Source organism: Papio anubis, unplaced genomic scaffold (genome assembly GCF_008728515.1).
Source record: "Papio anubis isolate 15944 unplaced genomic scaffold, Panubis1.0 scaffold118, whole genome shotgun sequence".
NCBI lineage: Eukaryota > Metazoa > Chordata > Mammalia > Primates > Cercopithecidae > Papio > Papio anubis.
In genome coordinates, this window is record NW_022160949.1 from 101555 (window position 1) to 230503 (window position 128949).

Here is a 128949-nt window from a genome sequence, read left to right on the forward strand (position 1 = left end):
TAAAATCTTCTGTGACCGTCTTTTTTTTTTTTTTTTTTTGAGACAGAATCTTGCTCTGCCACCCAGGCTGGAGAGCAGTGGTGCGATCTCAGCTTACTGCAACCTCCACCTCCCAGGTTCAAGTGATTCTCCTGCCTCAGCCTCTCGAGTAGCTGAGATTACAGGCACGCACCACCATGCCTGGCTAATTTTTTGTATTTTTGGTAGAGACAGGGTTTCACCATTTTGGCCAGGCTGGTCTTGAACACCTGACCTCAAGTGATCTGCCCACCTCAGCCTTCAAAAGTGCTGAGATTACAGGCGTGAGCCACTGCACCAGATCTGTGTCTTATTAGGTAAACATTAAACCCCTTATTTGACATTATGGGCCCCTCAAGATCTGGCCCCACCCTATGATCCCAGCCTTATTTCTCATTATGAATCTTTCACTGAAGCCAAAAATTTTTTTATGCGGTTCTCCACCCTCAAATTCCTTTCTTCTTCTTTTCTGCTTATTCTTGAAGACATGGCTCAGATCCAGTCTCCTGCAGAAACATTCCTTGGCTGCTCTAGCCTACCCTCTTATCACCTCTGAATTCCTTCATTTCAGTGGTTCTCAAGTTTGGCTGCGTGCTGGGATTACCTGGCGAGCTTTAGAAAATACCATTGCCTGGGTCTGGCCATAGGCATTTTTATTTAATCAATCTTGGTGCCAGACTGGACTCTGGGATATTTAAATACTCCCTAGGTGATTCTAATGTGCAGCCAAATTCCTGGACTCATTTGGAGTTTTTGTGTTGCATTTGGGAGCTTTAAAAATCAGATTCCTGAGCTGCACCTCCAGAGGTTCTGACATCTATATAAAAGCTCCCCAGGTGATTCTAAAGTGAAGCTTGATTGAGGGCCACTGTTCTGTGGTTACATATTTTTATTAATATTTTGTTTTTTGTTGTGTTGTGTTTTTTTGAGAATTTCCCTCCATTGCCCAGGCTGGAGTACAATGGCGCCATCTCAGCTCACTACAACCTCCACCTCCCGATTTCAAGTGATTCTCTTGCCTCAGCCTCCCAAGTAGCTGGGATTACAGACATGTCCCCCTATGTCCAGCTAATATTTTTTATTTTTATTAGAGATGGGGTTTCACCATCTTGGTGATTTTTAGAATCTCTGACACCAGACTGGTCTCGAACTCCTGGCCTCAAGTGATCTGCCTGCCTCGGCCTCCCAAATTCCTGGGATTACAGGTGTGATCCATTGCACCTGGCCTCTTAAATATTTTTATACTTCCCACGATATCATGCACACAGTAGGGGCTTAATTATGGCTAATTGTTTATTCATTGACTGATCAAGGAGAAATAGAATGACATAAGTGTGTAAAAGATATTTGACAACTGTAATGTGCTGTGCAAGTATAAGAGTTTATTATTGAGAGGTTATTATTGCTATTTAAATTTCCAAACTTATCTTTGTAATTTCTGAGGTAAGGTCATGTTTTATTTTTTATTTATTTTTTATTTATTATTTATTTATTTATTTTTGAGATGGAGTCTTGCTCTGTCACCCAGGCTGGAGTGCAGTGGCTCGATCTCGGCTTACTGCAAGCTCCGCCTCCCGGATTCACGCCATTCTCCTGCCTCAGCCTCCCCAGCAGCTGGGACTACAGGCGCACGCAGCCACACCCGGCTAATTTTTTTTGTATTTTTAGTAGAGATAGTGTTTCACCGTGTTAGCCAGGATGGTCTCAATCTCCTGACCTCGTGATCCACCTGCCTCGGCCTCCCAAAGTGCTGGGATTACAGTGAGCCACCGCACCCGGCCAGTAAGGCCATGTTTTGTACCAGTGAGTGTTTGGGAAAGTTTGTTGAGTGGGTACATAAAGGGGGTCCCATTACAATACTGTAATGCTGTACAGTACTCAGATTTCAGCTTTGGCACACGGATTTACCAGTGCCCAGTGTCCTAGGCTGCGGCAACACTTGGGAATTCTTGGTTTGGAGAAGAGGCTAGGGCCTTGAATTCATATGCTATTAAGGCTTGTCTTTGTATCTTTTTAGTTCAGAGGCAAAACCAATAAAAATGCTTCTTTCCAAATCTCTTTTTATTCTCACCTGCACATATCCTCAGGTACAAATGTTGATGTGTGGCCCCTGCCCCAAAACGGATTCATCCTCTCTTTTTTTCTTTAGAGCACATATTTTGCAAATCTGGAGCAAGACAGGGGTGGGGGTGGGAGCAAGGAGGTGCTTTGGAGGGGGAATGTGATAGGGTAAGGGGGTAGAAGGGGAGGGTTGAAAGTAGCACTGAAGCCAGACCCATGTATAAAGAGACTCAGTTATTCTTTATACATGGCTTTATACATATATATTCCTCCTCCCCCTGGTTAACTATAGAAATTATATATGTTCAGTGTATATGTTCAGACAATATGAAATACAAAAAGCTGTTTGTGTGCGGTGGCTCCCGCCTGTAATCCCAGCATTTTGGGAAGCTGAGGTGGGTGAATCACTTGAGGCCAGGAGTTCGAGGCCAGCTTGACCAACATGGTGAAACCCTGTCTCTACTAAATAATACAAAAATTAGCTGGATGTGGTGGTGGTGTAGCAGGACGAGCCGGAGACAAAACTTCTCAGACACCGAGTTAAAGAAGGAAGGGGTTTATTCGACCGGGGGCATGAGTAAGACTCCTGTCTCAAGAGCTGAGCTCCCGGAGTGAGCAATTCCTGTCCATTTTAAGAGCTCACAACTCTAAGGGGGTGCACGTGAGAGGGTCGTGATCAATTGAGCAAGCAGGGGGTACGTGACTGGGGGCTGCATGCACCAGTAGTTAGATTGAAACAAAATAGGTTAGGGATTTTCACAGTGTTTTTCTATACAATGTCTGTAATCTATAGATAACATAACCAATTAGGTCAGGGGTTGATCTTTAATTACCAGGCCCAGGGTGTGGTGCCGGGCTGTCTGCTTGTGGATTTCATTTCTGCCTTTTAGTTTTTACTTCTTCTTTCTTTGGAGGCAGAAAGTGGGCATAAGACAATATGAGGGGTGGTCTCCTCCCTTAGTGGGTGCCTGTAATCCCAGCTACTCAGAAGGCTGAGGCAAGAGAATCGCTTGAATCTGGGAGGTGGAGGTTGCAGTGAGCCAAGATTGCGCCACTGCACTCCAGCCTGGTGACACAGTGAGACTCCATCTCAAAAAAAAAAAAAAAGCCTCTCAGAAACATACATATACATGTGACTGCCCATAATCTCACCACCCAGAGAGCACCATTGTTATTGGAATTTTTTTCACTTTTCTTTCTTTCTTTTTTTTTTTTTTTTGAGATGGAGTTTTGCTCTTGTTGCCCAGGCTGGAGTGTAATGGCGTGATCTCGGCTTACCGCAACCTCCACCTCCTGGGTTCAAGTGATTCTCCTGCCTCAGCTTCTCGAGTAGCTGGGATTACAGGCGTGTGCCACCACACCCAGCTGATTTTGTATCTTTAATAGAGACGGGGTTTCTCCATGTTGGTCAGGCTTGTCTCGAACTCCTGACCTCAGGTGATCTGCCTGCCTCAGCCTCCCAAAGTGCTGGGATTACAGGCGTGAGCCACTGCTCCCATCCTTACTTATTTATTTATTTTTGAGATAAGAGTCTTGCTTTGTCACCCAGGCTGGAGTGCAACGGCGTGATCTCATCTCATTGCAACCTCCGCCTCCTAGGTTCAAGGATTCTCCTGCCTCAGCCCCCTGAGTAGCTGGGATTACAGGCACGCACCACCATGCCCCACTAATTTTTGTATTTTTAGTAGAGAAGGGGTTTCGCCATGTTGGTCAGGCTGGTCTCGAATTCCTGACCTCAGGTCATCCGCCCTCCTCGCCTCGGACAGTGTTGGTATTACAGGCGTGAGCCACCTTGCCCAGCCTCTTTCAGTTTTATTTCTATGCATAATAAAATGGTATTATGTGATGGCCTGATTTTTTTTTTTTTTTTTTTTTTTTTTTGAGACAGGGTCTGGCTCTGTCATCCAGGCTGGAGTGCAGTGGTGCGATCTTGGCTCACTGCAACCTCCACCACCTGGGGTCAAGCCATCCTCCCACCTCAGCCTCCCAAGTAGCACAGGCCACCACACCCAGCTAATTTTTTTATTTTTTGGAGAGATGGAGTGGTCTCAAACTCCTGGGCTCAAGCGATCTTCCCGTCTCGGCCTCCCAAAGTGCTGGGATTACAGGTGTGAGCCACTGTGCCCAGTCCTGATTTTTTACCTTCACTTAGCAATATATCATGAACATTTGCCTTTGTCAGTAAATATTCTTCTATAGCAAGAACATTGAATATTAGTTGGCAAGCTTTTTCTATAAAGGTCTGGATAGCAAATGTTTCAGGCTTTGTGGGTCATACGGTTTGTTGCAACTCTGTTGTTCTAGCATGAAAACAGCCATAGACAACACATAAACAAATGAGTGTGGCTGCGTTTCAATAAAACTTTATTTACAAAAACAGGCTGGAGATTTATTTGACTTGTGGGTGTGTTTCCGGACTCCTATCTTATAGCACTATTTCTTTTTTAGAGCTCACTAAGATCCCGTTGTATGTCTACTCTGCAATTTTTATTCTCTTAACCTTGAATATTTAGTTCATTTCCATTTTTTAATATTACAGAGAATCGTTGCAAGTAGTATCTGTGCATCTTTGTTTCCCCCAACCCCCAAGATAAATTTCTAGAAGTGTATTGATGGGCCATGGGGTTTGCCTAATTTTTAGAGCTTGTGACTCAAATTGTCCAGTGGTCCTTCAGGAAGTACAGGAAGTACTTCTTGCATCCTTGCCAAAACTGGGTATTAAAATTCCTTTTAATCTTTGTCAATATACTTTTTTTTTTTGACACGGAGTCTCACTTTGTTGCCAGACTGGAGTGCAGTGGCACGATCTCGGCTCACTGCAACCTCTGTCTCCCGGGTTCAAGCAATTCTCCCGCCTCAGCCACCTGAGTAGCCGGACTACAGGCATGCACCACCATGCCCAGCTAATTTTTATATTTTTAGTAGAGACAGGGTTTCACCATTTTGGCTAGGATGGTCTCAATCTCTTGACCTCGTGATTCACCTGCCTTGGCCTCCCCAAGTGCTGGAATTATAGGCATGAGCCACCGTGCCCAGCCGATATATACTTTAAAATATTTTTAGCTGTAATTTTGATCCTGTGGCATCTTAATTTAATGGTGTTTGTTACCACAAAACCAGTGTTTGCAGATCATGAAGCAAAGATACATGTACCCTTTGTCTCCAAGATGTTGGCTTTGACATGCTGTGAAACTGCCCTAAGGGACAGTTAGATAAAACAAATTACTTGCTTCAGAAGCAAACCCTGTCTTCAAGTTATTGGATACAGGCTGAGACCCCAGAGCCCTGCTCACAGGTAAGTATGCAGTGGAGAAAGTAGGAAGATTACTATAAGTCTGAAGTTAAATATCCTCTTTTTCCAACCTCCAATAAAGGGAAATGTATTTTGGAACTTATATAAAAATCTCTTTGTGATTTTTGCCCTAGAAAACAAACCTGACTCCTTTGTTTTAAGTCCAGGGGCTGATGGTCCACTCTCAGGGATGGGGGGTGTGTCCTGTCACACAGGAGGTGGTGCTTTGTGTGGCTTCCAGTCTCTGCTGGCTCTTTAGGAGTTCAATTTGGGAAAGGGAAAAATAAGGCAACTTAAGTTGCTGCCATCAGTTCCTGGGATGAATGGCTAAGGATGATGGTGCTGATGAACAATTTGCATCTAAGAGGCTGTTTGGGAGTTGGAGAATAGCCCATGATTGCAGATAAACACCACCTGCCATGCTGTCCACCGCAGCCCCCCTTCTACTTGGGAGGCAGAGGTTCTCCTTTTCCTTCTCTCTCCATTGTTTTTGTGCTAATGCTTTGGAGCTGGATGAGAAAACTGGATTTATAAAAAGTCTAGTTGGTTCCTCTGGAAAGAGCCATTTCCAGTTGAGGCTTGTCTACATTTTAACTAAATCAGAAAAATGGTGGCTGGAAAGGCTCTTAAAAAAAAAAAATTATTGGCTGGGCATGGTGGCTCATGCCTGTAATCACAGCACTTTGGGAGGCTGAGGTGGGCCGATCATGAGGTCAGGAGATCGAGACCATCCTGGCTAACAAGATGAAACCCCGTCTCTACTAAAAATACAAAAAATTAGCCAGGAGTGGTGGCGGGTGCCTGTAGTCCCAGCTACTCGGGAGGCTGAAGCAGGAGAATGGCGGGAACCCAGGAGGCAGAGCTTGCAGTGAGCCAAGATTGAGCCACTGCACTCCAGCCTGGGCGACAGAGCAAGACTCCATCTCAAAAAAAAAAAAAAAAAAAAAAAAAATTATGCTTACCCTACTTTCAAGCCATTTAGTTATTTTTTTGTTTATTATTATTATTATTTTATTTATTTATTTGCTTTTTGCAGAGGCTCTTTCCCAGTCCTTGATGGTCCCCTTTGTGTGGACTGCGGACATCATGATTGTTGGAATGCAGATTCCATGGCCCTACACCAGATCCCTGGTTGGCTGGGAATCTGCATTTTGGCAAGCTTGCCTGGGTGATCTTATAAACCCTAAGGCAGTGGGTCCTAAACCTAGGTGAGCCTCATAATTAATTGGAGGGTGTTAAAAACTATAGATCTTCAAGCCCTGGTCCCTGGAGATTCTGATTCCACAGGCTGGAATCTGTACATGGGAAGAGTTCTCCCAAGGGACTCTGGAAGCAGCCAGGTCTAGGAATCACCACCTTAAGGAAATTACTGGAGGTGAAATACTCAGACTCTCTTATTCACTCTATAAGAGTTAGAGCAGAAGAGGCCAGGAGGGGGCCGGAGGTGCCAGGATCCTTTCCGGGGCTGCGTTTGTGTTCCTCTTTGGTCCTGGGCTGATTGCTTGGAGCCAAGCAAGCATTAACTGCAGAGTTTAGAAACACTTTGGATCAGCCTCTCATTTGCTTGTGGGAGGGAACTGCAACCCCAGAAACTGGTTTCATCACTGAGCATGTCTGAGCTGGGGGAGGATATGGGGTGGGATGGCAAGGGCATTGGACTAAGCAGGCCTAAAATATTTTGGGTTTTTGTTTGTTGTTGTTTGAGATGGAGGTCTTGCTATGTTGCCCAGGCTGGTCTCAAACTCCTGGGTTCAAATGATCTGGCCTCAGACACCTGAGTAGCTGAGACTGCAGGTGCACACCACTGTCCCTGGCTAGAAAATGTTTATTCTGGCCGGGCGCGGTGGCTCAAGCCTGTAATCCCAGCACTTTGGGAGGCCGAGACGGGCGGATCACGAGGTCAGGAGATCGAGACCATCCTGGCTAACACGGTGAAACCCCGTCTCTATTAAGAAATACAAAAAACTAGCCGGGCGAGGTGGCGGGCGCCTGTAGTCCCAGCTACTCGGGAGGCTGAGGCCGGAGAATGGCGTGAACCCGGGAGGCAGAGCTTGCAGTGAGCTGAGATCCGGCCACTGCACTCCAGCCTGGGCGACAGAGCGAGACTCCGTCTCAAAAAAAAAAAAAAAAAAGAAAATGTTTATTCTAAGTTTAGTCAATTCTGTCAACTTGAGCAACTTTATCTAATGTCTCTGATCTTCAGAGTTTTTATTCGTAAAATGAATATAACTCTCATTGTAAACTTATATACAGCCAGGCACGGTGGCTCACGCCTGTAATCCTAGCACTTTGGGGGGCCGAGACGGGCGGATCACGAGGTCAGCAGATCGAGACCATCCTGGTTAACACAGTGAAACCCCATCTCTACTAAAAATATGAAAAAAAATTAGCCGGGTGTGGTAGCGGGCACCTGTGGTCCCAGCTACTCAGGAGGCTGAGGCAGGAGATTGGCATGAACCCGGGAGGCGGAGCTGGCAGTGAGCTGAGATCGCACCACTGTATTCCAGCCTAGGTGACAGAGCAAGACTCTGTCTCAAAAAAAAAAAAAAAATTATATACAATTTATTAATACAAGAAGGAATAGAAATAATAAACAGCATTAGGACAATGCACTAAATCATAGAAATGCAAATTCAAACCAACCTGAAGTACAATTTCACATATATGTAAGTTTTTTGTTTTTGTTTTTGTTTTTTTTGAGATGGAGTCTCACTCTGTTGCCCAGGCTGGAGTGCAGTGGCATGATCTCAGCTCACTGAAGCCTCTGCCTCCCAAGTTCCAGCGATTCTCCTGCCTCAGCCTCCCAACTAGCTAGGAATACAGGTGCCCACCACCACACCTGGCTAATTTTTGTATTTTTAGTAGAGACAGGGTTTCACCATGTTGACCAGGCTGGTCTCGAACTCCTAACCTCAGGTGATCCCCCCGCCTTGACCTTCCAAAGTGCTGGGATTACAGGCGTGAGACACCGCACAGGGCCAAGATTTTTAATATTAAAGTAGTCAGGGTGTGGTTCATGCCACTGGATAGGTTACACTCTATACAAATGAAGGATTCTGCCCAGGACCAATCAGAGGCATCCCGCCTGTGACCTATGAGCAAATGAAGTCTTCAGAATGGCCATTTACAGAAATTCCCGTTTTTGACATAAGGGAGGGGAGGTTCAGAGAGGGAGGGGCCTACCCAGTGACTCATGCCTGAAATTCCAGCGTTTTGAGAGGCTGAGGTTGGAGGATGGCTTGAGGCCAGGAGTTTGAGGCTTCAGTTGAGGCAGGAGAATAGTGTTTGGAGGCAGGAAACCTAAGGCCAACCCACAGCTGCCTTCTTGGAATTGGACTGAAAGAAAAACCCCACCTTTCCATGATCAAGTAATGAGGGGCCAAAGGCCCCTCCCTCTCTGAACCTCCCCTCCCTTATGTCAAAAATGGGAATTTCTGTAAATGGTCCATTCTGAAACCTTCATTTGCTCATAGGTCACAAGTGGGATGCCTCTGATGGGTCCTGGGCAGAGTTCTGCCTCTTATTGGTCCTGGGCAGAATCCTTCATTTGTATAGAGTGTAACCTATCAGACGCTGCTAAAGGGTACTTAGGGGTGTTACCATGCTCTTTTAATTTAATGAAAACCCCAAGACACATTACAATCAGGGTTCTTGAGCCACTCTGTGGAGTGTACTTTCACTTCAATAAATGTATGCTTTCATCTTCTATTGTTTTGTTCTGGGCATTTTGTTCAATTCTTTGTTCGATGCGCCAAAACTCTGGACAACTCACAGTCAAGGCTTCCCATCCTAAAACACAGTGAGCTATACTTATGCCACTGCACTCAGCCTGGGCAACAGAGTGAGACCCTGCCTCTACAAAAATAGTAATAATAATAATAATAAAATAAAAGTAGATTTATGCAATGGAACACTATGCAGACATTTTAAAAAAAATCATTCATTATGAAGACCACGTAACAACAAGGAAAACATTTATAAATGTTAAGTGAAAGTAGCAGAACCCCAGATGGTACACTCTTTGACTATAACCATGCACACCAAGAGAGAGCATGTAGACAGGACCAGGAGGTAACATGCAAAACAGGATAATTGTGCAGAGGATAGGCTTATAGCTGCTTTTTTCTTTGCCAAAATTAAAAACAATTTTACTCTTACATTCTTTTTTCATAATAGGAATGACTAATTCCTGCCCTTCCTACCATGCTGGCTTGTTCGGGGGACCAAATGAAAAACTGAGAAAACTGTTGTGTCTTCCTGTAGGATGTTGGAGTTAATCTACCATGCATGACTCATGTTTCCATCCCTATCATCCTGGGTAGGGAAGCACCAAGCTGAGGACTCTGGGTCCTTTCAGGCTCTAATGACAATGCACACCCAGGATTTGTGGAGTATGTATACAGTTGTCTGGGCCAACTACTGTGGGAGGAGAAAAAGAAGTCACATTGCTACTAGCCATCAAGAGCTCACAAAATAGAGATGTAGACATCATTTGGGGCTATCTACTTATCCTAGTGATTCTCAACTGAGGTTGATACTTAAAAATTTTTTTTTTATTTTCCTTTTTTTTAAAGTTTGAAGAGATTGATACTTTTGATTGTCACAATGGTTGGGAGGGTTACTACCACTCACATATGGTAAATGAAGGATGGGATAGTACTACACAAAAAATTGTCTAGCTCCAAATGTCCTTAGTATCTCTGATGAGAAGCACTGATCTAGTCCATAGTCAGGGCTGCCAGGTACGGGTGTGCAGGTTGCCCACTGTACAACTCTTGAGGGCACCATTCCCCTGGTGGCTAAGTGTGTGAATTCTGAAACCATACTGCCTGAGTTCAAATGCCAACTGGAACTGGCCCCCATCCCCTACTTCTTCTTCTTCTTTTTTTTTTTTTTTTGAGACTGAGTCTTGCTTTACTACCCAGGCTGGAGTCCAGTGGCACAATCACAGCTCACTGCTATCTCCTGAGCTCAAGTAATCCTCCTACCTCAGCCTCCTGAATAGCTGGGACCATAGTCACCACCACCACACCTGGTTACTTTTTAAGTTTTTTGTAGAGATAAGGTCTCCCTATGTTGCCCAGGCTAGACTCAAACTCTCAGGCTCAGGTGATCCTCCTGCCTCGGCTTCCCAAAGTGCTGGGATTACAGGCGTGAGCCACCAGACCTGGCCTGGAAGCTCTTGAACATATTGCTTATCTTCTGTGGACCTCAGTTTCCTCATTTATAAAATGGGAAGAGCAATAGCAACATAACTCATAATGATAACATAAGAATATGTTATCAATAATATATGTGCCTGGCACATAGTAAGCATCCAATTCATGTTCAATTATTATTATTGTCTGAGATCTGACCTCCCCATTGACTGGGGTGGGGCCCTGGTGTCTACCCCCTGATAAAGACCACGTATGTCTGGATTCCTGCTCTCCCTGAGGCTTAACTTTCCTGGTTCCACCTGTAATCTTATTGAGAACTCCCCTTGTTTCCTAAACTTGCTTGAGATGGTTTTTGTAATCTACAACCAGAAGCCTTAATAACTAAGGGCTTTCAAGTTAGTGTGAGATTGCTTGGCATAGAAAGACCATAAATGCCACAGACAAAACCTAATCATAACTGAAAGAAATAAATTTGAACAACAAATTGTTAAGTGAATGGAATGCAGCTAGCTAGGATCCCATGCTCTGTTCTAAGAAAACAGACAGGCCAAACAATCAGGACCAGTCCAGACATGTGTCTGGGAAGTTAAAGGAAAGAGACCCTGTCCCTCAAAACCCTCCTTACTAGTACCTGAAATTCCATCATTAGTGACTCATGTCTTCATTTACCAAGAGGTCTTCTTTGAAAATATGAATGTCTCTGGGAAGGGTAATCCAGAAAACTACTGAGGCTCACCCTACTAGGAATGTATTTACTGTTTTTCTTTTCTTTCATGTCTGTTCATTGAGAACACAGAGAATGTATTTATCAAGTGACTTTCTCTCTCCTCCACTTCCCAACCCCAGCTACAAATGGGGACAGCAAGAGAGAGAAAACCTGGGGAGAACGGAAGAAGCCACGCTTTGTAGAATTGCTTTGGAATTGCTGATCTCATCAACCACATGTTTAGAGAGAGTAGTGGCCCTTAAGGAACTGGAGAGAATGTTCTGATCTGCATCTGTCCGACATGGTAAACAGCAGGAATGACTGTAGCTGTTCTCTTTGCCAAGGACAGATCTGATCTGATTGCCCTGAGGTGAAAGTGAGGTAAGGTGGGGCAGGGATTGGCTTTTGGCTCCCAAGAATGGTTGTTCATCAACCTTTTGCTAAGCCCGTGGTTCTCAATTTTTGCTGCATGTTAGAATCACCTGGGAAGCTTTTTAAAAAAAATCTCAGTATCCAGGCTGTACCTCAGACCAATTAAATCAGAATGTCTGGGGGTGGTTGCCAGGCATCAGAAGTTTTCAAAGACCTCCCCCGGCCAGTGTACCCATGTCCAGGAACCACTGTCCTCAGCATTTATTGTATGAGGCAACTTAGATGACACACAACAGGTGAGAACCTGGCTCCTGCCGTTCAGACGCAGGACTGAATTTTTTTTTAATTTTTAAAATTACGCAGTAAAATTTTTTCTGTTGGTGTACAGGTCTATGAATTTTTTCTTTTTTTTTTTTTTTTTTTTTTTTTGAGACAGAGTCTCGCTCTGTGGCCCAGGCTGGAGTGCAGTGGCCAGATCTCAGCTCACTGCAAGCTCCGCCTCCCAGGTTCATGCCATTCTCCTGCCTCAGCCTCCCGAGTAGCTGGGACTACAGGCGCCCGCCACCTCGCCCGGCTATTTTTTTGTATTTTTTAGTAGAGACGGGGTTTCACCGTGTCAGCCAGGATGGTCTCGATCTCCTGACCTCGTGATCCGCCTGTCTCGGCCTCCCAAAGTCCTGGGATTACAGGCTTGAGCCACCGCGCCCGGCCTATGAATTTTTTCATAGTGAGTTTTTTATACTCCTAAGTACAATTTTATGGTATACCATAAAATTTTATATACCATAATTTTATTTTTATAAAGTATACCCATAATTTTATGGTATACCACAAAATTAGTATAGTATACCATAAAATTTACCCTTTTAAATTATACAATTCAATGTTCACTTCAGCAGCACATATACTAAAATTGGAATGATACAGAGAAAATTAGCATGACCCCTGCTCAAAGATGACACTGCAATATGTGAAGTGTTCCATATTAAAAATAAAATTTTTTTTAAGTGTACAACTCAGCCATATGCTGTGGTTCCCACCTGTAATCCCAGGGTTTTGAGGCCGGGTGCGGTGGCTCACGCTTGTAATCCCAGCACTTTGGGAGGCCGAGGTGGGTGGATCACCTGAGGTCAGGAGTTCAAGACCAACCTGGCCAACATAGTGAAACATCATCTCCACTAAAAATACAACAACTAGCCAGGCATGATGGTGTGCGCCTGTAATCTCAGCTACTGGGGAGCCTGAGGGGGGAGAATCACTTGAACCCAGGAGGCGGAGGTTGCAGTGAGCCAAGATTGTGCCACTGTACTCCAATCTGGGTGACACAGCAATACTCTGTCTCAAAAAAAAAAAAAAAAAAAAGCTGGGTGCCGTGGCTTACACCTGTAATCCCAGCACTTTGGGAGGCTGAGGCGGGCAGATCACCTGAGGTCAGGAGTTCGAGACCAGCCTGACCAACATGGTGAAACCCCGTCTCTACTAAAAATACAAAATTAGCCGGGCATGGTGGCGCATGCCTGTAATCCCAGCTACTCAGGAGGCTAAGGCAGGATAATTGCTTGAACCAGGGAGGTGGAGGTTGCAGTGAGCCGAGATCTCGCCATTGCATTGCAGCCTAGGCAACAAGAGTGAAGCTCTGTCTCAAAAAAAATCCCAGGAGGCTCAAGGAGGCTCACTTGAGGCCAGGAGTTTGAGACCAGCCTGGGCAACTCAGAGAGACCCCGTCTCTACCAAAAAAAAAAAAAAAAAAAAAATTAACTGGGCATGGTGGCAAGTGCCTTTAGTCCCAGCTAGTCAGGAGGCTGAGACAGGAGGATGGCTTGAGCCCAGGAGTTTGGGGTTACAGTGAGCTCTGATCATGTCACTACACTGGCTAGGGTGACAGAGAAAGACCTTGTCTCTTAAAAAAAAAAAAAAAAAGGAGAAAAGTTATCAAAGTGTACAATTCTCTATGCAGACCTAGATTTACAAGAAAAAAATGTAAAATTTCATGGTTTTCAGTATATTTGCAAAGTTGTGCCACCATCACCACTAATTCCAGAACATTTTTATCTCATCTCCCCAAAATACCCCAAATCCACAGTGGCTTCTCCCCATTTCCCTCTCCCCCAACTCCCTGGCAAATATGAGCCATAGAGACTCTCTCTATGACTTTGCCTATTTTTGATATGTCACATAAATGAAATCACAGAATCTGTGGCCTTTGATGTCAAGCTTATTTCACTTAGCATGCTGTTTTCAGGGTTTATCTGTGTTGTAACATGTATTAGTACTTCATTCCTTTTTATTGATGAATAATATTCCATACCAAAATGTGGTATGGATATACCACATTTCGTTTATCTATTCTTCAGCTGATGGACATTTGGGTTGTTTGCACTTTTTGGCTATTGTGAATAATGTGGCTATAAACATTCTTGTACAAGTTTTTGTGTGAATGTGTATTTTCATTCTCTTGGTCTTGGATACTTTTTTTTTTTTTTGAGGCGGAATCTTGCTCTGTCGCCTAGACTGGAGTACAGTGGTGTAATCTTGGCTCCCTGCAACCTCTGCCTGCTGGGTTCAAGCAATTCTCCTGCCTTAGCCCCCCAAGTAGCTGGGATTACAGACGTGCTTCACCATGCCTGGCTACTTTTTGTATTTTTAGTAGAAACAGGGTTTTGCCATATTGGCCAGGCTGATCTCGAACTCCTGACTTCAAGTGATCTGCCTGCCTTGGCTTCCCAAAGTGCTGGGATTACAGCCATGAGCCACCGAACCCAGCCCATAAATCTTTTTATATAGGAGTGATTTCAGCTTAACATTAGGAAAAAAAAAATTTCATAAATTTATTTTCATTTGAGCTATTTTGCAATAGAATGAATGACTGGCTGCTTCACTGGGACTATTAATTCTACAAATATTTATTGAATGCCTACTATATGCCAAGCACTGTTTTCCTCCCATTTGGTGATTATTTATTTATCCTTTTATTTTTAGTTGACATGTAATAATTGTACATATTTATGGGATTCAGACTGATACTTCTTTTTTTTTGTGGTTTGAGACAGTCTTGCCTTGCCTCCCAGGCTGGAGTGCAGTGGCACAGTTACGGTTCCCTGCAGCCTTGGCCTCCCAGGCTCATGCGATCCTCCCACCTCAGCCCCCTGAGTAGTTGGGACCACAGATGTGTGCCACCATGCCCAGCTAATTAAAAAAATGTTTTGTAGAGATGAGGTCTCACTATGTTGCCCGGGCTGGTCTCCAACTCCCAGGGTCAAGCAATCCTCCTGCCTTGGCCTCCCAAAGTGTTGGGATTTCAGGTGTGAGTCACTGTACATGATGATTCTTTTTAAAAAATTTATCATTTTTTTTTTAATAGAGATGAAGTCTTGCATGTTGCCCAGGCTGGGCGAACTCCTGGCCTCAAGCAAGCTTCTTGTCTCAGTAATTGTACTGGAAGTGACCCATTACAGGCCTGAGCCACCTCACCTGGCTGTTGAACATCTTGTCATGTGCCTATCTGCCATCTTAATATTCTCTTTGATTAAGTATTTGTTTACATCTTTTGCTCATTTTTCAACTCAGTTATCTGTTTTCTTATTTAGTTATGAGAGTTCATTATAAATTCTGGTTTTTGTTTGTTTGTTTGTTTTTGTTTTGTTTTGTTTTTGAGACGGAGTTTTGCTCTTGTTGCCCAGGCTGGAGTATAATGGTGCAGCCTCGGCTCACTGCAATCTCCACCTCCTGGATTCAAGCGATTCTTCTGCCTCAGTCTCTTGAGTAGCTGGGATTACAGGCATCCGCCACCATGGTCAGTTAATTTTGATATTTTTAGTAGCGACAGGGTTTTGCCATGTTGGCCAGGCTCGTCTCAAACTCCTGACCTCAGGTGATCCGCTCACCTCGGCCTCTCAAAGTGCTGGGATTACATGCATGAGCCACCCCGCCTGGCCTATTATAAATTCTGGATACAAATCCTGTGTTGCACATATGATTTGTAAATATTTTCTCTTAGTCTATGTTTTGGACACAATACTTTTTGTACATGTGTCTGATGAGAGAAAGGTATGGAATTAACATTTACTGAGCACCTACTATGTGCTGGACATAGTAGTGGATTGCTGGAGGAACAGGGATATAAGTAAGATAGAGTCCCTATCCTCAAGAGAGGTTTCCTGGAGGAGAGGTGAAGTTTGGACACTACTGTCTATACTACAGGCAGAAATTTTTTGTAGAGATGGGGTCTCACTATGTTATCCAGGCTGGTCTTGAGCTCTTGGGCTCAGGCGATTGTCTGAGCCACAATGAGGCAGAATAAGGAAATGTAGAGCCAAGTGGTTACAAGTAAGGACTTTGGAGTCAGTTTGTCTGGTCCTAGCTGCAGCACTTACCACCTGTATGTCTGTGGGCAAGTTACTAAATCTCTCAGTACCTCAGTTTCTTCATTAGCAAAATTAGGGCAGTAAAAATGCCCATGGAAGGGCTGGGGGGTACTAAATGAGAGGGTGTAGGTGGCAAACGGAAACTCTCCACTAATGTTAGCTACTGTATTATCATGTATTTGTGTAGCAACATTGTTCTGTGGTAATCGGGGGAAGCTACCCTCCACCTCCCAGAGGAGGTGTCATTGGAGCTGAACCTCAAGGCCTGGAAAGACTTCCAGAAGCTGAGATGGGTGCATTGAAGAGGTGGAAGCTGCTCTTTAGAACCATATATTTTGCCCGAAACCATATATTCCTCCCCAAAGAGAGACGTTTTCTTCTTTCTTGTTCCATCCCCTCCTCTCTTCGTCCTGCGCTGTCCTCTCATCAAGTGTTTTTCTTTCTTTTCCCTGTCTCTCCTTCTCACCTGCCAGAGGCTTCTGTGGGCCTCTCTCGTGTCCTTGGCCTTATGAAGTCACCGACACCTGCGTTATGGGCTGCTGCTCTGAGGCTGCATGGTCACCTTCTTCCCCTCAATGGGGACTTTACACTCCACTCTAAACAGAAGCAGGATGCTGTCATGGAGGTTTTTCTCCCCTGTGGTCTGGTGCCCCGGTGCCAGTGCTCAGGGAATGAATTTAGTGCTGGGTCACTTCCAGTATAAATTATTGAGCAATTTTTTGTGTGGACATCAGGCCTATGTTGAAACTACAGCTCTGCCAGCTTGAGCTTGTTCCTTTAATAATTTGCTGCCAGAGAAATGGGAGTTAAATGAGCCAGGAGGCATATTTTGCATGAACTTTGGGGGTACCTCTGATAGCAGTTCAAGTAATTTGTCCAGGAAGATACTAAAGCTGTCTGAATTCTAATGTTCTGCCTGCCACACTGACCCTTCGGATCCATTTTATTAACACGGTTGGCTTTGATTTATGTTTATTTTATTGCTTTGGTTTCTCCTCTGAACTCATAACCAGAGTGGTGGTGCCTGTGGAAAATGGCTGTATGAGGAATTAGGTCCCAGGTGTGCTTGTGGAAGGAAACCTAGCAGCAGCTGTGGGTTTTTCTCAGCTTTGCAGGACTGGGATGTCTTGCGGCAAAAGTGCCCCTTTCTGAGTGACTGGCCACTGTGTGTGTGCAAGGCCAGCACCATTGCTGTGTGACCTGTGCAGTTAAGCAGGGCCCCATGTTTAGAAGGACCCCCTGCTTGATGTAATGCTCTGCTGTCACCATTTAAAATTCTTAATAATTTAGAAACAAGGAGTCATACTTTTTTTTTTTTTTGATGGAGTTTTGCTCTTGTCGCCCAGGCTGGAGTGCAGTGGCACGATCTCAGCTCACTGCAACCTCCGCCTCCCGGGTTCAAGCTATTCTCCAGCCTTAGCTTCCCTAGTAGCTGGGATTACAGGCACCTGCCACCACGCCTGGCTATTTTTGTATTTTTGTATTTTTAGTAGAGACAGGGTTTCACTGTGTTGGCCGGGCTGTTCTCAAACTCCTGACTTCAAGTGATCCACCTACCTCGGCCTCACAAAGTGCTAGGATTACAGGTGTGAGCACCGTGCCTGGCCGGAGTTACACTTTTTTTTTTTTTTTTTTTTTTTGAGACGGAGTCTCGCTCTGTTGCCCAGGCTGGAGTGCAGTGGCCGGATCTCAGCTCACTGCAAGCTCCGACTCCCGGGTTTACGCCATTCTCCTGCCTCAGCCTCCCGAGTAGCTGGGACTACAGGCGCCCGCCACCTCGCCCGGCTAGTTTTTTGTATTTTTTAGTAGAGACGGGGTTTCACCGTGTTAGCCAGGATGGTCTGGATCTCCTGACCTCGTGATCCGCCCGTCTCGGCCTCCCAAAGCGCTGGGATTACAGGCTTGAGCCACCGCGCCCGGCCTGGAGTCACACATTTTATACTGACCTCTGAAAATTCTGTAACCAGCCCTGAGTGTGTGCCGAGGTCCACATTCCCAGTTCTCTATGTTGAACCTAGGTGATCCGCCAAGTTCATTCTGTTCTTTCTGGTGCCATCCCAAAATCCTTAGAGAGGCTATGGCAACTCTGTCCAAGTGTCTTACAGGCCCACCAGCCAAGATATCTGAAAACACATACAGATAAAAAGTTTGCTTTAAAAAAAAAATCAGTTACTGCCAGGCTCAGTGGCTCATGCCTATAATCCCAGCACTTTGGGAGGCCAAGGAGGGTATAAGGAACATGGCTGTGATTTGGTCAAAGATAGGCCAAGGTAGGATGTTTACATCTTGCATAACTCAGCGAGTTTGTAGCACAGGAGTGAGCCAGGACTTTGCTTGGCTTACTCATGCCCAGAGAGAGAAAGAGTTAAGCTGCTAACTCTGAAGGCAAAGGAGAACCAGCCGTGCAGCTGCGTGTGAGAGCCATTGTACTAAGCAGCCGAGACAGGGAGGACAGTGTGAGAAAGTTGTTAATGAAAGTTGCTGCTGAATAAAAATCATCTTTCACCTGCCTATGGCCCCCCGAGTATTCTTTCTGCTCATCCACCCACTCCCTTTGGACCTCAGCATAACGACTGGCATAGTCATAGACCTAACAGCGGGCAGATCACTTGAGCTCAGGAGTTCAAGACCAGCCTGTCCAAGATGGTGAAACCCCATCTCTACCAAAAAGATACAAAAATTAGCCAGACGTGGTGGTGTGTGCCTGTAGTCCCAGCTACTTAGGAGGCTGGGGTGAGAGGATTGTTTGAACCTGGGAGGCAAAAGTTGCAGTGAACTGAGACTGTACTACTGCACTCCAGCCTGGGTGTAGGTTAATGCTTCCCTATTATTCCCTGGTTCGTTCGTTCGTTCGTTCTCTCTCTCTCTCTCTCTCTCTCTCTCTCTCTTTCTTTCTTTCTTTTTTAGATGGAGTTTCGCTCTTGTTGCAGGCTGGAGTGCAATGGCGCAATCTCAGCTCACTGCAGCCTCTACCTCCCGGGTTCAAGCGATTCTTCTGCCTCAGCCTCCCGAGTAGCTGGGATTACAGGCATGCACCACCATGCCCAGCTAATTTTGTATTTTTAGTAGAGACAGGGTTTCTCCAGGTTGGCCAGGCTGGTCTCAAACTCCTGACCTCAGGTTATCCGCCTGCCTCAGCCTTGCAAACTGCTGGGATTACAGGTGTGAGCCACCGCACCCGGCCTCTTCCCTAGTTTTCTTGTTCCCTTTCTACAGAAGCAAGTACTGTTACCCGTCTTTGAGCATCTTGCAGAGAGTCTATGCTTTGAATGAAATGCATGTACATATCTCCATATTTATTGTTCTTTACCAGATGGTGGGATAAGTTGTACACTATTTTGAACCTTCCTCTTTTCCACCTAACTATGCATTTTGGAAAGAATTCCAAGTCATCATATAAATCTACTTCATTATTTCTTTGGTAACAGTTTCCTGTTGTTTGGATTTACCGTGATTCACTTCACAGGTCCCCTATTGATGGACACTTAGGTTATTCCCTAACCTTTCCTTCTATAAACAATGTTCTTAGAATAGGCTGGCCAGATTGAGCAAATTAAAATACAAGCTGCCCAGTTTTGAATTTGAGATTCGATTTTTTAATTTGAAATTTCAATTTTGAATTTGAAATGCAGACAACAAGGAACACAGTAGAACCCCCTTATCCATAGTTTCACTTTCTGGGATTTCAGTTACTCACGGTCAACTGAAGTCTGAAAGCATTAAATGGAAAATTCCAGAAATAAACAACTCATAATTTTAAAATTACATGCTTTTCTGACTAGTGTGATGAAATCTCACACCTTCCTACTGTGGCCTGCCTGGGACTTAAGTCACCCCTTTGTCCAGTGTCTCCGTGCTGTATATGCTCTCTGCCTGTTCATCACTTTGTAGCTGTCTGGCTTATCAGATTGACTATTTCAGTATTGCAGTGCTTGTGTTCAAATAACCCTTATTTTACTTCATAATGACCCCAAAGTGCAAGAGTAGTGATGTTGGCATATTGTTACAATTGTTCTATTTTATTATTGTTGTTGCTAATCTCTCTTACTGTTCCTAATTTAGAAATTAAACTTCATCATAGGCATATATGGGAAAAAAACATAGTATATAGAGGGTTTGCTACTATCTGCAGTTTCAGGCATTTACTTGGGGTCTTGGAAAGTATCCCCCCACGATAACAGGGGACTACTGTAATTCCTTAGTATAAACACATTTCATACTTATGACTCAAGAGGGTAGGATATTTGAGGAATAGTAATACTAAACAAAATGTTGCTGTTTATCTGAAATCCAAATTTAACAGAGAGACCTGTATTTTACCTGACAACCCTATCCTAGAACAAAGTCTAGTATATAGTAGGGGCTCAGTAAAAATTTATTGAGACAGAGTGCTGTGGCTCAAAACCTTTGGGCACTTTGGGAGGCTGAAGTGGGAGAATTGCTTGAGCCTAGGAGTTTGAGACCAGCCTGGGCAACAAAGTGAGGCTCATCTCTACACAAAATTAAAAAAAAAAAATTAGCCATGTGTGCTGGCATAAGCCTGTAGTCCCAGCTACTTTGGAGGCTGAGGTGGGAGGATTGCTTGAACTCAGAAGTTTGAGGCTGCAGTGAGCTGTGATTGTGCAACTGCACTCCAGCGTGGGCAACAGAGACCCTGTCTCTAAGAAAAAAAAAAAAAATGAATGAATGAATAAATGATCCCTCTCCTGAATGAAAGCCCATGAGGGCAGCTACTTTGTTATGTCCCCTGCGCTTTCTTCAATGCTTCTTAGACATTTGTTGAATAACTGAACAAATGCTGTAGTGAATGTCTTCATGAACGCTTCATTTGGCCCATGAGAGAATATGTTTGTAGAATAAATTCATTTGTTTGAATGCCTGATGGATTCTGCCGAATTGCCCCTCCACAGGCCTTCAACACTTCTTAGCCAAGATGTCCAGTTGTATTCCTGCTGTCACCTAAAGTTGTTTAACCTTTGGGGAACTTCCTCCCTGAGGCTGCCCTAAATGGGGTTCAGAAAGGAACTGAAATTCCAATCCCATTATACCACCCCTTTATGTCCCTTCCATCAATCCACGCCAGGAAATGAGGAATTTTAGATGCAAATGGCAGGACATAACATCTGGCTCATCAGAGCCCCAGACTGTCTCGTCCCCAGAGGTGCTGAGAAGCCCAGTGGGCTCTGCCAGCTCCTGATGATAAATGGTTCATGTGGGTTGAGCCATCCCAGAAGCTCACTCGGTTCATTGTCCACCTGCCTCCAGTCCTACAATCTGTCACCAGCACAGGACGATTTAATCATCCTAATGAGGCTGTCACTGACAGCATGCTCCACCACTTTCCAAGTGAAAGTCAGTTCTCCCTCTTCCCCCAGCCAATCTAAGCACATGTGGTCTCTGTTTGCCAACCACAGAGATGTGGGTGGAGGAGCAGCTGAGGTTACACGGAGCAGCGGGGACACAGGGTTCAGCCTTTTGACTAGGAATTGAGAAGCTTGGATCCGGGTCCCTATTTCACCACTTCCTGTATTAGCTTGATAACCTTGGACAAGTTACTTAACCTCCCTGAGCATCAGTTTCCTCTGTACATTGTCCAGTTTACAGCATGGATACACTGGACAAAGGGGTGACTTAAATCCCAGGCAGGACACAGCGAGAAGGTGTGAGATTTCATCACACTATTCAGAACAGACGTAATTTAAAAATTACGAGTTATTTCTGGAATTTTCCATTTATTTTACTACATTTATTTCTGTAGTAAAATGGGGCTAATAGCCCTGAACTATTATCTCATGGGTTCATCATGAAATTAAATCAATAACTTAAAGGGGAAAAGGATGTATAAATTATGAAGCATTCTATAAATATAAAATACTTTGAGGTTGAGTATGGATGGCAGACGGTCTTAATCAGCTTCCAAGCTATTGCTATTATTATTTGTACTAGTGTGGCTTCAAAATTTCTATCCAGTAGGGCATAAAGGGTGACAACATGTAGGGTAGGAGGGGGGCTTGCCCTTTTCAAAAGATTGGGGAACAGTCAGTATCAATAGCACCCATCAATGTCAGGGGGCAGGGCTGGCTTATTACAGGACGGGGGGAAGCCTCTCTAAATTATCTTTTGGTGACCCCATTGTCTCTTCCCAGGACTAGGCATTGGGGTCCTGCCCTACTGGGGTCCTCTTTATGTAGAAGCCTCTCTCGAAGCTGTTCATGGAAACAGAAGATACTAACCCCATTAGCTTCTGAAAACCTGCTATTCTAAGGAGGCAGCTGTCCAACCTAATTTAAGATGGGGCTTCTCCTACATTCTCTTGCACTTTAAGAAGCCAGTTTCTCAGCACCCTTGGGGAAGGGAGAGCCTTCCCAGAAGTGGCTGGGAAGCAGAGGAAGTGCTGAGCCCTAGGGCGAGGGAGGGTGGGTCATTCTCAATCAGTGAATGTTGAAGAGAAGGCCCTGACCCACCCCGTTCTGCCTGCCAGCTCTGGGGTGTGACTCTGAACTCTTTTTTCCCTCTAAAGTAAACGGAAAAGTGGCAATTCACAGTTGTGTGTGTGTGTGTGTGTGTGAGAGAGAGAGAGAGAGACATGCAAAAGGCATCAGTGACCTGGCCTAGAGGGGCCCCTTTCTGGGAGTACCACTGTGTTTTATCACTGTGTGAAACGCCAGCAAGCTGCAAATTAAGAATAACTTTCAACATGTCCTTTCAGTGTAAATTACCCCCAAAAGCATCATGTTGCACCTTTACAGGGTGGCTACTGGCTGCCCCGTGGAGATGCCTTTGCCAGTTGTTGGCCCTCACACCCAGAGGTGGAAAATACACAAGACTGGCAATGGGTTTGTCTAGGCTGCTTAGGGGGTGGGAGGAATTCCCTAAGTGGAGAAAACAAACAGACCTAACAAAAGCAGATCAAAACCCAGCTTATCGCACATGGGGGCAGAAAAAAAATCAGAGCTCTAACAAAGCAGGGAAGTGAGAGGCCATGTTTGGCTGCTGGAAAAATTTAGTGTACCTATTACAGCACGTGCCTGGGTGCCTCTACTCTCTCCAGAAAGGGAAAGGTAATGCACCCAGCAGAGGAAGCCTCTGTAGTTTGGAGAGGGATGACTGGCTCCCAGCATGGCAGGCAGTAGCACACCAGTGTCTCCTCACCAGCACTCTCACTTCCCCGGGAGTTTGGGATTAGGGAACTGTTCTGTTCCTTTCAGAGCCCTGTCCCAGGCACAGAAACTAGGTAAGTAGAAGGAAGTGAAAGCTTTCCTCCTCCCCAGTGCCTCCAGATCCTCCTGTCCAGCTACAGTTTGAAAGTTTGGGGACCTGGGGCGGGAGCGATGGCTCATGCCTGTAATCCCAGCACTTTGGGAGGCCAAAGCAGGAGAATTGCTTGAGTTCAGCAGTTCAAGACCAGCCTCGGGGACATAGCAAGACCTTGTCTCTATTAAAAAATAAATGTAAAAGCAAATTATCCAGGCATGGTGGTGCGTGCCTGTAGTCCCAGCTACTAGGGAGGCTGAGGCAGGAAGCATCACTTGGGAGATCAAGGCTGTAGTGAGCTATGATCATCCCACTGCACTCCAGCCTAGGTGACAGAGTGAGACTCTGTATCAAAATAAATAAATAAATAATAACAGGCGGCAGGCACGGTGGCTCATGCCTGTAACACCAGCACTTTGGGAAGTCGAGGTGGGCAGATCACAAGGTGAGGAGCTCAAGACCAGCCTGGCCAATATGGTGGAAAAAAAAAAAGTTTGGGGGACCTATGAATTTTTTCACAAAGCATGAGTTCTGCGAAGCATTACTTCAGCTCCACTAGCCTTTTTTTTTTTTTTTTTTTTTTTTTTGAGATGGAGTCTCACTCTGTCACCCAGGCTAGAGTGCACTGGTATGCTCTTGGCTTACTGCAATCTCTGCCTCCTAGGTTCAAGTGATTCTCCTGCCTCAGCCTCCTGAGTAGCTGGGATTACAGGCATGCACCACCACACCCAGCTAATTTTTGTATTTTTAGTAGAGACGGGGTTTCACCTGTTGGCCAGGCTGGTCTCAAACTCCTGACCTCAAGTGATCTCCCCAGCTTGGCCTCCCAAACTGCTGGGATTATAGGTGTGAGCCACTGCACCCTGCCCACTAGCCTCCTTTCTATTCCTGGAAGCTGCCTTCCTGCCTCAGGGCCTTTGTATCTGCTGTTCTCCTTACCAGGCTCTTGGAGAGGCTCCCCCTTCAGCTAAAGTCCCTTTCTCAGAGAAGCATCCCCTGTCCACTGCTTCTAAAATAGGATTCCAACCTCCAACCCCACAACTTCTGTCATCTCTAGGAGCTGGAACATAAGGTTCAGGGAGCAGGGATCTCTGTCAGGCTTTGCTCATTGATGTGTCTCCAACACCTAGCACAGTGCCTGGCCCATTGTTGATGCTCACTACAGTTTATTTGAATGAATGCTGGATTAGTGAATGAATGAATGAATAGCCATAGCCATTATTGCTATTGTCAGGGCTCAGAAAATGATACCCCCAGAATATGGCACTTTGGCATGCTGAGTGCTTTGAATTAAAGGAGACTGGAAGACCTCAGAGGCAAAGTCTGTCTGACTTTCTCCTGCCTTCCTGTCTTCCACCCCTTTTTCTCCCCTGAAGTGAGTCATAGGAATCAGAAGTTCCTTTCCCGATGGCAGCTCATAGAAGGTAGAACCCCTCTCTCCCAAAGTAAGACATAAAACTTAGAAAAGTGACTCTCTTCCTTCTCCCTGGAAAACCCTCATTCCAGAGGGGTCCTGTCTCATATGAATTGGGGAGGGAAGGGGGAAGAAATGCTACACAGAGAGGCCAGGAAGAATCTGAACAGATGGATCTTGGTGGGTTTTCTCCCTCAGTCTATTGCCATTAGATCACACTCTTTCCTTTCTTTTCTTTTCTTTTCTTTTTTCTTTTCTTTTCTATTCTTTTCTTTCCTTCCTTCCTTCCTTCCTTCCTTCCTTCCTTCCTTCCTTCCTTCCTTCCTTCCTTCCTTCCTTCCTTCCTTCCTTCCTTTCTTTCTTTCTTTCTTTCTTTCTTTCTTTCTTTCTTTCTTTCTCTCTCTCTCTCTCTCTCTCTCTCCTTGTCTCTTTCTCTCTCTCTCTCTTTCTCTCTTTCTTTCTTTCTTGCCCAGGTTAGAGTGCACTGGCACAATCATGGCTCGCTGCAGCCTCAATTTCCCGGACTCAAGCAATCCTCCCACCTAAGCCCCCTGAGTAGTTGGGACTACAGGCACACACCACCATGCCCAGCTAATTAATTTTTTTTCTTTCTTTTTTTTTTTTTTTAGAGGTGAGAGTCTCACTATGTTGCCCAGGCTGGTCTTGAATTCCTGGGCTTAAGCAATCCCCCTGCCTCAGCCTCCCAAAATACTGGTATTACAGACATGAGCCATTACTCCCGGCTAGATCATACCGTTTTGTGCAATCACTTCTACATGGCTATCTATTCTTCACAGAATCTAAGTGTCAAAATAGTTTTCCGTGGGTCTATGGGTCATTATTTCTGAAGGCAACCATATCATGTAAAACTTTGATTAAATTCATTTGTTATTCTTTTCTCTTGTTAATCTGTCTTTTGTTTTGAGTGTCAGCCATGACCTTTATGATAGAAGGTGAGGAAAGGTATCACACCTTTCCGCCCCATACTACCAAACACCATCCTGTTTACTTATTGATTTGTGGCGATTGGAAGCTCTGTGAGAGCAGAGATATTTCTGTCTTGTTTTCCAATGCTTATCATCAGTGCCTGCAAGAAGAGTGCCTGAAACATAAAAAGTTCTCAGTGTTTGTTGAATGCATGGTTCTGTTCAGGGACCATGTTTGTCACAGACAGATGTGTCCAGATTAAAGAGAATATCCTCTTTAGAAAAAAGGAAGAAAATGCTGATGCACAGATAGATTGGGGTTGTGGTAGAACTATTCCCATTAATCCAGAATCATTTTCTATACTACAGCATAGATTTAGGGTTTCTTTGGCTAAATTTTTTAAAAAATAGCTTATATATGTTTGAGAATAGACGAAGTTCCAGATATGGATTTTTCTGGTGTTAAAGGAGGGCTAACAAAAATCTCTTTTTTTAGACCAGGCCTGGTGGCTCACGCCTATAATCCCAACACTTTGGGACACTGAGGCAGGTGGATCACCTGAGGTCAGGAGTTCGAGACCAGCCTGGCCAGCACAGCGAAACCCCGTCTCTACTAAAAATACAAAAATTAGCTTGGTGTGGTGGCAGGCGCCTGTAATCACAGCTAGTTGGGAGGCTGAGGCAGGAGAATCTCTTGAACTCAGGAGGCACAGGTTGCAGTGAGTCGAGATGATGCCATTGCACTCCAGCCTGGGCAACAAGAGTAAAACTCCATACCCCCCCAAAAGAAAAAAAAAAACCTCTTTTTTAGGATGCTTCTTGTAAATTTTTATTTATTTTTAATTTTTTATTTTTTTGAGACAGCATCTTACTCTGTCTGTCACCCAGGCTGGAGTGCAGTGGTGCAACCAGGGCTTACTGCACATAGCTTCGACTTCCTGAGCTCAAGTGATCCTCTCAGCTCAGCCTCCTGAGTAGCTGGGACTACATATCTGGCTAATTAGAATTTTTTTTTTTTTTTTGTAAAGATGATGTTTAACTTTGTCACCCAAATTGTTCTCAAACTCCTGGCCTCAAGCGATCAAAGTGCTGGGATTATAGATGTTAGCCACCTGGCCTGGCCTACTGTAAATATTTTTTCTTTTCTTTCTTTTTTTTTTTTTTCTGAGATGGAGTTTCACTCTTGTTGCCCAGGCTAGAATATAATAGTGCGATCTCGGCTCACCACAACCTCCACCTCCTGGGTTCAAGCGATTCTCCTGCCTCAGCCTCCCGAGTAGCTGGGATTACAGGCATATGCCACCACGCCCGGCTAATTTTTTTGTATTTTTAGTAGAGACAGGGTTTCTCCATATTGGTCAGGCTGGTCTCGAACTCCAGACTGTTTGGGTGAAGGAGAAAGGACAAGATGGAGGAAGGTGAACAAGAAGGCATAATCCATGTTGCTTCCGGGTTCTTCCTCACCAACTTTCAACTGAGCATGCTCCAGGTGATGTCAATCCGAAGAGATCAAAACTTACCCGGCCACGCCTATGGAGATGCCCCTATCACGCCCTTATCCTGCCCACTGCCCTCCCCCTTCCAGTACCAATGCATAAAAGTCTGCCACTGGCAGGAGCCAGCGTGACTTCTTCAGCCCCCGCATTTGTGGACCGGAGAACATCACCCGAGAGCACCGGCGCGACTTCCCTGGCCCCCCACACCTGAGGACCAGAGAACCTCGTCCGAGAGTGTATGCATATTTGCAATAAAAGACTGCCACTTTCTTATGTACTTTGGCCTCATGTTTAATTACTTAGCTCTCCTAAATTAAGTTACATTAAATTAAATCAAAACAGTTAGTGCCAAATTAATTTAAATTAAAACACCGACCTCAGGTGATCTGCCCACCTCGGCCTCCTAAAGTACTGGGATTACAGGCGTGAGTCACTGTGCCCAGCCTATTGTAAATCTTTCTACATTGTCCTGGCCCATGATTCTAGAAGAGTGTAGTAAAAATGATGGGATGGATACTTTTTGATTTAGGATCAAGGGGTTTGCTTTGGAGTGATTATGTTTAGCATCAGCAATGCTATACATGACAGCAAATGTATGTAAGTGATTTGGGCTAAAACCATAGCAACACCTAAGACTAAGCCTGGACTTTACGTTTAGTTAGAACAAATTATTGGCTTGTTCTGCTTTTGTACTGCCAGTTAAAAGGGAAGTACTAAAATAAAATATATATGTATTTTTGGTTAAAGATACACGTTAGAGGTCGGGCGCGGTGGCTCATGCCTGTAATCCCAGCACTTTGGGAGGCCGAGGCAGGCGGATCACAAGGTCAGGAGATCGAGACCATCCTGGCTAACATGGTGAAACCCTGTCTCTACTAAAAATACAAAAAAAATTAGCTGGGCTTGGTGGTGGGCACCTGTAGTTCCAGCTATTCGGGAGGCTGAGGCAGGAAAATGGCGTGAACCCGGGAGGCGGAGCTTGCAGTGAGCCTAGATCATGCCACTGCACTCCAGCCTGAGCATCAGAGAAAGACTCCGCCTCAAAAAAAAAAAAAAGATACACGTTAGAATGTGTCTGGTCAACAAAGATTTTATTCTATTTTTTTTAAGAGACAGGGTCTCGGCTGGGCATGGTGGCTCACACCTGTAATCCCAACACTTTGAGAGGCCGAGGCGGGTGGATTACCTGAGGTCAGGAATTTGAGGCCAGCCTAACCAACATGGTGAAACCCTGTCTCTACTAAAAATACAAAAATTAGCTGGGCATGGTGGCAGGTGCCCGTAATCCCAACTACTCAGGAGGCTGAGGCAGGAGAATCGCTTTAACCTGGGAGGTGGAGTTTGCAATGAGCAGAGACCACGCCATTGCACTCCAGCCTGGGCAACAAAAGCGAAATTCTGTCTCCAAAAGACAGAGAGAGAGATAGAGAGACAGGGTCTCACTCTGTAACCCAAGCTGGAGTGCAGTAGCACGATCACAACTCACTGCAGGCTTGAACTCTTGGCCTGAAGCGATCCTCCCACCTCAGCCTCCAGAGTAGCTGGGAATATTGGTGTGAGCCACTTCACCCAACTAATAACAGGGATTTTATTGAATTTTGCTGTCTCAAAAAAAGTAAAAAATAAAATTCAAAGCACATTCAGATTGTGCTTTGATATTACACAACTTTGAATCAGTAATAGTGGGTGACATATGTCATGCAGATACTATGTCCCAAACAATATCCTGAACTGTTTACATTTATTAACTCATTTAATTCTCACAACAATCCTGTGTAGGTACTTGTATTATCTCCATTTTACAGATGAGAAAACAGAGGCTCAGAGAAGTTAAGTAATTTGTCCAAGGTTGCACAGTTAGGAAACAGCAGAGTGAGAATTTGGATCTAGGAAGGCAGGACTAGGCGGGGTGGAGTGGGGGCAGAGCTCGGACACTGGGCTCCTCCACAGCTCTGACTCCTTCAGCCACCACATACCAAAAAAAAAAATTTGAATCCAGTTTCCAGAGCCTACATTATGCTCTTCTGCCTATGGTGACCAACTTGTCCCAGTTTGCACAAGACTTCCCCGATTTGGGCACTGAAGATCCTGTGTCCTGGGAACCCAGTCAGTCCTAGGCAACCCAAGATAGTTGGTTACTTTGGTCTTTCAAATACAGCTTTTCAACGTCAGCTGTTTTGTAAATAAAGTCATAATTACCTCTAGCATATGTGACATTCAGTTTGCTGATCACTAACACAAGATAAGGGGGTTGTGAAAATGACCTTGTTAGGCTCTTGCTATTAAAGTAATATATGGAAATAACATATGGATAATATATGGAAAAAATATGTGCAGAGTACAAAAACAGGAGCCATGGAAAATATTTCCAAATGAATAATAAATAGTGACTGAGAAAGAATAGGATTGGCAAAGAACTGACTGTGAGGGAGGCAAGGACAGTTGGAAATCCCAGAAATAATGATGGTGATGGTGGTGTCATCTCTAACACAGGCTGAGTGTTATGTGCTAAATTCTGTCCAATCGTTTCACCAGCGTTAACACGTTTAATCCTCAGGCAGCATGTGAGGTAAGCACTACCTACTATTATCTTACTGTGCAGGTGACACAATTGAGGCTCAAAGAAGTTAGGTTAGGCAAATCCTTTTAGCAGCAAAGGAAGCAGCTGACCTCGGCAGGGGATTACTTGAGAAAGCACCAGGTGCTGGGGCGGGGTGCAGTCGCTCACACCTGTAATCCCAACACTTCGGCAGGCCGAGGCGGGTGGATCACCTGAGGTCAGGAGTTCGAGACCAGCCTGGTTAACATGATGAAACCCCGTCTCTACTAAAAATACAAAAAAGTAGCCGAGCGTGGTGGTGGGCGCCTATAATCCCAGCTACTCTGGAGGCTGAGGCAGAAGAAGCGCTTGAACCCGGGAGGCAGAGGTTGCAGTCAGCTGAGATCCCACCACTGCACTCCAGCCTGGGCAACAACAGCGAAACTCCATCTCAAAAAAAAAAAAAAGAGAAAAGGCATCAGAAAAAGGGATGTGGACTCAGGTTTGTTCTTGGCTCAAAAAGCTTTTTCAAAGTGTTACCTGCTTGCGGTTTTTCCAGAATTTCTGAGGACAGACACACTTTCTCTAGCCCTGTAATCTTCTCAGATTTGAACTGGAAATCAGAATAAGGACTGAGTACCAGCCTGCTCCTTTCACTTACCAAACAGATTACTTCCCTGCAATCAGTAAACAACTACTTCTTATTATTATTCTTCTCCTTCTTCTTCTTCTTTTTTTTTTTGATGGAGTCTTGCTGCAACGCCTGGGCTGGAGTGCAGTGGCACCATCTCAGCTCACTGCAATCTCTGCTTCCCGGGGTCAAGCGATTCTCTTGCCTCGCCCTCCTGAGTAGCTGGAACTACAGGCATGTGCCACCACGCCTGGCTAATTTTTGTATTTTTAGTAGAGACAGAGGTTTCACCACATTGGCCAGGCTGGTCTCGAACTCCTGACCTCAAGTGATCTGTCCACCTTGGCCTCCTAAAGTGCAGGGATTACAGGCATGAGCCACCATGCCCAGCCCAATAAACATCTTTTGCCTGCAGAGCTTGCCACATGTTCCGGGTTTTTCTGAGTTAGTAGGAGTCAGGCATCTCCTGAGTGACTTGGCCAGACAAGTAGATGTTAATGAGTGACTGATGAGAAAACATGGGAACAATTGCCCCCGTTGGATGTCCCAGTGTGCAGGAGAAGCTGTGCTGATATCTGTGTTCAGGCCTCTTTGGAACGCCATTATGATTTTATGTACCAAGATGTATTATTGTATTGTAAGAGTTTCAGTTACCCTTAAGGGCTTGCAATTAATTTTCATTTGTCCTGGTCTTTTACAAGAGGGTTACAAATGGCTCCTTTTCTAGTGTTCTACAGAAGTCTTTCCTTTTAAAATAGTACCCTATGACACGGACACATGGTCCTAGAGCCTGTGTAATATATATATTTTTTGAGATGGAGTCTTGCTCTGTTGCCCAGGCTAGAGTGCAGTGGCGCGATCTTGGCTCACTGCAAGCTCCGCCTCCCGGGTTCACCCCATTCTCCTGCCTCAGCCTCCCAAGTAGCTGGGACTACAGGCGCCCGCCACCACACCCGGCTAAATTTTTTGTATTTTTAGTAGAGATGGGATTTCACCGTGTTAGCCAGGATGGTCTTGATCTCCTGACCTCGTGATCTGCCCTCCTCAGCCTCCCAAAGTGCTGGGATTATAGGGGTGAGCCACCGCACCGGGCCAAGCCTGTGTAATTTTAGGCTGGAGTCCTGCTAGCACTGGAAAGCTTTGCCCTCATTATAAATGGTCAACTTGGCCTTCTGATTTCTAAGCTCATCTCTTGATGATTTTGGCAAGTATCAATAAATTATCTGGAGACTGCTCACCAACGTAGGGGGACTGATATGATTTAAAATCCAGTCTCTTTACTTGAAGCTTGAGTGATCAACCAAAGTTTAACTGTCCTAAGAAGCCCTGCTTGAAAATCCTTTCCTGGCTGGGCATGGTGGCTCAAGCCTGTAATGCGAGCACTTGAGGAGGCCAAGGCTGGAGGATTGCTTAAGCCCAGAAGTTTGAGACTAGCCTCAGCAACACAGTAAGACTGTCTCTACAAAAGATAAAAAAAATCCTTTCCAGCATGTTCTCGTCTTTCCTAATACTTGTTCTTGGTGGATGTTCTAAGAATGTCTATTAAATGAATTAATTGCCATTATGTGATTTACCTCCTCTGAAGATTATAAAAAGAAGGCTTTTCCCAGTCAGGCACAGTGGTGCACACCTGTAATCCCAGCACTTTGGGAGGCCAAGGCGGGCTAATAACTTGAGCCCAGGAGTTCGAGACCAGCCTGGGCAAAATAGTGAGACCCTGTCTCTACAAAAAAATAAAAATAAAAATTAGTCAGGTGTGGTGGCACACACCTGTAGTCTGTAATCTCAGATACTCTAGAGACTGAGATGGGAGGATTGCTTGAGCCCAGGAGGCAAAGGTTGCAGCGCACTCCAACTTGGGTGGTAGTGTAAAACTCTGTCTCAAAAAAAAAAAAAAAAAAAAAAACTTTTCTGGGAGGTTGCAGTGAGCCGTGATTGTGCCACTGCCCTCCAGCCTAGGGAACAGAGCAAGACCTCTGTCTCAAAAAAAAGGCTTTTTGCCACTGTTGAATCTTTCACAGCTCCTAGCACACACGGGTGCTCACTCGCTTTTCTCATTTGCTTGCTTGCTTGTATGACCAAATGCCTCCAGCCACCCTGTGACCTGGGATACATTTGAGTTCTCATTTATCCCAAACTGAGAGGCATCCCAGGCTGGTCTTGTTTGACTCAGAAGAGTCTGTCCAAAGGAGCAAATTATCTCCCCATGAGGATTATTCTATTTATTTCCTCAAGATTGGATCTGGTTGGAATCTAGCCAGGAACTCAGATGGTCCAAGACAGATTTGAGTTAGATATTCACACCCAGCTGATTCTGCCTGCCCAGGGAACAGGAGCATCTGTCAGGTGCCAGGAAAGTCAATGACAGATGTCTCCCTGTGGGTGCAGGGAGAGCTTCTGCAACTTCAGCCGAGGGAGATTCCCCAAGTGACAGCACTGCCGCCGCCCCCATTTACATTTTGATCTAATTTCTGCATGTGATATCGGAACTGATATTCTTCTGGTGGCAAGGGAATAAAGCAATGACAAGCCTGAATCATCTTCATGTGCTCATCAGCAGAAATCATGTTTTTCTACTGCTGGGATTGCCTACTAATAGAAGGGCAGGGTTTTCCCCTCCATGGGTTTCAGGCAATGGAATGTCCTGCTGCCTCCTCAAATTAGCTTCAAATGCCACTGGCAGCAGCAAAAGGAGCCTGGGCCGTGTGTCTGGTTCATAAATTATTTGCTAGCTCCTGTGGTATTGACTTTTTTTTTTTTTTTTTTCCTTGAGCGTTTTTGTGCTTGAGCCATAGGTTTCTGATACAGCTTGCTTGAGAATCAAGATCTTTCAATGCTGGAAGTTCTAATAATTTCTAGGGCCAGCAAGCATTTATTTGAAGAATTTTCTGCAGGGCTGGCAGGCATGAGAAATGCCTCTTTCATGCAGTGGGGAATTAAGGTCTCTGAACTTGCAGTGCATGAATTCAAGAAGTGGGTAGAAATGCTCACAGTTTGGGATGTAGCTTTGTGTACTGTGGCCCAGGGTGAGATAATCCAAGTTTAAGTGCCTCCTCTGCCCGCCCCCCCACCTTATTAGCTGTGTCACATTGGATGAGTCACTTCATGCCACTGAGCCACATTTGTTCATGCATCATATGGTCACTGAGCATCCAAAGCGCATGAAATGGAGGAAGGAGTTTACTGAGCATCTGCTCTGCCCCTGGCACTGTGGCAACTGTTTTTTCATAGTTTTCTTTTCTGTAAAATGTAGTTGATACTATACCTGCTCTTTGTCCCTCCGGGATTGCCATAAGATTCAAAACAAGATAACGTGGGAAAGTACATTGGGAGCCGCAAAGCATATAACCATGTAGAGGCCTGTTACCTTTGCCTTAATTCAGATTTTCCACATTCTCTCACTCTTCCAAGTATGTACAAGCTTGTCTGGGTGTGGCTTTGTGGGGCTGCTTATTCACCATACCCCATCTAAGTTCAGTGTAGACACACAGCTGGGAGTGTAGTATTTCCTTCTGAACCCATGCCCCTAGGTGCACGTGTCATCTTGAAATGAACACCACCAGTGAGAACACCAGCTTCCCACCAGAAGACTGAGGCTGAAATGGGTATGAGTCACGTGAAGTTGAAGGGCTGGGTTTGGTACCTTTGTGCTGTTCATTCCCATGTTGTCAGAGATAAGATCTGAGTGATTAGATGAAACTTGGTCTCCTGCAGCGAAAAGAGCATGGGCTCAGGAGTCAGACTTACCCATCCAGGCCTCTTTGCTCTGCCAGTTACTAGTTATATAAAGATGGCTTGACTCAGCTTGGGCAAAAAGGAGAATGTAGTGGTAGGATCCTAGGGCATCTAGAATAAGGGATAACTGGAATGAGGACTAAAATGTCCCCAAGATACTTTCTCCTGGTTTTGTTTGTCCCCCTCCCCACATGTTGGCTTTATTCTTTCAGCCCAGCTTTTTCCCCAGAGAGGGGATCATGGCTTTTGGTGTCTCTTGTGTCTCATGGATCTAGCTTCACTATCAAAGAAGGCCTGGCGGCCGGGCGCGGTGGCTCAAGCCTGTAATCCCAGCACTTTGGGAGGCCGAGACGGGCGGATCACGAGGTCAGGAGATCGAGACCATCCTGGCTAACACGGTGAAACCCCATCTCTACTAAAAAGTACAAAAAACTAGCCGGGCGAGGTGGCGGGCGCCTGTAGTCCCAGCTACTAGGGAGGCTGAGGCGGGAGGATGACGTAAACCCGGGAGGCGGAGCTTGCAGTGAGCTGAGATCCGGCCACTGCACTCCAGCCTGGGTGACAGAGCAAGACTCCATCTCAAAAAAAAAAAAAAAAAAAGAAGGCCTGGCTTCTTCCCTCAATTCCAGTTTCAAAAATCCTGGGGCTGAGTGTGGTGGTTTTTGTTTGTGATCCCAATGCTTTGGGATCTGAGGTGGGAGGACTGCTTGAACCCAGGAGTCCAAGGCTGCAGTAAGCTGTGATTGTGCCACTGCACTCCAGCCTGGGTGACAGAGTGAGTCCCTGTCTCAAAAACAAAACAAAACATAGGTTGGGCACGGTGGTTCACGCCTGTAATCCCAGCACTTTGGGTGGCCATGGTGGGTGGATCACGAGGTCAGGAGATCGAGACCATCCTGGCTAACACAGGGAAACCCATCTCTACTAAAAATACAAAAAATTAGTGGGGCGTAGTTGCAGGCACCTGTAGTCCCAGCTACTCAGGAAGCTGAGGCAAGAGAATGGCGTGGACCCAGGAGGCGGAGCTTGCAGTGAGCTGAGATCGCGCCACTGCACTCCAGCCTGGGCAACAGAGCAAGACTCCATCTCAAAAAACAACAACAGCAACAACAACAAAAAACCAAAACAACAACAACAAAAAAAGCAAACTTATTTGAATAATATTATTACAGAACTGAAAAAAAAAAACCCAAAAATACTAGCATAAGTATATAAGAACATAATCTAATGTGAAATATTTCTGTTTTATGTAAATTATGCTTAAAGCTAATAAAGGGGAAATGTAGAAAATTATAAAGAATTTAAGAAATAAGGCCGGGCGCGGTGGCTCAAGCCTGTAATCCCAGCACTTTGGGAGGCCGAGACGGGCGGATCACGAGGTCAGGAGATCGAGACCATCCTGGCTAACACGGTGAAACCCCGTCTCTACTAAAAAATACAAAAAACTAGCCGGGCGAGGTGGCGGGCCCCTGTAGTCCCAGCTACTCGGGAGGCTGAGGCAGGAGAATGGCGGGAACCCGGGAGGCGGAGCTTGCAGTGAGCTGAGATCCGGCCACAGCACTCCAGCCTGGGCGACAGAGCAAGACTCCGTCTCAAAAAAAAAAAAAAAAAAAAAAAAAAGAAATAAATCAGGAATTTCAAGTTATAATAAACCAATATATTAAAATAGATATCATTATATATGCAATTTATAATATATGAGTATATGCAATTAATCAGTTTTTCCTTTATATTTATAGAAATAGCTGAATGACACCCAAAGAACATATTTCTCTGTGTTCTGGAGGAAGAAAGTTATCATAAGCAGAAATTATAATAACTTTGAGCACTGTCTCCTAAATGCCCAAGGTAACAGTTTCTTGATCACAAACCCGGCTGGCATTTACAGGTACTGTGAAAGACTAGATCAGGCCTTGGCAACTGAGGGCAATATGGCTCTTAGAAAGAACTGAAGGATATAGTTCAAGGCTTAAACCAGCCCTGCTCAAATTTGCCTCTGAAAAGCAACCAAAATTGAGGCCCCATCATTTGAGGTCTGGCCAAATGGCCTTGCTGCCTGTCTCTCCACCTCCCTGTATCTTCTTGTAGTTCCCACCTACTTTCTAGGGTCATGGTAATAATGGTCAAAGTATCTAGTCACATGCCTAAGTAGGTACTCAATAAACATTGCTTCGCTTTCTTTCTCCTATGGCTCTACACATCTTTTTAAAAAAAAATCATGAGCACACAAACAAGGTTGGCTATAGACATTTCGTTGTAAGAGCCGGCTACATGGCTCAAATATTGGCTGTGGTACTCTCTGATTTGTTTTAAATTCGCCCAGAGGATCCCACAGTGATTCTCGATTTGATCTGAGCAAGCACAGTTTGAAATATATCTTAGTGTTCTAAATGCTTTCCTGGCCCATAAGGAATCAGGCAGGCTACAGCATGTTTGGATAGAGTCACATCTAACCCATGAACATACATAAAGTGCTTATATCGTTATCTGGTGTTACACAGACACAGGGACAAAATTATAGTGCATGGTATGCCAAAGGCTCAAAATAGCAGGACAGTTATTTAAATTGTAGTTTGGAATTCCTCAAATCACTACCTTTTCCTAAGAAGTCCATATCCTTATGACATTGTAAGCCCAATAAAGAAAGGAGGAAATATAGTGTCTCTCATCTGAATGTGCAGACTCCATCATATGGCAGAACATCTGTAACTAGCCATGTGACTTGGGGTAAACCACTTTATTTCTTCAATCTGAAAAACATTTGCATACCTACCTCATATAAGGCTTTGAGATGGACTTCTGGGGGATGACTCAGACATGCCTTTAAAGAGAAGGGCCTGCTGGGTATGGACTTTCAGTAGAGTTAAGTACAGAATCTACAATAGTTCTAGAAGCAGAATGGTATGTTCTGGAATGGGGATAAGCAAGTGGTCTGATTTGGTTCAAGTATATGGGACATGCAGAGAGAGCAGGGGACTAAGGTTGTTGGGGGGCTATTTATTGGATGTAGAGGTCATAAGAGGGGAGGTATCACAGATGTGGAGCCTAGATGACTTGGAAAATGGGTTGCCCCTTTTAAATTTAATTTTTTTCTTTTTTTGAGACGGAGTCTCTCTCTGTCACGCAGGCTAGAGTGCCATCTTGGCTCACTGCAACCTCCTCCTCCCAGATTCAAGTGATTCTCCTGCCTCAGCCTCTCGAGTAGCTAGGATTACAGGCACCTGGTTAATCCTACCAATTTAGCCTGGTAGAGATGGGGTTTTACCATGTTGGCCAGGTTGGTCTTGAACTCCTGATCTCAGGCGATCCACCCACCTCAGCCTCCCAAAGTGCTGAGATTACAGGCATGAGCCACTATGCCCGGCCAACTTTGGTTTTAAATGTACATCCTAGGTTTTAAGATTCTAGTTGGACATTCAGCTGGAGAGTCCAGAAGGTAGCTGAAATGTGGGATTGGATCTTGGGAGTGTTTCAGTGGACGTATAGATCTGAGAGCTGCTGAAAGTGAAAGTTGAACCTGATTGGGTCTACTTACTAGGATGTAGGTTCAGTTAATGCAATCATGATACCCGAATAATGGTAGGCTTAAACCAGACAGAGGGTTTTTTTTTTTTCTCTCTCTCTCTCTCTTTTTTTTTTTTTTTGAGATGGAGTCTCACTCTGTTGCCCAGGCTGGAGTGCAGTGGCACGATCTCGGCTCACTGCAACCTCCGCCCCCCGGGTTTAAGCAATTCTCTGCCTCAGCCTCCTGAGTAGCTGGGATTACAGGTGCCCGCCACCACACCTGGCTAACTTTTGTATTTTTAGTAGAGACGGGGTTTCACCATCTTGGCCAGGCTGGTCTTGAACTCCTGACCTCGTGATCCACCCGCCTCAGGCTCCCAACGTGCTGGGATTACAGGCGTGAGCCACTGCACCTGGTCTTTTTCTTCTCTTTCACATAATTCAAGAGTAAGCAGTCTAGGGTTGGTATGGTGGCTCTGGGACGTCAGAGACTCAGGTTCCTCCTATCTTTTTGCCTCACCAAGCCCAGGGTCATACCTTTGCTCACATTGTCCAAGATGTCTTAACACTACTGTAACTGTACTTCCAGGCAGTGGGAAGGAGAAAACGAGTTAAAAGTATGACCTGGAAGTACTGTAGGACCAGAACCCTGATCTTTAGCTGAACTCATGCTAAACCAACAATAAAGATTACATTTCCAGTCTCCCTTACAGATAAGTGGCCAATCAGAGGTGAGCCAAATACACATGAGCAACTTCTAGATCCATTCTGCAAACATCTTTTGAATATCACTATGTCCTTCCATACTGAGTCACAGAGAACAGTGCTGTGAAAGCCAAAGGAAAGGAGAGCACTTGCTTCAGCAGCACATTTACTAAAATTGGAACCATACAGGAAGATTAGCACGTCCCCTGTGCAAGGATGATGTGCAAATTCGTGAAATGTTCCATATTTTTTTAAAAAGGGCAGGTGCAGTGGCTCATGCCTGTACTCCCAGCACTTTGGGAGGCTTAGGTTCAAGAACAGCCTGGTCAACATAGCAAGACCTCATCTCTATAAAAATTTTTTTTAATAACGAGAGGCTTCTGAAGGAGGGGTTTCACAATATTACAGACAGATCAAGGAGGAGGAGAACTGAAGACACGAGGGCAGTGCTTCTCAACCAGGGCCTATTTTGCCACTTCCAAGGGACATCTGGCCATGTCTGGAGACATTTTTGGTTTGTAATGACTATGAAGGGAAATGTGTGTGCTTCTAGCATCTACAAATTAGAGGCCACGGGTGCTGCTAAACACTCTGCAATGCACACGAAAACCCCCAATAACAAAGAATAATCCTGGCCCAAAATAGCAATTGTGCTGAGGTTGAAAAACCCTGCATTAGGAGATTAGGACAGGCCAGGCCTGGTGACTCACGCCTGTAATCCCAGCATTTTGGGAGGCCAAGGCAGGCAGATCACTTGAGGTCAGGAGATCGAGACCAGCCTGGCCAACATGGTGAAAACCCGTCTCTACCAAAAATACAAAAATTAGCCAGGTTTGGTGGCATGCACCTGTAATCCCAGCTACTAGGGAGGCTGAGGCCAGAGAATCGCTTGAACCCGGGAGGCAGAGGTTACAGTGAGCCAAGATCACGCTACTGCACTCCAGCCTGGGCAAAAGAGCCAGACTCTGTCTAAAAAAAAAAAAAAAAATCCTGAAGCCCAGGTCCCATCCAGGCCAATTAACTCAGAATATCTCAGGGTGGGACCCAGGCATCAGTATTTTTAAAAGATGCTAAGTGATTCCAATGCACAGCAAAGTTTCAGAAACATTGGATCAGGAGGTAACTGGTAAACCCTCTGAGAGGGAAGTTTTGACAATTACTGGCACACAGAGGGTTCTTGACAACTATCTGTTGAGAGAGCAAATACATAAATGAATAACACCACAAGGACAGAAGCAAATAGTCAGTGGTTGAGGAAATAAGTTGGAAGTGGAGGTTGGGGGAGAGCTTTAAGTACAGATTACTCTTCCCTAAATTCGGTTGTATCAGGAGAAAGAGAAGGGGTAGCACACTGAGGGAGAAGCAGATACGAAAAAGATTTTCTGTATTTTTATTTTATTTTATTATTTTATGAGACAGGGTCTCACTCTGTCACCCAGGCTGGAGTGCAGTGGCACAATCACAGCTCACTGCAGCCTCAACCTTCTGGGCTTAGGTGATCCTCTCAACTCAGACTCCTGAGTAGCTAGGACTACAGGTGCCCACCACCACACCACACCCAGCTAATTTTCATATTTCTTAGAGATAGGATTTCACCATGTTGCCTTGGCTGGTCTCGAACTCCTGTACTCAAGCAATTCACCTGCCTCAGCCTCCCAAAGTGCTAGGATTACATATGTGAGCCACTGCGCCCAGCTGGGAAAAGATTTTCTATTTTTAGGTTGATGCAGCATTGAGCATGTTTGTGGGAAGAGGGTAAGAAGTAAGGAGAGAGAAAAAGGGTAAGAACATGAGGGATAAGAGGAGTCGTCAGTGGAGGGGATGAGATGAGGCTTGTGCTTTCTGCAGGGGAAGAGATGCTCCTAGAGACAGAAGGTGAAGATATGGACTAATCTAAGGTGAAGGTGATGACAGGGTGGGGGTGGGGTCTTGAATGACCTCCATCTTCCCTATAAGTAGAAAATGAGGTCTTATAATGAGTGTGGCAGGGGTGGATTTTGGGCTTGAGGGAGTTGAGAAGTCTTAGGTAACACTGTACAGAAAGCCATCGTCAAAAAGAGCCCAGGCCAGGCGCGGTGGCTCATGCCTGTAATCCCAGAATTTTGGGAGGCCGAAGCGGGTGGATCACCTGAGGTCAGAAGTTCGAGACCAGCCTGGCCAACATGATGAAACCCCCCCTCTCTACCAAAAATACAAAAAATTAGCCAGGCATGGTGGCAGGTGCCTGTAATACCAGCTACTCGGGAGGCTGAAGCAGGAGAATCACTTGAACCCGGCAGGCAGAGGTTGCAGTGAGCGAGTTGCAGTGAGCTGAGATCACACCATTGCACTCCAGCCTGGGCAACAAGAGGGAAACTCCGTCTAAACAAATAAACAAACAAACAAACAAACAAAAGAGCCCAAGTGGAGCCCAGGTGAGGTTTGGAATTGTGAATCTGTACTGGGTCAAATCAGCATGACCTTGGGACTTTCTCCAGCAATACCCTGAAGTGTGGGAGGGGAGAAACAGGGCAATAGGAGCCAGCTGGGGCTGGGAAAACACAGACAGTAGAAAACTAGTGAAGGGAAGAAATCCTTGTCATTTATGAGCAAATTTCAAAATGGCTGAACATGAGGTCTAAGCCAGGAGGAAGTATGAGTGAAATGGAAGAGTGCTGATAACTGGAGAGAAAAGCGTAGATGAATGACTTAGAGACACCATGAAATGTTCAGTGGTGGGCCGGGCGTGGTGGCTCACACCTATAATAATCCCAGCACTTTGGGAGGTCGAGGCGGGTGGATTACCTGAGGTCGGATTACCTGAGGTCGGGAGTTTGAGACCAGTCTGACAAACATGGAGAAACCCCATCTCTACTAAAAAAAATACAAAATTAGCCGGGCATGGTGGCACATGCCTGTAATCCTAGCTACTTGGGAGGCTGAGGCAGGAGAATCGCTTGAACCTGGGAGGCAGAGGTTGCGGTGAGCCAAGATCGTGCCATTGCACTCCAGCCTGGGCAACAAGAGCTAAAAACACTTCATCTCAAAAAAAAAAAAAAAAAAAGAGAAATGTTCAGTGGTGGAGAAAAAGAAGAATACTTCCAGTTCTAGATGCTTTGGGAGCCACAGCTTAAGGTGCCGACATGGCCAAGTCCAAGAACCACAACACACACAACCAGTCCCGAAAAAGGCACAGAAATGGTATCAAGAAACACCAATCACAAAGATATGAATCTCTTAAGGGGATGGACCCCAAGTTCCTGAGGAACATGTGCTTTGCCAAGAAGCAAAACAAGAGGGGCCTAAAGAAGATGCAGGCCAACAGTGACAAGGCCATAAGTGCACGTGCTGAGGGTATCAAGGCCCTCGTAAAGCCCAAGGAGGTTAAGCCCAAGATCCCAAAGGGTGTCAGCTGCAAGCTCGATCGGCTTGCCTACATTGCCTACCCCAAGCTTGGGAAGCGGGCTCGTGCCCACATTGCCAAAGGGCTCAGGCTGTGCTGGCCAAAGGCCAAGGCCAAGGATCAAACCAAGGCCCAGGCTGCAGCTCCAGCTTCAGTTCCAGCTCAGGCTCCCAAAGGTGCCCAGGCCCCTACAAAGACTTCAGAGTAGATACTTCTGTCTGCCAATATGAGGACAGAAGGACTGGTATGATCCCCTCTGGGCTGCCATCTACATGGGGCTGGGGTCCTCCTGTGCTATTTGTACAAATAAACCTGAGGCAGGACAAATAAAAAGAAAAGAAAAGGAAGATAAGTTGGGTCAGAGGGAATTTCATAGAATGAGATTTAGAAGTCGAGCCACTTTAAATATTGATAGAATCTAATGTGTGGGTAGGATTATATTATCTCTTAAACCCTTTCCAACTCTAAAACTCTACGAGAAATATGAGTGAGTGAATACTGCACTTACATCCAAATTTCCAAGTGGCTGACAGTGTGACCCCAATTGATCCTTGTTACATGTGAAGTCCCATCAAGTCCAAGTCCATGGGAACAGACTTGGACTATTTTAGGAATTTCTGCCTGTGTTCAATGATAAGGATAATCAATCACTATTGGACCTCTACGTCTTTCAAAAAAAAAATTTTTTTTTTTGAGACAGGATCTCACTCTGTTACCCAGGCTGGAGGCAGTGGTGACATCATAGCTCTCTGCAGCCTCAAACTCCTGGCTCAACCAATTCTCCAGCCTCAGCCTCCTAAATAGCTGGAACTACAGACTTGAGCCACATGCCCAGCTAATTTTTAATTTTTTTGTAGAGATGGGGGTTCTTACTATGTTGCCCAACCTGGTCTTGAACTGGCCTCGGGGAATCCTCCTGCCTCAGCCTCCCAAAGTGCTAAGAATGGCCGGGTGTGGTGGTTCATACCCATAATCCCACCACTTTGGGAGGCCAAGGTGGTTGGATCCCTTAAGCCCAGGAGTTTGAGACCAGCCTGGGCAACATGGACTCCATCTCTACAAAAATTACAAAAATTAGCTGGGCATGGTGGCCCATGCCTGTAGTCCCAATTACTCAGGAGTCTGAGGGAGGAGGATTGCTTGAGCCCGGGAGGTTGAGGTTGCAGTGAGCCATGATTGTGCCACTGCACTCCAGCCTGGGACAGAGCAAGATTCTGTCTCTAAATAAATAAATAAATAAATAAATAAAACAAAGTGCTGGAATTACAGGCATGAGCCACCATGCCCAGCAAAACTTTTAATATAAATTCTAGTCTCACCAGTATTTGAGAGTAGACTGTGGAAGTTAGGTAAGATCAGAGTCTGTGTCATGTAAAAAGCAAATGTATGACAAAGAAGAAAAAAAAATCTTTGCTTCACACGTATCCATGTGATAGAGGTTTATCCTCACTTCCCCCTTTCCCCTCCCTCAGTCAATCTGCAATAATAATAATAATAATAAAAGGTAAAATGGCAATGTCGTGGAACAAATTACTTTGTTTGAAAGACGGAACCACAGATTGGTGTTTATGGGGGGACTCAGACTTGACATGGTATTGTGAGGCAAAGAGGATGCTTGTTAGGAACTTGTGATCATTATTGAACCGGGCAGGGAAACCTGGGCCCCTGAACTCTGTCTCTTTACACTGCATTTTGAAAGCAGCGCTTGGCTCTCTAATTGCCCCATATGCTGGTTTTATTTGGTGGCTCAGCTGGGTGGAGTGAACTCTGGGAAGAGATGCATTCATTTTTAGTTACCTCGCCAGATTGCTAATTTTCACTCTGGAGGCATAAATCACCATAAATTACTGTAATCCCAAGACGAAGGGGCTGCTATTCTGGCACAAGGGCAGCAGCTATTGGTACTGCCAAAGCTGTTCTACCTGAGAGCTGGGGAAAGAGTTGCATATGGCTGGTTCTGCCAGGACACTCTTAGATTTGGGGTGGAGGGTGTGCTGGGAACCCATTCTCCTTTACCTGAGAGAAATGGGGATCCTGGAGGAGCAGCTTCTTCTGTGTTAGTGGCAAGCCTATGGCTTAAGACAGAGCTTTGGCCCTGGGCTCACTGCACAGCCCACACTGCACAGCTGTTGACATGTTTGACTTGCAAACAGAACATCAATAGAACTTCAGTTCCTCTTCTCTCATCTTTTCCCATCAACTCATTTCTTGGTTTGGCTTGGTTTTTGTTTTTGCATTTCTCCTGAGGAAATCCTTATTAATTTCTGAAGAAATTACCTCAAACAGAAACCAGAGGCTACAAAAATCCCTTGTCCCCTGGAGCAGAGGCTAAATATCATTAGGGAGGGAAAAAAAAAAAAACAGTGTAACATGTCACTTTGTCATTCATCCTCATAATATTGATTAAAATTGTTTTCTTTGGCCTCCCAAAGTGCTGGGATTGCAAGTGTGAGCCACCATGCCTGGCCAATGTGTTTTTTTTTTGTTTTTTTTTTTTTGGAGACGGAGTCTTGCTCTGTCACCCAGGCTGGACAGGCTGGAGGACAGTGATATATGATCTTGGCTCACTGCAACCTAGGACTCCTGGGTTCAAGCAATTCTCCTGCCTCAGCTTCTTGAGTAGCTGGGATTACAGGTGCACACCACTATGCCTAGCTAATTTTTGTATTTTTAGTAGAGACAAGGTTTCACCATGTTTGGCCAGGCTTATCTTGAACTCCTGACCTCAAGTGATCCACCCGCCTCAGCCTCCCAAAGTGCTGGGATTACAGGCGTGAGCCACTGCGCCCAGCCTGTTTTTTGTTTTTGGTTTTTTGGTTTTTTGGTTTTTTTTTTTTTTGGAGGCAGAGTCTCATTCTGTCGCCCAGGCTGGAGTGCAGTGGCATGATCTCAGCTCACTGCAAACTCTACCTCTCAGGTTCAAGGGATTCTCCTGCCTCAGCCTCCTGAGTAGCTGGGATTCCAGACGCCCACCATCATGCCCGGCTAATATTGGTATTTTAAAGTAGAGACTTGGTTTCACCAGGTTAGCCAGGTTGGTCTCGAACTCCTGACCTCAGGTGATCCGCCTGCCTTGGCCTCCTAAAGCGCTGAGATTACAGGGGTGAGCCACCGTGCCTGGCCCAATGTTTCTCTTTTTAAATAAAATAAACATAAACTAAGTATAAAAAATACCAACTAGATCTGAATCAAGGTCGCTTAAAAGATTAATAACTGGCTCGGTGGCTCATGCCTGTAATCCCAGCACTTTGAGAGTCTGAGGCAGGAGGATCACGAGGTCAGGAGATCAAGACCATCCTGGCTAACATGGGAAACCCTGTCTCTAATAAAAATACAAAAAATTAGCCGAGAGTGGTGGCAGGCACCTGTAATCCCAGCTACTCGGGAGGCTGAGGCAGGAGAATGGTGTGAACCCGGGAGGCGGAGCTTGCAGTGAGCCGAGATCATGCCACTGCACTCCAGCCTGGGTGACAGAGCGAGACGCCATCTGAAAGAAAAGAAAGGGAAGGGAAGGGGAGGGGAGGGGAGGGGAGGGGAGGGGGGAGGAAAGAAAGAAAGATGAATAACTAATAAATAAATATGAAAAAATTCCTTACCATTTCCACAGAAGGTGGAGAGGCCGAGATGGGGGAATAACATTTTCTTGACAAGTTCACATCATAATGGTGTCTGGGTGCCTGCCTTTGTGTTTGTGTTTGCCTGACATTTTAAAGAGTCTTAAAACGCAAGAGAAAGGGGGAAACCTGACTATACCAAAAAAGAAAAAAATCTGCTTAGGAGGAACACTTTTTTTTCCCCCCCTAATACTATAAAGCTTTGGAGAATTTAGAATCTAAAGCATCTGTTATTGCTGATGACAGGTTGATGGCCTAAGAATAGAGGGAATTGTAGGTCAGGAATGTTTTGAACAAAAATGAGGCCACACTTGGGCATTAGAAAATAAGGCAGACAAATAACAGATTGCAACAGGATAAACTGCCCTGTGAAGTGGACTTGCCCCCCAACCCCAACCTGCCTGCCCTCAGATGACGGGAAACAGACCAACTTTTTTTTTTTTTTTTTCTGTCTTCCAATCACCTGCCCTCATGTTTAGGCAGCAGAGATCTAAGTTATAAACACAGCTCTGCCAGGAGATCCCTTGGCTGAGAATGGCATTTAGAGTATTCTAGTTCTTCCTTGATGTTTTTCACTTTCAGACCTCCTATCCTTTTTAGAACCTGCCACACAAGCTTGATGTTTAATACAAATTCAATAAGTTGGTCCATATTTGGAGATGAATTCTGGGGGAAAGTCAAACAGTGAAAAATAAGGAATTTTACTTTCTCTGGGGCTCCCAGGCTCTCTAGTTGGGTCAGGGCCCAAGTGGAGTAGGGAAGAAGGGGCCACTCTTTCTGAAGTCTCCCTGCATGAATGAAAATAACAGTTGAGTGGCAGTCACACACTTAGAAGCAAATCATTCTGATTTTGCCTTCTAGAGCAGAGATGTCTCCCCTAAGATCCGTTTTACCCCAGCAGAAAAAGCCAGGGTTGTCTGGGTTGTAGCAACACTGTTTTGACAGAAAGCCCTATGATTTTTCTCACAAACTTCCCTAAGGATGCTATCTTTCAGCTACACATACTTAGATTATTTCTTCTCCCTCACCAACTCAATCTAATGTTGCTAAAGGGTTCAGTACTTTCTCTCTGCTTCTTACCTCGTCCCAACCCCCAAGTTCTTTCCCAAATTCCAGCAGCTGGGACCAGTCTCTGGGACAGAGCAGAAATAACATGGAAATTGGGGGTAGGGTTAAACACATCTATCAGTCTAGGAACAGGCAGAAAAGCAACACCCCCGTGACTACAAGTTTGGTAGTGGGCAACAATTTCTTATCCATCATGGGTGGTGGTGTGGGTAGTAACTGAGCATAAGTTATTTGTAGAGGTGAATTGTTTACTGGGCTATTAAAGGGTCACATGGAGGCTGTCCAAGGAAAGACATACAATAATAATGGAAATTTATTATTATTTTATTTTTTGAAACAGAGTATCACTCTGTCGCCCAGGCTGGAGTGCAGTGGTGTGATCTTGGCTTACTGCAAACTCTGCCTCCTGGGTTCAAGCGATTCTCCTGCCTCAGCCCTGGGATTACAGCTGTGCACCACCACGCCCGGCTAATTTTTTGTATTTTTAGTAGAGACAGCGTTTCACCATGTTGGCCAGACTGGTCTCGAACTCCTGACCTCAGGCGATCCGCCTGCTTCAGCCTCCCAAAGTGCTGGGATTACAGGTGTGAGCCACTGCACCCAGCCTAATAATGAAAATTAACTGTATCTGATATTATGTTGAAAACTATTCTATCCAAAGGACAGTTAGGATACATTTACTTTTGCTCTGCGTTCGATTCACGGTCTCTTATGGGGAGGAACAGTAGGAGGATTCCATGTGCATCTGTGTTTGGGCTGTCAAGTTATCTGTATCTACATAATTGTTTTCCTTTGGCTTCAAAGAAATTTTTGGTGTTGCAAGAAATATGTATATTGCATAAAAACTGTCACTTCTTAAAATGTGCAGTTAATGGCATATGTAAATAAAAAGTAATGTTTTGCTGTTAATATTTACTATTGATATATATGTTCAATAATTCCCAATTATAACATTTACTATTAATTAATTCTAGTATTTATTGCTACTACTGCTACTACATGTTATGGTTCCATAGCCCCTTTTCTGACAGAGCTTTAAAAACAAAACAAACTCCCTATCTGTTCCTCCTTCCGGTTAAATATTGGAGGAAAGCAGAATAGAAATATGAATTTTTAAAGGGAAGGAAGCACAGAGAATGAACATCAGATAGAATAAGCCCTTGAAATCGTAACTCCAAGCTGGCAAATTGAGCACATTGGATCAAGTGCAGAGTTTTCCGTTCTATTCATGGGGAAAAAGAAGAAGCGAAATGGGGAGGAGTAGGAAGAACTCAGAGGGTACAGTAGTGATTCCTTAGGAACCCGGCAACATGGAGCTCCTGGAGGCAGAGAGAACAACTGCTGGGTTTTTCTCTGCCTGTCATTTTTCAGTCCATGATGAGATGTTCAAGAAACAGAGTCCAAAGGTACACCAGTGTAAAAATGTTGCTACAGTGAAAAGTAGGAGACTGATTTCCTCCTTTTGATTGATTGGAGACCCATTCACTTGAGGGTGCTTCTGTTTCCTTACTCATCACACAAAGCACTGGAGTGTGGGAAAAATCCCCATCCCACTTTAAGGTTGCCACAAAGGTAAAAAGGACCTGAAGCAGAAGTTGGGAGACCTAAGCTTATGACCTTGGATTTACAGCACAGCTGATATTTGGGGAAATAAGGTTTGTTGTTGTTGTTTGTGTGTGTGTGTTTTGTTTGTTTGTTTGTTTGAGATGGAGTCTCACTCTGTCGCCCAGGCTAGAGTGCAGTGGCGAGATCTCGGCACACTGCAACATCCACCTCCCGGGTTCAAGCGATTCTCCCGCCTCAGCCTCCCTAGTAGGGGGGACTACAGGCACATACCACCACACCCAACTAATTTTTGTATTTTTAGTACAGACGGGGTTTCACCATGTTGGCCAGGATGGTCTCTAACTCCTGACCTCAAGTGATCTGCCCATCTCGGCCTCCCAAAGTGCTGGGATTACAGGGGTGAGCCACAGCGCCCGGCACCTCAGGGAATAAGTTCTGAGAGGACTCAGGAAAACTGGGGATTGAAACGCAGGTTTTCACGAGAGTGGAGGCAGCTGGCTCTGTGGGTTCCCAGACTAAGGAGATCCGTGCTTGACAGACCAGAGACCAGCTCTACTGTGACCATCGTCTCAGCCTTGATTTTTTTTTTTTTTTTTTTTTTGAGACAGAGTCTCACTCTGTCGCCCATGCTGGAGTGCAGTGGTGCAAACTCAGATCACATCAACCTCCGCCTCCTGGGTTCAAGCGATTCTCGTGCCTCAGCCTCCAGAGTAGCTGGGACTACAGGCGCCCGCCACCACCACGCCCGGCTAAGTTTTCTATTTTTAGTAGAGATGGAGTTTCGCCACGTTGGCCAGGCTGGTTTGGAACTCCTGACCTCAAGTGATCCACCAGCCTCGGCCTCCCAAAGTGTGGCATTACAGGCGTGAGCCACTGCACCCGGCCTAGCCTTGTAATATTAACAGTAACTGCCATTTGCGGTGTGCCTACTCTGTGTCACACTCCTTGCAGTTATTCCATTTAGGGTAGAACATTATTCTAGTTTACAGATGAGAAAACTAAGGCCCCAGAGATTGATTTGCCCAAGCATCCAGCTGGCAGTGGAAGTGCCAGTTTCATCCTGTGTAAAACGAGAGAAGTCAATCTACTGCCTACTGGCTTGTCAAGGGTCGCTTGAGATCGGACGACAGGAACCACAAAGAAGTGAGGCCGGGAATTTGCGGATCCACAGTAAAGCAAGTTTGTCTTTTTCCAGACGTGCATTAAGATTCCTTTTTCAAGTGTTCTAAAGCGCAGGCGCAGGCTGTTTTGCGGGTTCCTCCCGGCTTCTCTTGTGCAGGCCGGGGTCGCCCTCTGCCGAACCAGGGTGGGAGGGCGCTGAGTGAACGTTTCCGGGCCTGAGAACGGGCGGAGATTTTTCTCGCCTGTAGAGGGCGCAGGTCGGCGTGCAGAGTAACCCACTCTAGCTGTCCCTTCTTTAAGCACTTCCTGTCCGTTCTCTATGATCCATCCAGTTGTGACTTGATTTGTTCCTCAAATTTTCAATTTCCCGTAAACAAAGGGGACGCGCACTGACCCGGAAATGAAAGCTGGAAGCCGGCCCGAGTAGCTCTGATCGCCGGCCGTGAGGTCCTGTGTAAGCTATAGCCATGGCTGTGGCTGTAGCCATGGCGGGAGCCATAATCGGTTCGGAGCCAGGCCCCGCGGAAGAACTTGCCAAACTCGAGTACCTGTCTTTGGTGTCAAAGGTTTGCACTGAGCTGGACAATCACTTGGGGATCAACGACAAGGACCTTGGTGAGCCCGGGGAGGTCCCTGTGGCCTCAGTTTGGGATTGAGGGAAGCGGAAGGAGAAAGGTGGTTGGTGGACAGAAAGTATGTTCGTATGAGTCTGTCTCTCTCTATCGCAGACACCCGGACCCAGGGTACCCGCTGCCGTGGTCTCGACTTGAGAGACCTCAAGAAACTTTAGAAACTTTTCCAGAGCTGTCAGTGAAGTCCGGGGCGATCGTCTCTGCTTGATTGTTTTTTGTGGGTTTTTTTTCAGCCTCAATTAAACATGTTTAACAACAACAGCATCAGGTGCTGCGATGACGATGATGATGGCTGACGTTTATTGGGTGCTCACTGTGTGCTAGATGCGATGCTCAGCTCCTTATTGACATTTGTCTTATTTGGTCTTCACGCCACTCTGTGACATAGCAGTCAGCATCTGTGCTTTTAACTGTGTTCTTTGACCGTTCATTCTGTACTCAAATTTTTTGAGACAGGGCCTCGCTCTGTCGCCCAGGCTGGAGTGCAGTGGCACGATCTTGGCTCACTGCAGCCTCCACCTCCTGGGCTCAAGCAATCCTCCCACCTCAGCCTCCCGAGTAGCTGGGACTACAGGCGCGCGCCACCAAGCTCACTAATTTTTAAATTTTTTGTAGAGACGGGGGTCTCACTGTATTGCCCAGGCTGGTCTCAAACTTATGGGCTCAAGCAGTCCTCTTGCCTCGGCCTCCCAAAGTGCTGGGATTACAGGAGTGAGTCATTGGGTCCTGTACTATGTCTTAAACACCAGTCACTAGATGTTTTGGGGCAAACTACATCTGGGGAACCCAAACTGAGGAATTAGAAAAGTTTAGGGTCCTAGAGCTAAGACCATAGACAGATGAAGCCCTTATAAAGGTAAAGAGGATGGATGGGATGAAGGGCAACCAATGGAGGGATTGACCTTTGGTAAGTACAGCATTTCTTCCTCAGTTGTAACAGGAGCGAGGACAGAGAATATAGTTGCAGATTCAGATGAGTTTAGAGATTGGTGGTAGGAAGATGAGTGAGAGAGTTTCAGCCCACTCTTCAGTTTTCTAAATGAAGATGAAATCATCAATTGGAGGGATGGAAGGGAAGGGACCGGTGACAGGAGGGGTTAGAAAAGTTAGACGAGTGACCTTTGGTAAGATTCATAGTTTCTCTGAAGCTGTTTTTCTCATCTGTGAAGTGGGACAATGTCTTCACAGGGTCACCATGTAGCACTTAGGAAGATGCCCGAAAGTATGATGCCAGTATATTTTTGTTTACTTTTTTCTCTTGCCTCCCAGGCAAGATGTGTCTGTCATATGTAATTTTTCCGCAGTATTCTTCTCTTTCAGTTAATAATGAGGTGATAATTTTGTCGGTTTTGCTATCTTGTTAATATGTTTCCTTTTTTCAGCAAATATTGAGCTGGGGGCTAGGCATACCACAGAGAACGAGACAGATTTCTGCTTTCAGGGAGCTTACTTTTCTCTCTGTTTTCGTTTTAACTCCTAATACCTTGGCCTTTTAGAGGAAACAAAAAAGTTATTGACATCTTCCAGTGTTTGTTTTGATGTTCACTTCATTTACGTACAAAAATAGAGCAAGGTATAAACTCCGTATTCTTTTAATTTATATATAGCTAAAAATCTCAATTAATTTGCAGAAAACTCACAAATATGCTTTTTCTGTTAAATACAGAATTATAAAACCAGTAACATTAAAAGTACTAACATTGGCCGGGTGCAGTGGCTCATGCCTGTAATCCCAGCACTTTGGAAGGCCAAGATAGGCCGATCACCTGAGGTCAGGAGTTTGAGACCAGCCTGGCCAACATGGTGAAACCCTATTTCTACTAATAAAAAAAAAAAAAAAAAAAAAAATTACAAAAATTAGCTGGCCGTGGTGGTGGGTGCCTGTAATCCCAGCTACTCAGGAGGCTGAGAAAACAGAATTGCTTGAACTCAGGAGACGGAGGTTGCAGTGAGCCGAAATTGCGTCATTGCACTCCAGCCTGGACGACAAGAGCAAGACTTTATCTCAAAAAAAAAAAAAAAGTACTAATATTGGTTTAATGTGATAGACTGTTTTTTGTTGAAACTAAATTGGCAGAGTTGGGTTCAGTAACAGAAAGGCATATATTTGCTTCTTTTATGTTTTGTTTGCTGACTTGATTCTTTTGCTTTTGACCCTGATGAATGACTTACTAATTTATGTATTTAATTTTTGGGGGAGTTGAGATAGTAGAGTTTCCGACGAATACTGGAAAACCTGCTAGACAAATTCTGAAAGAGCTGTAATACTGGATTATCATTTAAATTAATGTTATTTTTACTGTTTTCACCAATGAATTTTTTTAAACTATGAATTATTTATAATGGATTCAGTTAATTTAATGATTCCCCTGTATAATTGTGAAAACTAAAAATACTGATTAATGGGACCAGGCACAGTGGCTCACACCTGTAATCCCAGCACTTTGGGAGGCCGAGGCGGGTGGATCACGAGGTCAGGAGTTCAAGACCAGAGCCTGACCAACATGGTGAAACCCTGTCTCTACTAAAAATACAAAAATTAGCCGGGCATGGTGGCGCACACCTGTAATCCCAGCTACTCAGGAGGCTGAGGCAGGAGAATCGCTTGAACCTGGGTGGTGGAGGTTGCAGTGAGAGGATCGTGCCACTGCACTCCAGCCTGAGTGACAGAGCAAGACTCCGTCTCAAAAAAAAAAAAAAAAGCCCGGGCGAGCTGATTACTGATGGCTGGCAGTGTGAATGTGCTGCTGACTCCTTTGTGAGCGGCTCTTTTGAGCACGACATGCCTAACACCATGGGACTTAGTTCTCCCTCCACATTTCTTGAAAGAATATGGGCTCCGAAGTTAGATTGCCTGGATTTTATTCCTAGCTCCCCCTAGTTATTATTGGGTAGGTCAGTGTCTCAAACTGTCAGCTTCCTCATTGTAAAACGGACAGTAGTAGCACCTACTTGTGAGGGTTGTTTTGGGGATCATGAAGTAACCCATAAAAAGTACTTAGCATAGTGCCTGGCACATGGTAATGTTCAAAAAGTATTAACCATTGACAATGTTACTAACTTATTATGCATAAGATGTGTTCATGTAGCCTGATGGCATTTGGCTTTCCCTTCATCAGAAAGATAAAGGCAAATTCCAGAATGGAAACTGTATGGTAGTACTACTTTATGAGTTAGTCATCTAGATCTTTCATGTTATTTATTCATTTACTTTTTTAGGATTAGTATTCAAATGAAAGCATTACAATTTTTTTGTGGGTCTCAGAGTATGAGGCTTATTATCTCAGTCTCCTCCTGAGTAGCTAGGACTACACATGCACACCACCACCACCAGCTGATTTTTGTATTTTTTGTAGAAATGGGGTTTTGCCATGTTGCCCAGGATGGTCTTGATCTCCTGGGCTCAGGCAATCTGCCCACCACGACCTCCCAAAAGTGCTGGGATTGCAGGCGTGAACCACTGTCTGAAAGTCGCTTAATTAATAAATAGCTCTAATATTAGAAGTTTCAAGAACTAAGCCGGGCACAGTGGCTCATGCCTGTAATCCCAGCACTTTGGGAGGCTGAGGCAGGAGGATTACCTGAGGTCAGGAGTTCAAGACCAGCCTGGCCAATGTGGCAAAACCCCATCTCTATTAAAAATACAAAAATTAGCCAGGCATGGTGGAGGGCACCTGTGATCCCAGATACTCAGGAGGCTGAGACAGCAGAATTGCTAGCTGGGCACGGTGGCTCATGCCTGTAATCCCAGCACTTTGGGAGGCTGAGGCAGGCAAATCACAAAGTCAGGAATTCGAGACCAGCCTGGCCAATATGGTGAAATCCTCTCTGTACTAAAAATATAAAAATTAGCCGGGTGTGGTGGCGCACGCTCGTAGCCCCAGCTACTCGGGAGGCTGAGGCAGAAGAATCGCTTGAACTCAGGAGGCAGAGGTTGCAGTGAGCCAGGATCACGCCACTCCACTCCATCCTGGGTGACAGAGCGAGACTCCCTCTCAAAAAAAATGTTTCAAGAACTAGTCAGGTATGCCGAGCGCATGTCTTATGCCTCTAATCCCAGCACTTTGGGAGGCTGAGGTAGGCAGATCACAAGGCCAGGAGATCGAGACCATCCTAGCTAACATGGTGAACCCCTGTCTCTACTGAAAATACAAAAAATTAGCCAGGCGTGGTGGCGGGTGCCTGTAGTCCCAGCTACTCAGGAGGCTGAGGCAGGAGAATGGCGTGAACCCAGGAGGCAGAGGTTGCAGTGAGCCGAGATCGTGCCACTGCACTCCAGCCTGGGCGACAAAGCAAGACTCTGTCTCAAAAAAAAAAAAAAAAAAGAATTAGGCAGATTTGTGGAAAAAAATTTGGGGGAAAAGTAAGTCTTTCATCAATGTGGAGATTGCACCACCCAGCAGCTGCCTACTGTCACATACAGATTGGGTCTGTCCTTCTGTTGTGTGCCTCTTTGTCTGCACGGGCTCATGCTTTTTATTGTCACCTTTATAGTCTAGGTGGCAGCGTGCCCAGGTAGTAGTTTTGTGAGAAGAGGGTACCATGATGTGCGGCAAATAGGTCTTCCTAGTTTAAATACACTCAAGGGCTACATTGAGCCATTTTATAGTAATGTCTTCCTTTCATTTGTATAAATTCACTAGAACATGCGTGGATAATTTCAGCAGTCTAGATTTTCTCTCGTTTTCTTTTTTGTTTTGTTTTGTTTTTGTTTTTTGTTTTTTTGAGACGGAGTCTCACTCTGTTACCCAGGCTGGAGTGCAGTGGCACAATCCCGGCTCACTGCAACCTCTGCCTCCTAGGTTCAAGTGATTCTCCTGCCCCAGCCTCCCAAGTAGCTGGGATTACAGGCGCCTGCCACCACACCCAGCTAATTTTTGTATTTTTAGTAGAGACGGGGTTTCACTGTGTTAGCCAGGCTCATCTCAAGTGATCCACCCACCTTGGCCTCCCAGAGTGTTGGGATTACAGGCATGGGCCACTGCACCTGGCCAGATTTTCTCTCTTTACCCTTATCAGATGGTGGTCTTTGTTTTTTATGACTGTTGGATAACCTAATTAGTTTTGTTTTTACCATACTTAAAACTGATTTCTTGCTCATGTCTCTTCTTTTCTGAATTCTGTTTCTTATTTGCAGCTGAATTTGTGATCAGTCTTGCTGAGAAAAATACCACCTTTGATACTTTTAAGGCTTCCCTCGTCAAAAATGGTGCAGAATTTACGGTATGTATATCTGGAGAAGACAATCTGTAGCTATTAATGTTTTAATTTATGGGGTTTTTTTTTGAGACAGAGACTTGCTGTGTTGCCCAGGCTGGAGTGCAGTGGCGTGATCTCAGCTCACTGCAACCTCAGTCTCCCGGGTTCATACCATTCTTTTGCCTTAGCCTCCCAAGTAGCTGGGACTGCAGGCGCCCACCACTACGCCCGGCTAATTTTTTGTATTTTTAATAGAGACGGAGTTTCACCATGTTAGCCAGGATGGTCTTGATCTCCTGACCTTGTGATCCGCCCGCCTTGACCACCCAAAGTGCTGGGATTACATAATTTATGTTTTAATGTCACTATTGAATTTAAATTTTGATAGGATTTAATATAAGAGTTTGATATAGGAAGGAGACAATTTTATACGTATCAATTAAATAAGCCTTTAAGTGTGTAATGTTTTCATGCCATTAGGTAGGGGTAATGTAACCAGATTTTCTGTGATACCTCTCTAGGAAAACAGGGCAGGATTTTCATCATTAAGTTTTTGTAGGTATTTACATTCCTGTTCTGTAAGTCAGGAAGTTGGAAACGAGTTTTGGGGGTAGTTCTAAACCTTGTGAAATAAAATGGTTGCAGGGAGCCTAATAACTTTTCTCCCCAAAGAGTCCTAAGTATCGGCTTTCTCTGAAGCTGCTATACTAGGTTCATGCTACACCAGGTTGATACTCTTATGTTTCATTTATTCCAATTAGCTAAATTCCAGTGCATAACCACCCTTCTCTAAAGGACATTCTTTGCCTTTTCCTTTTTCAAAGTGTATTTAAGCACTGGTACAGAAGCTGACCATTTTTGTTCTATGTTTCTTTTCAAAGGATTCTCTTATTAGTAACTTGCTGCGTCTCATACAAACCATGCGGCCTCCAGCGAAGCCTTCCACTAGCAAAGGTAAGCAGAGCTTCCACCTGAGCTTAGCTTCTAGAATGGTGTAGATTTTGAACATCCTGTAAATTGCATTTGTTTTCCTCTCAGCAGTTGCTGAGCAAGTAAATGTTCCAGTAAGATTTTTCAAATGGGCTGGGCGTAGTGGCTCACTGCTGGAATCCCAGCACTCTGGGAGACCAAGGTGGGAGGATCACTTGAGCCCAGGAGTTTTAGACTAGCCTGAGCAACATAGAGAGACCTCATCACTACAAAAAAAATTTGAAAATTAACCAAGCATGATGGCGTGCCTCTGTAGTTCCAGCTACTTGGGAGGCTAAGGAAGGAGGGTTGCTTGAGTCCAAAAGGGTGAAGCCGCAGTGAGCCATAGTTGCACCACTGTACTTCAGCCTGAATGACAGAGGTTTTTTCCCCCTGTTTCAAGGGGGAAAAAAGTTTCAAACAACTTAAGACAAAGTCAAAAAGATAAGACATAACCAAATGAGTATTTTTACACTCCTCTCTCTGCTACATTTTGAGATAGTTTGTGATCAATGTATTTAGAAAATTAAATTACATTTATAGTAACAGGTACGATTAATATATAGCAAAATGCCATGTTCTGTTTTGGTTTGATACAAATCTAATGTTGAAGTTATTTTGTTAATCATTAATAATATTAAATATATCTTTTTTTTTTTAACCCCTTCATGCTCTTTAATGAAACAAGATCCAGTTGTTAAACCTAAAACAGAAAAAGAAAAACTGAAGGAACTCTTCCCAGTCCTTTGCCAACCGGACAACCCTTCTGTTCGGGTACTGATACCATTTTGAGAATGTCTACTATAAATATATATTCCCAACCCCTTTTCTTTGTCTCATTAGTAATTTTATTAATTTTAAGTTTGCCTTTGTTGTAACTCATTTTTAAGAGTGAACGTGTTTGATCAGCCTGGGCGCGGTGGCTCAAGCCTGTAATCCCAGTACTTTGGGAGGCCGAGGTGGGTGGATCACGAGGTCAGGGGATCGAGACCATCCTGGCTAACATGGTGAAACCCCGTCTCTACTAAAAAATACAAAAAAACTAGCCGGGCGAGGTGGCGGGCGCCTATAGTCCCAGCTACTTGGGAGGCTGAGGCAGGAGAATGGTGTAAACCCAGGAGGTGGAGCTTGCAGTGAGCTGAGATCTGGCCACTGCACTCCAGCCTGGGCGACAGAGCAAGACTCCATCTCAAAAAAAAAAGAAGAAAAAGAAAAAAAGAAAGTGTTTGATCACTCCCTGAGTATGTACTATGTATTGAACATGTTAAGGGGTTCTGAGAATGATATTCAAGGGAAATGAGATTGGGAATTTGGGGAAGTAGTGATTAGGAATATGAAATAAGGTTCTGGAACAGATGCCAGATGTGTGAAATTAGATTTCTTTTTTTGCTCTGTTACTTGTTAAGGGTCTAATTTTTAAAGCGTTTTGATTTTTAAATTTCATTTTAACAAATATTTATTGAGTACTTACTGTATGCCAAACACTGTTCTAAGTACCTGGGTAACAGCCGTGAACAGAACAGACAAGAGTTTCTGCCTTTGGAGATTATATCCTAATTTTGGGGTAGGGAGCAGAGCAGGAAATAAACATGTAAACATTCTGGTGGGGAGGAGATAGGCAATAAACAAACAAATAAGTATGTAACATAGCAGATAGCAATAAGGACTATGGAAAAACATTAAGCTGGAGTGGGGGGAGGGAGGCAGAGAGTGCAGAGGGAGAGTTGCTTTTTAAAATTTTTAACACCTGTTTTTATATAATCATCACTTGCATTCTTTCATGGCAGGGATGATTAATATCTAACTGCCTTTCATAGAATTGTATTAAGGACAAAGGGGATTTGTCAAATGTAGCAGTGATTCTCAAGAGCCTTCTTTCCATTTCTTCTGCATCTATCTTGAATCAAGCTGGAAATCTCTGCCCCTCTTCCATTTCCCTCACATAGTGGTTAGTGATTTATAGATGTACCTGAGCTGATTCTTGAGTGGTTTTTTTCTTTCTCCTAACTTTGCTGGCCTCTACCTCTGCAGACCATGTTGGATGAAGATGATGTGAAAGTTGCTGTGGATGTCCTGAAAGAACTGGAAGCTTTAATGCCCAGTGCAGCAGTCCAGGAGAAGCAGAGAGATACTGAGCACCGGTTTGTCCTTAGTGTCCTGTCCTTTGGAAGTTTAGGATACTGTGACAGTTGAATTTTGTGGACCAGCCAAGCAAAATTTTGGGCAAGTTTACAGAATCTGGACTGGTCATATATCATATTGTTGGATCTATTTTCATTGCTTCCTGCTAAGTGTATCTAGCAAATGCTAGGATATTCAGAATATAGAAATCAGGGTTGAAAGAGGCTGAATATGTTTGTGGCTTGATTCTTTATTGGTTTATAGGGATGTCATAGTTATTGAAACTAATTCAGCTCAAAACCTAGTGGGCACCTGCCATGTGCATGGCACTGTACTGGGTGCTTGGGGATGCAAAGATGAAATTGGATTGGTTTTTTTTTAAGACAGGTGCTTATTGATTTGTTAGGGACAGGACAAAGAAGAAGAAGCGGAGTCGAAGCCGAGATCGAGACCGAGATCGAGATCGAGACCGAGATAGGGAACGAAACCGAGAGAGAGACCACAGGCGGAGACACCGATCCCGCTCTCGATCACGTTCCAGGACCCGGGAGAGGAATAAAGCAAAGTCTAGATATCGGTCCAGGAGCAGGAGTCAGAGTCCCCCCAAAGACCGGAAGGACCGGGACAAATATGGAGAGCGGAATCTGGATAGATGGCGGGATAAGCATGTGGACCGCCCTCCTCCGGAAGAGCCCACCATTGGTGACATTTACAATGGCAAAGTTACCAGCATCATGCAGTTTGGTTGCTTTGTGCAGCTGGAAGGCCTCAGGTAATGACTGGTGCTCTTCTGTCCACACGTCAGTGATGGGCAGAATTTCTTTTATCACTGAGGATTTTCACATTCTAAAAAGTTACTTTGATTAATGACACTTTAGTCAAATCAGCCATACACGATTCTTAGAAATTGACTCTTTTGAAATGTTACAGAGCCTTTTATTCCTTTCTCTGTCTTCAGGAGATCTGTCCTTTGCTTGTTGGGACAGATAGAATTTGCTTCCACACCCCATGTCTCCCCATGGAGAGAGTGATAATACTATTTGATTGTTTGACCACCTTCATGGTACTTTTCTCTTGAGTTTGAGGCCATTTTCTTTTGTTAGTTCCAATAAGGGTAGAAATTGGTTGGGGGATAGTATTTTTTATCATGTTCCAGATGTGTCTGACTCTCCCTCAGGAAGCGATGGGAAGGCCTGGTGCACATCTCTGAGCTCCGGCGGGAGGGTCGTGTGGCCAACGTAGCTGATGTGGTGAGCAAAGGCCAGAGGGTCAAAGTCAAAGTGCTCTCCTTCACTGGGACCAAGACCAGCCTGAGCATGAAGGTAAGTGAGATGGTCAGCCTTTTCTTACATCTGATGGCCAAGGGAATGGAATAAGACAGCAAGTGAGCTGGCCCCCTTGTTTTTGTGCCTTAGGATGTGGATCAAGAGTCTGGAGAAGATCTAAACCCAAATAGACGGCGAAATCTTGTCGGGGAGACCAATGAGGAGACCTCAATGCGGAATCCTGATAGACCCACTCACCTGTCCCTTGTCAGTGCCCCTGAAGTAGAGGACGACTCACTGGAACGCAAGCGCCTCACCCGAATCTCTGACCCAGAGAAGTGGGAGATCAAACAGGTTGGGGCCATTAGTTTTCATGGCCACATAGTCATTCAGTATGTAGCATGGTGCTTAGGGGTGTGCCCTGGAGCACGATGGCCTGGGATAATTTTTGGCCACTGTATTTGTCTGTTTTCACACTGCTGATAAAGACGTACCTGAGACTGGGCAATTTACTAAAGAAAGGTTTATTGGACTTAGAATTCCACGTGGTTGGGAAGGTCTCACAATCATGGAGGAAGGTGAAAGGCACATCTCACATGGCAATAGGCAAGAGAAGAGAGTTTGTGCAGGGAAATGCCCCCTCTTTTTTTTTTTCCGAGACGGAATCTCGCTCTGTCGCCCAGGCTGGAGTGCAGTGGCCGGATCTCAGCTCACTGCAAGCTCCACCTCCCGGGTTTTACGCCATTCTGCTGCCTCAGCCTCCCAAGTAGCTGGGACTACAGGCGCCCACCACCTCGCCCGGCTAGTTTTTTGTATTTTTTTAGTAGAGACGGAGTTTCACCGTGTTAACCAGGATGGTCTCGATCTCCTGACCTCGTGATCCACCCGTCTCGGCCTCCCAAAGTGCTGGGATTACAGGCTTGAGCCACCGCGCCTGGCTGGAAATGCCCCTTTTTAAAACCATCAGATCTCATGAGACTTACTATCATGACAACAGTGTGGGAAAGAGCTGCCTCCATGATTCAGTTACCTTCCACTGGGTCCCTCCCACACATGTGAAAATTCAAGATGAGATTTGGGTGGGGGCACAGCCCCCCATGTCAGCCACTTACTAGCCGTGTAATCCTTAGCTAAGCTACTCTACCTCGTGCCTCAGTACCCTCATCTATAAAACAGGACGAGCGTTGGTGGTATGATGATTAAATGAGTTAATAAAGGTGAAAGTCGCTGGGCATGGTGGCTCACACCTGTCAGGAGTTCGAGACCAGCCTGACCAATGTGGTGAAACCCTGTCTACACTAAAACTACAAAAAATTAGGCAGGCGTCATGGTGCACACCTGTAATCCCAGCTACTCAGGATGCTGAGGCAAGAGAATTGCTTGAACCCGAGAGGCGGAGGTTACAGTGAGCTGAGATCATACCACTGCACTCCAGCCTGGGTGACAGAACAAGACTGTCTCAAAAAGAAAAAAAAAAAAGTGAAACTCTTAGGTTAGTGCCTGGCATATGGTAATTACTATGTAAGTCTTCATTATTGTTTTCTTTTTTTTTTTCTTTTTTTTGAGACAGAGTCCTACTCTGTCACCCAGGCTGGAGGACAGTAGTGTGATCTCAGCTCACTGCAACCTCCGCCTCCTGGGTTCAAGCGATTCTTGTGCCTCAGCCTCTGAGTAGCTGGGATTACAGGCAACCACCACCACGCCGGCTAATTTTTTTGAATTTTTAGTAGAGACGGGATTTCACCATGTTGGCCAGGCTAGTCTTGAACTCCTGACCTCAGGTGATCCTCCCACCTCTGCCTCCCAAAGTGCTAGGATTACAGGCGTGAGCCACTGTACCCAGCCTATTATTTTCATCTTTCTTCACTAAATATCATAACCGTGGTGTGTCAAGCACCATGCAGAGCTAGGGCTATAAAGACGAATATGTCATGGTTCCTATGCTTAAGGAGCTCAAAGTCCAGCAGAGGAGACAGATCTAAACAAATAATTGTGAGGGGTTACGTATTTTTTACTTTATTTTTGAGACAGGTTCTTGCTTGCACTGTCGCCCAGGCTGGAGTGCATTGGCATGACCATGGCTCACTGCAGTCTCAACCTTTCAGGCTCAAACCATCCTCCAACCTCAGCCTCCCAATTAGCTGAGACCCCAGGCACATGCCACCATGCCTGGCTAATTTTTAAATTTTTTGTAGAGACAGTCTTGCCATGTTACCGGCGCTTATCTTAAACTCCTGGGCTTAGCCGGGCGTGGTGGCTCACGGCTGTAATCCCAGCACTTTGGGAGGCCAAGGCGGGCGGATCACGAAATCAGGAGATCGAGACCATCCTGGCTAACACGGTGAAACCCCGTCTCTACTAAAAATACAAAAAATTAGCTGGGCGTGGTGGTGGGCGCCTGTAGTCCCAGCTACTCAGGAGGTTGAGGCAGGAGAATGGCGTGAACCCGGGAGGCGGAGCTTGCAGTGAGCCGAGAGCACGCCACTGCACTCCAGCCTGGGCAACAGCGAGACTCCGTCTCAAAAAACAAACAAACAAAAAACTCCTGGGCTCCAAATGATTCTCTTGTCTCAGCCTCCCAAAGTGTTGAGATTATAGGCATGAGCTGCTATGTCTGGCCTACATATTATATAATAAACGTACCAGAGTGCTGTGGAAACAAGGGAAGAGCAGATAACTCTTCTTGGAGATGATACTTTTGAGCTTATACTTTACAGCGCCATGTTGGAGAACCACCTCCCCAACCCTGGAACGGGACATAGGACATTTGAGGTCCCGACATCGTGGGTCAGAGGAGAAAAAACTGGGTTTCTTACATGAAACCTCTGTAATTAACTCTCCTAGAAAAGAAGAGTTTTGGCTGGGCATGTGGCTGACACATGTAATCTCAGCACTTTGGGAGGCCAAGGCAGGAGGATTGCTTGAGGCCAGGAGTTTGAGACCAGCTTGGACAAATAGTGAGACCCTATTTCTAGAAAAAATTTAAAAATTAGCCAGGTATTATGGTGTGCGCCAGTAGTCTCACCTATTCAGGAGGCTGAGGTAGGAGGATTGGTTGAGCCCAGGAGTTTGAGGTGGCAGTGAGCTTTGATCAGGTCACTGCACTTCAGCCTAGGTGACAGAGCAAGATCCTGTCTCAAAAAAACAAAACAAAACAAAAAAAAAAGAACAAAAAAAGTTTTGATCTTAGCAGGTTACAAATGCTGCCTTCTCTTCTTTGGCTAGATGATTGCTGCCAATGTCCTTTCCAAAGAAGAGTTTCCAGACTTTGATGAAGAGACTGGCATTCTCCCTAAGGTGGATGATGAGGAAGGTAACTAGTCCAGTTGGATTGAGAAGGATAATTGGCAAGTTGAGCCATTGGATTGGGTGATTTGCTTGTAGTTTAACCCAGTGGCTATTAATCACTTGTTCTTTGGATCTCACTACTCATGTCTCAAAAAAAAGGATCTCACCATGATGGAAGCAAGAAGTTCATTTTTCTGACAAGTGCTTATGTATTATTATACTTGTTGCTTATAATAATCTCTCGGCCAGGCATGGTGGCTCATGCCTGTAATCCCAGCACTTTGGGAGGCTGAGGCCAGCAGATCACCTGAGGCCAGGTAAGCCTGGCCAAGGTGGTAAAACCCTGTCTCTACTAAAAAAATACAAAGATTAGCTGGGTGTAGGGGCGCACGGCTGTAGTCCCAGCCACTCAGGAGTCTGAGGCAGGAGAATTGCTTGAACCCAGGAGATGGAGGTTGCAGTGAGCTGAGATCACGCCACTGCATTCCAGCCTGAGTGACAGAGCGAGATTCTATCTAAAAAAAAAAAAAGCTTTCAGGTTATAAAAAGTTATAATTGTATTTTTGGGTGTAAATTTGATCTCATATTCTTGGTAATTATTCTGAAAATCCTGGATCCACCTAGATTACCTCTGAGTTGCCCTGGAAACAACTTTTAACTCAGCCCATAATGACTTTTTTGAAATTATGAAGTCTTATAATAGAATTCTATAATTTATATTATAATAGTAAGTGAGCACCAATGTGCTCGCCACCCAGCTTAAGAAGTAGAATTTTACAAGCACTTCTGAAGCCCTTATGTGCTCCCCTCTGCTTAGATCTTCTTTCGTCCTCCTAGGAGTAACCACCATCTCATATTTGTGTTAATTACTCCCTTGCTTTTCTTTAGTTTTACCATCTACATATCTATTCCTAAACATTATGTTGTGTTGTCTATTTTTGAACTTAACTCATTTTTCTTTTTTTTTTGACTTACATATTTTTTATATTTATGATGATATTTATAGTGGTATTTTATCCATTTTCATTGCTATAGAGTATATATAAATTGTCTATAATTTATCCATTTTACTTTTGATGGATATATGAGTTGTTTCTTGGTTTTTGGTTAATCTTTGTGAATAATAGTATTTTGAAATTGCTATATTGTCTCTCAGTGCTTATGTGCAAAACATTCTTTTTTTTTCCTAAATACATAGACTGGGTAGGCCACGTGTCATGGCTCAGCCCTGTAATCCCAGCACTTTGGGAGGCTGACTGAGATGATAGGATTGCTTGAGTCTAGGAGTTTGAGACCAGCCCTGGCAACATAGCTATGCCCTATCTTTACAAAAAAAAAAAAAAAAATTAGCCAGGTATAGTGATATGTGCCTGTACTCCCAGCCATTGGGGAGGCTGAAGTGGGAAGGTTGCTTGAGCCTGGGGGGTCGAGGATGTAGTGAGCCGTGGTCATGCCGCTGTGCTGTAGCCTGGGCAACAGAGGAAGACCCTGTCTTAAAAATTACTGGGTAGTAAGAAATGTGTGTGTTTGACTTTACTGGGCAGTTCCAAATTGTTTTCTATTGGTTTCTGTACCATTTATACTTCTGCCATAAGCGTAAGCAAGTTCCGCCTGGTGTTGTTCAATTGTCCAACTAATTTTTTGCAAATTTATTATGGGTTAAGAATTATGGCCGGGCGCGGTGGCTCAAGCCTGTAATCCCAGCACTTTGGGAGGCCGAGACGGGCGGATCACGAGGTCAGGAGATCGAGACCATCCTGGCTAACACGGTGAAACCCTGTCTCTACTAAAAATACAAGAAAATTAGCCGGGCGAGGTGGCGGGCGCCTGTAGTCCCAGCTACTCAGGAGGCTGAGGCAGGAGAGTGGCGTGAACCCGGGGGGGCGGAGCTTGCAGTGAGCCGAGATCGCGCCACTGCACTCCAGCCTGGGGCACAGAGCAAGACTCCGTCTCAAAAAAAAAAAAAAAAAAAAAGAATTATTCCATAATGAAGTTGGGTGGCAAATGCCTTAGTACCATTTAGAATGTCAGGAGAGTATTTTCTCATAGGTTTAACTTCTTTCGAAAGTAGGTCTGATCAGTTGTTGGACTGGAGCACAAATGCCCTAGAAATGGCTGGTGGTAGGGGGAATAGTCACCTAGGTTAGAGTTTTACTTGTATTGCCATCCTTTAACCTGGGAAGCTTTTTTTTTTTTTAAGATGGGGTTTCATTCTCGTTGCCCAGGCTGAAGTGCAGTAGCGCAGTCTTGGCTTACTGAAACCTCCGCCTCCTGGGTTCAAGTGATCCTCCTGCCTCAGCCTCCCAAGTAGCTGGGATTACAGGTGCGTGCCATCATGCCCAGCTAATTTTTTTGTATTTTTAGTAGAGATGGGGTTTCACCATGTTGGCCAAGCTGGTCCGGAACTCCTGACCTCAGGTGATCCACCCACCTTGGCCTCCCAAAGTGCTGGGATTACAGGTGAGAGCCACTGCACCCGGCCTGTTTTTTTTTTTTTTTCAAAGACAGAGTCTCACTCTGTCACCCAGGCTGGAGTGCAATGGCTTTATCTCAGCTCACTGCAACCTCTGCCTCCTGGGTGCAAGCTATTTTCCTGCCTTAGCCTCCCAAGTAGCTGGGACTACAGGTGCCCACCACCAAGCTGGGATAATTTTTGGATTTCCAGTAGAGATGGAGTTTCACTATGTTGACCAGGCTGATATCAAACTCTTGACCTCAAGTGATCCTCCTGCCTTGGCCTCCCAAAGTGCTGAGGTTACAGGCATGACCCCCACACCCCACCAGGGGAAGCTGTTTTTGATAAAGATTGTTGGTGTCTATGGAAATTAATTGTTTTGGTGAAAATTGTTATTCTCTCTTGTTTATGGCTAATTCTTCTTTTGGGGGGACTTTTAGATGAGGACCTTGAGATTGAATTGGTTGAGGAAGAGCCTCCATTCCTGAGAGGACACACTAAGCAAAGCATGGACATGAGCCCCATTAAAATCGTCAAGGTGAGAACTTCTGAACCTTCAACCTGGAAATGTCAAGTGGACTTCTTTTTCTAAAGTAACGGGTCAGGTTATTAGATCTGCGTAAGTAGGCCGGGCGCGGTGGCTCACGCCTGTAATCCCAGCACTTTGGGAGGCCGAGGCGGGCAGATCACGAGGTCAGGACATCGAGACCATCCTGGCTAACACAGTGAAACCCCGTCTCTACTAAAGAATACAAAAAATTAGCCGGGCGTAGTGGCGAGTGCCTATAGTCCCAGCTGCTCGGGAGGCTGAGGCAGGAGAATGGCGTGAACCCAGGAGGTGGAGGTTGCAGTGAGCCGAGATTGTGCCACTGCACCCCAGCCTGGGCGACAGACCAAGACTCCGTCTCAAAAAAAAAAAAAAAAAAAAAGATCTGCGTAAGTAGAACTTAGGCCACATAAAGTATTATTGGCTGTTAGCCAGGGTCTAGAATAATTTTGTTTTAAATGGAGGTTGGGTTGGCTTTATTGCTTTTGCCTGTTTTATTCTTTTGTGCTCCTTTTGTGTATTTTGGGTGGAAGCAGAGATAGATAGGAATGCTTAATCTACCATCATTGCCTTTGTATGGTTTCCTTAGGTCTTTTTTTTTTTTTTTTTGAGACGGAGTCTTGCTCTGTCACCCAGGCTGGAGTGCAGTGGCCGGATCTCAGCTCACTGCAAGCTCCTCCTCTCGGGTTCACGCCATTCTCCTGCCTCAGCCTCCCGAGTAGCTGGGACTACAGGCACCCGCCACTTCGCCCGGCTAGTTTTTTGTATTTTTTAGTAGAGACGGGGTTTCACCGTGTTAGCCAGGATGGTCTCGATCTCCTGACCTCGTGATCCGCCCGTCTCGGCCTCCCAAAGTGCTGGGATTACAGGCTTGAGCCACCGCGCCCGGCCTCCTTAGGTCTTGAATCTTGCAGATTTAAAGGCAATTTTGAAGAATTTACTTGAGCAGTTAGGGCTGGCCACCATAGAAAGCTGTAGCACTGGGTGTTGGGGAGGGCAGAGCTGTGAAGGGAATCTAAACCAGAATCTATAGAACGGTAAAAATTTTAGGTATGGAAAAGGGTATATTATAGGTCTCCCAGCCCAGTACATATGTAATGCTTGTAATCCACACATACGATTCTTCTGTAGGGTTCTTCTCATGTGGTCATCTCTTAGCTGCATGACATTGTTAGTGACAGGGAATTCACCAGCCCTTAAGGAGGTACCTTTCATCATGAGATGGATCTGATCCCTACTTCTTCTTTAGGCAGACCTGAAACCTCGCTCACTGAAGTGTCCACATTGGTCTTAATTTTGGTTCCCGGGGTCATACAGAAAAATTCTTATCCCTTTCTTATGTCCTTCATACATTTAAAGGTAGCACATCATTCCTATCTCTTTTGGGATTCTCATCTTCAAACTAAGCATTCAATTCCTTCAATGATTTATTATTGCCCTTGTTCATTTTATCTGAATGTGCTACGGTGTATCCATTTCTTTCGTATAGTCTGTTACACTGATAGGAACTTTATTCCAGATGTGTTCCCATGTTTTAGATTACAGGGGCTTAGCATCTACATTTTATTTCATGGACATTTAATCCGTGTCGTTTTTTCTTCTGTTGCACCAGAACCCAGATGGCTCCCTCTCCCAAGCAGCAATGATGCAGAGTGCCTTGGCCAAAGAAAGGCGGGAACTTAAGCAGGCCCAGCGGGAAGCTGAGATGGATTCTATTCCCATGGGACTCAACAAACACTGGGTTGACCCTCTGCCTGATGGTAGGACCCTTGGAGGGGTATATGGACCTTGTTTAAAAATCTGAGCCTTCCAGAGCACAGGGAGGGGTCACTCCCAGCACACACTAAAAATTTATCCTTGGGTGGGGGGTGGTGGCTCATGCCTGTAATCCCAGCACTTTGGGAGGCCAAGGCAGGTGGATCACCTGAGGTCAGGAGTTCAAGACCAAGCTGGCCAACATGGTGAAACCCCGTCTCTACTAAAAAAATACAAAAATTAGCCGGGCGTGGTAGCATACATGTGTAATCCCAGCTACTCAGGAGGCTGAGGCAGGAGAATCGCTTGAACCCAGGGGTGGAAGTTGCAGTGAGCTGAGATCAGGCCAGTGTACTCCCTCCTGGGTGATAGAATGACACTCCGTCTCGAAAAAATAATTTACCCTTGGTTTTTCACTTCAGTTAGAGCATGTTTGGTTTTTTTCTTAAACACTTGTTTAAAACCAAAAATGTTTTAATAGCCATGGTCAAATCATTAGACTGAGTTTTTCTTCTGAATAACTTAAAAAATTCTACTATAGCCGGGCACGGTGGTTCACACCTGTAATCCCAGCACTTTGGGAGACCAAGGCAGGTGGATCACGAGGTCAGGAAATCGAGACCATCCTGGCCAACATGGTGAAACCCCGTCTCTACTAAAAATACAAAAAATTATCCGGGCATGGTGGTGTATGCCTGTAGTCCCAGCTACTCAGGAGACTGAGGCAGGAGAATCGCTTGAACCCTGTAGGTGGAGGTTGTAGTGAGCTGAGATTGTGCCGCTGCACTCCAGCCTGGCGACAGAGTGAGACTCCATCTCAAAAAAAAAAAAAAATTTATTCTAAAGATAATACAGCTTTGAAACTTCCTTTTTCATATATTTCTTTGTGCAGAAATTTTAACTACTATATGTAGTCATAACAAATACTTACTAATTTAATTTGTGTTTGGCAATTGGAGATACAGATGTGAATTAAACAGATACGACCCCTGCTTTTAGACACTACAGCTTAGTCGGGGAAATTGATGTTAATTAAATAATTACCAAATAATTAAATTATGATCAGTGCTATGTGAAGAAGTACAGGCAGTGTAATTGACTGTGGTGGGTCACTTCCCTGGGGAAATTGAGACCCAAAGGATAAATGGGACTCAGTCTGTCAAGTGGGGATTGGATGGAAGTTGGGAGGTGTGTTCTAGCCTGAGGAGTAGCCCGTGTTGGGTTTGTGGGGTGGGAAAGAAGGAACTGAAAGGAAGCCTGTGTGGATGGAATAGAGAGAGCAAGGGGCATTGGTAGGGGATGAGATAAGAGCATTGGACCAGGGCTTTGTAGGTGGCATTAGGAATCTGGGCTCAATTCTTACAGCACTGGGAGATGTTGAAAAGTTCTTTTGTTGTTGCTGTTGTTTTTGGTTTTGAGATGGAGTTTTGCTCTTGTTGCCTAGGCTAGAGTGCAGTGGCATAATCTCGTCTCACTGCAACCTTCACCTCCCTGGTTCAAGCGATTCTCCTGCCTCAGCCTCCCAAGTAGCTGGGATTACAAGCATGCACCACCACGCCTAGCTAATTTTTTGTATTTTTAGTAGAGATGAGGTTTCTCCATGTTAGTCAGGCTGGTCTTGAACTCGCAACCTCAGGTGATCCACTCACCTCGACCTCCCAAATTGCTGAGATGCCACCGCATCTGGCCAGATGTTGAAAGTTCTCAGCTGGCACATGGTATGACGAGAGTTGCATTTCCAAAGGATGATTCAGGCTGCCCTGCAGAATGAGTTGGATGGGGCACATGTGATGATTTAGGAAGCTTTTCTAATAATTCAGAAGAGAGAGGATGGTGGCTTGAACATGGAGGTAGCAAAGAGGAGGGATGTACGTGAGAAAAGTGATTCGTTGAATGTGGGGCATCAGGAATCGTCAAAGATAACTTCCAGGTTTCTGGTATGAGCACTAGGATGAATGATGGGAACACCGGAGGAGAAATGGGTTTGTGGGGAAAGATGGTGAATTCCGTTTTGGACTTGTATCTGAGACAACTAGAGGACATCTTAGGTTGAGGTATCCAGTGTAGAATTGAGTATGAGAGCTCAGAATAGAGGTCTGGGCTGGAGACAGAAGTTTGAGAATTGTGTTAATTTAGATATCAGTTTGGCTGCATGTAATAAAGATTTAAATATTAGATTAGGTTCGACATGATGGCTCACGCCTGTAATTCCAACACTTTGGGAGGCTGAGGCAGGAAAATTGCTTGAGGCCAGGAGTTCAAGACCAGTCTGGGCAACCTAGTAAGACCTTGTCTCTTTTTTATTTTATTTTATTTTATGTTAAGTTAATGTTATGTATTTTATGTTATGTTATTTTATTTTATTTTGAGATGGAGTCTCACTGTGTTGCCCTAACTGTAGTGCAGTGGTGCAGTCTCGGCTCACTGCAACCTCTGCCTCCCAGGTTCAAGCGATTCTCCTGCCTCAGCCTCCCAAGTAACTGGGACTACAGGCCCCCGCCACCATGCCCGAGTAATTTTTTTTGTATTTTTGGTAGAGACAGGGTTTCACCATGTTGGTCAGGCTGGTCTCGAACTCCTGACCTCCAGTGATCTTGCCCGCCTCAGCCTCCCAAAGTGCTGGGATTACTGGTGAGCCACCGTGCCCAGCCCTTGTCTCCATTTTAAAATTAAATTTTTAAAAACAACAAAAATAAAAACCAAAATATTAGATTTAAAGTAGAAGGTTGGAAATATTCATTCATTGTTTAACAATATCATCTTCCATTTCCTCAGAATAAACCCATTCATTCCCTTTTACCCTTTAGTGAAATGTTCTCCGTGACCCTCCTTTGACCTCTGCCAAAGCTCACTTATTTAGTTAGTAGGCACAAGTATTTTTTCATATCCAGCTTTTGGCATCAAATTTGTAAAATGTTTGCATATTCTAGAGAGCCACTAAAATTCTGCTCATTTTTTTTGCTCCTCAAGCCACAATTCCAAGGTGAACCTTGAAAATATAAGCTAGGTCTGGGCAAGGTGGTTTTACACCTGTAATCCCAGCACTTTGGGAGGCTGAGGTGGGCAGATCGCTTGAGTCCAGAAATTTGAAACCAGGCTGGGCAATGTGGTGAAACCCCGTCTCTGCAAAAAATACAAAAATTAGGCCGGGCGTGGTGGCTCAAGCCTGTAATCCCAGCAGTTGGGGAGGCTGGGGCAGGTGGATCACCTGAGGTCAGAAGTTTGAGACCAGCCTGGCCAACATAGTGAAACCCCATCTCTACTAAAAATAGAAAAATTAACAGACATGGTGGAGCACACCTGTAATCCCAGCTACTGGGGAGGCTGAGGCTGGAGAATCGCTTGAACCTAGGAGGTGGAGGTTGCAGTGAACCAAGATCATGCCATTGTACTCCAGCCTGGGCAACAAGAGCGAAACTCCATCTCAAAAAAAAAAAATTAGCTGGGTGTGGTGACATGCACGTGTAGTCCCAGCTACTCAGGAGGCTAACATGGGAGGATTGCTTGAGCCCAGGAGGTAGAGATTGCTGAGCTGAGATCTCGCCACTGCACTCCAACCTCCTGGGAACCAGACCCTGTCAAAAAAAAGAAAAAATTAATCTGAGAGAAGCCAGGCACAACAGACCACAACAGAAATATCCAGAATAGGTAAACCCGTAGATATAGAAAGTAGACTAATGGTTGCCAAGGGGAAGGAAAAGGGAGGAATGGGGAGTAACTGCTAATGGGTACGGAGTTTTTTTGGGGATGATGAAAATGTTCTAAAATTAGATAGTGGGGATAGTTGCACAGCTTTATGAATATACAGTAAAACACTGAGTTAAACACTTAAAAAGAGTGACATGGAGGCCAGGCTTGGTGACTCACACCTATAATCTCAGCACTTTGGGAGGCCAAGGAGAGAGGATTTCTTGAGCCCAGGAATTTGGGGCTGCAGTGAGCCATGATTGCGCCACTACACTCCAGCCTGGGCAACAGAGCAAGACCCTGTCTCAAAAAAAAAAAAAAAGAAAGAAAGAAAAGTGTGACATGGTTTGTGAATTACATCTCAATGTAGCAGTTATTTAAAAAGGGGAGAGTGCTGGGCATGGTGGCCACGTCTGTAATTCCATTACTTTGGGAGGGTGAGATGGATGGATTGCTTTAGCCCAGGAGTTCGAGACCAGCCTGGCAACATAGAGTGACCTCTTCTCTTCAAAAAACATTTAAAAATGAGGCAGGAGGATCGCTTGAGCCCTGGAGGTCGGGGCTGCAATGAGCCAGGATTGTGCCACTGCACTCCCACTCACTTGGATGACAGAGCAAGACCCTACCTAAAAAAAAAAAATTCAGGCCGGGCGCGGTGGCTCAAGCCTGTAATCCCAGCACTTTGGGAGGCCGAGACGGGCGGATCACGAGGTCAGGAGATCGAGACCATCCTGGCTAACATGGTGAAACCCCGTCTCTACTAAAAATACAAAAAACTAGCCGGGCGTGGTGGCAGGCGCCTGTAGTCCCAGCTACTCGGGAGGCTGAGGCAGGAGAATGGCGTAAACCCGGGAGGCGGAGCTTGCAGTGAGCTGAGATCCGGCCACTGCACTCCAGCCTGGGCAATAGAGCGAGACTCCGTCTCAGAAAAAAAAAAAAAAAATTCCAGTGTCAATCAGGTCTTCACTTCTCTCAGCTAACCTTTTTTCTGACATCACAGGTGTGTAGCACCACTTGTTACAGTCTCTTTCCCACTCCCTGCTGCCCCTTCTATATTCTTTTTTTCACATTAATTTGTTTCTTTGAGTACTTTTGATCACGGGTCGCTGAATAGAGATGCTCCATGTTCAGTGCCCACCTGCCATTTTATTTTTTTCTCTGGCACATCTTGAGGTAGCTTGAGGACAATACTAAGTTGCCTGTTTTCCTTTCCAGCGGAAGGCAGACAGATTGCTGCCAACATGCGGGGTATTGGGATGATGCCCAATGATATTCCCGAGTGGAAGAAGCATGCCTTTGGGGGCAATAAAGCCTCTTATGGGAAAAAGACCCAGATGTCAATCCTTGAGCAAAGGGAGAGCCTGCCAATCTACAAACTGAAGGAGCAGTTGGTCCAGGTGAGAAGACTTTTGTGATGTATTGGTGGGCAGTAGGGTTGTTTTCTAAAAGAGGGATATTTTAAAATTGAAACTAACAGGACAAATATGTGCCTCCTTGAAGTGGCTCATCCAAAGGGGTTAAGAAATAAGGAGAAAACTTTCTAAATACTTTTTTAAAAAATGGGGCCGAGCACGATAGTGCATGCCTATAATCCCAGCACATTGGAGGCCAAGGCACAGGAGGATCACTTGAGCCTAGGAGTCTGAAACCAGCCTGGGCAACATAGGGAGACCTGTCTCTACAAAAATAAAAAATTCGGCGGGGCGTGGTGGCTGACGTCTGTAATCCAGCACTTTGGGAGGACAAGGTGGGCAGATCACGAGTTCAGGAGTTCGAGGCCATCCTGGCCAACATGGTGAAACCCCGTCTCTATTAAAAATACAAAAAATTAGCTGGGCATGGTGGTGCATGCCTGTAATCCCAGCTATTCAGGAGGCTGAGGCAGGAGAATCGCTTGAATCAGGGAGTCGGAGGTTGCAGTGAGCTGAGATTGTGCTGCTGCACTCCAGCCTGGCTACAGAGTGAGACTCTGTCTAATAATAATAAAAAAAAAAAAAAATTTACCTGGGTGTGGTAGTCCATGCCTGTAGTCCCAGCCACTCGGGAGGCTGAGATAAGAGGATTGCTTGAGCCTGAGAGGTCGAGGCCACAGTGAACTGCAATCACACCACTGCACTCCAGCCTAGGCGACAGAGTGAGACCCTGTATCACAAATATTTGTGTGTGTGCGTGTATAGACACACATATGTATGTATATGTCTGTATATTTTCTTTTTCCTGGGGACCCTAGAAAAGTTCCAGGTGGGCAGAGTATTATGTTACATGGACCAACAGCTCTGGTCAGTAATTAAAAACGAGGATACTCAGCCAATAAACTCACATGGGCAAGGCCTTTGCTTTGGTACTCTATATTCTGGAATTCTGATTTTAAGACCACCGAGCCTTCCTTGAGGTAATCAGGTTTACTAGTTTCCAGTGAATCCTTTCAACAATATCTTATATGTATAAAACAAGTACAAATATATGCACACACGCACACATTTTATAAGCGTACTATATGTGTTTATAGGTGACAGTGATATATACACTGTTCTACATCTTGCTTTTTCCACTTAATGGTATATCTCAGAAATTTTGTGTGTATGTGTGTGTGTGTGCATGTGTGTGACAGAGTCTCGCTTTGTGCAGGCTGGAATACAGTGGCATGATCTCAGCTCACTGCAACCTCTACCTCCTGGTCTCAAGTGATCTTCCCACTTCAGCCTCCCAAGTAACTGGGACTGCAAGGCATGCACCATCATGCTTAGCCAGTTTTTTGTATTTTTGTAGAGATGTGGTCTCACTATACTGTCCAGGCTAGTCTTGAACTCCTGGACTCAAGCAATCTTCCCTCCTCGGCCTCCCAAAGTGCTTGAGCCACTGCGCCTGGCCTTATTTAAAAAAAAAAAAAATTGCCAGGCCAGGTATAGTGGCTCATGCCTGTAATCCCAGCACTTTGGGAGGCCAAGGCAGGCAGATCACCTGAGGTCAGGAGTTCAAGACCAATCTGGCCAACATGGTGAAACCGTATCTCTACTGAAAATACAAAAATTAGCCGGGCGTGCTGATGGGTGCCTGCAGTCCCATTTACTTGGGAGGCTGAGGCAGGAGAATCACTTGAATCTGGGAGGTGGAGGTTGCAATGAGCTGAGATCATGCCACTGCACTCCAGCATGGGCGACACAGTGAGACTTCATCTCAAACAAAAAAAAAGAAAGAAAGAAAAAAAGCCTTTTCTATTATTTGGATAGGCTGTGGTTTATTTAACTAGTCCTATATCCATAGAACCATAGTTGATTGTAATCCTTGGGTGTTACAAACAATGTAGAAATAAGAAATAATTTTTGGGGAAAGATACTAGAAATTTGGGAGTTACAGGGGAAAGGAACACTTTTTATTTATCTTTTAAATTTATTGTTGACTTCTTTAACCATATGGGTACATCCCCCTTTTCTTTGGTGTTAGAATGTAGTCATTAATTATTTTATTCCAGAGTAATGTAGATTTTAATGATCATATTTATATTCTGTTTAATGACCATATGTATATTCTGGCAGATTTTAATGACAATATTTATATTCTGTTGCTTTCAGGCCGTCCATGACAATCAGATCCTGATTGTTATTGGTGAGACAGGATCTGGAAAGACAACGCAGATCACCCAGTACCTGGCAGAGGCAGGCTACACTTCCAGGGGCAAGATTGGGTGTACCCAGCCCAGAAGAGTGGCAGCTATGTCAGTGGCCAAAAGAGTGTCGGAGGAGTTTGGTTGTTGCTTAGGCCAAGAGGTAAGTAGATAGTGGAGTCACTCTAAAAATACCAGAAACAAAGGCCCAGATCTCTTAACCTATCAAATGGAAATATTAATAATACTGCCTTTTTTCAGGTTTCTCCTGAGGGAGAGAGGGTTCCCACTGTCATAATCAGTCTATTGAGGGTATAGTCTAAGACATACCTTACTATAAGGAAATTACTGTACATCTTGATTAAATTATTAAGATTGTGAGTAACAGTGACTGGGCTGAAATCTTCCCTGGTGATTGGAAAGAGGAGACATTTGTATCCTAGGTTTTCCCCTTCTCTTCTGCTTTAGGTGGGCTACACCATTCGATTTGAGGACTGCACTAGCCCTGAAACAGTCATCAAGTACATGACAGATGGGATGTTGCTTAGAGAGTGCTTGATTGACCCTGACCTCACTCAGTATGCGATCATCATGTTGGACGAAGCGCACGAGAGGACAATTCACACTGATGTGCTCTTTGGATTGTTGAAAAAGGTAACTAGATGCTCTTCAATGACCCCTCTACCTGTTGGAAACTGAATTCTGGGAGTTGGATTTGAGTATCTGTGTCTTTTTGGGTGGTCCTTTTCAGTAAGCCACATAATATTTCTCTTTAGACAGTTCAGAAACGGCAGGACATGAAGCTGATTGTCACCTCAGCCACCTTGGATGCAGTGAAGTTTTCTCAATACTTCTATGAAGCTCCCATTTTCACCATCCCAGGTCGAACATATCCAGTGGAAATACTGTACACAAAGGAACCTGAGACAGATTATCTGGATGCCAGCCTGATTACTGTTATGCAGATCCATTTAACAGAGCCACCAGGTAAAGGGAAAAAGCAATTTTTTCCCTCTTAGCCCAAAAGTCCTCATGTGGTTCTTTTTTGCTAATCTTTTTAAAAACACCTTCTAAATATTCATCTCTCTGCAAGCCTCAGGTTTGTATGTTTGAAATGGTGGTGGTTATAATGTCATATATAAATTGTTTTTTTACTGGTTTGTCTATTGTTTACTTACTGGTCAGAATATGAATGTGTATGTTCTGTTATTTGAAGTTTTATTAATATCACCATAGCCTTTGTATAGAACATACACACACAGTTAGAAAGTAAATGAATGCTCTATTCTGCTCGTAGGTGATATCCTGGTCTTCCTGACTGGTCAGGAAGAAATTGATACTGCTTGTGAGATCCTGTATGAAAGAATGAAATCCCTGGGACCTGATGTTCCAGAGTTAATTATCCTCCCAGTGTACTCTGCTCTTCCCAGTGAGATGCAGACCCGAATCTTTGACCCAGCTCCACCAGGCAGCAGAAAGGTAACATGGGCAAAAATGAAGCTTCCATGTGCCCTGAAACCATGTGTTGTGTGCAACCTGCCAGCCATAGTAGGGATTGCTTAAAGTGTATGTAAGTCTTGTTTGTTAGGTTTTAGAGACTGGTCCAACCAATTTGTTTAGGAATGAGGGCCTAGTATGTGACCTCTCGTCTTCTTCCTCTTCTTCTTCATTTGACAAATATTTTTTGAGCATCTACCAGGCTTTGGGCTACACATGGGAGCTGCATTGTGAGAACAGGCCTCTGTCTGCTATGGGGCATCCCCAGTCAACAGACTTTCAGCATATAGTGTGAAAATGCCACTCATGCTTGGATACCCAGGTGGGAGCACCCAACCCTGTCTTCTTAGGAGAAATAAGGATCTAAGGTAGTCCTGGAGAACTCATGAAAGGCAAGGGGACGGCCGGGCGCGGTGGCTCAAGCCTGTAATCCCAGCACTTTGGGAGGCCGAGACGGGTGGATCACGAGGTCAGGAGATCAAGACCATCCTGGCTAACACGGTGAAACCCCGTCTCTACTAAAAAAATACAAAAAACTAGCCGGGCGAGGTGGCAGGCGCCTGTAGTCCCAGCTACTCGGGAGGCTGAGGCAGGAGAATGGCATGAACCCGGGAGGCGGAGCTTGCAGTGAGCTGAGATCCGGCCACTGCACTCCAGCCTGGGCGACAGAGCGAGACTCTGTCTCAAAAAAAAAAAAAAAAAAAAAAAAGAAAGGCAAGGGGACAAGCATTCTGAGGACACAGAACTGTCTATGATGGCCTGGAGGCAAGCAAGAGGGGCCAGTTCAGGGAATGGCATAGTTCCAGTGGCTGGAACCAAGTATATGACTGTGTGTATGAGACAATAGGAACGGAGACAGATGGATGTAGGTATATTTTTAATAACAGTTTTATTGAGATATAGTTTACATACCTTTCAATTAACTCCCCAACCCCACACCTTTTTTTTTCTTTTCTTTTTTTTTTTTTTGAGATGGGGTCTCATTCTATCACCCAAGCTAGAGTGCAGTGGTGTGATCTCAGCTCACTACAACCTCCGCCTCTCAGACTCAGGTAATCCTCCTGCCTAAGCCTCCCAAGCAGCTGGAACTACAGGCGTATGCCACCATTCTTGGCTAATTTTTTTTTTTTTTTTTTTTTGAGACGGAGTTTTGCTCTTGTTGCCTAGGCTGGAGTGCAATGGCACGATCTCGGCTCACTGCAACCTCTGCCTCCCAGGTTCAAGTGATTCCCCTGCCTCAGCCTCCCGAGTAGCTGGGACTACAGGTACCTGCTACCGTGCTTGGCTAATTTTTGTATTTTTAGTAGAGATGGGGTTTCCCCATGTTGGCCGGGCTGGTCTCGAACTCCTGACCTCATGTGATCCACCCGCCTCGGCCTCCCAAAGTGCTGAGATTACAGGCATGAACCACCGTGCCCAGCCAATTTTTGTATTTTTTTTTTTTTTGTAGAGACACAGTTTCGCCATGTTGCCCAGATTGGAATTTACCAGTTTTTTTTTTTTTGGTTGGTTGTTTGTTTGTTTTGAGACAGAGTTTCACTCTTGTTGCCAAGGCTGGAGTGTAATGGTTCGATCTCGGCTCACCACAACCTCTGCCTCGCCCAGGTTCAAGTGATTCTCCTGCCTCAGCCTCCCGAGTAACTGAGATTACAGGCATGCGCCACCAGGCCCGGCTAATTTTGTATTTTTAGTAGAGATAGAGTTTCTCCATGTTGGTAAGGCTGGTCTCGAACCCCTGACCTCAGATGATCCGCCCGCCTCAGCCTCCCAAAATTCTGGGGTTACAGGCGTGAACCACCACGCCCAGCCAGAATTTACCCTTTTAAAGTGTACAATTCAAAGGCTTTTAGCATACAGTTATCCCATGATATGTGGGGTTTGGTTCCAGGACTCCTGAGGATACCAAAATCCAACTATGCTCAAGTCACTTATATAAAATGCCATAGTGTTTGCATGTAACCTGTGCACATCTTCTTGTGTGATACTTTAAACTATCTCTAGGTTACCTATAATACCTCATACAGTGTAAATGCTATATAAGTAGTTGTTTTACTATATTTTTTATTTGTATTATTTTTTATTGTTGTATTTTCCCCAAATGTTTTTAATCTGCTATTGGTTGAATCCACAGATGGGGAACCAGCAGATATAGAGGGCTAACTATATTCACAGAATTGTGCAGCCATCACCACAATTGTGTTTAGAACAATTTTGTCTCCCTAAAAAGAAATGCTGTACCCTTTAGCATTCACCTCCTACCCCCATTTACTCCTCTGCTCAGCCCTTGGAAACTACTAATCTATACCTTCCATGTCTGTGGGTTTGCCTATTCTAGACATTTCATATAAATGAAATCATATATTTGTGGCTGGCTTGTTTCCAGTAATTTTTCCAGACTTAGCATGTTTTCAGAGTTCATCAACATTGTAGTGTGTATCAGTACTTCATTTCTTTTTCTTGCTGAATACCGTTCTGTTGTATGGGCACAACACATTTTGTTTATCCATTTATCAGTTGATGAACATTGGAACTGAGCGCAATGGCTCACGCCTGTAGGTTCATCACTTTGGGAGGCTGAGGCAGATGGATCACTTGAGGTCAGGAGTTTAAGACCAGCCTGGCCAAGACGGTGAAACCTTGTCTCTACTAAAAATACAAAAATTAGGCCAGGCGCGGTGGCTCAAGCCTGTAATCCCAGCACTTTGGGAGGCCGAGACGGGCGGATCACGAGGTCAGGAGATCGAGACCATCCTGGCTAACACGGTGAAACCCCGTCTCTACTAAAAAATACAAAAAACTAGCCGGGCGAGGTGGCGGGCGCCTGTGGTCCCAGCTACTCGGGAGGCTGAGGCAGGAGAATGGCGTAAGCCCGGGAGGCGGAGCTTGCAGTGAGCCGAGATCGCGCCACTGCACTCCAGCCTGGGCAACAGAGCGAGACTCCGTCTCAAAAAAAAAAAAAAAAATACAAAAATTAGCCAGGCATGGTGGTGGGTGCCTGTAATCCCAGCTACCTGGGAGGCTGAGGCAGGAGAATCACCTGAACCCAGGAGGCAGAGGTTTCAATGAGCCAAGATCGTGCCATTGCACTCCCGCCTGGGCAATGAGCAAAAGTATCTCAAAAGAAAGAAGAAGATAGATATTGGAGTCATTTCCACTTTTAGGCTTTCTTGAATTATGCTGCTGTGAACATTTGTTTACAAATTTTTGTGTAAGCCAGGCACAGTGGCTTATGCCTGTGATCCCAGCATTTTTTTTTTTTTTTTTTTTTTTTTTAGACAGAGTCTTGCTCTGTCATCCAGGCTGGAGTGCAGTGGCATGATCTCGGTTCATTGCAACCTCTGCCTCCCAGGTTCAAGTGATTCTTCTGCCTCAGCCTCCTGAGTAAGTGGGATTACAGATATGTACCACCATGCCCGGCTAATTTTGTCCCTCTTTTAGTAGAAACAGAGTTTTGCCACGTTGGCCTGACTGGTCTCGAACACCTGACCTCAGATGATCCACCCGCCTCAGCCTCCCAAATTGCTAGGATTACAGGCATGAGCCACCACACCTGGCAGATCCCAACATTTTTGGAGGCCAAGGTGGGAAGATCCTTTGAGCCCAGAAGTTCAAGACCAGCCTGGGCAACATAGTGAGACCCCTATCTCTACAAAAAAAAAAAAAATCAGCCAGGCGTGGTGGCGCATGTCTGTAGTCCCAGCTACTCAAGAGGTTGAGGTGGGAGGATCACGTGAGCCTGGGAGGGTGAGGCTGCTATGAGCCATGATCACACCACTGTACTCCAGCCAGGGCTACAGAGCAAACCAGAACCTGTCTCAAAAAAGAAAACCAAGTTTTTGTGTGGACATATGTTTTCATTTCTCTTGGACATATACCTAAGAGTAGAAGGCAGATGGACTTGGCCGGACGTGGTGGCTCACGCCTGTAATCCCAGCACTTTGGGAGGCCGAGGTGGGTGGATCACGAGGTCAGGAGTTCAAGACCAGCCTGGGCAACATAGTGAAACCCAATCTCTACTAAAAATACAAAAATTAACCAGGCATGGTGGCTTGGTGGGTACTAGCAGGTAAAGGAGAGAAGGGTGAGGGAAGTCAGGCATGACTCTCAGGTTTCTGGCTTGGGCAACTGGATGGAAGATGTCACTGAGGAGGGAAACATGAAAGGAGGAGCAGACTTGAGTGGAAAGATGGTGAATTTCTCCCCTATTCTATTCCTAATAATGAGAGTTCTTTCTAAGCAGGGCTTCTGTAGTTCTGTAGCAGGTAGAAGCCTTTCAGGACCAGTAAGATGCTGGCATGATGTGTGATATTCCGGTGCCCCCAGTGATGATTTTTCCAAGCAGTTGTGTTTTATTAGCTGAACCTCTGGGTGGAAGAACAGTGACAGTGCCAAGCTGAGACTAATAATCCTCCAGATCACATAGACTGCTACACACAAACAAACTGAAATTCCTGTGTCATCTCTTGGTTCATTTTATGATCAGTAAAAAAAGCAATCTCCCTCTTGTTCCACATACATATTCCACAAAATACAAGCAGCCCATATTTTAGTCCAGATATCTCGGTAGGGGAAAGAAAAATCTCATTTTGCATTGGCACATGTGATGCCAGGAAATCTCTGCTTTCCCAGGGTGCTAGAAAATTAAAATTGTAGTAATCAACATTGGATCTAGAAAATGAGATATACAGTAGCTATTTGCACCAAATGAAATTGGCTTTGATTGGCCTTAGCTTTTTCCTGTTCCACTCACCTCTCAGGTACCATCCCTTTTCTAACTTTAACCCTTAAGCGGAAGGCACCTCTCTTCTGCTGTTGGAGGCTGAGCTGGGATTAAGTGTCATTTTAACCATCTAGAGAGGGAGATAGCCACATATTCCTTTGGGAAGATATCTGGGTTCGGAAGAACCATTTCATATCTCAGGGTATGAAGAACCATTTCATACTTGGGCACCTCACTCTAGCTTTGTCCCTCTTGCCTGCAGGTTGTGATTGCCACCAATATTGCAGAGACATCGCTGACTATTGATGGTATCTACTATGTGGTGGACCCAGGATTTGTGAAGCAGAAAGTTTACAATTCCAAGACAGGGATTGACCAGCTCGTGGTAACACCTATTTCTCAGGTATGATGGCTTGTATCAATAGTTTTCCTGATAATCCTGGTTAGGGCCTTTCTGAAATTTTTTATGGTTATATATTTCAAACTTTATTGTTTTCAAAGATGAAATTTTATGATACTGGGTACTATAATGACATGAGATAAAAGGGTTTTTTGTTATTTGTTTTTAATCTTTTTTTATCCCCCAAGTCTGATTGATCCTTGAGGTTTTTAATCTTTAGAATAGTATTTCACCATTAAAATGCCCCCATAAGGCCAGACACTGTGGCTCACACCTGTAATCCCAGCACTTTGGAATGCTGAAGGGGGAGGATTGCTTGAGGCCAGGGGTTCTAAACTAGCCTAGGCAACATAGCAAGACCCTGTCACTACAAAAAATAATAAAAAAAAAATTAGCCTGGCATGGTGGCATGTGCCGCTGGTCCCAGCTGCTTAAGAGTCTGAGGTGGGAGGATCACTTGAGCCCAGGAATCTGAGGCTGCAGTGAGCTAGAATAGTGCCACTACACTCTAGCGGGGGCAACAGAGCAAGGCCCTGTCTCTAAAATAATAATAATAATTTTTTAAATGCCCCATTAAAACTAGAACATAAAAATGTTTGGATCCTAGTACCCTATATTACCTACTTTAGATGGAAAGATCAGTACTTTATTTTCTAAAATAGTTTGCTTAGCTACGAGATAGATATCTAAGATAATAATAAATTACATGATTTTCTGGTTTTTTGGTAATTTGGTAAAATGTAATTTCCTGCCTAAATTACATTTAAAAATGAATTACCGATCACTTTTTTGAGAGAAGTTTGGCAACAGTATATCCAAAACTTAAAGGTTCATCTCTTTAACCTAACTGTTCTGCTTTTAGGAATGTATCTGAAAGTTAGAAATGATTAACTACATGTCCAAAGGTAATGGAAAAGGATGTTCATTGAAGCGTTGTTTATATCGGGGAAACCTGGAAGAAATTCTAAATGTATTCCAAAAGGGAAGTAGTTTAATAAATTATGGTATATTCATGCCATAGAATATTGGTGGCATTAACATGGTGGTGTGTATCTATATTTAATGACATAAGCATGTAACTATAATATTTTATTTGAAAAAGTGAGCCTACAAAACAACATGAATGATATAATCCAATTTTTATTTAAAAATAGATGGTGAGCATTTCTACAGAGTGTGTGTGAGTGAGGTATGCCAAAGATTGAAAGCATGTAGTCTAAATGTTAGCCAAGATTATTTATGGGTGGTGCTAGTAGGTGATGTGCATTTTCTTTTATACTTTTATATGTTGTTTTAATCTTTTACAGTGGGTATATATTACTTTCATAATTTGTGAAAGCCATAAGGCTATTTTTATTTTGAACTTAAGTAATAATAATAGCTAACACTTTTTTTTTTTTTGAGATGGAGCCTCGCTCTGTAGCCCAGACTGGAGTGCAATGGTGCGATCTCGGCTCACTGCAACCTCTGCCTCCTGGGTTCAAGTGATTCTCCTGCCTCAGCCTCCCAAGTAGCTGGGACTACAGGCGCATGCCACCATGCCCAGCTAATTTTTGTATTTTTGGTAGGGTTTCATTGTTATCCAGGATGGTCTCAATCTCCTGACCTCATGATCCACCTGCCTTGGCCTGCCAAAGTGCTGGGATTACAGGCGTGAGCCACCATGCCCAGCCCAATAATAGCAAACACTTTTAGTACTTAACGTACTAGATGCATGCATTGACTCAGTGCATTCTTGCATTGATCCTATGTGGTAGATATTATTTTCACAGATGAGGAGCCTGAGGCACAGGGGTTAGGTGACTTGCCTAACATCACAGAGCTAGTGGAGCCAAGATTTAAACCTGGGTAGCTGGCTCCAGCTTGTATGCTCTATACTACTTGTCAGGGTGATGGTTATCAAAAAATTAATTACACATGCCTGTCCTGATTTGGAGAGAGACATCTGTAGAATGCTGTAGAATCCAGTCACTGTGTGTGATTGCTGCCTGGATTTGTGTGGTTAGTTGTCCTTTCATAACCCATCTTTTGGTTTGGAGCTGGCATAGTAATTTGTAAATCCTGGTACTGTTTGTAACAACAGATGGTTTTGTCAGAAAACGGCCCTCTTCAGATTGCTATTCATGGTTTCCTAGCAACCTATGGCTAGACTACATTTTTTTTTTAAATAAAAAAAATTGGTGTTTTTGAAGTAGTGTTATACTATTTTTGAAAAATAGAAGAAAAGAATTTACCCATCATCCTACTACCTCCACTGTCATCATTTTGCTGTTTTTCATTCCTGTCTTTTTTCATGTTTATTTCTTTCATGGTTGCAATTTTAGTAGTCAAGTAAATATGCAGTTTTGTATGTTTTTTTGAGTATTTAATTTTCCCATTAGAATAATACATGTTCAATATTTGGTAAAGTCTAAAGAAAATAGACCTCATCTGCAAGCCTACTATCAGAGTTAGCCACTGTTAACATTTTAGGGTTTTTTTCCCCTAGTCATTTCCTTCTAGTAGTTGATATAGAAAGACTTTTTATAAAATTATTTTATGTTGTTTTGTAACTTGCATTTTGCATTTAACGTGAGTGAACATTTTCTTCTGTCATTTAACATTGCAAACATGATTTTTATTTTTATTTTTTATTTTGAGTCAGGGTCAGTCTCTGTTGTTGCCCAGGCTGTAGTGCAGTGATGTGATCACGGCTCACTGCAGCCAGCCTCGACCTCCCCAGGCTCAGGTGGTCCTCGCATCTGAGCCTCCTGAATCCTGGGACTACAGGTGTGAGCCACCACACCAGGTTAATTTTTGTATTTTTTGTAGAGATGGAGTTTCAACATACTGCCCTGGCTGGTCTCGAACTCCTGGGCTCAGGCGATCTGCCCACTTTGGCCTTCCAAAGTGCTGGGATTATAGGTGTGAGCCATGATGCCTGGCCTGCAAACATGATTTTTAAAATGACTGCAGAGTCATCATTGGTATGATTGACATAATTTATTTATTTCACTTACATTTTTGGTCATAACTGTGGGGATGGTGTTCTGTCATCTTGTTTTATGCTTTCTCTTTTATATTGTGCCACACTGTTTTGAAGATATATGTCTGAGATCTGTATAATATTTCTTCCATTAACCCTGCTTGTATTGCCTCCCTTGAACAAACTTCCCCAAAGTGCTGCATATGGAGAGGGGAAGATAAGAGCATTGGCAATCTTGGAAGTGGTCCCAAAGGAAGTGAAATCAACCCCATTCCTGATTTTGCCGGTTGCTAATTGTCCCCCTTTTAACAGATATCCTGGATAAAGCTGTTAAGCAGTGTTTAACAGATAGTTTGCTTTTATATTCCCACCCCTCTAGGCTCAGGCAAAGCAACGAGCTGGCAGAGCTGGGAGAACAGGCCCAGGAAAGTGTTACAGGCTGTACACAGAACGTGCCTACCGAGATGAAATGCTGACCACAAACGTGCCGGAAATCCAGAGAACCAACTTAGCAAGCACAGTGCTGTCACTCAAGGTAGAAATCACTGTCTTGTTAGAATGGGTTGGTGGAACAGTCCAATCCTGGCCTTCATAAATGAATCTCAGTTTTATGAACCTTGTTAAATACTTTAGTAACCTCATGAAACCAGTCCCTTTGAGTGAAATGCAAATGGCTCTGATAACAGCCTCTCACGGCAGGTCTGGGGCTAAGTTGGCATGTCTGCTGTGAACACACATTTTTTCTTACCATAACAGCCAGCAGGATATTAGGTTGTAAAAGGTTCTAGTTAGGAGCATTTTTCTAAAAGGAAATTAGAAAAATATAATCAATGCCAAACTGTGGACAAACACACCTAACCTCAACCACTTTAGCGCTCAGATCCAATTCTGTTCTTTTAGAACGAGAGAAAAAAACCCTGTTCAAAAACTTTGCAAGGGAACTGTCAGTACAGATTTCAGACTGGCTCTGAGGGACTTGGTTTTCATTCTGAATCATTGTTCTTCCTCTCTCAGTCCCCAGTGAGGACTTCATTCTTTTGGCAGGAGGAGCCGTATGAGTAATTTCCCAGCTGATGGCGTTTCCCCCGACACTGATGCTACCCTGGAGCCCTAGCACATTCTGGTGCAGAGTGCTCTGTTGTCATTTATTATTTATTCCCTGTAAAAGAGGCTAAAACAGAGCTTTGGAAAGAAAAAAGAAACGTGCTCCAGTCTCTGGAGTGCCAACAGAGAGGCATCTGTGGCTCGGACTTCAGCTCCAAACTGTGTGACTTTGGGCAAGTTTATTTACTTTGCCCTCTGCTCTGTGTTATCCTCTGAAAAGGGGGCTGTTAATAGTATTTGTTGGAAAGATAAGTGAGATAATGTAGGTAAAGGCACTTGGCACAGTGCTTGATGATTGCTAACATAATTCCTCATAGTTATTATTCACACAATAAACATTTATTGAACACCTGCTGTGTTTATGGTCACGATCACTTTATGAGAAAGAAATAGAAAGCTTAGGTCCTACCACATCACACTTTATACACAATTGAATTGTGCATCATTGAGTCGTTTCTTTTATTCATCAAATTAACTAATGTATTGAACACCTGCTACGTGCCAGGCGTGTAGATTGTACTGTGGTGGTGTTGTGAACATAGTTCTCACCCAGTATGAACTCTCTGAAAGCAGGGGTCATATCTTGGCCATCTTTATATCCCTCCCACCTAACATGGTACGAGGTCCCTCATAGATGTGTAGTAGAGATGATGTATGCAAGAGACAGGACAAGCTGGTAGACTATATTATTATTATTATTGTAAAATACATAGCGACATTTACTATTGTAACCTTTTTAAACTATACAATTCAGTGGCATTAAATACATTCACAATGTTGTACAACCATCACCAACATCCATTTCCACAACTTTTCATTGTCCCAAACAGAAACTCTGTACCCATTAAACCGTAACTCCCCTTTCCCCCTCCCTCTATATCCGTTGGTAACTACTCTTCTACTTTCTGCCTCTCTGAATTTGTCTATTCTAGATAACCTCATTTAAGTGGAATCATACAATACTCTTTTGTATCTGACCTGTTTCCCTTAGAATAATGTTTTCAAGATTTATTCATGTTATTTTAAAGGTTTATCCATTTATTTCATTCCTTTCTAAGGGTGAATAGTATTCTGTTGTATGTATATACCACATTTTGTTTATCCATTCATCAGCAGATGGACATTTAGATTGTTTCTACCTTTTGGCTATTATCAGTAATGCTGCTGTGAACATTAGTGTGCAGGTATCTGTTTGAGTCTGCTTTCAGTTCTTTTGGATATATACGTAGAAGTGTAATTGCTGGGTCATGTGCTAATTCTATATTTAGCCTATTAAGGAACCACCAAACTCTTCTACAGTGGCTACCTCATCTTACATTCCCACCAGCAATGCATGAGGTTTCCCATGTCTCCTATCCTCACTGACATTTGTTAGTTTCTGTTTTTTAAAAAAGTTATAGGCATCCTAGTGGGTATGAAGTGATATCTCATTGTGGTTTTGATTTGTATTTCCTTAATTACTACTGATGTTGTACATCTTTTTATGTGCTTGTTGGCCATTTGTGTATCTTCTTTGAAGAAATATCTATTCAAGCTCTTTGCCTATTTTTTAAATTGAGTTGTTTGTCCTTTTGTTGTTGAGTTGTATGTACTGTCATTTTGAGAGAGTGTTAGGCTTGTTTTTTTTTTTTTTTTTTTTGAAGACATTTTGTCATGTTGCCCAGGCTGGTCTCAACTTCTGGGCTCAAGCAATTCTCCCTCCTTGGCTCACAGGTGTGAGCCACCATGCCCAACTGAGAGAGTATTTTCAAAAAGTTTCCTGAGAAAGTATGTGCTTTCCTTTGGGAGGCTGAGGCAGGCGGATCACTTGAGGTCAGGAGTTCAAGACCAGCCCAGCCAATATGGTAAAACCCCATCTCTACTGAAAATACAAAAATTAGCTGGGCATGATGGCGGGTGCCGGTAATCCCAGCTACTTGGGATGCTCAGGCAGGAGAATCGCTTGAACACAGGAGGTGGAGGTTGCAGTGAGCTGAGATTGGGCCACTGCACTCCAGCCTGGGCGACAAGAGTGAGACTCTGTCTCAAGTATGTGCTTTCTATTATAGTGGTCTGAGTTTTATGTGGCCCAGCCCTGGAAGTTATCACCAATCTCACCAGTGGCTTCCTAATTGCAATTGAAGAAATGAGAAATAAAGTAAGAAGTAGCTTCCCCACATGCTGACACTGGCTAGACTGACCCTCTTATCACATGCCTTCTTCCTTTCTGTTCTAGGCCATGGGTATCAATGATCTGCTGTCCTTTGATTTCATGGATGCCCCACCAATGGAAACTTTGATCACAGCCATGGAGCAGCTGTACACACTGGGAGCCCTGGATGACGAGGGCCTGCTTACTCGCTTGGGCCGCCGGGTAAAGGACAGACTTAACTTCCTGTGCTTTTGGGCAGATTCCCTGGTCAGCCTTTCACATCCTTCGGTCTGTACAAAATCAGGCTGAGGCCATGGATAAGCTTTGAGTAGAATTCTAAATGTTTTTTTTTAACCTGAATTTCTCCACTATCACTTTAAACTGTTTCTTCTTTATACAAAAAGGTGTTCTGTTCACAGTTAATTTTGCCTCAGGATGTATTACTGAATGTGGCCTTAATTAGAAATGGCATCTGCAAAATTCTCACCTACCCTGGCAGTAGTTATGTGCTTGGTCACATACATCCTGTTGGAGTTTATTTGGGAAAATAATAAACAACAGCATTCTTCTGATAGTGAAAGGCATCCCAAGGCATCATTATGCTTTGGGAAAATCTGTGTTGTTACCCACTCTGACCAAGGTCTTGCTATGGTGAATCCGAATGTGTCTTCCACAGGGAAGCAGTTGTAGTTTTTTTTCTCCCTCTAGATGGCAGAGTTCCCTCTGGAGCCAATGCTATGCAAAATGCTCATCATGTCTGTGCATCTGGGCTGCAGTGAGGAAATGCTGACCATTGTATCCATGTTGTCTGTGCAGAACGTCTTCTATAGGCCCAAGGTAGGAAGTTCAGATCCAGTTTAGATGGGGGTGCTGTGAAGTTGGGGTAGTTGGCCTGTTACCATTCCAATGCTTGATGTGGACTTTTTTTTTTTTTTTTTTGATGGAGTCTCACTCTGTTGCCCAGGCTGGAGTGTAGTGGAATGATCTTGCAATCTCTACCTCCCGGGTTCAAGCGATTCTCCTGCCTCAGCCTCCAGAGCAGCTGGGATTACAGGCGTGCGCCACCATGCCCTGCTGATTTTTATATTTTTAGTAAGAGACAGGATTGTACCATGTTGGCCAGGCTGGTCTCAAATTCCCGGCCTCAAGTGATTCTCTTGCCCCAGCCTCCCAAAGTGCTGGGATTACAGGCCTGAGCCATCATGCCTAGCCTGATGTGGACACTTTTGATAGGGTCTTGTAAGCCTCCCTAGAATTGCTCCATGTTCAGTTAGTAGCTGTTGAATCAGAAATGTTCCTCTGTCCCACTGCTTGGCAGGATAAACAAGCCCTTGCAGATCAGAAGAAGGCCAAATTCCACCAGACTGAAGGGGACCACCTCACCCTGCTAGCTGTGTACAACTCCTGGAAGAACAACAAGTTCTCCAACCCATGGTGCTATGAGAACTTTATCCAGGCTCGTTCCCTGCGCCGGGCCCAGGACATTCGCAAGCAGATGTTAGGCATAATGGATAGGTAAGCCAGAATCTGATGACACTCCATGTTTGAGTTGAACCACTTTGAGTATCCTGTCCATTCATCTCTGTGTGTACCTGTAAAGCTATAGGCACCTTTTCTTTTGGTCCTCACATAACCCTTTTCCTCCAGCTTTTCCATCTTTGTTATATTCCTTCTCCCTAAGCAAGGGTATGACTGAGAATTACCTCAGAAAGTTCCTAAGAGGAAGATTATTTGTTAGTTGTTGAAAAAATGCTTTTTGTTTGCAACCCTCTGGAACATTATTACTGTGGAATTGAATACCTGTATAAACAAAGTACCCGTCTCTGAGTGCCTCCATCTGCCCACTGTGTAGAACTGCCTCTGTAGTACACTTAGGGTTGGAAGAAAAGTCCTGGTAACTACTCTGGGCACCCCAAGATGGGCATGTTGGGCACTGTCATTGTGGAAAATAGACCTGTGAAAGCCGAGTGGCCTCACATCTTTTGTCCCATCTTGATAGACACAAGCTGGATGTTGTTTCCTGTGGCAAGTCCACAGTCCGAGTGCAGAAGGCCATCTGCAGTGGGTTCTTCCGTAATGCTGCCAAGAAAGACCCGCAGGAGGGTTACCGAACGCTGATCGACCAGCAGGTGGTCTATATCCATCCTTCCAGTGCTCTCTTCAACAGACAGCCAGAATGGTAGGTGGACATGTCCCAGGGTCTAGGGGCTTTTCTGGGCAGAGAAAAACCTGTAAATCTCCTGGTATTTTGTGATTGTGTCTTCACTGCTCCCAGTATGTCCTAGTATAACATTGCTTGCCTTTCTAGAGCAGCAGAAACCTGAATTAGGCACAGTGTATCAAACCCTATGAGAGAATTAAAATCATAGGGGTGAGACCTAGTTGAAAAAAAAATTGTGGTTTAAAAAAACTACCTAGTGGCCGGGCACAGTGGCTCACACCTGTAATCCCAGCACTTTGGGAGGCTGAGGTGGGCCGATCAGCTGAGGTCAGGAGTTCGAGACCAGCCTGACCGACATGGAGAAACCGTATCTCTACTAAAAATACAAAATTAGCTAGCTGTGGTGGTGCCTGCCTGTAATCCTAGCTACTCGGGAGACTGAGACAGGACAATTCCTTGAACCCGGGAGGCGGAGGCTGCAGTGAGCCATTGCACTCCAGCCTGGGCAATGAGAGCAGAATTCCATCTCAAAAAAAAAAAAAAAAAAAAAAAACTACCTAGTGGCCAGACGCAGTGGCTCACATCTGTAATCCCAACACTTTGGTAGGCCAAGGCGGGTGGATCACCAGAGGTCAGGAGTTCCAGGCCAACCTGACCAACATAGTGAAACCCTGTCTCTACTAAAAATACAAAAATTAGCCAGGCGTGGTGGAAGGCACCTGTAATCCCAGCTACTTGGGAGGCTGAGACATGAGAATAGCTTGAACCCAGGAGGCAGAGGTTGCAGTGAGCCGAGATCACACCATTGCACTCCAGCCTGGGAGACAGAACGAGATTCCATCTCAAAAAAAAAAAAAAAAAAGAAAAAAGAAACAACTACCTAGTGATGTAGTTTTAAAAAAAAATTGTTTTAAAGTAGCATTTTTTAAAAATTGGACTCTATCTAGAACCCTAATATAAAACTGATTTAAAACCACCATGTTATCACAGTAGAAGGGTTAGAAATGTGGCTCCTTGCATGTCTGGCCTTCTCCATCCCTTGTGGCAGTGTGAGGCCCCTCTTCAGAGCCCTAGAATTCTGTGGAAACATTCTAATAAACCACCCTCACATTTTATAGAGCAAGAAACAGATTAGAGAAGGGATGTGATTGGCTGCATGTCACTTAACTGGTTAAGAGCCAGAGCCAGGACTAGAACACATTCGCCTGAGACCTTTCTTGTGGTTAGAGGTGTGCAGGTGCTTCAGTATTGGGGTGTGGCTGTCATAAACAGGCTGCAGTCTTTAGGGGTCAGACAGGAGAGGTAAGAGGATAAAATGTAAGCGCTGCTGAGGCCTACTAGGGACCAGGTCGACTGTAGAGTGGGGCCTATATCCAGAGGCTTGAGTCCTATCTCTGTCCCTCTTCAGGGTGGTGTACCATGAGCTGGTGCTGACCACCAAGGAATACATGCGTGAAGTTACCACCATCGACCCTCGGTGGCTTGTGGAGTTTGCTCCAGCCTTCTTCAAGGTCTCAGACCCAACTAAGCTAAGCAAACAGAAGAAGCAACAGCGTCTTGAACCCTTGTACAACCGCTATGAGGAACCCAACGCCTGGAGAATATCCCGGGCCTTCCGACGGCGCTGAAAGGCGAGCTTGTTCATTTGCCTCTCCAGCAGCAGTAACCCGGGGCTTGGACTTATTCTCACTGATGACAGGCTGGTCCTGAGGATACAACTGTCCTGTGACTGACTGTCTTAACTGAGCATTTTCTCAGCTTGACTCATTTCTTCCCTGCTGGTAAAATAGAAACAGGGATTTAAGCCTGGCTTTCACAAGAGCCTCCAGCCCCCATCACCCCAAGTCCTTGGGGCCAGTTGGGAGCTCATATCTAACACAGAAACACATTGCATCAACTTCAAGAAAGGGACAATTTGTGTAGCCCCAGGATGGGAAAGGGGAGTGGGTGAGCATCTTGTGCAGGGACACGGTAAGGGCCCTGATGCCCCAGCTAACAGGAGCTACTGTGCTCATCTGAAGTGTTTGCCCCACTTCCCACCCCCTCTCCAGCCCCTGTACTTTGGCTTGACCTCCTGGAAATATTTATTTTCTTAAGGAAACAAAAATGGTTTTCTGTGACTGTTCCTTTTAGCTGAAAGGTTAGGATATTGGCCTGGGCTCAGGGTGAGGGAGATTTAGTATCTGTGCTCTGGTGCACACGATGAGAGTCCCCTGAATCCCCTAAAACCAGAGCACAGGGCCTCTTTGCGCCCAGAACATACAGCCCAGACCTCCAGCCTTGTCTTTCAGCATCAGCACTAGCCGGGCCATGCTGGGGGATCGCCCCATGATTAACCATGTCCTCTCCACAGAGCACTTCAGTCTGGAGTCCTGAGTGGTTACAGATGGCACATATTAAATGCAGAAGGTTTCCCCTTGCTCCCTCCACCTCCTACCACATTCACAATGTGCAGCATGTCCCATTTGCTTTTGAAACATACTAAGTAACAACACAGCTTTTATTTTATTTTGTTTTTATTTTTCTCCCCTGAGGTCCTGGATGGACTTTAACAAAGGGATTTTATGGTCAAAGCCTCCCTTTCCCCACCCCAAACAGAAAACAAACATAACACCTCTCCTCTCGGCTGGCTTGTACTGCCCAGTATCTGTGCTCCAGGGTTGGTTCTTGGTGGTTTTTTCCTAGCACTTGGTTGGGGAATGGCCACCTCCTTGTACTCCCCTCACAGCTCCTGAGGAGGCTTTTTTTTTTTTTTTGCTTGCCATAGAGATGGGTTCCCACTATGCTGCCCAGGCTGCTCTCCAATTCCTGGCCTCAAGCAATCCTCCTGCCTCTGCCTCCCAAAGCGCTGGGATTACAGTCGAGAGCCACTGTCCTCGGCACTGAGGAGGCTCCTTACCTGGCGGAACATCAGGCAGGTCTTGCCAGGCCAGGTTGCAGAACTTGTGGAAAGCTGGTCTGGATGTAGTGCTTGTAGAGAAGCCTCTGGGAGATTGGGCACATCTGTTATGGTGCTGCTTCTCCCATCCTTATGTTATTAGTAAGTTCTGAAGTGATGTAAATGCTAGAACTACTATAGAACTGTATGCCAGACACTAAAAGAGACTATACAACATTCCAGGATATAAAGGAATGTATGTTGTCACTGGGCAGCAAACCACACCCTAAAGACACAATTGAGAAAAAGTCCAGGGAGAGGAATATAGGCCAGGCAATCTGCTGACTGCAGATCCCTGCCCCTTCATTAAGCTGAGTGAGTGCCTCCTGATTCGGTCTGAGTATGCGCCTTCGTAAGCACAGGCCAACAATCAAGGGGCAGGGCATTGTTGTTTGTTAACTTTGAAGGCCTTCTGGGGAGAGACAGTGCAGGAACTTCAAATGAAACCAAAGGGGAAACAGGGACTAGGCACCCACCTCCCCAATCTTGTTTTGTTTTTGTTTTTGTTGAGACAGGGTCTTGCCATGTCGCCCAGGCTGGCATCAAACTCCTGGGCCCAAGTGATCTCCCTGCCTCATCCTCCTGAGTAGCTGGGACTACAGGTGCATGCCACCACACTTATCTCCCAGTCCTAATTCCAGCCTAAATTTTCCCCATTCAGAAACACTCCTGGATATGGTGGCCCAGCCTGTCCTGACTGAGTGCCCAGCACTGACAGTGTTGGCACCTGGGGAGGGAGGTTTGGGTTTTAAGCTGAGGTTGAAAAGGGATGTTGAATGGGCCAAGGATAAGGGACAGCAGGGTTGGTTATCTTTCTGGCTCAGGTGAGGAAAAAGGATCCCCATTCTGTGGGTGTTCCTTGACCATCTCTACCCTAGAGCTGAGGTCACTTCTCTGCTATGACAACATAGCTGGGTTCTGACCTTTTGACCATCAGGAGAGCAATGGTGGCAGCTGAGCTGAGCCTGATCTGAGGGAGGGGGTGGGGTCCTGTCCAGATGCAGACGGGGAGCTTGCCTGCTGCTCTCACACAATGGAGTCTTTGTTTCTCTTCCTTGAACCAGTATTTCCCAAGATTGAGTGACAGCCCAGGAGAGGATATGGGTCTCATGCAGAGACCTGGGATCTTCTTGGCCATTAAAGTGTATTATTCACCCCGACCCAGCGGGAACCAAGCTCAGGAGTTGCCTGCCTCTGCACACGTGCTGAGCGTGCTGTTGTGTATATGGGAGGACCGTCCCTATGGGGCATGTGTGAGCTCCGCTGCTGGGTCAGGCTTCTCGGTCCAGGTTTACTTCGTCCCGCCTGGATGTGATTTGGCTTTGACTGTCTCTCCTGCAGCCCAAAGCACTTCCTGTGGTTGCTGTAGCTGTCTCATTGGAGCAGTGTCTCTCCAAGTTTGAGGATTTGAACAAAGAACTGGGACTGGTGACTTGTTAATGAACAGTTCAGAGGGCAGAGAGCAATCATCTCAGCTTGTGGAGGCCTTTCTTTCCCTGGATGCTGCTTCTCAGCTAAATCAATCTCTCTTCATGTGTGTACTTGGCCCTCTGGGTTTCCACCTGACTTTTATACCTTCCCACCAAGATAGCTTGGCTTTAATGTGGAATTAAATTATATATTTTTAAAACTTGATTTAAAAAATTTGTTTCTTGCACTAAATTGTGTCAGTACATTGATGTTTTGTGTTTCTAGGAAGAAGTAATGTTGCCTTTTATTTGTGTGTAGTGGTCAAGGGGCATCCCTTCCTGCAATGGATCATCTCAGGTTGGTGCTAGGCCAAGGCTGCTGGCAGTTCAGGCATGAACAGAGTTGGGCTGGCCCAATCTCAGCACAGCTGCAGTTTCTATTTAACAGGAGAACACCTGTTTTTACCTGAGCGTGTCTCCTGGGCAGCGGTTTACATAGGAGCTGGCTCTAGAACCACTCATTCTGCCCCTCCCACCTCTTGTCATATCTACTCAGTTATACTTCCTCCATAGGTGTCACCATGTTGTCCGCTTTGCCATTTCTACCTACCCCCAAAAAAGTCAGCCTCAGGACTCTGATCTCTCCCAAATTTGGGCAAGGAGAATCTAGGTGTTTCCCACTCCCCCGAAGATCTAATCTCCACTGGCCAGAATCCAGGGCCTGCTCTAGCCTCTCTCTGTACCATCTGGCCTGGGAGCCTTTCTCCTTTGCCCCATTCTCCAGACAAACACTTGTCCCCAACCCCAGCAAAAGTAGCAACCTAGAGCTGAAGTAGGATGGAGGACATGCAATTGGGGTCTATGTGGGGCAGCAGGGTCATGGGAACAATTAGGATCACAGAAACCAAAGACCAAAACCCTGTCTGAGGAAGTCCCAGAAGGGAGAGCCTTGCAACTCAGTAGCCCGCCTGCCCCACCCGCAGGGGCAGGGAGACTGCTGCCGGAAGCAGGCCCAAAGTGCACAAGGGGGTACCTATCCAGGTTATCAAGTACCCCCTGTCCATTATTTCTGGATCCTCACACAGTAATGCTGGGAGAGGGGAAGGGCAGGTATCATTAAGCCCATTTTTCAGAAGAGAAATAGTCAGGTGAACTGCCTTTTTTCAAATCCACATGGGGATTTAAGTGTCAGGGCCTGGCCCCAAACCAGTCAGCTCTGCTTCAAGGCCAGAGCTCTTTCTACCCACAGGTCTGTTCCCACATGGCAGCAAAGAGGACACAGGAGAACTAATGGGAGAAGTGGGGGCCTTTATTAAGGTCTGGCAGATGTGGTGGAGGTGGAAGTGGAAACCCAGGCCTGAGCCTAGGAAAGGGCAGAAGAAAGGCAAAGGGTCCCTTGGAGCAGGAACCCATCCCTCTCTGCTTCTACCCAGCACCCCCCATCCCAGGTTCCTTTCTTCAACCTCCCCCTGCTTCTGGGAACACAGAGCACCAAGAACTGACAAGCCGGGACACTCCAGGGCCATAGCGTGGGGCAGAGTCCAGGCTTCTGTCTCCCCGCAGTGGGAGATCTGGGAAGCTCAGTGAACCTCCTCACCCTCCTGCCAGTGTAAAGTTGGGAAGCGCCTTCTCTGTCCCCCAGAAGAGAACTCTTGTTCTCTGTGGTTGGGGAAAAGGTATGGGGAGCTTGGACCTAGGAAGAAGATGAGCTGAATTCCTCTAGGGCCCAGGTGAAACCCCCAGGGGAGTTTCTGAGACTCTACCTTTAGACTTGCCATTTCTCCACTTTTCCTTCCCAATGACTCTGGTGAGCAGCTCAGAGTCTGGGCTAGGGCAACTGGTAGGACAGTGGAGATCTGACCCAGAGACATCTGTGGGTTTCAGATGAAGGTTTCCCCAACACCAAATTCATCTATATGTACACAGGGCAGCACCCACCTGCGGCAGGGGGAACAGCCGCTGGGGGCTAGTAAGAGTAGCCACCCTTGGGGCCAAACGGCTGGGCAGAGCCAGCCAGCTCTGGGAGGTAGGCGGGGCTCTCGTCCAAGTGAGACAAAGGGACTGTGTCCTCCTCACTGACAGGCCGGTCAAACTCGGCCTTGAGAGCTGGACGCTGATTGTCCGGGAAGGCCAAAGAGAAGAGGGCCTCGGGCTCGCACACAAACTTGTACACGTAACGCTCACCAGCCACCTATGGGGAGAGAGAAGGGCTGGTCAGCCTGGCTAGCCCCCCAGCCTTTGTATGGGGTAAGGTAGGGGAGTAGGGAATGCGGCCCTTCTACCAGTCCAGGCAGATGCTCGGGGCATTTCTCTCCTATGCTGGTTCTCCTGAGAAGCTGACTCTCCCTTCACAGTTCTTATCCCTTTTTCATCTCAACTTCTCCATGCTTGGGTTTCTGAGTTGCACTTTTTTGGGAGAGGAGAACCTTGACAATTTCTTGTCCCTCTGACTGATTCATTATCTGATCCTACAAAGTTCCTGAGAACTGCTCCGCTGACCCTCTCCCCGCATCAACTTCTCATGGCCACTGCCCTCCACCACCTTGTCCCTAGACCCACAGCCCCCACCTTCTGCATGATGCCTTTCTCGTAATAGTATCGGAGCGAGCGGCTCAACTTGTCGTAATTCATGGCTGGCCGGTTCTTCTGGATGCCCCAGAGCCTGGCGACCTGGGGACAAAACAGTTTTGGGGTAGAGATGCTACCTCAGCAGAGGAAAAAATAGGGTAAGGTCAGAAAGAGCACTTGAGATTCTTGGTGCAAAGTGCTAAGCTAGCCCTGCAACAAAGCATCAGCCCACAAACTTATGCTTGGCAAGAATTCCGGTTAGGTAAAGCAAGGATCATGGTGGAGGCACGTGCCACCATTTCCCAGGTTCTCCCACCTCCAGGCCCTAAACTTTGGAAAGGAGGGCTGGGGACATCCAAGAGGCCCACCTCCTCAGGCTCAATGAGCTTGAACTCCATTCCCCGGCCTGTCCAGGCAATGAAATGGGCATTTGTTGGGTCATCCAGCAGGGCCACCAGAAATTGCCACAGCTGTAGGGCACCCCGGCGCTGGTAGGGTGGCCCCTCTCGAAATGCATTGACCCCTTCCTGCTTGATGTCTCCTGGGGAACACAAAAATAGGAGGTGTGGGGTTTGTGTCTTTTGGTCCCCCAAGCAACCGCCTCCCACCCCAGGGATTTCTCCAAGGGGTCTTCCCAGGTACTTTTCTATGGGTCCCACCCTCTTGCAACAATGAAATGTGATGTGACTCCTGCAGGGACACAGCATGATAAGACCTTGACCCTCCCACGAACAGTCACTTCTCTGACCTTCAAACTTCTCAGGGACAACGCAGACATCATCTGGGAATGGTCGCAGAGGTTTCTCATAGCCATAGCCTTGTAGAGGAAGTTGGGGGTTGCTCAGATCTAGGGGTTCACCGACGAGACCCCAGAGAGTCCAGAGGGACTCCTGGCCAGGGAGACCCTCCCCAATGGCAGTGCTCCCTCCCCCAACATGGAGGGCTTGGCAGGGGAAGGGGGGCTGCCTTACCCATGGCCCCGTCACCTGGAGAGGGCCCAGAGAAGCCCTCTGTGTGGAGGTACATTGATGCGCACCCGGTGACATCTGTAGGGGAAGAAAGGGTGATGTGAGGTGGCTTGGGGTGGAGCTAGAGAGCAGGAGAGGAAGTCCTATCCACATTCATGAAGTTCTTCCTTCCAGCCTGCTTCCTGTTCTTTGCCCAAGTTGCCTGCCAACCACAAAATCCCAGGGAAAGTTCACCTAGAGGGAGTGTGACACTGGAACCCCTCCTCAACTTGAGGGCTGGGGCAGAGGCCGTGGAAGGCAGCAGCGGGGGCTGGGCAAGCTGTTCGGCAGGGCCCAAGCTGCCAGGGAGCAGCTGTTTCCTGCGAGTTCAGGGGGAGGAGGGAGGGTGAGATGAACGTCCGGGGAAAGGGTTCGGTGTCCACGCCTAAGACTCCTTCAGAATGGACAAATGTCCGGTCAGCAGGTCAGGTTCCCAGCCCGGGGGGGGGGGGGGGGGGGGGGGGGGGGGGGGGGGGGGGGGGGTGTGTGTGTGTGTGTGTGTGTGTGTGTGTGTGTGTGTGTGTCTATGGGACAGAAACTGAGAGCATGCGCCTGCATGAGCCTGGCAAAGAGGCAGTGGGCACTGGGCCTTGTTTTTTCAGGTCTAACAGAGCACATTCCACTTCATTTCATTCCATTCCATAGGATAGGAACCTCCCCACTCCACATCGGGGAGGTGGCTGTGTGAAGCCACCCGTTCAAGTTCCAACCCCTTCCCGCCCTCCCCCCACTCCACTCCCACCTATGAATGAGAAGATGGTGAAACCTGACACCTCCGGGAGAGGGCGGGAGGGTGGGCTCATTCATGCCTCCATTTTGTGAATGGAATTCCTGACTCCATTCAGGAGTAGCTGGGGGGGGAGGGGCAGGAGTTCAAGGGCATGTAACACAATCCCCTCCGGTCTACAGCCTTTGAAGGTCAGCAGCAAAAAGTGGCTCCCTCTTCCTCTCCCCAGCTCACTGCCAAGCCTGGCTCAGGCTTATGCCCTGGATTTGAGGACAGGAACACCATCCGGTTCTCAGTTGGACAGCCTGGGGGTTTGTGGTTCATCCCGCTGCCCCTGAACGGTTGTGGGCACCACAAAAAGGGAAATTCTAACATTCTAGCTAGCTCTGGGCCTACTCTAATAAACTCGGGGGCTAGTAATGTAACAAAAGCTAGGAGGAAAGGAAAAAAGGCAGGGTTTTCTGGACCCTTCCTGGGACTGGCCCTCCTTCGGCTCTTGGGGCTTTGAACTATAGCTATTTATGAACATAGCTGAGTGCATCTCACTCCAGTCAACAGCTAGGTGGAACTAGAATTTAAAGAAGTTCCTACTTCCAGTGCCCAGCCTCTGGCCAGGGCAAACATCAACTGGGAGGCTCAAATAGGATGTGTAAACCACGTATTAACCTGTGCTCCTACCAGCCTGACCAACATGGTGAAACCCCATCTCTACTAAAAATACAAAAATTAGCTGGGCGTGGTGGTGGGTGCCTGTAACCCCAGCTACTCGGGAGGCTGAGGCATGAGAATCACTTGAATCCAGTGGCACTCCAGCCTGGGCGACAGAGCAGGACTCCGTCTCAAAATAAACAGAGCAAGACTCCGTCTCAAAACAAACAAAACAAAACAACACAACAACAAAAAACCCTGCGCTCCTATTGAGAACTAGCAAGAACCATGAGCCTGGCTAGTTTCAAATTCATGTTTCTCTTCATTCAAATCCCTTTGTATTTTTAAGCCTCTATGGGGATAGGGACCAGACACATCCTATTCATCTTTGTATTTCCCAACTCTGCACACTCATGTTCCTGTCACAGTAGTTTGGTCTTAATAGGTAATTAAAACCTCAAACACCTGTTAAATAGAAATAAATGCCTTAACTTTCCTATTAAGTCACAAGCTACCTGAGGGAAGGCTCTGCATCCCCCTTTATTTTAGTTTTATTTTACTTTTTTTATAAATAGACACGGGGTCTCACTTTGTTGCCCAGGCTGGCCTTGAACTAATTCCTGGGCTCAAGTGATCCTCCCACCATGGCCTCCTAAAGTACTGGAATTACAGATGACTCACCATGTCCCAGGGTGGGGGTGGGGGCCTTATCTTTTAATCTGAATATAGGTTTGCTCATTGAAAAGTAACAATTTGTCCTGGTGAGGTGGCTCATGCCTATAATTACAGACTTTGGGAGGCCGAGGCGGATGGATCACATGAAGTCGGGAGTTCGAGACCATCCTGGCCAACATGGCGAAACCCCGTCTCTACTAAAAATACAAAAATTAGCTGGGCATGGGCTGGTGCCTGTAATCCCAGGTACTTGGGAGGCTGAGGCACGAGAATCACTTGAACCCGGGAGGTGGAGGTTGCAGTGAGCAGAAATCGTGCCACTGCACTCTAGCCTGGGCCACAGAGCAGGACCCCGTCTAGAAATTGTGAAGAAAAAAAGTGTGTGGGTGGGTTGGATGTATGAAATGGTAAACAGCAATGTAAAAAACTGGGGAGACATTCTGGGCTTAACTGAATTCTTCACTTGATCACATGCCACCCTGCCCCACCCTAGTCTCTTACCTGAGTCGTAGGCGAAGTCCGTCTGTTCCTGTTTGATCACCACCCCCGCCCCTGGGTACCTGTGCCCGTTGACCCCACCCTGGTCCACAGCTGACTGGCCCGCCTGTTCATACAGGGGGTCATGGTATTCTTGCTTAAAGCTCTGCTGGGGGTAGGGTGGGCAGGGCTCCGACAGCTGGTGTTGGTAGGGGGCTGGAAGGGGTTCCCGGCCCCCTCCCTGAGATGTGAAGGAGTGGCAAATGTCCAGGGGCTGCTGGAAGACGGAGCTGGATGTGGTTGGAGAAGGAAGAGAAGAGAACTTTAAATTAATCCCTCCTCGAGCCTGTTACTCCTAGGCTTTTAGAGTGGGCTCTGGAATTGGGGGTAGGGGGTTGGGGCGTCAGTATCTCTCCCTCTCTATTCCGCCGCCCCCTGCCTGCACCACCCCACAGCTCAAGTCTTTATGGAGAACACTCGGGAATTAAAGAAAAAACACCTGGGCCCATGAGCAGTGCGCTTCCCTGTCTCCTTACCTACGTTCCCCGAGGTACCCATGGCCAGGGTGGGGTTGGGAGGTGCCAGAGGATCTCAGGAAATTCCGTTGCTCCGCCCGGGGAAAGGGCTGCAGGGGCGACTGTCCAAGGGCACCAGGGGCAGGGGACTTGATGGCGAGTTGTCTGGGGGGGTCATAGGCACTGGAGTTGAGAAGGAAACAGGGGTGAGGGGGCAGAGAAGCTGGCAAGCATCTTTGAACCCTTCATTCCAAGGAAAGTGAGGTCACAGGGATTACGGGAGAAGGAAGGATAGAGGGGGCTGAGAAGGGAACAGCAGGAGCCACAGACTCAGCCCTAGCCAATTCTTTTCTTTTTTCAGAGGCAGTCTCCCTCTGTTGCCCAGGCTGGTCTTGAACCCCTGGGATTCATACAGGGGGGATTCGTTGCTCAGAGCAATGGTTTAGGTGGGACAGTGGGCCTCTTGGTGGAAACAGAATCTGCTCTGGCCTCAGTATGTATTCCTGAGGCCCTCTGCTGCATTTTCCGTCTATTTAGAGGAAATCCTTAGCTGTATCGCTTCCTTACAGGAGCTAGAAAATCCTTTCTGTTGTCTAACTTGCATCTCAGCTGCTACCTCTGCTGATGGGTGCCCCCTGCCTCCCTCCTCAGGAACCCTTCCCCTACCCTTCACCAGGTCTGGGCTGGGGCTCACCTGGAGTAAAGGCACTGCTCGCCATGGTGGTAGGGGAGTGGCGGCTTCCTGCTGCAGGACAGGGCCGGGTCTGTGCGGGGACTCTGGGGCTCCTTCTTGATCCTGGTGGTGGGGCTGTGGAAAGCTACTGTGGGGATGGAGGGGGCAGAGCAAGGCCAGAGCCTGTCACACAAGCGGCAGGCAGGGCTTCTGATACCTTCTGCACTTTGAAGACTAGCTGGGTGACTGGTACAGCCTCCTTCCCTCTCTGGGTGTCAATTTTCTGAGATCCGCAGTGAGACAAGAACATTTTGGCTATTTACATTATGTCTAGTTTATACATCAGAGTAGTGTCTGATTATTAACCAAAGAAACCATCTAAAGTTCAACATTTAGGCTGGGCACGGTGGCTCACGCCTGTAATCCCAGCACATTGGGAGGCAGGAGTCCAAGACCAGCCTGGCCAACATGGTGAAACCCCGTCTCTACTAAAAATACAAAAAAAAAAAAAATTAGCCGGGCATGGTGGTGGGTGCCTGTAGTCCCAGCTACTCCGGAGGCTGAGGCAAGAAAATTGCTTGAACCCAGGAGGAGGAGATTGCAGCAAGCCAAGATCATGTCACTGCACTCCAGCCTGGGTGACAGAGCGAGACTCCATCTCAAAAACAAAAAACAAAAACATTTAATGCAACCCCAGGCCCCAGAAAACACTTTCAAGGAGTGAGCACCTCCAACCTAGGGCCTGTCATTTTCCTAAGTGCCCTGGAAAATTCCAAGGGAGCGACATGTTTTCTTATTTGAGGATATAAAGAATCTTTCTTGGCCAGGTGCGGTGGCTCACGCCTGTAATCCCAGCACTTTGGGAGGCCAAGGCGGGTTGATCATCTGACGTCAGACGTTGCAGACCAGCCTGACCAACATAGAAAAACTATGTTGGTTTTTCCCTCTACTAAAATACAAAAAAATTAGCCGAGCATGGTGGCGCATCCCTATAATCCCAGCTACTCGGGAGGCTGAGGCAGGAGAATCGCTTCAACCTAGGAGGCAGAGGTTGCAGTGAGCCGAGACCGCGCCATTGCACTCCAGCCTAGGCAACAAGAGCGAAACTCCGTCTCAAAAAAAATTAACTGACTTTAAAAAACTTTTTCTCGTTGAGGTTGGATATTGGCCCACTTGAATGTCAGCTGACTAACATTATACACATGTTCCTACTTATCTGTGAAGAACATTGGCCTTTCCTGTGGCCCCTGCTGGGTTCCCAAACTCTGGCCACGCAGTTGAGCAGCAAAGAGTTGGTTCCAAGTCAGTGTGAGATTCAGTTTTACCTGCAGTCCACTCAAATGCCCTGCTTATAACCAACTATTCTCAGGTGTTTTTGATTCTTTGTGCCCGTTCTGTTTCACAGGTGAAGACAGTTGACAGCAAAGTATCTGACATTAAAGCAGGGTTTCTTTGTTTTCTGATTTTTGTTTTTTTGAGATGGAGCCTCGCTCTGTCGCCCAGGCTGGAGTGCAGTGGCTCAATCTTGCCTCACTGCAACCTCCGCCTCCCAGGTTCAAGCGATTCTTGTGCCTCAGCCTCCTGAGTAGCTGGGATTACAGGTACACACCACGATGCCCGGCTAACTTTTGTATTTTAGTAAAGACGGAATTTCATCATGTTGGCCAGGTTGGTCTCAAACTCCTGACCTCATGTGATCCACCCGCCTCAGCCTCCCAAAGTGCTGGGATTACAGGTGTGAGCCACCCACACCCAGCCTAAAGCAGGGTTTCTCAACAGTGGCACTACTGACATGTAGGCCAGATAGTGTTTTATTAATATATTGTAAGGAGCTGTCCTGAGCATCATAGGATGCTTGTAGCAGTATCCCTGACCTCTCTATCCACTAGACACCAGTAGCACCCCACCCTCAATCGTGACAACCAAAAATGTCTACAGATATTACTAAATGTCTCTTGGGGGGCAAAACTGTCCCCAGTTTATGAAAGTGACTTAGAACACTAGAACTGGGGCCGGGCACGGTGGCTCATGCCTGTAATCCCAGCAGTTTGGGAGGCCGAGGTGGGCGGATGACAAGGTCAGGAGTTCGAGACCAGCCTGGCCAACATGGTGAAACCCTGTCTCTTCTAAAAATACAAAAATTAGCTGGGTGTGGTGGTGGGCGCCTATAATCCCAGCTACTCCAGAGGCTGAGGCAGGAGAATAGCTTAAACCTGGGAGGCAGAGGTTGCAGTGAGCCGAGATCGTGCCCCTACACTCCAGCCTAGGCGACAGAGCAAGACTCTGTCTCGGGGGAGAGAAAAAAAAAACAAACACTAGAACTGGACTCTGCTGAACTGGCCCAGGCCCCTCACTTCAGATATAAGGCAATGGAGAACCAGAGGGATAGTGTCTGCTGTAAGGTCACACAGCAAGAACATGGCAAGCCCCAGATTTCAACCAAGGTTTTCATTCCAGTTATTGCCTTGGTCTTTGAGATCAAATCCCAGAATGGGAGCCCTGACCTTCACCCCCACTGTTTTTTAGGAGAGAACAAGCTGATCTCCTGTGATTCTCTATTATCCTATGACTCACTTCCTGCCATCCTCCACTCCATATACCCTCTCCCCAGGGACCTCTACTCACAGTTTTCTGAATGGAAATCAGGAACAAACTGCTCATCACTGTCTGGTACCTGAGCTGCAGAGAGAGGTGAAAGGTGAGTTTGGGGCGGGGCCCTAGTTGTCCCCTGGGAGGCTCCATTATTGCAGCCCTGCAGATTAGCAACGGCCAAGAAAGGACCAACAGCCTTTAGACCAGGAGTGTCCACATTATAAGAATAGTCTTGGGCCACACATAAAATACACAAATACACTAACATTAGCTGATGAACTTAAAAAAAAAAATCACAGATCTCAAACAAATCTCATAATGTTTTAAGAAATTTCATGAGGAATTTGTGTTGGGCCTGGGCCACATTCAAAAGCTACCCTGGGCTGCAAGTGGCCCGCAGGCCCACCGGTTGGACAAGCTTGCTTGAGACTAAAGGCTGCTCCACCCTAGGTCCTAGTGCCCTCCAGCTCTGGGCTCCACTAAGACCCAGAAGTGAAGACTTTCCCAGAACCTGTCTGAGCAGATTCCAGTCTTTCTTTTTCTAGATGCTTTGTCTTTATTTCCTCCATTTTTCTGAAGTGAAACAGCCTCGCCCCTCAGAGTTTACAAAACTCCCTTAAAGCTCACAGCAGTCATATCTAGGATGGGCAGACATTACAAGCAGTGGGATCCTGTGGATTTAAAAGCACATAGGAAGCAACGGGGCGTGGTGGCTCACGCCTGTAATCCCAGCACTTTGGGAGGTCGAGGCAGGTGGATCACCTGAGGTTAGGAGTTCGAGACCAGCCTGGCCAAAATGGCGAAACCCCTCTTTACTAAAGAGACAAAAATTAGCTGGGCGTGGTGGCGGGTGTCTATTAATCCCAGCTACTCAGGTAGCTGAGACAGAAGAATCGCTTGAACCTGGGAGGCAGAGGTTGCAGTGAGCTGAGATTGTGCCACTGCACTCCAGCCTGGGCAACAAGAGTGAAACTCCATCTCAAAAGAAAAATAAAATTAAATAATAAATAAAATCACATGGGGGGTGGCTGGGCGCAGTGGCTCATGCCTGTAATCCCAGCACTTTGGGAGGCTGAGGCAGGAGGATCACTTGAGGTCAGGAGTTTGAGACCAGCCTGGCCAACAAGGTGAAACTCCCATCTCTATTAAAAAAATAAAAAAATTAGCCAGGCGTGGTGGTGGGTGCCTGTAATCTCAGCTACTTGGAAGGCTGAGGCAGGAGAATTGCTTGAACCCAGGAGGCGGAGGTTGCAGTGAGCTGAGATCATGACACTACACTCCAGCCTGGGCAACAAAGTGAGACTGTGTCCAAAAAAATGAAAAATAAAGGCCGGGCGTGGTGGCTCATGCCTGTAATCCCAGCACTTTGGGAGGCCGAGGTGGGCGGATCACGAGGTCAGGAGATGGAGACCATCCTGGCTAACACGGTAACCCCGTCTCTACTAAAAATACCAAAAAAATTAGCTAGGCATTGTGGTGGGCGCCTGTAGTCCCAGCTACTCCTGAGGCAGCAGTATGCCTGAGGCAGGAGAATGGCATGAACCCGGGAGGTGGAGCTTGCAGTGAGCTGAGATCGCGCCACTGCACCCCAGCCTGGGCGACAGTGCAAGACTCCATCTCAAGCCGGGCGCGGTGGCTCAAGCCTGTAATCCCAGCACTTTGGGAGGCCGAGATGGGCGGATCACGAGGTCAGGAGATCGAGACCATCCTGGCTAACACGGTGAAACCCCGTCTCTACTAAAAATACAAAAAACTAGCCGGGCGAGGTGGCGGGCGCCTGTAGTCCCAGCTACTCGGGAGGCTGAGGCAGGAGAATGGCGTAAACCCAGGAGGCGGAGCTTGCAGTGAGCTGAGATCCGGCCACTGCACTCCAGCCCGGGCGACACAGCAAGACTCCATCTCAAAAAAAAAAAAAAAACAAACATTAGCTGGACGTGGTGGCACGCCTGTAATCCCAGCTACTCCGGTGGCTGAGGCAGAAGAATAACTTGAACCTCGGTGGTGGAGGTTGCAGTGAGCTGAGATGGCACCACAGCACTCCAGCCTGGCGACACAGCAAGACTCCATCTCAAAAATAAATAAATAAAATAAAAAAGAAGGATGACAGTGGAAGAGCAGGAGGCTAGTGACTGGGACTGTTGCAGAAGGCAAAGGACACTGGCTGAGTACATAGGTTCCTCATCCCTTTAATGTGCAACTAAGGAGGGGAGAGATTCCCAAGGTTGGAGATCTGAAGAGCTGTCCCAGGGTGCCAGGATGGGTGGAGCTGGGTTTGGGAATAGGCAGGAAAACTGAAATACAGCAGCAGCTCATCCATGGCTTCTAACCTGAACATCAAACTCTCACTTCTAGTTCCTATTCTGGCCTCCCCAGAGGGGGCCTTCTCAGGTGGTTATACAGCTAAGTATCTCCCTTGATCCCGGAGTCTTTGCCCACTTTTGCCCCTCTCTCAAAACTAAATGGATCACAGCAGGAAGTGTAGACACCAAGAACTTCCTGATATTATTCCAGGAAGACAGTGGTTCTCGGGTGATGCAGTGGAACCTGTAGCCCAAGGAGGCTGGACTCTCGTCCCCTGGAGACTGCTCTCAGATTGGACAATGGGGAAACGGATTGATAAAATGCCCAGAGAGGTCAAAATGGCTGGTGACAGGTATGAGATGGCTAGAGAAAACCTCCACACCCCTGGCCTATACAAATACACATCCCATCTCTTTTGCTTCTCTCTAGGCTTCTCTCTAGGCTAAGGCTCCATCATTTCTTATTTGGATTTCACCCACAGCCTCTTACCAGGATACCCTACTTTCACTCTTATCCTCTGTAGTCCCTTGCTCTCCACCTAGCTGTCACAGTGATCTTTTTACAACAGAAATCAAATCATTTCTCTCTGTTATTTAAAGCATGAAACCCAAACACTTGCCCTTGGCCTCCAAGACTCTGCATGACTTGGCCTTGCCTACCTCTCTGACCTGCCTCTCCTTGCCTGTGAGTCTGCGGCGCTCTGGTCTCCTTTCCAGCCCCCAAACCTGCTGAGCTTGTTTCTTCTTCACCAGATGCTTTCCTGCCTTTTTCTTTTTTTCCTGGCCATCAGAATCTCAGCTCACTTTGACATCTCTGGAGAGGCCCTCTCTGACCACCCCTAAACCAAAGTGGTTCCTCCTGGCTCTCTATTGCATCTCTGTTTTGTTTTCTCCCTAGCACATATTTCCACCTGAACATATTATGTTTACCTGTTTATTATCTATCTATCTCCTCCACCAGGAAGTTAAGCTCTATGAGGGCAAGAGCTTTATCTTTCTTGTCATCTGATGCCCCAGCACCCAGCACAGGGTCAGAGTAGACAGGGTGTTAGAGTAGATGCTCAGTGCATTATTTCTGGACTACATGAATAAACATGCAATACTCGTTTGTCCTCAGGCTGGCAGAAGTCAGCACTATGGGCCTGGGGGCATGCACTGAAGAGATCCTGACCATCCTAGCCCTTCCCTGCAGCTTCCCCCTCTCCACACACAAAGCAACACTAGAGGTAGGTCCTCTTCAGGAAAGCACATCTCACAGGGGATACTTTAGGTTGTGATATGTTGCTTGGCAAGAATACTCTTCAACAATTTGCTTTAAATATCAGAGCTGCCAAGTGTTTATAAACATAGGCTTATATTAATAGATAGTTGGTTTCTTGACAGAAGCATTACAGAGAGGGAGTTTAAGAATCAGGAGCCACCAGCAGCTAAACGAGAACTTAAGAGGAGTCAACATAATAATACTTTGGTCTGAAGTGACCAAAGATACCAATGAGACATGAAATCCGATGGCAAGAACAAACAGAAACACACAGCCAGCACACATCTTTTCAGGAACACAAACACAGCAAAAAGACAACCATTCCCAAACTGGCCTGATTCAGGAGTCATCAGGGCATTGTTAAAAACACGATTACAGCCAGGTGTGGTGGCTCACACCTGTAATCCCAACACTTTGGGAGGCTGAGGCGGGCAGATGATCTGAGGTCTGGAGTTCTACATCAGCCTGGCCAACATGGCGAAACCCCGTCTCTACTAAAAATACAAAAAATTAGCCGGGTACGGTGGCGGGCGCCTGTAGTCCCAGCTACACAGGAGGCTGAGGCAGGAGAATGGCATGAACCCGGGAGGCGGAGCTTGCAGTGAGCTGAGATTGCGCCACTGCACTCCAGCCTGGGCAACACAGTGAGACTCCGTCTCAAAAAAAAAAAAAAAAAAAATAGGCACATTTGGATAGAGGGTAGGAGGCCAAATCCGTCCACCTGCCCAGGGATGCAAAACCAGGCTTGTCCCTGCTGTGCCCTTTGGTCCATTCTGAGGCAACATTTCCCCAGGGTGGCAGGAAGCAGGGGTGATGGGAGCAGAGTCACCAACATTTCCCTCCCTCCTACTAGACAAGAAAAGTCCCAAGGGAAAGGGTGGTGCAGAACTCAGGGGTGGTTGACGCACTCCAGCCCCACCGCTGGGGCCTCATTAACTGCTACTTTCCATTGAGGTAATGGGCTAGGGGTATCTCCTGCTGCCGTCAATGGTGCTGGAGAGCAGAGAGCCCTCAGCATCATCCTGCCTTTCTTCTTGCCTCGGGCCTGACAGTTTAACCAGGGACCCCTCCGGCCCAGCAGTCCAGGAGGTGGCTTCCTCCAGCCCACAGACCACACCCCAAAAGAGGTGGTGCCATCCTCTTCCCAGAGCCAGGAGAAATCGGTCCTAGCTCAGCCCCTCCCCCAAACACTGGCCTTCTCCCAAAGGGGTAGGCCAGGGCCCTCAGTCATCCAGAGACTGTCAACAGGATAGAAATAGGAACACTGAGCCTCGCGTTCCTGGAGAGCAGGAGAATTTTTAATTACCATGTTTGGTCTTGAGTGTACACCACTCTCTCTATTTATTTGTTAACTTGGCTGAGTCTTGGCTGCCAAGCCAGTGTGCCAGGGTCTGTCCCCAGCTCCATCCTGGTACTAAGATGGAGTTTATCTGTCTGGGGATGAGGCAGATGATTAAGGAGGGGGTGGGAAAAGTGCCAAGACAGCATAATGCTCAGAGAGAGAGAAAGAATTTTAGGGACTCTCCTTTCAAAATGGGGGTCAGTAAAAAAAGAGGAGGGGGTTGGGGGCCTCCCAAGCTGGATTCTGGAAGAATTGAGAGGTTAAAACAGAGACACACTGAAGCCCACCATAGGTTAGCCACCCACACTATATATGCTCCGTCACCCTCTTCCCAGGATCCAGTCATAGGGTGAAGGGGGTAGAGGCATTCTTCAGAGCTTCTGCTCCATTGTGTCACCGCTGTCCCTTACCCTGCCCCCACCCTGGCAGCCTCTATACTGGAAGAAACCAGTTCTCTAGTTGTGGAGGGGACACATTTGTCCCCAGGAGTCTTCTGGAAAGGGAAGAGACAGAAAGATGGAGAAGGAGGCATTGTAGCTGGGAAAGATTAGGGAGGGGATTAACCTCATCCCTCCCCACAGACATGCCGAAGCACCCGTGTACATGCACTTGAACACATATTCAGGGACGCACACACCCTAATTCCTTTTACTTCACTCTTGCGGCAGCACAACAGCACAGGGTGAAATGTGCCCTCCATGCACGCCCTCCACACATGGGGTCTTTTTTTGGACCTACAAATATGATTGGGAAAGTCAAAGGGCAAAGGGACTGGAGCCCTTGGAGGAGGGTTGGGGAGCAGTGATTCCTGTGAAAAGGGCAGCCCAGATGGATCCCTTCCAGAATCTGATAAAAGCTATGGGTCATTTTCTTCCTAAACAAATCCATACACCTTTATGTATGGTGCACTTCCAGCAATTTTACACACAGTATCAGAGGGATCATAATCCCAGCAACTTATCCACAGAGCTTCTGGGAATCCACAGACCCCAGCCTCACACAAAGGAGTCATGGCCTAGAGTCAATGGCCCTTACTACCAAATAGACAACAAAATCTTTATCCCCAAATGTTCAGGGCTCCTGAAAAGCCTGGAAACGAACCTTCAACAAGAAACCAGCAAGTCTTTTACCATAGCCAGACACATTTTGGGTTCAGCCTGCCTGAGCCTGGGTCTCCTTGTAGCAGCCTGATTCTTTCCCCAACATCTCAACAGATTCCAGGCACCCCCAAATCAGACACGCCCTCCGAGCCTCACATCATTCCCTGCTATCTACAAAAACCCAACCCCAAGGGTATGTGAAATGCTTCCATAAAACCGCACTCACACTCACCCTTCAACGCACGGACACAGGACACTGAACCTGCAACCACATCGGAATCTCCCTATACCTGCCTGGCTCCAACCTGTGCCTCCTCCAAATGCTAAGTCTTCACAGCCCCACCCACACTAGCTGCTTCTCTCCACACTGGGGGTTTGGAAAAAACCAAACTGAGAGAGGGAGGTTGGGCTCTGGTCCCCATTCCTCCTAATGCATCCCACCACTGGCAAGTTTCCAAAGAAGCTAGTCCCTCCCTGCCACCCCAAAGCTCCCCATGGGTTGCCGGGGTCACTGACCTGGTGGGAAGAGACAGGAGAGGAGACTGGGGTGGTGCTGGGATGGTGCAGGGGGACAGGGCCCCGGCAGCTGCATCTGTCTCCGCAGAGAAAGTGAGAAGGAGCAATCGGCCTCAGCATCCCCCCCTCAGGCCTGGCCATCCATCGCCAGCTGGGAACCTGAGCTGCTCCCTCAGAAGGAAGGAGAGGGAACCAAGGAGATCCCAGCGCGCCCCCCCCACCTCCGCCTTGCAATCCCCACCCCCACCTCCCCACCCACTGAATTTAAATGTACAGGGCAGCAGCATGTAACTGACACACACACATGCACACACACTCTGTCTCTCTCGCGCGCACACACACACACACACACACACACACTTGCTGTCACACTGACACTGCCACAGGCATGCCTACCCTCTCCAGACCCCTGGCCAAGGGGTGGGACTTCCAAAGTAGAGAGATGAGAGCATTTTCCTCCCCCTCCCATCTCAAACCCAGGCACAGATGGACCAGCTGCTGCCAAAATGCCAACCTCAGCCCACCCCTAGCTCACAGCCCCAGGAGCTGCCCACTGTGGGGACTCTCAGCTGACAGGCAAGGAATGAAGCCCGGTGAGCCAGAGGGAAATCAGGCGCTGGGAAAGGAAGTCTTTAAGAGCCCATGGAAACTGACACCTCTGCGTTCTTCAGCCCAGCTCTGGAACCTCAGGAGGAGGATGGGGAGACGGGGCAAAGCTCTGCCTGTAAATTGGAGCTGGGCATGCAGGACTTGCAGGGTCAGGGAAGAGGCACACAATACCCACAGAACCCCCAGATCCCTCTAGCACTCACACAGCCATTCAGCCATTAATTCCACAAAATGTCTTGACTGCTTGCTCTATGCTAAATAGTCATTCTGTCAACATATATATTTTTAAAATATCATAGTGGGCAAGACAGACCTAGTCTCATTCCAAGGATCTAGTCAGGGGTCATTTTCGTTTTACTCCAAGCTTCTATGGAGAGTTCCAGGGCAGTCGGATTTGAGCTTTAAAAAAATTATATACCCAGGGTGGAGGGATGAGGAGATCCTAAGGAAAAGACCTTAAAAAGACCTCAAAAAAGAAGTTCCTAGTGTTTTGGCTTCTTCATTTTTATAGCGTTAAAATAAACCCTAAGATGGGGGTAGTTAACCCTTCCCTCTCTGAGACTGTCTAAACCACCATTTTCCCTCCCACCTGCAGCCCCACCAGCGACACCCTCAGGCCCCACCAAAACGCACCGAAGAATCCAACCAGGAAACCTCCCGAACACACCAACTCCCCATCAGGCCCAGCCATGGTCCCCACCCCGGCCAGCACACAGGAAGGGGGGAATTTGCCTGGGGGCGGAGGTATTCAAGCGGGATGGAAGAGGGAGGAACACTTGCTATTAGAATTACAATCAAGGCTATTTGGGGAGGGAGCCCTGGGCTCTCCGTGCCAAAGGACTGCCGAAAAGAATTATTTAAACTTTTGTTGTTTTTTTGGCTTGGACGGTAAATTGTTTGGTACTGGGGGTTGGGAAGAAGAGAAACTCAGGGGGATAAGAATCAATGCTTGGGCAACTCCGGAGGACAGGTGACAAATTAATTGCTGCCCCCCGCCCCCACCAACAACACCCCAACACGCACCTTGGCCTGGCGGCTTCTGCAAAACAAACTTTGCAAATGAAAATTTCAACCAGGAAAATGGGCCTGAGGCCAAGTTCCATTCAAATAAGCAAATACCCCACACAATGGTCTGATTCATCCTCAAGCCTAGTTACACAAGCCTGGCTCAGGGTAGAGAAAATAAATATCAATATAAGTATCCACGCTGGGTGCTGGGGTGAGTAGAGTGGCAAGGGACCTGGGGAAAGGGCCTTGGAGAACTCCTTAAGGCAGGGAAGGGAGAGGAGCCCTACACGGCTAAGGTGGAATACCAGGGGCTACGGAGTGTTCCCCTGTCAAGCCTCCCAAAATAGAAAAGGTCACAAAACTACTCACCTTCAGCGAGCCACGTCTCCTGGAAGTGACTTAGATCCTGGAAGAGATCTGAGGGGTAAATAGTGGGATTGGAGGTGAGGTGAAGGGGACGGTAAGAGAGAAGGAGCCCTAGCAAGCCCCGGTGACTCCCCTGCCTTGGGAGTAGGGACCAAGAAGAATGACCAGAATCCCTTGGAAGGCGAGCTTTTTGGGGAAACAGGCAGGGGTTCCAGGATCGGCCTTGTGTGTGTGTGTGTGCGCGCGTGTGTGTGTGGCGGGGGAGGGTCGCGGTTTGTCTCTCTTGCTCTTTACCTTCAGAGTCGAGGGGCGGCAGGGAGCCCGGGTCCATGAGCTTCCCCTGCGGGACCATCAGCGCTTCGCGCAAGCTCCCATTTCCGGGCGATTTCTGCGAGAAGCGGGGAGAATACCCCCGAGTCACCCTGAGGCGCTTAGTCTGGGGGACGAGGTTGGGGTCCGCGGGTGACTCAGGGGCGGGGCAGCCCAGGACTCCGCTGGGACCGCAGGGAGGGGGACTGTGGTGAGAGTAGGAGCTGGGTGCGGGGCGGGGCGGGATTGGAGGCTGGCGCGGCGCTCACGCTGCTGAAGGTGTAGGGCACTTGCTGGTCCAAGTATCCGGCTTTCATCCTCCGCTCCATCCGGCCGCTCCCTCCGGCCGCACGGCCTGGGCCCCAAGCGGGGGCCGAGACCTGGGGGGGAGGGGTCTGCGTTCGCACACCGTCCAGGGAGGGCTGCGATGGGGGCGGGGAGGGGTGGCGGGAGGGGGCAGTCCCAAGGCTCTGGGTCCGACGGCGAAACTTCTCCGACTCACTGGGGCGATGGGGAGGTTTCCGCCTGCCAGGCCGAGCGCCACCACCACTCCCCTCCCGCCAAAGGCTAAAGGAGGTCCCACCTGCTCCCAGGAGCCGGGCTCGCGGTTTCTGCTTTCTGCAGCCCTGCGCTACCCGGGCTCGGTTACATAAGACGTGTGTGTGTGTGTTTGTGTGTGTGTGCGCGCGCGCGCGCGAAGCAGGCGAGGCGCACACCATCGCATGCCCACAACTCCCGCGCCCCCTCCAACCCCGAATCCCAGAGCCTCCCACCCCCGCCCTGGAATCTGCGGAGGCGGATGGTGAGAGTGAGTGTGGTGTGCGTTGGAGGCGAGGCGGGGAATCACAGACACTCTCCCTCCCTTTCCCTCCCGCAGCCTCACCTGAGGCCGGGGCTTCTGGGCTGGAGCCGCGGGGGGTCCCGAGCATGCACTGGGGCCCGCACCGAGGGCCGCGGGGCTAGGCCGGAGCAAGGCGGCCCCGGCCCCGGGTCCCCAGCGCACCGACTTGTTTTTCGGGCGCCGCAGACAGTTGTGAGCCCGGGGGAGCAGCTGATTGGTGCATTTCCTTCGCTCGGCCTCGTCTCTTCCCCCCCACCCCACCGCCCCCCGGTTCCCTTTGTTTCATTGACTTTTGTGAATGGAACCCCAGGGCTGGGCACGCCCGCCAATCCGGAGAGTCGTCCGGCCTGGCCGGGGGGCGGAGTTTCCCAGCCGCGGGGGCCAATCAGAATGTAGGGGTTGGCTCCCGGCTTCATTCACTGCTCCGGCTCCCATTCATAAAAAAATAAAACTCGCGGCAGTAGTTCATTCATAAAGAACAGAGAGAAAAAGAGAAGCCGAGGACCCCGCGGCTTCTCCCCCGTCTCCTCCACGGTTTTGGGTCTGATGCGCCGCGAGCTCCTCCGGCTGGCGTCTGCACATGTCTCTGCATCTGCGTGTACGTGGGAGTATGAACATGTCCGTGTGTGCCCAGGAGGGAGGCGACCGGGCTTGTGTGCCCAGAGGAACAATAATAACTGGCATTTATGAAGCGCTCCGTTTCCACGTGCTCATTTCGTTCCCATAACCCGGCGGAATGGATCGTTTTTATCTTACAGATATTAAAATTGAAAGCTCAGAGAGGGATGGTAACTCGCCTGAGGTCACTCAGCTAGTCAGCACCTCTGGGGTTTAGAACCTCAAATCCCTCACACTCTCCTGTACACCCCTCTGAAGCCATGATTAAATGAGTTAAGCTATTTAATACTGATACACAGTAGGTGATCAATAAATGTAAACTGGCACAGAAACCAGGCTTTTCCTCAAGGGTCTGTTCTCTGCAGAGCTGTTTTGTGACCCACTTTCTATTGATTGCAGCAGAAACCAGAAGCCCCAGGGTAGATGATTTCTGAAAGTGTAGCTCCCTCTCTGCCATCTTCCCTCTTATCTGAGGATGATCTGGAGGCAGGATGGGTTTCAGTTTTAGCTAAGAAGCTGGTCATAGTCTCTGTCATCTCATCCATTCATCACTTCTTTCAATAAGCATTTATTGTGTCAGATACAGTGCTGGGTTCCAGGCAAGCAGCTATGACCAAGACAGACATCTGAGGGAAGCTGGGGTGCTTGGGCTGTGGCCATGGGGGCACAAAGGACATGAATCCTCAAAGGCATTTTTTCTGAGACAATTCTCTGTGTCTCCAGCCTATGCACTCCTTTGAGGACAGCCTGATTTTGCGTCCTGCCTGTTTGTGATAAACACAAAAGAATGTTCAAATGCCAGGCCAGCAGGAGTGGCTTCCCAAATTCATCTAACCTAACACCCGCCACTTTACAGATGAGGCAGTGGAGTTTCAGAGAAGGAAATGACACATGTAAGCTCTTTGGGCCTGTCTGGCTAGAACTGGGGCTAAAACATAAAATTGCTGTTTAGCGTTCTTAAGGGCTCATTCCATGAGATCAGCTTGGGCAAATGAAAATAAACTTCCCTTTCTATAGGTGCTATAATATTCTATAAGACTCGTGTCTATTGTCCCTCCCCTCCAGGAAGCCTTCCATGATAACCTCAATCAGTTCCTTTTATCCCCATACAACATTCTTAACTCTATCTCTGGTGTGGATGTTTTTCATTCTGCCTCATGGTGTAGACATCCTTATCTATGGAGAGCTCTCCAGAGCTCATTTGCCTCTGTAAGTCCTCCTCAGCCTGTCTGCATGCTTATGAGGGTGGCATGAAATGCTTGTGTAGTGAATAGGTACAATAAAGACCAAACTAATTGATCTTAGCAGGAACCCTGCCCAAGGAAGGAGAAACAAGCCCAAGCAAATCCCAGCTTTGGGTTGGATGGAACCAGTTTAGAGACAAGTGTGAGTTCTGGCCAAGAGAGGTGGAGAGGAGGACAGGGTTCTTCCTGGAAGGCAGTTCTGGTGTGATCTCCATGACAACGAAGAAGAGTCCAGTGGGTCTTTAAGTTGGTACTGGGCACTTCAGTAGGATGGGGCCTCTCTAGGGGTGCCAGTGCCCCTCTGGTTCTGAGTTATTTTGTTTTTGTTTTTGAGACAGAGTTTCACTCTTGTTGCCCAGCTGGAGTGCAAAGGCACAATCTCAGCTCACTGAAACCTCCACCTCCCAGGTTCAAGCAATTCTCCTGCCTCAGCCTCCCGCGTAGCTGGGATTACAGGTGCCCGCCACCATGCCTGGCTAATTTTTTGTATTTTTAGTAGAGACGGGGTTTCACCATGTTGGTCAGGCTGGTTTCGAACTCCTGACCTCAGGTGATCCACCACCTTGGCCTCCTAAAGTGCTGGGATTAAAGGCACGAGCCACCAAGCCCAGGCTTTTTTTTTTTGAAGAGAGAAACAGGAGGGTCTCCATTTGTCACCCAGGTTGGAGTACAGTGGTGCCATCATAGCTCACTGTAACCTCAAACTCCTGGCTTCAAGCGATCCTCCCATCTCAGCCTCCCAAGCAGCTGGGACTACAGGCATGCACTATCATGCCTGGCTAATGTGTTTGTTTGTTTGTTTGTTTTTGTAGAGACAGGGTCTCACTATGTTGCCCAGGCTGCTGGTTCTGAGTTCTTACATTCTTCTGGAGGACCCCTGGCTCCCTGGTGAGTAAGTGTCCCCTCCACATTCCCAATCCTCCCCAGCCCTGGCAGAGGCTGAGGGGCCTTCCTCCCTCAGGGTAAGAGAAGATACTGCTGCTGTCACTGACCTCTGATTTAATGTCCAGGCTCAGAATAGTGATATTTCCAAGGGGAACACTCGCCTCTTACACCACTGGAAGTAGTTGAGGAGGAGGGAATAGAGGGGCTGGAATTTCTATTGGGAATTGAGTCACAATAACTGACATGTACCGAGCCATGCCCTGCTGTAAGTGCATGACCTGCATTAACTAAGGCAACCTCATAACGATCCTGTGAGGTAAGTATTAGGATTTTCATTCCCATTTTACAAATGAGGAAACAGAGCCCTCACAAACACACATCTACCCCAAGGGCTCCCACAACAGACTGAGGACACCCCAAACAGACTCACAGGCATGCAAACACCTTGAAGGACCACGTAACAGGCCAGATGGAGCCCACTCCTGAGCCAGAGATACACAGGAACACTCTTGGATGCAGGACGCTCACAGTCCCCTCCTGGACACACAGCTTCACGGACACATGCAGCGTACTCCCTGACTCCCTCCAACACATCTTTGGTGGGGGTTGCACAGGTAAATGCTTCTTTCCCGGCTATGCTAGTAGACTGGGGGCTGAACTCTGACCTGTTTCCCAGAAGCCTAAGTTATAAAATGTAAATGTGAGGCTTTGATATGCAAATGTTCATATAAAGGCAGGCTGTGGCTTGCTCAGGAGGCTGGAAGATCAGAGCACTGTGATGAGTAGGAAGAGGAAGCTATTGGATTCACCTGGATCCGATATCAAGGTGGCTCAGGAGCCATCAGAGAAGCAGGCTTTCCCCAGGGCAGGTTTCAAAGAATGAGCGGCATAGGGCTGGATTTGGTTCTCTGGGTTGGGTTAGCTGGGGACATCCTGTGGGTGACCTATGCCATGTGTCTGCGAGAGGAGGATGGAAGTATCCTCAGGGCCTGGCTTCCTCATGGTCTGGAAGAGCTGAGTTCCAGAGCCTTAAAGGGTGGAACCCAGTGGGGTAACCTTGGCTCCGCAAGCTCAGATGGACAAGATAAATAGGGTCAAGTAATGTCCTATGTCCCCTTAGTGTCTCCCAGACTGGAGACACTAGAGGAATGAACCAGACAGAGAGGTCAGGTGGTGGGGATGAAAGAGGGGGAGCCTGGGGTCCTCCCCATGGGCTGGTGGGTCAGGATAACCAAAACATGCCACTCTTTGACTTCCTTTTGTCTTGTGTCACTGTCCCCTTTTCACATTGCTTCCTCTAAACTGCAGGGCTTCTGAATGATGGGTACATGGATATGTACCCCTGAAATTAACTGCCTACACCAAAATGCCTGGTGCCCATTTTTCTTTTTCTTATTTATTTATTTATTATTTTAATGTTATAGAACTAAGCAGATTTTTTTGTGTGTGGGGGAGGCGCAGGGACAAGTTGTCATTATGTCTCCCAGGCTGGAGTGCAGTGGAACCATCATGGCTCATTACTGCAGCCTCGACCTCTTGGGCTCAAGCGATTCTCCCTCCTCAGCCTCCTGAGTAGCTAGGCCTACAGGTGCTCGCCACCACAACTGGCTTTTTAAATTTTTAATTTTTTTAATTTTTTTAATTTTTTGTAGAGATGGGGTCCCGCTATGTTGCCCAGGATTGTCTCAAACTCCTGGGCTCAAATGATTTTCTTGCCTTGGTCTCCCAAAGTGCTAGGATTATAGGCATGATCCATCATACCCAGCCTGGTTTTTATTTTTTAATCATAGATGTCTTTACAAATATTTTGTCAATATATATTACCTTCAACGTGGTTGGAAAGACACCACTTTTGGAGAACGTGCTGGGCAGGGAGGTAAAGCAACTACTTCCCTTGTTCCTCTCCATCTTCTATTTAGCCTGAGATCTCTCTTGAAACTCCAAAGAAATGGGGCTCTCCCTCAGCCTGCTAGCTGGGAGTGTATTGGGCTAAAGAGGAAGCTCATAGATAAAGCTGATGTCTTGCTCAATTCCTAGGGGCATCCTGTGGAGGAGAAGAGCAGTCTACATATAAAAGTTCTAAAGATGAGGACTCTTTTTCCCTTGGGTGGTACAGGCATTGGACGTCCTCGAGAACCTTGGGAGAAACAGAAGGAGAAGATCAGATTGTCCAGCCGGACTCATGAAGGATTTCTTCTGGCAGACAGAGCAGACGGAGCTGCAGTTAAGAGTTTGAGGTGGGAGATTCTGATTCCCTCCTCACCCCAACTTGTGTGTGACAGTGTGACATTCCCAGGAGTAAAAGAATGAACATAATGACCTCTGTGGAGCCAAGTCCACAAGGGATTGTTTTAGAATTATTTATTGGGCGGGGAGTGTTACCTTTTGGGGAGCTGTAATTGGAACTTGTCAGGATCCCAGTGAGAAACATCTTAATTTTTTTTTTTTTTTTTTTTTTTTTGAGACGGAGTCTTGCTCTGTCGCCCAGGCTGGAGTGCAGTGGCACAATCTCGGCTCACTGCAAGCTCCACCTTCCGGGTTTACGCCATTCTCCTGCCTCAACCTCCTGAGTAGTTGGGACTACAGGCGCCCGCCACCACTCCCGGCTAATTTTTTGTATTTTTAGTACAGACGGGGTTTCACCGTGTTAGCCAGGATGGTCTCAATCTCCTGACCTCGTGATCTGCCTGCCTCAACCTCCCAAAGTGCTGGGATTACAGGCATGAGCCACCGCACCTGGCCACATCTTAATATTTTTAAACAAGGCTAAATAAATGCATCGTCCTTTCTTCTGGAATATTGTCCCAGGAGGAAATGTTGGAGCCCAGTGCTGGAGGCCAGCAATCAAGGATGCCCCAAGGAGACCAAGTTTTATTTTTAGAAGGTGCTGGTGACTTTAGCTTTTCATCCTTGCTATTTGCAGTATCTCAGGGCTCTCTCCAAAATGCAAAGCATTTCTTGTCCTGTTCTGTCTCCTCCTGTTAGATTTCAACCCTCTCTGCTTCTAGATGAAGCGCCCCAGCTCAAGGACGGGACCTCTCAGAAAGCTGCAGGATATAACATTTTCTTTTCCTTTTGATTTTTTTCTCTTTCTGTTGAAGAGAGACAAACAGACAAATGTCAGCAGGCTGAAGGATGAGAATGGAATTGGTGCCAGTTGGGGAGAGTCCAGGATGCTCCCCTTTTTAATTAAGTACGGACTTGAATTATGAGGGGCCACAGCGCCTGCTGGGTGGGGCTCTGCTAAGGGAAGGCAATTTCTCTCGTTAAATATTAAACACCGCTTATTCCACTTAGCCTCTCCTCAGCCTCTGAGAGTGTCTATATTTGCTCTTGTCGTCAGGAATAATGTGCAACTGAGTGGACGCCCCAGCTCGATAAGGCAGTGACAGGGACAGCTCTGTCAGCACTGGCAGAAGCCTGGGGACTTGAATCTTACCTGAATCCTTTTGGGAGAATGGTGGTAATGGGTGGTGGGGAGAATTCCTGGTTTTATTTCTGAGATTTTTAAAAAATTATTTTTAATTATTATTATTATTTTTTTTTTTGGCAGAGTCAGGGTCTTGCTCTGGTGCCCAGGTTGGTCTTGAACTCCTGGCCTCAAGGGATCCTCCTGTCTTGGCCTTCCAAAGTGTTGGGATTACAGGTGTGAGCTACCACATTGGCCTTGATTTTTTTTTTTTTTTCTAAAAGACAGGGTCTCGCTCTGTCACTCAGGCTGGAGTGCAGTGGTGCAATCTCAGTAGGCAGGTGCCACCACTCCCAGCTAATTTTTGTATTTTTTGTTTTTGTTTTTCTGAGACGGAGTCTTGCTCTATTGCCCAAGTTGTAGTACAGTGGCCCAATCTCGGCTAACTGGAACCTCCACTGGTTCAACCAATTCCCTTGCCTCAGCCTCCCGTGTAGCTGGGATTACAGGTGCACGCCACCACGCCCGGCTAATTTTTTTGTATTTTTAGTAGAGACAGGGTTTCACCATGTTGGCCAGACTGGTCTTGAACTCCTGACCTCAGGCAATCCACCCACCTCGGCCTCCCAAAGTGCTGGGATTACAGGCGTGAGCCACCGCGCCCGACGCGTAAATTTTATATGTTTTGTAGAGTCAAAGTTTTGCAATGTTGCCCAGGCTGGTCTCAAACTCGCGAACTCAGGCAATCAAGCCCTGAGTCACCATGCCCAGCCTTGTTTTTGTTTTTATCCAAAACAGAAACTCCTCTCTCACTAGTCCCTGACTGCCCCCAGGCTATAGGGCTTTCCTGAAACTCAGGGAGCTTCTGCTGTAGATTTATTTCTCCTGTTGATTCTCATCTATCCTACTGGCGACCCCAGCCCAGATTTATCTGGTAATTTACAACCCCGGTTGTTAGTTAATGATCTGGAGCCACAGAGCCCAGAGCCCAGAAAATGATGCTCCTTCTGGGTAGAGGCACTGCTTTCCTCTTGCTTTGTGGGGACCACGTGCCTGGGTGGAGAAGAGGATGGCAGAAAGAAAGGATGTTAGGGGGACACAGGCTGAGAGGACATGATACCTAACCAGATGGGGACCAGGCATTCTGGACCCCAACTTGAGTTTCCAAAATACAGTGTTGGGCCGGGCGCAGTGGCTCACGCCTGTAATCTCAGCACTTTGGGAGGCAGAGGCAGGTGGATCATTTGAGGTCAGGAGTTTGAGACCAGCCTGACCAGCATGACAAAACACTCTCTCTACTAAAAATACAAAATTAGCTGGGCGTAGTGGTGCATACCTATAATCCCAGCTACTTGAGAGGCTGAGGCAAAAGAATCGCTTGAACCCAGGAGGCGGAGGTTGCAGTGAGCCAAGATCACATCATTGCCCTTCTGCCTGGGCAACAAGAGCAAAACTCCATCTCAAAATAAAATAAAATAAAATAAAATAAATACAGTGTTCGCATGTGTGCTTTACCCTTTATTGTTTTCCTAAGCCTTTTCAAATATCTTATTACATTTTCCCAGCGTTCCTCAAAGTAGGTATATTTAGTTCCATTTTATAGTTGAGCACTCTAAAGTCCAGAGAGCAATTTGCCTTATGTCACCCAGGGAGAGGGAACCAAACCACACGCTTCAGACTCCTCAGCTCCACAGAGTTCCAGAGATAGTGGCTTCTGAGGGCTGAGTAAAAACAATAGCACGTTGTTCTTACTAGCCTGATACACAGTTCTCTGGGCTCCTGATCCCACCTGACCCTCCCCTTCTTGACATTTCCTTTTTATGTTCTTCCCCCGCCCCACCAAGCCCCACTTTCCTGTTAAGAAATGCCTGTTAGGGTCTTGTTAATTGTGTATCTTACAATGTGGTTTGGTATTTTCTTAAATTGCATGTCAGACATGAATGTCTCCCACAAAGAGAAAACTGATGGAGAGGGGAGCATTTTGCTCCCTAGAAATTGAGAATGTAAAGTATATTTAATTAAAATGATAAATCTGATTTTCAGTTTTGTTTTTACTACTGCTAAAACTAATCTATTTTATGCACGTTTGCCGAAGGCTGCAGCCATCAAATCAGAGAATATTAGAGCCATGAGGCACCTTGGAGATCTGTCTGGGCCAAATCCTTCATTGCAGAGACAAAGAAACTGAGTCTCAGATTGGGGAAGTGCTGGGGATGCATGAGTGGCTGAGGTGGAGGCAGGCACTGCGGCTTGTTTTCCTGCGCACCACCTTCTCTCTCCTACTTCAACTTATGTGCATCACAGGGTGGGAGTCACCAGGCTCCGACTCCTCTCTCTTTAAATGTCTTTGCCCTCCCCATGCAAACTCATGCTGGGAGGGGGATGGGCCTCTGGAGCTCCCCTTCCTCACCTCCACAGTGAGTACTGTTAATTCTCTGTCAATTCTCTCCATCTGGCTTCTCTGACCCCCGTCTTTTCCCAGGCAGGATCCTTATTTGGCATGATCATTTGGTGAGATTTTATTTTATTTTATGTGTTTATTTTTGAGACGGAGTTTCGCTCTTGTGGCCCAGGCTGAAGTGCAGTGGTGCAGTCTCGGCTCACTGCAGCCTCTGCCTCCCAGGTTCAAGTGATTCTCCTGCCTCAGCCTCCCGAGTAGCTGGGATTACAGGCATGAGCCACCACACCTGGCTAATTTTTGTATTTTTAGTAGACACGGGGTTTCACCATGTTGGTCAGACTGGTCTTGAACTCCTGACTTCAGGTGATCCACCCACCTCAGCCTCCCAAAGTGCTGGGATTACAGGCGTGAGCCACCACGCCCAGCCTGGTGAGATTTTAAATGGCACTTTGTTCTCTGTGTTTTCCCCTCTGTCTTTCTAAACGGTAGTAAGTAACCAGATATCTGCTTTTATTGTCTCAGCTGTGCCTGCACAGTTGAAAACAAGCTATTGAATCCACATTTTATGTTGCATTTGCTTAAAACAACATTGCGCATGTTGTAAAACATTTATTTATTTGAATAAGTAAGATATCCATATGGCGGCTGGGTGCGGTGGCTCACACCTGTAATCCCAGCACTTTGGGAGGCCGAGGTGGGCGGATCATGAGATCAGGAGATCAAGACCATCCTGGCTAACACGGTGAAACCCCGTCTCTACTAAAAATAGAAAAAAAATAGCTGGGCGTGGTGGCTCCTGCCTGTACTCAGGAGGCTGAGGCAGGTGAATGGCATGAACCCAGGAGGCGGAGCTTGCAGTGAGCCGAGATCGCACCACTGCACTCCAGCCTGGGCAACAGAGAGAGACTCCGTCTAAAAAAAAAAAAGATATCCACATGGCACAAAATTCAAAACTCATGTAGCACTCGCCAGTGAAATTTTTAAATCTCTCCCCTCTCTGTCCGCTAGCAGCTCAGTTTGCCTTCCTGGAGGCAGCCACTATGTTCAGTTTCTGGTGTATCCTTGGTGAGACGATCCATACATATATACCCAAGCCAATTCAGACCTCACATACATACATTAATTCATTCCTTCCCCTTTGGTTACAACTTCTCCTGCATAATGTTGTCTTGGGGAAGTATCAACAACTGCTTAGTCATGGTTTGGGGCGTGTCAGGTTAGAGGCGATGACCTCTCTGATTTACAAGGTGGTGCTGACCGAGGTGGTGCTGGCTGCACTCGTTTGGGTTCTGTGGGGAGGTGGCTTTGAGTTCCTCGGGGCCCAGTCTGCAGTTACTTTTGGTACAAAAGGTCCCACCTTACTGGGCAGAGAAGAGGAGCCTCCACTTAAAGAGGCAGAAGGGGGCTGTCAGAAGAGGGAAGGGTGTCTGTGTGTGTGTGTGTGTGTGTGTGTGCATGCACACACGCGCGCGCAGGTTATAGTAATCACTGTTTCACATCTCTTTTTTTTTTTTTTTTTTTTTTGAGATGGAGTCTCACTCTGTCACCCAGGCTGGAGTGCAGTGGCGCGATCTCGTCTCACTGCAACCTCCACCTCCCTGGTTCAAGTGATTCTCCTGCCTCAGCCTCCCGAGTAGCTGGGACTACAGGCACACGCCCGGCTAATTTTTTGTATTGTTTTTAGTGGAGACGGGGTTTCACTGTGTTGCCCAGGCTAGTCTCGATCTCCTGAGCTCAGGCAATCCACCCGCCTCGGCCTCCCAAAGTGCTGGATTACAGGCATGAGCCACCGCGCCCGGCCTTGCATCTCATTTTTAAGAAGTCAGAAGGTTGTGGTAAGAAGTCAGAATGAGGAGTCCCCTTTAAGGTGGTCTAAGGTTGTGCCCAAGACAGTTGGCTCATTCCTTGGGAAATGTCTTTCTGGGCCTGAGGAGCTGGATAAAATGGAGGGAATGACCTAATCCATTGGGTCCAATTGCTCTTTTCTTTCTTTCTTTCTTTCTTTTTTTTTTTTGAGACAGAATCTCACTCTGTTGCCCAGGCTGGAGTTCAGTGGCGGGATCTCAGCTCACTACAACCTCTGCCTCCTGGGTTCAAGTGATTCTCTTGCCTCAGCCTCCCAAGTGGCTGGGATTACAGGCACACACCACCAGGCCCAGTTAATTTTGGTATTTTTAGTAGAGAAGGGATTTCACCATGTTGGCCAGGCTGGTCTCGAACTCCTGACCTCAAGTGATCCACCTGCCTCGGCCTCCCAAAGTGCTGGGATTACAGGCGTGAACCACCACGCCTGACCTCATTTGGTCCAATTCCTATCAGGAATCTTCTTTGTCATCATCTCCCCTAACTCGAACTTCAATTCAGTCTCAACAAGCATTTACAGAAATACACTCTGCAAAAAAACATGTGCTAGGCTCAGAAACATGTCCAGAGGCTCAGAAATGAGGAAGGCCCTTGCCCTCACCCAAGGAGCCTGCCTTCTGGTGATGGCATTATAGGTGTGTGGGGCTGGAGTATAGCTATAAGTCTTCAATGTTTTTATGCAAAAGCCAGGGGGCTGCCTTTCAGGAGGAAACAGTGAAGGGTGACAGCTTCAGTCCTGCAATTCCTATTCTTTTGTTTTGTTATGTTTTGTTTTGTTTTTTGAGATGGAGTCTCACTCTGTCGCCAGGCTGGAGTGCAGTGGTGCAATCTTGGCACACTGCAACCTCCATCTCCCAGGTTCAAGTGATTCTCCTGCCTCAGTCTCCCAAGTAACTGGGACTACAGGCGCCCGCCACCATGCCCAGCTAATTTTTGTATTTTTAGTAAAGACGATTTCACCATGTTGGCCAGGATGGTCTCCATCTCTTGACCTCGTGATATACCCGCCTCGGCCTCCCAAAGTGTTGGGATTACAGGCGTGAGCCACTGCACCAGGCCAGAATTCCTATTCTTTTAAGTCCATGTCTAATGCCATTTCCTCCATGAAGTCTCTCCTGGTGCATTTCTTCTCCCAGGGAGCCAGCGTTCTCCTTCAGCTTTGTCAATGTAAGTTGTAAAGAAAGTATTTGTTGGCCGGGTGCCAACAAATTACGGATCACGAGGTCAGGAGCTCGAGACCATTCTGGCTAACATGGTGAAACTCTGTCTCTACTAAAAAAATACAAAAAATTAGCCAGGTGTGGTGGCGGGCGCCTGTAGTCCCAGCTACTTGGGAGGCTGAGGCAGGAGAATGGTGTGAACCCGGGAGGCAGAGCTTGCAGTAAGCCAAGATCACACCACTGCACTCCAGCCTGGGCAACAGAGTGAGACTCCGTCACAAAAAAAAAAAAAAAAAAAAACAAAAAAAAAAAAAAGTATTTGTTCATTGAAAAAGATACGGTCTCTTTCATGATGCTGATCTTCCCCAACCTGTGTTACCATTAAATCCTCTGTGGATCTGTCTTGGGTCCCCCCATTGGATTAGAAGTTTCTAGAGAGCAGGCTGGGTGCCTCACTTGCGTGCTCCCTGTGGCACCCAAGCCTGCCCCTGGAACAGTCAGGGCTTTGCAGACTCCCTGCTGAAGCTGAATCAGAGGGAGCAGCTTTGTGCAGCCTCTGGAACTGAGTTCGCAGCCAAGGAGTGCTCTCAGAAGAGACATGGAAGGACGTGTATGGCCTGTAAGCTGCAAAGTGCTTTTTTCAATGATTGAAAAAAAAAAATTTTTTTAAGATAATATTTTTTGACATGTGAAAATATGAGAAATTCATTTTTTTTTTTCTTTTTGGAGTTTCACTCTGTCACCCAGGCTGGAGTGCATTGGCATGATCTCAGCTCACTGCAACCTCCGCCTCCCGGGTTCAAGCGATTCTTGTGCCTCAGCCTCCTGAGTAGCTGGGACTACAGGTGCACGCTACCACGCCTGGCTAATTTTTTGTATTTTTAGTAGAGATGGGGTTTCGCCACATTACCCAGGCTGGTCTCCAACTCATGTGCTCAGGCTCCGCCTGCCTTGGCTTCCCAAAGTGCTAGGATCACAGGAGTGAGCCACTGCTCCTGGCCAAGAAATTCAAATTTTAGTGTGCAGAAATAGTTTTATTAGGACACAGCCATGCTTATTTACCATTTTAGGTTGCTTTGTGTTACAGCAGGACAGTTTAGTAGTTGCAAGAGAGACAGTATGGCTTGAAAAGCCTAAAATATTTACTCTCTGGCCCTGAACAGAAAAAGTTTGCAGGCAGAGAACCTAATTCACAAATACTAGGAATCCACACTGAAGGTTGGGCAGCCCAAGGGAGGAGGTCAAGTGTCTCTGGGCAAGGCAGAGGCAAGGGCAGCCCAGCAGGAAGCAGGAAGGGAACTTGTCTAAGGTTGCCCTGCTGGGAAGGGGTAGAGCTAGCCTGTGAACCCAAGCTTGTTTGCTTTCAGAAGCCAAATACCTGTCCACAGCCACAGAAGAGGCCTGGACTTTGGTATCTAAAGGAGGGAGAGAGACCTTCCTCACTGAGAGGATCAGAGAAGACTTCTTGGAGGAGGTGGCATTGGAGCTAGCATTGAGGTGGGTAGGATTTGGGTGTGGGACTAGAGGCAGGATATTCTGGGCTTAGGGAATATCAGGACCAAGGGCAGGAGTCTGGGAAGCACAAGGTTAAATTACGGGAGGGAAAACACTCTAGGATGCTGTGGAAGGGAGTTTTGGGAAGTGGGGAGATAGTCCTTGGAAACCCTTGAGATATTTGCCTTGGAATTTTCTCTTTGGAATCTTGGCTCTGTGGCCCCAGGCCTGATGTCTTTGCCGGCTGGTCACGAAGCTGAGAGTAATTCCAGGCCAGTGTGAGAGGCCCTGGTTGGTCAGAGTCTCTGGTTGCCTAAGCCTTTGTACATCGATGGCCTTGGACACGTTTCCCTGGACGCAGGCCTGGTCTCGGGGGCAGGGCTTTCCCTGAATGGAGCCTGGGCTAACTCCCTGGTAGAGATTCCAAGTCCTGCCTGTGAATTTTCCATGGGGCCATCACACCCCTGGAACTGAGGAAAGAAAAAGGGGGAAGTGGTTTTCCTTTGCAAGCATGAAGCTGGTGGCTTCTTACAGGCCCTAGCTGGACCCCATCCTCCCTTCTGGGATGGAGTGGAGGAAATTTTACCTTTGGGAATCTGGGACGCCAAGGTTCTGGAGATTTAGCAGCTGACACCCCTAAAGGATAAGCCTCAGGCCTCCTGGCAACTACATCAGTGCTTAATAAATATTTGTGAGTGAAGGAATGAGTGAGTGGGTGCTGGGGGAGGGGTTTGTCCATAGGGGTGCAAAACAGGCCTCTACCTGCCAGACACTTCCTGTTTAGTCGGGGAGGTGGGTGGGAGGTGGTACTGTGCTGTTATAATAATAACATTTTTCATAACTAAGGTTTGAGCACCAAAGGCAACCCAGGATAAGTACATATCAACAGGAGGGCAGAGGAAGCCACTCCTGGAGGCGTTCCCGTTCTAGCCCACAGAGGCTCTGAGTTCCCTCCCTGTTTAGCACTGGCTTGTCCTGCAAGTTCCATCGCTCTAGGTGCTAGATCCTCACTTGGTCTCTGCTGCTCTCTGTTGAGGATGGAGACTTCAGGACCATGGCCTCGTGCAGAGGGGTCACTGGGATATGTGGGTCTCCTGGGGGTAGAGAAAGGGGGCATTTGTGACTTTGGGTCCTGCTGGCCCCTCCTCCGGGAGTTACAAAGCTTACTTTCTCTGCTCAGACAGGGCGGGGGGAGTGAGTTGTTCTTTTTGCCCAACCCAATTTCAGCAGCTGCATATGAGGGGGAACCACGGCAACTTCGAGCCACACTCCTGGTGCCCTGCTTGTCCCATGGTAGAAGGGTGTCTGCTCATGCTTCCAAGTCACTCACTTTTCCATGGCTCTGCAGCCCACCCCTCTTCCCTGGTGCCCTCAGGATCTCAAACTCTGGAGACCTCAAGGCATTCAGCTTTGACCCTGCTCTATTCCCTCTCCCAGGGCAGGCTGCTGCTACAGGGAAGGGAGCCCAAGAGAATCGTCTCTGTGCGGCTTTGCACCATGGAGTCTCACCCAGCTCTCTATATTATTGTACCAAAACCTGGAGGCTCAGAAAGGTTAAGTGACTTGTCTGACTCACACATCAAGAATGGCAGTTGATGCTGGGCATGGTGGCTCAAGCCTGTAATCCCAGCACTTTGGGAGGCCGAGACGGGCAGATCACGAGGTTAGGAGATTAAGACCATCCTGGCTAACACGGTGAAACCCCGTCTCTACTAAAAAATACAAAAAATTAGCCGGGCGAGGTGGCGGGCGCCTGTAGTCCCAGCTACTCGGGAGGCTGAGGCAGGAGAATGGCGTGAACCCGGGAGGCGGAGCTTGCAGTGAGCCAAGATCCGGTCACTGCGCTCCAGCCTCGGCGACAGAGTGAGACTCCATCGCAAACAAAACAAAAAAAAAAAAAATTAATTTATTATTTATTTGAACTTAAATAAAGAACTTAAATGCCCAGTGATGAAGGCTGATTAAAAAATTTATGATACGGCCGGGCACGGTGGCTCAAGCCTGTAATCCCAGCACTTTGGGAGGCCGAGACAGGCGGATCACGAGGTCAGGAGATTGAGACCATCCTGGCTAACATGGTGAAACCCCGTCTCTACTAAGAAAATACAAAAAAAACTAGCCGGGCGAGGTGGCGGGCGCCTGTAGTCCCAGCTACTCGGGAGGCTGAGGCAGGAGAATGGCGTGAACCCGGGAGGCGGAGCTTGCAGTGAGCTGTGACTGCACCACTGCACTCCAGTCTGGGTGACAGAGTGAGACCCCACTTCAAACAAAACAAAAAGAAAAAAAATTTATGATACATTTTTTTAAACTTAAATAAAAAACTTAATTGCCCAGTGATGAAGGCTGATTAAAAAATTTATGATACGGCCGGGCACGGTGGCTCAAGCCTGTAATCCCAGCACTATGTGTAAAATATACTCTAATCTCCAGATTGTATATGCATATATGCTTGTTTTAACATAGAATATCTTAGAGAAGGCCAGGCACGGTGGCTCACAAAACTAGCCGGGCGAGGTGGCGGGCGCCTGTAGTCCCAGCTACTCGGGAGGCTGAGGCAGGAGAATGG

At 46.5% G+C, this 128949-nt stretch overlaps 2 protein-coding genes, 3 non-coding genes and 1 pseudogene across 14 annotated transcripts; 4 read left to right on the forward strand and 2 right to left on the reverse strand.

Moving 5' to 3' along the window:
* Positions 1–12493: 12493 nt before the first annotated feature.
* On the forward strand, positions 12494–12598 carry LOC116272506. Its single transcript, XR_004181176.1, has one exon. It is a non-coding gene; the product is annotated as a U6 spliceosomal RNA (small nuclear RNA).
* Positions 12599–38325: 25727 nt separating this feature from the next.
* On the forward strand, positions 38326–38427 carry LOC116272505. The gene has a single exon (XR_004181175.1). It is a non-coding gene; the product is annotated as a U6 spliceosomal RNA (small nuclear RNA).
* A 2766-nt stretch (positions 38428–41193) lies between these two features.
* LOC101024997 lies at positions 41194–42296 on the forward strand (annotated as a pseudogene).
* A 6891-nt stretch (positions 42297–49187) lies between these two features.
* DHX8 (DEAH-box helicase 8) lies at positions 49188–94010 on the forward strand. 3 transcript variants are annotated; one of them, XM_021929252.2, is made up of 24 exons: positions 49426–49543; positions 49657–49777; positions 54698–54783; positions 55641–55713; positions 56417–56502; positions 57760–57869; positions 58256–58621; positions 59027–59171; positions 59265–59468; positions 62340–62427; positions 65298–65395; positions 67017–67164; positions 72062–72243; positions 74419–74613; positions 74919–75104; positions 75227–75437; positions 75748–75929; positions 80930–81070; positions 84412–84567; positions 87352–87489; positions 87976–88104; positions 88586–88782; positions 89267–89446; positions 90837–91529. In XM_021929252.2, exons 4-24 carry the CDS (start codon positions 55680–55682, stop codon positions 91054–91056), a joined length of 3396 nt encoding a protein of 1131 aa, XP_021784944.2. In that variant the 5' UTR covers positions 49426–49543; positions 49657–49777; positions 54698–54783; positions 55641–55679; the 3' UTR covers positions 91057–91529. The 3 variants fall into 3 exon arrangements, with proteins under 3 accessions (XP_021784943.2, XP_003913184.3, XP_021784944.2); XM_003913135.5 differs by lacking the exon at positions 49657–49777 and having other exon boundaries at positions 49330–49543; positions 90837–94010; XM_021929251.2 differs by lacking the exons at positions 49657–49777; positions 87976–88104 and having other exon boundaries at positions 49188–49543; positions 90837–91502.
* Positions 51770–51830, reverse strand: LOC116272508. The gene has a single exon (XR_004181178.1). It is a non-coding gene; the product is annotated as a U7 small nuclear RNA (small nuclear RNA).
* A 1056-nt stretch (positions 94011–95066) lies between the features above and the next one.
* ETV4 (ETS variant transcription factor 4) lies at positions 95067–112886 on the reverse strand. 8 transcript variants are annotated; one of them, XM_021929255.2, is made up of 12 exons: positions 112738–112886; positions 112454–112547; positions 112163–112210; positions 103691–103744; positions 101087–101213; positions 100414–100575; positions 99902–100167; positions 97315–97389; positions 97092–97160; positions 96712–96884; positions 96344–96445; positions 95067–95966 (listed from the first exon to the last, which is right to left on the reverse strand). In XM_021929255.2, exons 1-12 carry the CDS (start codon positions 112795–112797, stop codon positions 95742–95744), a joined length of 1455 nt encoding a protein of 484 aa, XP_021784947.2. In that variant the 5' UTR covers positions 112798–112886; the 3' UTR covers positions 95067–95741. The 8 variants fall into 8 exon arrangements, with proteins under 8 accessions (XP_021784947.2, XP_021784945.2, XP_031517119.1 ...); XM_021929253.2 differs by having other exon boundaries at positions 97092–97190; XM_031661259.1 differs by having other exon boundaries at positions 96712–97160.
* Between the last annotated feature and the right edge of the window lie 16063 nt (positions 112887–128949).

Coding starts and splice junctions, on each gene's coding strand:
- DHX8 (XM_003913135.5), top strand. CDS start 49,396: ATGGCTGTGGCTGTAGCCATGGCGGGAGCCATAATCGGTTCGGAGCCA. Junction 57,870..58,255: donor CAGAGAGATACTGAGCACCG/GTTTGTCCTTAG, acceptor TTGATTTGTTAG/GGACAGGACAAAGAAGAAGA. Junction 88,783..89,266: donor ATGTTAGGCATAATGGATAG/GTAAGCCAGAAT, acceptor CCATCTTGATAG/ACACAAGCTGGATGTTGTTT.
- ETV4 (XM_031661257.1), bottom strand. CDS start 112,797: ATGGAGCGGAGGATGAAAGCCGGATACTTGGACCAGCAAGTGCCCTAC. Junction 112,548..112,737: donor TGCCCTACACCTTCAGCAGC/GTGAGCGCCGCG, acceptor CGCTTCTCGCAG/AAATCGCCCGGAAATGGGAG. Junction 112,211..112,453: donor GCCGCCCCTCGACTCTGAAG/GTAAAGAGCAAG, acceptor TTTACCCCTCAG/ATCTCTTCCAGGATCTAAGT.